The sequence below is a fragment of the Emys orbicularis genome, chromosome 19, assembly GCF_028017835.1.
Source record: "Emys orbicularis isolate rEmyOrb1 chromosome 19, rEmyOrb1.hap1, whole genome shotgun sequence".
Taxonomy (NCBI): Eukaryota; Metazoa; Chordata; order Testudines; family Emydidae; genus Emys; species Emys orbicularis.
In genome coordinates this window covers 12,546,860-12,686,693 of record NC_088701.1, presented here as the reverse complement: position 1 = coordinate 12,686,693, position 139,834 = coordinate 12,546,860, and the positions used below count along the sequence as shown (strand labels likewise).

The following is a 139,834-nucleotide window of genomic DNA, read 5'->3' as shown; positions in this document are numbered from 1 at the left end:
CTATCCATCCCTCCCTCCGCACCCCTCCACATACCCCTCTATGCACCCACACTCCTCTGTGCATCCAGCCGCTCCTCCACCTACCCCTCTATTCACCCACACCCCTCCATCCATCCACACCCATCTACCTACCCCTCTATCCATCCATCCACACCCCTCTACCTACCCATCTATCCACCCTCACCCCTCTGTCCATCCATACCCCTCTACCTACCCTTCTACCCACCCCACCGTCCATCCACCTTCTCTCCCAATCCCTCTACCTACCTACTCAGCCATGCAGATCCCACATCTAAATCCCTCTACCATACCTCTAACTACCTATCCATCAATCCATTCACCTCTTTCCCTCTATCTATTCCTAGATCCACACCCCTCTATCTAGTATCAGAGGGGTAGCCGTGTTAGTCTGAATCTGTAAAAAGCAACAGAGGGTCCTGTGGCACCTTTAAGACTAACAGAAGTATTGGGAGCATAAGCTTTCGTGGGTAAGAACCTCACTTCTTCAGAGGTACCCCTCTATCTATCCCTCCCTCTGAACTCCTTTGCTACCAATCTCCATCTGTCTATCCCTCTATACAAAGTCCTCTGTAGACTTGATCGCAGTGTATCTGTACCTTCACAGGGAGAAAATCCCAGATACCGAATGGCTCTTTAGTCTAGCAGCAAAAAGCAGAACAAGTCCCAATGGCTGGAAGCTGGCACCAGACAAATTCTAACTGGAAATGAGGCCCTGACTGACTATTGGCTAATCCACCACTTCTCTTGGGAGTTTGTTCCATCTCTCAATGGCTTCACGTCCAGGCTGGAGGCCTTTCTGGAAGAAGCTTTTAGGCAAAGCCAAGTTACTGGGCTCAGTGCAGAGGAACTGGGTGAATTCTCTGCCATGGGTTGTACAGGGGGTCAGACTAGGTGATCAAATGGCTTCTTGCCATAAAACCTACAAATCTATCCCTCTATCCAGACCTCTTCCTAAGTTCCTCTAGGCATGCCCCCCTTTCTCTCTGTCTCAGGTGTTATACAGCTCTTCTGCCCATGGGGGCTCACACCAGAGGCACAGAAAACCAGCCCAGGTTCCCCTCCTCCTGGGGGATGCTGCTCCAAGACTCTGTTCCAGGGGGGCAGAATTCCAGTCCATGTTTCCTCCTTATTCTAACCCAGTGGTTCCCAAACTGGGGTTTGCAAAATGTTACAGGAGGTTCTCAGGAAAAGATTCCCTAATGGTGGACAGAGCTGTCCCTAGGGACTCCAGGCAGCATGGGCCAGCAGATCAGAGCCCCTGGACTTCCAAGAGCTAAGCAAGCATATCTATCACACTGAGATTTAAACTTCAAGACTCCTTATAAGAAATGGAAAGGGAGATGGATATTTGTTGCTGTTTTTAAAATGAAATAGGCAGCTAGTATTGTTTTAAAAATTATGAAGAACAAGTTTAAGCTTTGTTGTAACATGCGTTATTTGCCTGGACTGCTCAAGATCTGACTGCTTGTGTAGGAGGAACTCTGTGAGTTGGCTTCTTAAATCCCTTCATGCTGTTTCCCATCTGATACTCCTTGATGAAACATAGGAGCCTTGTCTTGATACAGGCTATGAAAGTGAGATCTTAGAAGAGTGTTGCTGTTTTCATAATGTAATAAAAATACTGCAATGATAAATAAATAATAATAAATAGTGTGTAATAAGCATGTCATAAAAACCAATTTTCTATTTCCAAGATCGCTGCTTTTATCATTTATACTCAGGTAAAGGAGAAAATCCCTGGAAATATTCATTTTTAGGAGGGGTGTAGAGGTGCAGACTCACCCCTGTGGCACCTCCTGCTGGTCTCTTCTGGGAATTAGCTCTTCCAGCATCCTGGAGCACCCCCTGGAGGCCAGTGATCCACCTGTCCTCTGGCCCCCCATGTCCCTCCCAGACCCCAGTGCCCTTGTATCTGGGGTGCTGCCCCCTGGCAGTACACCCCTCAGTACTTACTGGGTTTCCCCACCCCCAGGGGAACACCCACCTCACCTCAGAATAAGGCCATTGCATCACCAACTAGCCCCCGCTCCCTGGGGCAGACTGCAGTATAGGCCACTCATCACAGGCAAGGTTGGGTTTGGACCTGCTGCCTTGGCCTACCCATGGGCTGCCCTCTGCAACCCCCAGTACCCCTTGGCCTCCTACTAGGCCACAGCCTGGGGCTATCCAGGCTGGAGCTCCCCAGCCCTGCTCCACTCAGGTACCCTGTGTCTAGCTCACTACAGCCAGGCCCTTCTCCCTCTAAAGACCAAGAGAAACTGTTGAGCTCTTGGCTCCCAGCCTTTTTATACAGGCCAGCTGAGGCCTGATTGGGGCGTGGCCCAGCTGCAGCTGCTTCCCCAATCAGCCTTGTAGCTTTTCCTTTGCCCCAGCCCTGCTCCCTGGCTGTTTTAAGTCCTTCAGGGCAGGAACAGGGTAAATAACCCGCTACAAGGGGGTTCATGAGACTTGACATTTTATTGAAAGGGGTTCACAGGTTGTTACAGTTTGGGAACCACTGTGCTAACCAGACTCCACTGATCAATGGCTTCTCCAGCCAGGCCCCACTGTGTAGGTCTCATGTGGATTTCTTAGCCTAGATTCATCCATGCACCTGAGCTGTAGCAGTGGGTGCTCTATGCTTTGTGCCTCCCCTGTTCTGGGGTTAGTCCCCTCGGCTGCCTCTGGGGCCTTTGCAGCAGGTTGGAAGAGACCTTAGGAGGTCATCTAGTCCAACCCCCTGCTCAAAGCAGGACCAACCCCAACTAAATCATCCCAGCCAGGAGTTTGTCAAGCCGGGCCTTAAAACCCTCTAAGGATGGAGATTCCACCACCTCCCTAGGTAACCCATTCCAGCGCTTCACCACCCTCCTAATGAAATAGTGTTTCCTAATATCCAACCTAGACCTCCCCCACTGCAACTTGAGACCATTGCTCCTTGTTCTGTCATCTGCCACCACTGAGATCAGCCGAGCTCCATCCTCTTTGGAACCCCACTTCAGGTAGTTGAAGGCTGCTATCAAATCCCCCCTCACTCCTCTCTTCTGCAGACTAAATAACCCCAGTTCCCTCAGCCTCACCTCATAAGTCATGTGCCCCAGCCACCTAATCATTTTCGTTGCCCTCCGCTGGACTCTCTCCAATTTGTCCACATCCCTTCTGTAATGGGGGGACCAAAACTGGATGCAATACTCCAGGTGTGGCCTCACCAGTGCCGAATAGAGGGGAATAATCACTTCCCTCGATCTGCTGGCAATGCTCCTACTAATGCAGCCCAATATGCCGTTGGCCTTCTTGGCAACAAGGGCACACTGCTGACTCGTATCCAGCTTCTCGTCCACTGTAATCCCCAGGTCCTTTTCTGCAGATCTGCTGCTTAGCCGGTCGGTCCTCAGCCTGTAGCGGTGCATGGGATTCTTCCTTCCTAAGTGCAGGACTCTGCGCTTGTCCTTGTTGAACCTCATCAGATTTCTTTTGGCCCAATCCTCCAATTTGTCTAGGTCACTCTGGACCCTATCCCTACCCGCCAGCATATCTACCTCTCCCCGCAGCTTAGTGTCATCTGCGAACTTGCTGAGGGTGCAATTCATCCCATCATCCAGATCATTAATAAAGATGTTGAACAAAATTGGCCCCAGGAGTGACCCCTGGGGCACTCCATGCCCTATTCCCCGGCCACGCCCTATTCCCCAGACATGCCCCCACCCAAAGGGATGTGGTGACCAGGGCTGGCTCCAGCATTTCTGCCGCCCTAAGCAAAAAAAAAAAAAAAAAGCCGCAATCGCGATCGGCGGCAGCAATTGGGAAAAAAAAAAAAAAGCCGCGATCGGCGGCGGCAGTTCAGCGGCAGGTCCTTCCCCCCTAGAGGGAGTGAGGGACCTGCCGCCCCCGAATTGCCGCAGGTGCCGCCCCTCTCCCTTGGCCGCCCCAATCACCTGCTTGTTAAGCTGGTGCCTGGAGCCGGCCCTGGTGGTGACCCAAGGGGTCTATGCCGTCTCTCTGCCCCCAAGCGGAGGAAACACACCCACAGTCTGCCCCACCCCACTCTGCTGTGCCGGGAGCAGGGCCTGGGTGCATGGGTGAAGTCATCGCACCGGGGAGAGTGCTGGGCTCAGACATTGTTCCTGGAGGTGCTGGGGGGCAGAGGAGTAGGGGATGTGGGAGGCATGGAGAGGAGGTTTATAGAGGATGAAATCCCAGCTCCATTTCCTTGTTCCTGTGGGGATAATGGGAATCAACTGCCCTCTGCTCTAACCACTAGAGCCCACTCCCCTCCGAGCTGGAGCCCCTCTCTCTCCCCCCCACTTCTCAATCCTCCCCCCAGTCAGATCTGTCCCTGAAGGAAACCCACTGAACTCAATGGCATCCCCCTACCCAGGCCCTGAATCCCTGAGCCCTTCCCTCCCTGGGCCGGGGGTGGGGGGCTTCATGGCCAGAGGGGGGGAACAGAGCAGTGCCCTAGATCGGACAGATATATGGACAGAATTCTGCTCCCCCTCCCCGAGTGCTTGCTCCCAGCCCCTTCCCTGACCCATTAGACCCAACTCTCCACCCCAGAGCTGGGAATAGAACCCAGGAGTCTGACTCTTCCCTCCCCCGCAAACCATCTGACCCCACACCCACCAGCCACACCCCTTTGTGCCCTACACCCCTCTGCAGGGATCTGGTGGGCTCAGGCCCATGGACTAAGGCCAGGGGAAGGGAACGGGTGGGGGGAGCGGAAGAGAGATGGAGATGAGTCAGACAGAGGAAGGGAGGTGGATGGCTGCAGGGTGGAGGAAAGGAGATGGGGGGAAGGGGAAAAAGGAATCTTGACCCTGTGCTTCTGGCCTGGGACCAGCACCCTCCCCCCCCCGCCCCTCCCAGCGGCAATCCCCCCTCCCCCCCATTGGGAGTGGGCGCTGGACTCATTGTCTCACTCCTTCCATTACCAGGTGATGTGCTCACCCAGAGGGCGGGGGTGGGGGTCGGGGGGGCAGCGCTGGGATTGATTTTGCCTGGGGCAAGGAGGTGATGCTGCCCCTTGCCCCTCCCCCCACCTGTCAGATCTGTCCCTGGGGGGAACCCACTGAACTCAAGGGCATCCCCCTACCCAGGCCCTGAATCCTAAGCCTTCCCCCCATGGGGCGGGGAGGGGGGAGGGAGCATGGCCAGAGGGGGGGAACAGAGCAGTGCCCTGGATAGGACAGAATTCCACTCCCCCTACCCCACCCAGGCCCAGCCCTCCACAGGGGCTCCGGAGGGGCAGCATTCCCACAATCAGGGATAGAACCCAGGAGTCCTGACTCCCAATCCCCACCCCCTGAAAATCGAAAAGCCCTGGGCCTCTGGGAGAATTAGATGTGGGGGAGGGGAGCACCAGGGGGGTGAGCTCCCCGCTCTTGGGAGATCTGAGCAGCTGGGGAGCCAGGCTCTGCCCCATACTCTGCTCCCTGGAGCTGAAGACCCCCGACAGGCACCCCCTGTGCACTGTGACTGAGCCCCCCCCCCAATCCAGGCCCTGGACGCTGCTCCCCCGCCCCCCCAGGAGGGAAAAGCAGGACCAGAGTTAAAAAAGTCACAACCCCAAAAGGAGGGAAGGGATGGGAGGGGCGGGGGGCGGGAGAGCCTGACAAGGGAGCATTGCGCTCTGGGAATGAGAAATATCCTTGATATCTTCCCAGGCCCCAGCACCATTTGGGGCTCCCCCAACCCCTCTGGGCACCCCCTCCCCTGCTCATCTCCTCCACCCCCTCTGGGCAGCCCCATCCCTGCTCCCCTCCCCTGCCCCCACTGGGCACCCCCACCCCCTATTCTTTCCCCCACCCCCTCTGGCCACCCCCACTCCTCTTCCCTCCCCCCACCCTCTGCGCACCACTGCACCCACAGCTCTAGGAGTTGGGGTTGGGGGGGAAGATGTCTCCCAGTTGGCCCCGGCACATATGACATGGTGGTGGGGGGGGGGAGTTCTGCCCAGGGGAGGGGAGGCAGAATGGATTGGGGGAAGGGAAAGGGGTGCAGATGGGTGGGGAGCACCAGCAGAGGGCTGCGTCTGTGGGTGGGGACGGAATTTCGGGGTGGGGGGGCTGTTATGTTAATTTTCGCATTTGAATGGGGGCTGGATGATCAGGGTTTCCTGGGAACTCTGATGGAGCCAAACGCCTCCAGGCTGGATGGCAGCCAATGGGAAAGAACCTGCATCTGGGCGCCGCTCCCACGGGTGACTCCTGGAGGGATGAACCCATTATTGCCCCCCCCCCCGCACCTTCATCAGACCCATGGGCCCATGCAGCCGCACACCTGCCCTGGGAGCATCCGGAGAGGCTGTGGAGGTTGGGCCCATTTCCAATTGTGCCTGTATCTCAGCGGGGGGGTGTGGGGGGGGAAGGTTGTATCTCGCCCATGGGGGGAATGACCCACAGGGGCAGATGAGGCAATGGGGTGGGGGTACCGAGGTAGATGAGCACATGGGTCCAATCTTGGTGGGGGCAGGGAGGGGCAGATACAGAGCTGGCTGGGTCCATAGGTCCATGCTGGTACCAGGGAGCAGTCCAGCCCCATGGGACCCCCTGGGAACGTGGGTAGGGACCCTCTGGGGGCCCCCGGGCAGCCTCCTGCTGTGCGAACCCAGACTGATGGGAACCACTGGAGCTTAATCCCCTCCCCTCCCCTCCTCCCCCCGTCCCCGAGCCAAGGGCAGGGCTGCCCTGCTGGAATTACCCGCCAGCTTCCCTGGAACCTGTCCCGGTGGGTCGGGTCAGAGCTGGCCAGGGAATCCAGCGTGACAGTGCCACAGGATGAGCTGGGCACAGCTGGTGGCATGTGATGGGGAGGGGGCTACTGGTTCCAGCCAGTCTGGGCATCCCCCCTTCCCCCATGTGCACTCCGCCTGCCCCCCACTCCCGGCCTCCAGGGACTCGACTGCCCTGAAGCCACCTGAGCTAACCCCCTCCCCACACACCCTGCGGGGGGGGGGCTGGGCAGGGGGAAACGCTCGTGGAGGGGGGGACCCTGCTGGGGGCTGGTGCAGAGGCACTGGCACCAGGGACCCCATCTGGCTGAGGAGGGAGCCAGCCCATAAATGCTCCCACTGGGGGAGTGAGGGTGATGGGGGAAGATGAAAATAGCCCCACAGCTATTCGGGGGCTTTGTAACTCCCCAGCATTCCCGAGCTCTTCGGGGGTCTAGCAGGTTAGAGCAAGGGGAATGAGGCATCCCGGACTCCTGGGTTCTATTCCCAGTTTAGGAGAGGGAGTAGGGCCTAGTGGTTAGAATGGGGGGGGGCTGGGAGTCAGAATTCCGAGGTTCAAGCCCCAGCCTCTGTCAGTGTAGCTAACCCTAGAGAGAAGTTCTGGCTGTCCGAGCCCCCAAAATTGAGGGGGGTGGCTCAGCCACAAAGGGGGGGGGCTGCTCTCCCTTCTCCCCTGCAGACGGAGCCAGCTGTGAACCTGGGATCTGGACCTTGGACCCCGTCCTCCTGCCATTTGGATCCAGATTGGAGGAAAGCCAAGGTCCTAAACCTTCAGTGGGAGGGGGGGGGTCTCATACAGTCCTGTGACGGCTTCCCCTAGATTCTGCCCAGGAGAAGGGAAGAGACCCCCACCCCCAGCAGCTGGAGTGGCCTGGCCCAGCAGGGATTCCAGGGATGTTTGTGGAAGCTTCAGGCAGCTTCCTCTGGCCCTGGCTGGACAAAGAGTCCTGTGTGCTCCCCGCTCCCCCCCCCCACCTCTACCAAGGGGTGTGTGCAAGCAGCGCCCCCCCATGAGGGTTAGCAGGGGGCTGCGGGTCGGGATTGAGGGACACCAGCAGAGCTGTGTTTGGGGGGGGGGCACAGGGCTGGAATAGCAGGAGGTTGCGGGTCAGGAGTGAGGGGCACCAGCAGAGCTGGGTTGGGGGGCACAGGGCCGGGACAGCAGGCAGCTGCAGTTCAGGATTGAGGGGCACCAGCAGAGTTTGGGGGGCCATCCCCTGCCTGCTCCTAATGTTCCAACTCCCACCCCCATTATAAAAAAAGCCCCTGTAGTATTTGTGTTTGGGGGGTTCCTACAAATGGATAAATGGGGTGCGCTGGGATCCTGTTACCGGCTCGGATTACCCTCCCTGGCCTGACATCCGATCCCACCTGCATCAACAGCCCTGACAAACACAGCGCCTATTAATAACAGCAGGGAGAGTCTGCCTGGGACACAGCAGCCCCCGAGGAGGGGACAGAACCCAGGAGTCCTGACTCCCCCAATCCTGGATCTACCTGTCTAGACCCCATTCCCCACCCAGAGGGGGGACAGAACCCAGGAGAACCCAGCCCCCAGCCCCAGCTCTAACCCACTAGCCAATGCTGCCTCTTGGAAAGTCCATCCTTTGGCCAGAGAAAGGAAGCCCCCTCCTCACAGTAGAGGGCAGAAGAGGCTGTGGGGCAGAGGGATAGAGAGAGAGCCCTTCTCAGTGTGGGGCTGGTGGGAGCCTGGGAGGGAGAGGGACAGCTCCTCACAGTATGGGGCAGGGGGGCTAGGGAGAGGAAGGAGAGGGGAAACCACCCCAGTATGGGATGGGAGAGGGCTATGGGACAGTTTTGGTGGACACCCCCGCGAGCTCCCTGTGGCTGGGTTGGGGGTGGCATGTCCTCCCCCCCCGCCCCTTGGGCCCCGCCTCCTGGCTGCTCCCACTGGGAGCAGAGCGTGAGGGAACCAGCCACAGGGGTAGCTCAGGCCTCGGGGAGGGGAAGGGTGGACAGAGCAGGCACCATGCTATAGGGCCACCCCTGGTCAGGTGTGGGAGGGGCACAGACCCAGGGGGTCCATCCCCGGGTGTCCTGGCCAGGAAGGTCACGATCCCTGGGGCCTGGTCCTTTGCTGAGTTGGTCAGGCCAATTTAGTCCCATTGATTAGAGGGTAGGGGCCCCCACCCTGCTCAGCCTGTGCTCCCCTGCCCAGGGGATTTAATGCCCCAGAGGGGCCCTTGCTGGAAGGATTCATGCCCTTAACAGCCCCCAGCCTGGAGCTCCCTTCCCCCCGGTATAGCCCAGATAGCAGCCAGGCAAGCTTTCTCCCCCACCCCAGTCTCTGCCCCCCAACATGCCCCTGCCCTGATGAGAACTGGATTAAGACCCAGCATCCGCTAGAGGGGAAATGCCCCGTGTTCCATTCCCCAAGCCAGACAGCCCATGCCCTGGGGCCAGGCTGGAGCCAGCACCCCCTACTGGGGAAAGGCCCCATGTCCCATTCCCTGACTTCTGTCTCTTGGCCCTCCTGGATCCATGATGGTCCAGCTTGGTTGTTCAGCAATCCAAAGAAATTAGGGCTAGAGTGTTATTAGATACGGAGCCCACCGGGGGTGCTACTGGGTTACAGCTGCCGAGAGCCCTTGGAAAGATGATGCCCTCAGGGCTCTGGCTCTCAGGAGGGTCCAGGCAGGGTTTGCAAGGGGCTCTGGGGTCCAGGGCTGGCTTCTCCCCAGTTGTCAGGGCTTCCTGCTGGCCTCTTATGCGCGTCCCTGAGTGTTCCAGCTAAGCTAGGCAGGGCTGGGTTAGTGCTTGGATGGGAGACCGGGTGCTCCTGGGGGGCGGGTGCTCAGCAGGGGGTGCTCTCTCCTTGCCATCACTGCTGGCCCCACTGTCCCAGTGCTGCACTAAGGGGCACTGTGCTGCAGGGAGTGAGTTGGGGGATCAGTAGGGGCTGAGAATCCATGCTTCCCCCAGCGTGATGCAGCTTTAATCACCCCAGAGCTGGCTGCATTTCAGTGGAAGGGGTGAGAGATCCCCATGTAATTTTCAACATCCGAAAGTGGGACACTGCTGAGACATTTTTTAGGGGTCTGAAATATTAATACAAAAGACAAGACCCCCTCCCCCCAGACACACCTCCACTCACTGTGTGCAGGTGTCGCTGCTCCCAGCTGCTGCCTCAAAGCCAGTCTTATAGATTTACAGATTTCAAGGCCTGCGTGGGCCATTCGATCATCTGCCCTCCTGTACAACCCAGGCCAGAGTACATCACCAGGCCAGCTCCCCTGTACTGAGCCCGATAACTTGTCTTCGGCTAACGCGCCTTCCAGAAAGGCAGCCAGCCTGGATTTGCAGATGGCGAATCCACCCATCCCTTGGGCGTTAGAGCCAATGGTCACTCGCTCGCACTGTCATACATTTGTGCCTTATTTCCAGTTAGAATTGGGCTGGCTTCAGCTTCCAGCCGTGGGCTCGTGTTCTGCCTTTCTCTGTTAGATTAAAACGCCCTTTAGTAGCTGGGATTTAGGGTGGACAAATTTCCAAGGGGAGAAGATTTCGGCCAGTCCCTAGTGTCTGAATGAGCCGATCATGAAACCCTGAGTTCAGATTCACCGGTCAGCTCTGGTGACTGTCTCCTTGTGCTCCCGCCTCTGTCTGCACCTGTCTGCATCTTGTCTTATACCCAGATTGTCAGCTCTTTGGGCAGGGCCTGGCTGTTTGTACAGCACCTAGCACTCTGGGGGCCTCGGCCATGACTGGGCCTAGATGCTACCATAATACACCCAATAAATCATAATAATCATAATGCCACCAGTGCCAGTACCTGTCCAGGTCTCCTCCAGTCCGCACACTGCCCCTCGGGCTGAACACTCTGCTGCGCTGTGCTCGCAAACACTGAGCACGACAGCTTGACTCCAGCTCCAGCAGTTTGTACCCGAGCTCTCAGGGATGTTATCAGTGAAATGCTGCCACAGCAAAATGGCCTTTTTCGATAGAAACTGCTCACAAAAATTGTGGGGTTTTTTTTGGTTAAAATGTTTCTTTTCCCCCCTAACCAAGCCCAAACATGAACATTTTGACCTTTTCCCTATTTTCTACCTTCCCCTCCCATGGAATTGCAGCAAGGAAATGAACGAAGGTGTCGCTATGTATCTGGCACCAGGGCACTGTGGTGCTGTGAGTGGCATTGAAGCACATAGACAGTTCAAGATAGACAGGGGGTGCTGCTGACCCACACCCAGAATTGGGTACAGCCCCCTGCCCTGCACAGCATCTATAGACCAGAGCCTGCAACTGGAACCTAGTTCTGGGAAGGGAGTGGGGCCTAGTGGTTAGAACAGGGGAGATCTGGGAGACAGGACTCCTGGAGTCTATTCCTGGCTTTGTGAGGGGAGTGGTGTCTAGTGGTTAGAGCAAGGAGGAGGACCTGGAATTTAGGACTCCTGGGTTCTAGTCCCAGCTCTGGGTGGGGAGTGGGGTCTACTGTTTAGATGTTTAGAGCGGCGGGGGGGGGGGGGGTGGTGGTGTCAGGACTCCTGCCTCTATCCACAGCTCTGGGAGGGGAGGGGGCACAAATTGATTTTTGCAAACACTTCCGCTAAAATGAAAACCGTTCATTCTGAAACCAACAGAACGAAGCTTGGTTTGGAATCTGCAGGTTTTAAATGCAAACGTTTGACCGTTTTTAAACTAGGTTCGATTTTATCGCTTTTCCTTTTAAAAGCCAAATATTTTCAGTGTTGCCAACAATGGGGGTTTTATCACAAATCACGCAACAGGTGACTCAAGTCCTGGAGCGCCAGGATTAAGGGAGAATCTCTCAGCTTCTGTTGAAAAAAGCCAGCGTCTAGCCCTGTGGAAAGTAGCTCCTGCCCTTAATTCAATTCAGCAGGCCTACAGAGGTCTGACAAAATCCTTAAAGAGCCAGGGACCCCACCCCACCCCACCCCACCCCTGACAGCTCAAAAAACCCAGAAGTTGAACAAACTGAAACTGAATTTAAAAACTTTTTTGAAGCCGACCCCGTGATTTTTCAAGCTGATCTCGTGATTCATGATTAAGGCTACGATTTTTTCACGGCGGTTGCGGAAGTCACGGAATCTGTGACTTTCAGGGACCTCCGTGACTTCAGCCCGAGGAGGCCAGGAGATGCAGGGTCCCCCCGTTGCCCATGGTGACCGGAGGGGGGACCCCGGAGTTCTGGTCCACGGCAGGGGAACCTGGAGCTCCTAGCCGCCGCGGGTGGTGGGGGACCCTGCAGCTGCCTCGCTTCCCATTTTGTCATGGATATTGTGAGTAAAAGTCACGGACAGGTCACGGGCTTCCATGAATTTTACTTTATTGTCCGTGACCTGTCCGTGACTTTTACTCAGAATATCCGTGACAAAATCTTAGCCTTACTCATGATCTTTGAATGACTGGGGTCGGCGACGGTCCAGTTTGCTTGAGGAAATAGCAGACCAGGATGTGGAGTTCCCGAGGGGGGGAGGAGGGACAGGGGGTGCTGGGACATCGGGTGAACAACTAGACCTGTCCCAGGCAAACCAGGACGCCGGATGCACCCCTTCCTGAGCTCCTGCGGCTGGGATAAGGCCTGTAACCATGTGTGTACTGCGCCCCCTAGTGGGGGTTCCCCCAAAGTGTCCTCTGTTGGATTACACTGTGACCAGCCAGATCCTCAACAGGGGCGGGGCTGACTCTGTGCTGCTGGAATGAGGGTGAAGCATGGGGGACGGGGAGCCATGAATCTCAAAGTCTCTGGACCATATGGAGAGCTCCCTGAACATCCAGCCATCCCCATACACCCTGTCTGTCTGTCTATCTCCATACACCCCCCTCTCTCTACCTATCTATCCATATATTGCTCCTTCCCCTGGTCTTTGATCCCCTTCTTCCCTTCCCAGCATTGTCTCCCCTCTCGGCCAGTGTCCCGGCATGACTTCTGCTGGCCACAGCCCTCTCCCACCTGTATGTGAACTGGGAGGGGCCTCCTTTCCCTCTCAGTTAGTAGAGTGGGTGGAGGGGGGACAAGAGGCTTCTTACGGGAAGGGACTAGCTGGTAGATCCAGGAATCCTGGCCCTGGGAGCTCCTGAGGGGGCTGGGGTAGCAGGACTGGTTTGAAGCCCAAGTGGCCCCACCCTGCCTTTGGGCTCATGACTCTGCTTTTAGCCACCACTAGGCAGCCAGATATGAGTGGAAGGGGGGGACTAACCTCCACCCCTCCCCAAGATCATACCTTCCTTGCAGGGCACCACTGCTGAAGGGAAGAGCACAGCCTCCAGCTGGGGTGCCCAGGGAGGAGGGGCTGAACCAGGACTGTGCTTATGAACTAAGTTCTAGCACCTCCCATGGTTACCCCAATAATGCACCTCTCAGCCACCCCATAAACTCCAGTCCCCCTTCCCTCAGACTGTTGGGGGATTCCTGGGACAAGATGTTCTGGAGCGGAGGGGGGAGTGAATAGGGGGCAGAAGCACAGGGGTTGGGGACCAGACCCATCCATGAGGACTCCAGGGCCGGCTCCAGCATTTCTGCCGCTCCAAGCAAAAAAAAAAAAAAAAAAGCCGTGATTGCAATCGTGACCGGCAGCGGCAATTGGGAAAAAAAAAAGCCGCGATCGGCGGCGGCAGTTCGGCGGCAGGTCCTTCGCTCCTAGAGGGAGTGAGGGACCTGCCACCCCCGAATTGCCGCAGGTGCCGCCCCTCTCCCTTGGCTGCCCCAAGCACCTGCTTATTAAGCTGGTGCCTGGAGCCGGCCCTGATTGGGACCCTCCAAGAAGGCCTGGAAGACCAACACCCCCCAGTCCAGTTGCCTCAGAGCCAATAACCTCCCACTCCTCGCCCCAAACAACATGGCCTCCACCAATTCATGGCCTGCATTAAGAAAAACTGGGTTCTCACTAGCTCCTTCCATATCAGGGGACCCAAGGTCTGTACAGCCTGTGAATGCTCAGGCACTGAGATGCAGCCACCTCTGGGGTGGGGCACAGAGGAATTTATACAGGGAACCCTCACCTGGTGCTGAAATGCAGCCACCTCTAGTGTGAGGTGCAGAGGAATGTGGGATCCCTCGGCTGGTGCTGAGATGCAGCCATCTCTGGGGCACCAACATTGAACAAGAGTTTAGTGCAGGGGTAGGCAACCTATGGCACGGGTGCCGAAGGCGGCACGCGAGCTGATTTTCAGTGGCACTCACACTGCCCAGTTCCTGGCCACCGGTCCGGGGGACTCTGCATTTTAATTTAATTTTAAATGAAGCTTCTTAAACATTTTAAAAACCTTATTTTCTTTACATACAACAATAGTTTAGTTATATATTATAGACTTATGGAAAGAGACCTTCTAAAAACATTCAAATGTATGACTGGCACGCGAAACCTTAAATTAGAGTGAATAAATGAAGACTCGGCACACCACTTCTGAAAGGTTGCTGACCCCTGGTTTAGTGAATAATCCTGTAGTGTAGTCAATCCAAACTACAGCATTTGTGGCACAGCGCCCCCTAGTGCCACACAGAGCCATTGCCGCTGAAACTGAGTGGTGCTCACCCCCCACTGAGCCCCTACCGTGTTCCCTGCAGCACAGCGACCCCTGGTGCCACACAGGGGCTCTAGGTTCAGCACCAACAACTCAGGGGAATGCCCCAAGCTGAGGCTCCACCCCACTCCCTGCATTTCCCCTGGGCTCTCCCAGGCTTTCATCTGCAGATTTGGTCTCTGACACACACACACCCCACTGTCCCCACTGGAATGGATGCACTGGCTCTTTAAATATCCTTGCCAGTCCTGGCGCAGGACCTGTGGGCACCTCAGGAAATGACTATTTCCAGATAATTATAGGCTGTGCTGGGCCCTGCCTGCTGTGGCCGGGTGAGCTCACTCACCCCTAGTTATAGGCATGTAGACAGGATGGGGGGACAGGGCATGGAGAAGCTGGGGGGAGGGGGCAAAGGAGTCAGGGAGAGGGGCAGAGAAGTGAGTCAGGACTCAAGCGTTCTATTCCAACTTGAAGGGGGGAGTGGAGTCCAGTGGTTAGAGTTGGGGAGGCCGGGGCTGGGCTCTATTCCCAGCTCTGGGCGGGGGTGGGGTCCAATGGTTAGGTACTATTATCCCTCTGCAGCCCTGAGTAGATGCCATTGGCCCTGCCTCAGCTGGTGCACCCAGCTCCTATCTGTGGTGTTTCCAGCGTGCCCTGCTTGGAGAGGCTGGTACTAGGCACCTGCTGAAGGTTGGCCTGGGTTCCCGCCAGAGAGAGACCTTCAGTGAAGGACACCAAGTGACGCCCGGCAGACGCGCTGGCTGTGCTCGAGGCAACGCGCTGCGGTATGGGGTAGCCACCTGAATATACGCTACCAGCTGCTGTGTAGACGTCCCCTTCGGGGGTCCTGACTCCCCACACTCCGGCTCTAACCACTAGACCAGGGGTGGGCAAACTTTTTGGTCCAAGAGCCACATCGGGGAATAGAAATTGTATGGTGGGCCATGAATGCTCAATAAATTGGGGTTGGGGTGCAGGAGGGGGTGAGGGCTCTGGGGTGGGGCTAGGGATGAGGAGTTTGGGGTGCAGGAGTGTGCTGTGGGCTGGGACCGAGGGGTTCAGAGGGCAGGAGGGGGATCAGAGCTGGGGCAGGGGTGTGGGAAGGGGGGCAGGTTCTGGCTGGGGGTGCGGGCTCTGGGGTGGGGTTGGGGATGAGAGATTTCAGGTGCAGGAGGGTGCTCCAGGCTGGGATTGAGGGGTTTGGAGAAGGATCAGGGCTGGGGCGAGGCTCAGGGGTGCAGGTTCCGAGCAGCGCTTACCTCAAGCGGCTCCCAGAAGCAGCAGCATGTCCCTTCTCCAGCTCCTATGCGGAGACATGGCCAGGCGGCTCTGCACGCTGCCCCATCCGCAGGCACTGCCCCTGCAGCTCCCATTGGAGTGCTTAGGAGCCAGAGCGGGGCCATGTGCAGCTTTCGGGAGCCACGTGGTGCTGCCCTGACCCTGCACCCTGGCTGGAGCGGGGCAAGCCCCAGACCCCACTCCCCAGCCGGAGCTTGCGGGCCAGCTTAAAACAGCTTGCAGGCTGGATCTGGCCCCTGGGCCATAGTTTGCCCACTCCTGCCCTAGACACACCACTCTGCCCAGAGCTGGGAATAGAACCCAGGAGTCCTGGCTCTCAGCCCCCTTTGCCTGAACACTCCCCTCCCAGAGCCAGGAATCAGGGCTGATGAGAGCAGTGGAAATAGGGTGACCAGATGTCCCGATTTTATAGGGACAGTCCCGATTTTTGGGTCTTTTTCTTATATAGGGTCCTATTACCCCTCACCCCCTGTCCCGATTTTTCACATTTGCTGTCTGGTCACCCTAAGTGGAAAGGGGGGGACAACTGTACTGGGCCCCCCAAACATCTGTCACTGGGGTGAAATGGGAGGGGGTGGGGCCCCAGTGAACATGATGTATTGGAGCCCCAATTTCTCTTGATGGGCCTACCAGGAACAGAAACAAGGAGTCCTGCCTCCCAGCTACCCTGCTCTAACTACTAGACCCCACTTCCCTTCCAGATCTAGGATCTGATTGCAGGCTCTGGGATATAGATGCAATGCAGGGCAGGGGGCCAGAACACACAGGGTGAAGCTTTCGCACCCCTCCGTCCTGATCCTGGCCCTGTCACACGGCCCCATCCACGTCCTCTGTGCACTGGGGGAGTGAGACGAGCAGGGAGCCAGGTCCCAGCAGCCACGGCTGTGGGTATCAGGCACCCGTCCCCCCACATGCCCTCCGCCCCTGTGAGTACCAATAGTATGTGATAGTTAATAGTTCATTTCCTTGCTGTAGTTCCCAGATCCCTGGAGCAAGGGGTAGCAGGTTGGGCTTTTTATCCCTCGGCACTTTCGATCCCAGAATCTCAGGTCCCAGCACAAGGCTGTGATATTTGAGTGGCAAAGGGGGAGATTTTCCTTCCCAAACACCCGCTCCACTGATTCACATCCAAACATCCCTGTTGAATGAATCCCAGCTCACACGCCCCATCTGATTGTCTCCAGAGATGGGTTGTGCGGAGTATCTGGGGGCTAGAATTTCACCCAGACAATAACAGGCTTTGAGACCATTACAGCCTCTGCCTGCTGCAATGATCCACTTCCTTGAGAACATAAACAAGAGCTTTTTAATAAGCCCTTTTCCTCCCATGACAAAACCCAGCATTTAGCACAGCTCCCAGAGGGCTTCTAACCCACCTTGCTGAACATTTTTCAATGCAATGATTGGTCGCACAATTGTTCTTGTGCAGTGTTGCTGTGTGCTGTTAAACGCCTGCCGTGTTCCACTCAGAGCTGGCTGCATTTCAGTGCTGTGTGAATGATCCCTGTATAGCGTCACTGCATGCTGTTAAACACCTGCTGCTTCCCACCCCAGAAGTGGCTGCATGCATTTCATTTTCGGGGAAGGAAGTGATCCTTATAAGTAGTTTGCAAAGTACCTGGCATGACAGAAGCTGCAGAAATGTTAGATTGTTATCGCAGACGTTGAAATCTTCTCCGGTCCGTGAGCAACAGCCATGGGCTGACTTCAAACCACAGTTCCGGTGAGAGATTAAATAATCAAATAATTGTAATGTGCAGTTACCATTCCTGTAACCTGACGAGCCAAACTCCTTTACAAAAGGGAGTGGTACTGCCCACACGCACAGCTAGGGAATCGGAGGCAGAGAGAGCAGAATGGATGCCTGGTGAGACTCTAGCAGAGATGCAGGAGTCCTGGCTCCCAACCCTCTGCTCTCACCACTAGCCCCCACTCCCCTCGCGGAGCTGGGGACAGAACCAGAGTCCCGAGTCCCAGCTGTGCCCAGCGCTCCCCTCTCCCTGGCTGTTCTGTTTGGTGTGGGTCGCTGCCGCTTTGTGGCTAGTGCCGGTGGAGGCGCCGCGTGTTTGCTCAGCCCCGGGTCTCCTCCCTCCCCAAACCCAGCCCAGTGCCGGGGCTGGGCCGGAGCTCGTCAGGCAGGGTGAGTCACTCCCGCACCGGGTGTGTGTGTCAGGGAGCTGAGGCAGCAGGCAGCCCTGGAGGAGCCCGTCACCGCCGCACGGGGCGGGGGGCGCAGCGGGATCCCCCGGGCCGCGCCCCGCTGAGCCCCGGGGAGGCAGCAGGCTGGACAGTGGGAACAGAAAGCTGGTAAGTTACACGGGCAAAGCGGGTGGGGGGAGTGGTAGGAACACCCCCCCCGCATAGCGAGAAACCGGATTCCACTCACCCAGGATGGGAAAGGGGGGGATCCGGATCCCCTCCCGCAGGAGGAAGGGGGGAATCTGAATTTACACCTGGCGGGAGGAGAGAGAGAATCCGGATTTACTCCCCAGGAAGGGAGGAGGAATAGTGGGGGCAGGAAGACACGGAGGAGTCCGGTGGCACCTTAAAGACTAACAGATTTAGTTATCTTTCCCTCCCCTCCCTTCTCTTCTCTTCATGTGCCAATATAGATTTCTGCCTGCATCTGTAATTTTCACTCCATGCATCTGAAGAAGTGGGTTTTTTACCCACGAAAGCTTATGCCCAAATAAATCGGTTAGTCTTTAAGGTGCCACCAGACTCCTCGTTGTTTTTGTGGATACAGACTAACACGGCTACCCCCTGATACTTGGGGGCAGGAACGGAACTTTAGTGGGATCTGGATTTGCCCCTGGGTGAGATGGGGCAGTTGGGGCTGGTCCCAGGAAGGGGTGGGGGTTGGATCCCCAAGGAAGGGGGAGAGGGGAATTTGTCCCTAGGAAAAAGTGGACCATTTTTTTTTGGGGGGGGGGAATCTGATTTACTTGGGGGCGGAGGGGCTGGAAGGGTTTGCACCTGTAGGTGGGGTAAGCAAGTGCTTGTTTGCCTCGGGAGGGAGAGTTTTTTGGGGGGTGCAGATTTTCCTCTGGGGGTGGGGGAGGAGAATGTGGTGTTTCCCCAGGAAATGCATCCTGCCCCCCCATGGCCTGTTTGGTGGGACCCCATTTCACTTCCCCTCATCCCTACCAGCCCCCCCAGAGAGGGGCAGGCCCCAAGCCACATCCCAGAGCATGTGTGAAAAAGTGGGGGGTGAAAAAGAGGGGATTGGGTATGGCTGGGGAGGCGGGGCCTGGGTAGGGGTGCCCAGGAATGGGTAGGGGCCCTGGGCATGGCTGGGGGTGCCCAGAAATGGGGAGCATGGGGATGGGTAGGGGGTGCCTAGGGACTGGGCTTGGCTGGAGGTGCCAGGAACGTATGGGAGGGGGAATAGGAATGGCTTGCTTGGAGCCTGGGTGTTGCTGGGATACCTGGGAGGATGAGGGACCTGAGCTGGGCAGAGGCCGAGGAGGAAGGAAGGAAGAAGAACTCTCCTCTGGAAGTCCCCAAGTGCTGGCTCCCTGGCCCAGGCTGAGAGGGGGAAGGGGGTGGGTGTGTGCTCAGACAGCCCCTGGGACTCGCTGATCACCCCTGCTGCAATGGGGCCGATACAGGTGACGGTGGGGGAGGCTCCTCCTGGGTAGCGATGCCCCTGGCTGCTCGCAGAATGAACCTCTTGGCTCCTGCATGCTGGGAACAGCTTGGGCTGTGGGGCCTCCTGCTCTGGATTGAGGTTCCCCCAGCCTCCCTTCCCCCCATACCAGGCCTCCCCAAGCCAGAGGCTCTGTGTGTACCTCCCTTCTCCCCTTGCACTGATGCCAGGGGCTGTGTGCACCCATCCCCCCACCCTCTTTCTGTCTGGGAGATCCGGCATTCAGGATGCCAGCTGGGTATCTGGGGGGAGGATGCGCAGTGATGAGTTGGGGTGTTAGAAGGAAAGTCGTTACGGGGGCCATCAGCCAGTTCTCTGAGACACAGACAATCACAGAGGTGCTGGAGACTGTGGCTGTGCTGCAGAGATGGCAGGGGCTCCATGGGTCCCCCTTTTGGTTTTCTGATCTCCCCAAAATCCATTGGGTTCTGTCCTTCGATGCATTTTGGGATGCTCTAAGGACTGCTGCGAGACAGGGGCGCTGGATGAGTCCTGATCCGTGCAGGGCCTAGCGGATGCTAACTGGGCCTCCCGAACTGCTCCTCAGAGGCTGGAGGGGGAGATCATATACTCACAGCTGCCCATGGGTTCCAGGGCTGCCCCCATAGGTACTGCCGCACCCCCTGGCTTGAAGTGGTTCCCATCATATACAGGGTTTACAGTCTGGTTCAATGGCTCTCAGCACCCCCACTATACAAATTGTTCCAGGACACCTTGGCTGCCCCAGTTTGGCAGTAGGGGCAGCTACCAATGCCTCTTCCTTCCCCTGTGGGGACCTTCCCAGTGTCAGGATCCCTGAGAGATCCAGTTGATTGTAAGCTCCAGGGATGCTGGAGGAATCAGGCTGTTATGTTCTGGGTGTTATTTCACTAGTAATGCCTGGCTTAGCCAAACATGAATCTCAGATGTAATGACACTGGTGTGTATGTGTGGGAAAGATGGGGTTATGTAGGTATACCCACCGCCATCCTTTGTTGAATGGAATCAGGGTGTCATAAGGCCTATATTGCTAATGGTGATTCTCCTCTGTCAGAGCAGAAGGATATGGGATCTGTCCCTGCTCTGCAGCATAGTGACCCCCCCCCAAAGCCCTAGTTGGCAGCGGGTTTGTGCCAGTGCTCAGCTCTTCACCTTTTCCCAGGGGAAGGGAGTTGCCCAAGGCTACACTTTGGGTCAGTGGCAGAGCCGAGAGTAGAACCCAGGGGTTCCTGGCTGTATGTTTGGGCACTAGTACCTTGTGCCACATGCCAGCCCCCCACACCCTCACTCCTAGGGAATTTAGCTGGGGAGAAGGATAGTACTGGCCCTGGGAGGGGAGTGGAGTCTACTGGTTAGAGTGGGGGGGGGAGGACTCCTGGGTTCTATCCCCAGCTCTGGGACAACAGTGGGGTCTAATGGTTAGAGGACGGGATAGGGAGTCAGGATTCCTGGGTTCTAGCCGCAGCTCTGGGAGGGGAGTGGGGTCTAGAGCAAGGGGGGCTGGAAATTAGGACTCCTGGCTTCTATCTGCAGCTCTGCATGGGGAATGTGGAGCAGCAGTCGGAGCAGAGAGTTTCTCCCACTAGAACTTTGGCTTTCCCTGGAAAGTTCCAATCCTGCTCTGAAAAGTCCCGTAAGTGTCTGAATTCGCCAGATTGCCCCAAGCTGCCTTCAGCTTTCTCTGCTGCTCCTGCCCCCCACGCCCCCGCCTGCCGCCCAGCGCTGTCCATGGAAACATTTACTCCGCCATGCAGGCACACATACAAACCGCAGGGAAGCAGCTGCAGGGACAACATCCCTTGTGTAAGAGCTGGCTTGGGGGATGCTCCAGCCTGAGCAAAGGGAAAGGCATTTCCTCTGGGGAGCCGGAGTAGCACCCGACTGGGTTGGAGGGGAAATGTCTAGGCAGAGCCATGAGCTTCCCCGCTCGTCGTCAGTCCCCACATAACACCTGTCTGTTAGTCAATGCAATAAAAATGATCATGCTCTGCCTCCTGCCTATGGGTCACAGCACTGTGCAAAGGTGGTTAAGCCACACAAGCCCTGCAAGGAGTAATGCAGGGTTGTTTGTCCCCTAGAGTTGGGGAAACTGAGGCACAAAGGAGGGAAGGGAATTGCCCAAGATCACAGTGTCAGTGGAAGAGTCTGGAACCCAGGAGTTTTGACTCCCAGCTCCCCTGCTCTAACCACTAGATCCCGCTCCCCTCCCAATGATGGGAATAGAATCCAGGAATGTTGATGGAAAAAACAAAGACTGAATAGGCCACAAAGACTTCTCCCTAAGGCTGTACTCTGAGGGGAGGGGTTGCACGCATTGGCAGGAGGTTGGGGTGGGTATGTGGGCTCACAGAGCTGCTTCCTGGGTGTAGCTGCTCGGGGGAGGGGAGGGCATGAAGATCCTCCCCACCTGGGGCAATCGGGTACGCTTTCACAAGAGCTAAACGATTAATAATCACGTAGGGCACCAATTGAGCAAACTCTGGCTCCATTCCCACCAGAGATAAATCTGAGCTGCAGACCCTATATCTGGATACCTGGTCACTGTGCAGAGAACACCCCCAAAAGGAGGCAGGATGAGGGGTGCAGGACACACCTGAGAGCACTCGGGGGAGTGCAGGGCCAGTGAGATGGAGGGGGGGCTGTTAAACTTCCCATCTCCAGGAGGGGGGTGGGGTCTAGCGCATCAGAGCGGGGTGGGGGGGACCAGGAACCAGGACTCATGGCTTCTATTCCCAATTGGGGAGGGGAGGGGGATCTAGTGGTTAGAGCAGGGGAGGCTGGGAGACACGATTCCTGGGTTCTAGTCCCAGCTATAAGATGGGAGTGGGAGCTAGGGGTCAGAACATAGGGTGCTGGGAACCAGGAGTCCAGGGTTTTATTTCCACCCTGGGAGGGGAATGGGATCTAATGGTTAGAGCAGGCTGACCTGGGAATCAGGACTCCTGGGTTCTATCCCCAGTTTGGAGGTGGGGGGGGGGTCTAGGGGGTTTGTTAGAGGGGTGCAGAGGCTGGAAATCAGGATTCCTGGGATAAATTAAGAATTTTCCCTGCTGCACAACACTGAGACTGGAGTCTGGATTCCCGCCCCCACCCCCAAGTCTGGGTTACTGGGCCAGGCTAGGTAAAGCCCAGCACTGGGATCAGCATCGACCCATCTGCCTCCTGTAACCCTCAGCGAGCGTCACCCCATCTCTGTTGCCTGGGGGAGGCCACAGGGCGTTGCTATGGTGCTTGGAACCCCTGCTCCGAGGTGGTAGGTTCCAGGGCCTGGGCTGGCCAGGACCCCCCATCGCTGGGCGGTTAAGCCCCATCCAGTGCCCTTGGTGCCAGGTGATTGGGCTCATCCTGAGCCAGCAGAGGGGTGAAATCTACGGCTGGCTGGATCAGTTTTCAAAGGGATGCTGGGAGGGAAATGGGACCCCAGTGTCTCCCCTTGGCCTTCTCCAAGATCCCACTCCCTGCCCATATTGATGTCCTGAATCAACCTTCCCAATGACTCTGTGAGTAGCCCTCGTCCCGTGTCTGAAGGGAACAAAGTCAGGCAGGAGGGGAAAGGTCGCTCAGTGAGACCGGTGTGGGGAGGAAGTGGTGTGGGTGACCAGCTGTGCTGCAGGGAGTGTGTGTGTGGGCTCTCCTTGGAGTCAGTGCTGACCCTGATGTCTCAGAGCTGCAGTAGGGGGAGCTGTTCTGCAGGAAGCAGGGTGGGGGCTCAGTAAGGGGTGCTCTCCCCTCGCAGTCAGCTCTGGCCCCAAAGCTGCACTGCAGCATGAGACCAAGGCACTGACCTTTTGTGGTTATCAGACTAGCCATTCTTCCCAGGAGTCAGGGTGTGGCCCCTGGTGTCCTGCCCAATTTCTGACATGAGTAATCCCCTTCTGCCTCCCGACATCCCGCCCTGGAACTTCCACTTTCAGAACAGGGCTCTCCTGTCTCAGGCTGTTGTGGGGGTGGGGGCTGTTAACCAGTGGCTGTGCCCCACCCCAGAGGTGGCTGCATGTCAGGGCTGGGCAAACGATCCATACCTATGTACAGTGTGTAATGAACTCTGGGATGGTTGGTGTTACGGAGGTGAAAGAGATTCAGGGTAGGACAATTCTCTCTCTTGGGCTGGGATCCTGCCCTCTTCCCAGGGGCCAGCTCCCTCCCAATGTTCCACAGCCCGATGACTTTTGCTCCCCAATGTCCCTCTTGCAGTCAGGTAACCCGGTGCTGCCTCCTGTTTTCATAATTGGGCCCCCTTCACTCCACCATATTAACCAAGGATCCAGCAAGCTCACTGGACCTGAGCTGGGATTTGAACTGGGGTCTCTAGGGAGGAGAGGCCTCCACCAGTCTAACCCCACCTTCTCTCTGCAGACAGGATGATCCCAGTAGCTGAGTTCAAGCAGTTCACGGACCAGCAGCCGGCCTTCAAGGTGCTCAAGCCCTGGTGGGATGTGCTGGCCGAATACATCACGGTGGCCATGCTCATGATCGGGGTCTTTGGCTGCACCCTGCAGGTGGGTACTGGGCTGGGATGTGGGCTGGGACCACCCTCTGTGAGACCCCACCCATGCAGCAGCAGGGATAGGACCTGGGACCTCTGGATCCTCCTCTCTCTGGAGCTGAAGGAGAATCTCCAGCAGCAGCAGTAGAAAGTTCTATCCCCGGAAGTTGATGTGCTCATGCCGGTCAGTACGGTGCCCATAATAGCATGATGCAGACCCCACAAACCGGCCAAGAGCAAGAGTGGAAACAGAGGAGAAGCCAGCTGGCTGGGAAGAACACCCCTTATCCTGTCCCCCTTCTGCCTGTCAAATTGCTGCTGGGGCAAATGGAGTCCCTTGTCCACAGTGGATGCCCTGTTGCATTGTAGGAGGGACATCCCAGCATGCACTCTGCTGTGACGTGAGGTGGCTGGAAGATGCACCCCTGGGGAACTGTGAACTTTGGATCAGAACCTCTGGGGTTTGGCTCTGAACGGCTGGGTGGGTGAATGCCACCTTCCTCCTGGGAGAGGAGAGGGTGGACCCAGGGCTCGAGGGAAAGGGGAGCAGGGGAAAGGGCGAGGGTCATCAATATAGATCCTAAGATGGACTTGTCACCCTTCCCCTGATCTGGAGGTGTCTGCCTCCCCTGGAGCTGCCAGTCCTCCCAGGAGGTATTGTATCAGTGCAGGTGCTGCCACCCCGCTGCAGGGGATCCGCGCCCAGGCAGGAAGCTCGCCCCAGCATGTCTGGGGTGTGGCTGGATCGCGGGCTGCCCTGGGGAATGGGAGGAAGGTGGGGCACAAAGGCTGTGGCTCAGCACCAGGAATGAAAGGGGCTGAGATGAGATGAGCCCGTCTCGTGTGAGCCTGATCAGAGACAGGCTGCTGAGCTAGATGGGCCCAGTGGGCTGATCCAGGTGGGGGGAAAAGAGAGCTGAGAATAGAACCCAGGAGTCCAGATTCCCAGCCCCTCCCCCTTATTCTTAGTCCCTTCCAAGAGCTGGGAACAAAACCCTGACTCCTACCCCACCCCTGCAGCTCTAACCACTAGACCCCACTTCATAAAGGTCGGACTTGAATTTTAGTGGTTAACTGATGGGCCAGCAAACTTTGCATTCTGGGGTGGAACGGGGGGAGATGGGAGACTGACACCCCCCATCTCTTCCCCCTGCATGAGCTACCCCTCCTCCACCCAGCCCTGTTCCCCTCCTCCACCCAGCCCTGTTATAGGCTGGTCTGTCATCATTCTTGGGTGGGGAGGGTGCTTGGTCACCACCAGATGACGGTCCCCCTGATATTGGGGGTAGGAGTCTGTCTATACAGAAGCCAAGCAGCAGGTGCACAAGGCAGCAGCCCTGTTACATCATCTGTCTCTTGTGGTAACAGGGAGAATATCCGTGGCAACGAGTCCCATAGGCAAAGCTCCAGGGCCACTGGGGAGGAGGGTGGGAGTGAGATTAGCTCCCTGCTGGCCCCCTCTTGAGTTAACCATTCAGGCACCTGCCACACTGCCAACCAATGAGATGCCAGGGGGTGGTGGGATCTGCCAGGGAAGTACAGAGAAACCCCCTTGAGATGGTGGCTAGAGCAAGGGGGGCTGTGAGCCAGGTCTTCTGGATTCTCTCCCCAGCTCTGGGAGGGCAGTGGGGTCTAGTGGCTTAGACCAGTGGGGTGAGGAGTCAGAACTCCTGGGTTCTATCCCCAGCTCCGGGAGAGGAGTGGGATCTAGGCATGGTGAAGGCAGAGGAGCGGCAGTAGTGGCAGGCAGGACTCCTGGGTTTCATTCCCAGCTCTGCCACTGACTTTTGGGGTGACCTCAAGCAAATCCCCTGTACGCATATGTTCAGACCTTGCTGACACTGGGACCATCAGCACAGCACTCTATTGCTTGAGCTGAGCTGAAGGAGCAGCTCCATCAATAGGCACAGTAGGAGGTTGGTCACCCACACTGCACAGGTGGGTTTGGCTTGCTCAGAACCAGGGGCTGAAGGACAACTTCTGTAACAGGAAGTCATGTGGCCCTGGGGTTGCAGTAACCAGAGGATTTTATTTTGCATGCCACTGGGCCAGCTTGGGCTCTGCAGAATGAGGGGCAATAATTCTTTACAGCACCCTGATCAGCTCGTCTCTGCTTCCTGCCACCCGCCCTCCCCTGCTCTCCTACCTAACAACATCACGGCGGGGCCTGTTCCCTTCGGAGTCAGGACTCCTGGGTTGTGATTAGCGATGGCCTGGCTTAGCATGGGCCCTGAATCACAGGAGCTCCTCATGGGGTTGGTGTGTGCCATGTGCAGTGCACGCATTCACAGGCTGAACTCATGGGACGCTCTTGCTGCTCTCTAGCTGTGGGGTAAGATGCCGGCGTGAACTAGCATCTCATTGCCCTTCTCTAGTCCCATTTGTCTCAGCCTCACCAGGTGCTTTCGAAACTTGCTACCTCCCTGGAGTTGGTATAATGCCCATTTTATGGAGGTGGAAATGGAGGCACAGAGAGAAGGGAGCAGCCCAAGGGCTTAGAGAGAGTCAGTGGTAGACCCGGGGATAGAACCCAGGAGTCCTGACTCCTCACCCCACTGGTCTAAGCCATTAGACCCCACTGCCCTCCCAGAGCTGGGGAGAGAACCTAACTCCAAGCACCTGAGCTCTAACTACTAGACATGCTTCCTCACCACCAACTGTGCTTCTTGGACACTGTCTCCTTTGTCCCAGGGGCAGCCTAAGTGGGGCCAGAATGGGTCATGCCCACTGGTGCTCCAGAGTCGCAGCCCCCTGAGACTGCAATTCCCAGCACACCAAGTGTCACAGAACCCATAGCATTCCCAAGGTGCACCTCTGCACTGAGGGTGTGCTGGCTGGGCTGCAGCCTGCTCTGGGCGGCACAGTTAGGGGCCACCCTTGGCTTCTGTCTCATGGATATTGCATTGGGTGCTGGAGTGTCTAAGCTACCCCCGGGGGTCCTGGGTTGGGCAAGGCTTCGGTGCCCCTGTTATCACTATTGCCCTGACATACGCGTGAATGCAGCCTGCAGTCAGTGCTCAGGGGGCAGAACTGTGCATGGACCATTGCATGACATACAGGGCCAGACCCCCAGCGGGTGTCAATTGGCCAGAGCTCCATGGGAGTCAATGGGGCCAGACCCCCAGCAGATGTAAATCAGCCATTGCTCTATTGGAATCAGTGGGGTCAGATCCCCAGCTGTTGTGAATCAGCATCCCCCATCGTTTCCTCACCTGTTCCCCTCTGTGGCCATATCCCCAGGTGACACAGGACAAAATCATCTGCCTCCCCAACCGTGCCCCTGCTGGTGCCCCACTCTCTGACGAAACGTGCCAGAATTTCGCCAGGAAGAGCCTCAATGCCTCGGAGCCAGACACACCCCTGTCCTCCCGGGAGATGAGCGGCCTGCGCAACAACCTGGACATCCAGCAGTACAGCTTCATCAACCAGATGTGCTACGAGACAGCCCTGCACTGGTACGCCAAGTACTTCCCCTACCTGGTGGTCATCCACACCCTCATCTTCATGGTCTGTGCCAACTTCTGGTTCAAGTTCCCTGGCACCAGCTCTAAGATCGAGCACTTCATCTCCATCCTTGGCAAGTGCTTTGACTCACCCTGGACTACCCGGGCTCTCTCCGAGGTCTCTGGGGAGAACCAAGAAGGGACGAGCTCAAAGAAGGAAGACCGGCGGAGGAAGGGCATCAAGGACGAAATGCCCGAGCCCCACCCTGCTCTACAGCCTGTTCAGTCCATCTCCGAGAAGAAGGTAGCGGAGACTCCTGCGGTCAGCCTGCTGGACAAGAAGGAAGGGGAGCAGGCCAAGGCTCTGTTTGAGAAGGTGAAGAAGTTCCGGCTGCACGTGGAGGAGGGAGACATCCTCTATACCATGTACATCCGCCAGACGGTTCTCAAGGTCTTCAAGTTCCTGATTATCACGGCCTACAATGCCGCCCTTGTGCAGAACATCCGCTTCATCGTGCCCTGCAGCGTGGAGATGGAGGACATGACAGGCTATGACCACTTCTGCTGCAACCACACCAAGGCTCACCTCTTCTCCAAGCTGGCCATCTGCTACATCTGCTTCTTGGGCATCTACGGCCTCACCTGCCTATACACTTTGTACTGGCTCTTCCACCGGCCCTTGAAGGAGTACTCCTTCCGCTATGTGCGAGAGGAGACGGGCATCAGCGACATCCCCGATGTCAAGAATGACTTTGCCTTCATGCTTTATCTAATTGATGAGTATGACTCCCTCTACTCCAAGCGCTTCGCTGTCTTCCTCTCCGAGGTCAGCGAAAGCAAGCTCAAGCAGCTCAACCTCAACCATGAATGGACGGAGGAGAAGCTGCGGCAGAAGCTGCAGCGGAATGCCCTGGGCCGCCTGGAGCTCCACCTCTTCATGCTGTCCGGCTTGCCTGACACAGTCTTCGAGCTGATCGAGGTGGAGGCCCTGAAGCTGGAGATGCTGAAGGATGTGACTTTCCCACCGCTGGTGGCCCAGCTTGTCCGCCTCCAGGAGCTCTCCCTGCTGAACTGCCCCGTCAAGCTGCCATTTGCCTCCCTGGTCTTCCTGCGGGACCACCTCAAGGTGATGCAGGCCACCTTTGACGAGATCAAGGATGTGCCACTGTGGGTCTACAGCCTGCGCGGGCTGGAGGAGCTCCACCTCTCTGGCCTCTTCAGCCAGGAACTGGGGAGGGCGTCCGGCCTGGAGAGCCTGCGGGAGCTGAAGAACCTCAAGGTGCTCTCGTTGCACAGCAACATCTCCAAGGTGCCGCCCAGCGTGACTGATGTCTCAGCTCACCTGCAGCGCCTGTGCATCCTCAACGACGGCACCAAGCTGGTGACGCTCAACAACCTCAAGAAGCTGGTCAACGTGCGGGAGCTGGAGCTGGTCAACTGCAACCTGGAGCGCATCCCCCATGCCGTATTCAGCCTGGTCAGCCTGCAGGAGCTGGACCTGAAAGACAACCAGCTACGCTCCATCGAGGAGATCCTCAGCTTCCAGCACTGCCGCAAGCTCGTCTGCCTTAAGCTCTGGAGCAACCACATTGCCTATATCCCCGAGCACATCCGGAAGCTCAAGGGCCTGGAGCAGCTCTACCTCAACCGCAACAAAATAGAGACCCTGCCCTCCCAGCTCTTCCTGTGCACCAAGCTCCGCTGCCTTGACCTCTCCAACAACGGCATCCAGGTTATCCCCCCGGAGGTAGGTGTGCTCCAGAATCTCCAGTACTTCGCCATCTCCTCCAACTCGGTGGAGACCTTGCCCGATGAGCTCTTCTTCTGCAAGAAGCTGAAGACTCTGATGGTGGGACACAACAAGCTCTCCACCCTCTCTCCCCGCCTGGGCAACCTCTCCTTACTCATCAAGCTGGAGTTGAAGGGGAACCGTCTGGAGGCCTTGCCGCCTCAGATCGGGCGGTGCCAGGCTCTCAAGCGCAGTGGCTTGGTGGTGGAGAGCACCCTCTATGAGACGCTGCCCACGGACATCCGGGAGAGGCTGGAGAGTGAATGAGAAGAGGGGACAGTCATCAGCACGGGCAGGCTCTTTGGTCACCTGTAGAAAGACTCTCACAGATGACTAGAGCTGGGAAGTGCCTGGTGTGCTCCTAGGCCAGAGCTGCAAAGGCACCTGGGAGATCTCCCACCAAGAGTCTTACCAAAGAATCATCCCCCCGGCCATGGCTAGGGAGGGGCTCAACTTTTCATCCCAGTGCAAATGTGGACAGTCAGTGATCCTGTACGGCAGGATTGTTGTACAGTCAGTGATCCTCTGTCAGGGCTGCCACATTGTATCCTGGATTGCAGGGGAGAAATGACTCTATTTATACATATTTTTTAGTGTTATTAACAAGCAGTGTTTATTGCTTTTAAAAAAGGGCAATTTTTGTTTGTGTGCTTATGTGTGTGTGTAAATAGCTCATGTTTTAACGTGCTAGATCTCCGGCACACTTTGGTCACTGCCCCATAAACTGTACCCCATCCCACAGTCTATCCTACGAATTTCCAGGCCAATCTGATGGGTGATCTAGAGAGGATGCAAATGTGGGTGTTCAACTGAAATTTTGCTGTGGCTTTAACCATGGGAGAGTCTTTCCTCATTCCACAGCTCCACCCACTCCACTGATACAAAGGGATGCCTTTTTGACATCATTAGCCAGTGGAACTCACTGTCACAAGATGTCACCAAGGCCAAGATCTCATTAGGATTGAATTTCATTAGTGTTTGGTCACGTCTCAATTTCGGCAGCCCACACCCACTGTGCTGTAACCACATTCCCAAGGAAGGTTGCAGCTGGCTTTGTAGGTCATCTGCCCTGGAGAGGGGAAGGAGTGTTACCAGGTTGAAGCATCTAATGGATTTACAGTACCAAGAGAAGCTGGTTTTGCCACTAGGTGTGGTATGTGCTTATCATACAAATTTAGATGGGTGGGTGTGGCTCCCGTTGACCCCGCCCCCCTTGGGTGTGGCTTCTCCTGCTGTGACATGTCTCCTCCTCCTTGAAGCATGGTTTTTTCCACCAATGACATGGCCCTCATGGGCTCCTCCCCTGAGTCCCACCTCTCTGTGGCAGGATTCCAGATGGTCTTTGATTTCCCCTGTGCTGCATGTACCTGAGTCTGGAGCCCTTACTCAGGCAAAGGTCATGGGAGGATTTCAGGATCGAGCCCTTCTTTTTATATTAAAGGATGTATGGGGGGAGTGGCAATCCAAACACCTGTTAATAGCAATGGGCCTGAACCAGGGCCCTGGCTCTGTGCAGCTGGAGGGGAGAAGTTTGAAATCTGACCTGTGCAAATAGCCTTTATCTCTGCACCAAGCTGGGTGCGGCACTCCAAGAAACCCCAGTCTGAGCAACGCCCCAGCCTCCTCGGCAGCCGCTCCCAGAACTGGGGGAGCACTCCTAGGAACTCCAACATTGAAACCCTTCTTGCCCGGTAGCCAGCGGCAAGGCACCCTGCAGTTCTGGGAGAACCCCCATCAGCTCTGTCCTGGAGCCAGAGGACATATGGGCCAGACCCGACGTCAGTATTATCATAGTAATGGGTAAAGGCCCCAACAGAGCAGAGCCTCCATTGTGCTGGCTGCTGCACAAACACCTCCCCCACAATGCGATCGGGGCCCCCTGTGCACCAGCCACTGCACAGACCCCTTCCCCAACCCCGACTGGGGCCCCCAGCGTGTTGGGAGCTGTCCAGCATCAGAGGCTCCATTGCATCAGGCTCTGCACACACACCTAGTGAGGGAGAGTCCCTGCACCAACAAGCGCATGGTCATACGGACAAAGGGTGAGAGGGGAAACTGAGGCACAGGGAAGGGAATAACTTGCCCGAGGTCACACAGCAGATCAGCAGCACAGCCAGGAATTGAAGCCAGGTTTCCTGAATTCCAGTCCAGTGCCTTATTCACTAGGTCACACTGTGAGAGGCATGGGCAAGGCTCTATCTGAAAACCCGTATTCTCTCTCCTTGTGATCGCTCTGGATATACTTGGTGTATCAGACCTTCCCCTCCCTGAGGCTGGTTGGTATCTAAGCAAGGTTGCATCTGGCAGGTAAAACCCCTGCACCCCACTGATGGAAGTAGGGTGACCAGATCACAACACTAAAATATCGGGACACATTGGGGTGCTGTCAGCCCCGCCCACAGTCCACCCCCACTCCTCCCAGGCTCCGCCCCCACTCTGCCCCAGGTCCCGCTCCCTCCCGGCTCGCCCCCCCCCCCCCGCCCTTCCTCATCCCCCAGCTGGCTTGCTGCATCCCTCCTCAGTCCCCCACCCACTGCTCGCCTTTTCACCCTCCCCGCCCGCCACTCGCCTCTTCACCCCCCTGCCCGCCTCTCATCCCTACGGCGCCGACTTCCCCTCTTCCGGGTGGGTGCTCGCCCACCCCCCGCCTCTTCCCGCCCAAGCATCTGCCCTCACTCCACCCCTATTCCACCCCCTTTCCCCAAGTCCCCGCCCCTGCCCTGCCTCTTCTCCATCTCCTCCCCTGAACGTGCCACATCCCCGCTCCTCCCCCCTCCCTCCTGGAAAGCGCTAAGCGCCGCCAAACAGCTGTTAGGCAGCGGGAAGCACTGGGCGGGGGAGCGGGGATGCGGCACGCTGTGGGGAGGGAGGGAGAAGGAGGCGAGGAGGAGGGAGCTTGGCTGCAGTTTTTCCCTCCCTCCCGCTTGCCTCCTTACGTGAACATCGGGACAAATGGTGTCCCGATCGTACAATGATTGGGACAAAGGGTTAAATATCAGGACAGTCCTGATTTTATCGGGACATCTGGTCACCCTAGATGGAAGGGAGCTCCCTGCTGATGTGTAGGGAGAGGAGTGGTCCCAGATCTGTTGCAGTGGAAATGCTCCCTTCACTAAGGCCTCTTGGACAGAAAGGGTGTAAAACAGGGAGTGGATTTCTCCTCCCCCACCCCTGCATGTGGTGATTCCACAGAGCTCTTCAGAGGGGAAGCCGAGGAGAAGCATGCCCAGTTGTCACCATACCCCAAACCTCAGCCAAGTTGGGATGTGGATCCAGCTTTGGACTGTCTCCCAGTTTGGGGGCGCTCATTGCTAGAGGGGGGGTTGATTGTGGGGTTCATCTCTGATCCGGTCTGGCAATTCCCATGTTCCTATATAAGATTGTACAGCACCTTGCACAATGGAGCTGGGACCTGGCTGAGGCTTTTAGGTGCTACCAGAGTATAAACGATTATTGATTATTTGTATTGCAGTAGTGCCTAGGAGCCCCGGTCAGGGACCAGGGTCCTGGTGTGCTAGGCGTTGCGTGGAACAGAAAGACAGTCCCAGCCCAAAGAGATTCCACTCTAAGGAGGTAATTGGGTAGGTGGGATTTCAAGAATTCCAGCTACCCTGGGAGATCCCTGCATGACTCAGCGCTACAGACCCACCGGGGAGGTGCTTGGTTAATGGCATAACTCCCCCAGCTGTGGGTGAGTTGCAGACAGTCATAGCTACAGGGACAAGACACTGGCGAGGAGCCTGAAGAGACCGGGTGTAGAGCCTGCATGTAGGCTGGGGGTGAGGGTGGGATGACTGACGGGAGGCTGGGACTAGCACAGGTGCCACGGGGTTCGGAATGGCTGTTAAAGGTCAATTCAAATAGGTGGTAATTCCCCCTCCCCTTCAATGCAGGGCACCTGAATCCAACAGCCTGGTGGCTAGTGCTGGGAGAAGCTGAAACTGACCAGAGCCAGGAGGGCAAATTGACCGGGAGGGGGTTGCTGTCCTCTGCAGCAGGACATGCATGTGAAAGGTGGCAGCTGAAACTTTCCAACTGGATTGACTCAGCAGAGCCCCGAAGTCCCTCAGTAGAGCCAGCGACGGCAATGGGATCTTTCCTCTGAGTTCAATGGCAATCGGATCGAGCTTGCCATGCAGAGGTGCACTGCTGACTGCCTGTGGTGCCATCGGTCTCACTAATCCCGGCCTTTCTCCCTAACCCCCCCATCTAATCCCATAGATTCAAGGGGGGGGGGTCACCAACCTCCCTGTCCCTCCTCAGAGAGGCACAGATTTTCAGGCCAGAGGGGACCATCTAGTCTGACTTCCTGTCTATCACAGGCTACCAGCACCCACACACCAAACCCAACCGCGTAATGAGACCGGAGTACCATAGGAGAGCAGACTGCAGACTATTACATGCCACAGGGCCAGGCAGAGGAGAGGAGGGACTGAGGTGCACCAGGGCCCGAGGCCTCCGTGATGGCAGGGAGATGTTTAAGTGAGCTATGCCCAGATAATCCTGGCAAGTGCCCTGCACCCACATGCTGCAGAAGAAGGTGGAAGCTCATCAAGGTCCCTGCCAATCTGACCTGAGGGAAAATTCCTCCCTCACCCCACATATGGCCATCACCGGGACCTGGAGCACATGCACAAGAACCACCAGACAAGCACCTGACAGAGGGAGAATGCTTGGTGCCAACTCAGATCCCTGGCCCACCCCACCCACTGGCCCGTCTCCAGCCCTGATGCATCAGAGGAGGGAGATTAAAACAAAACTCTCCCAGAATACATGGAGGCGGTAGGGAGGGAATCCCTTCCTGAGCCCTGACGGTGGCCAGCTGTAACCCTGAGACACATGCTATTAGGAACATAAGACCCAGGGGTGCTGAGCCCTGCTCCCCACCATCCCCAGCAACCACATCACACAACTGCCCTTATCAGTGTGTCCAGCTCCCTCTTAAAACCAACTCATCCCAGCCCCTGTGGCCTCCCTCCACCCCCAGCCTCCCTTCAGTTATCCTGCTGCTCACCCCTAATCCCAGCCCTTCTCCCCCAGTCTTCCTCCCTAACCCCATAGGATACCAAACAGGGGGCATTACACCCCCCTTCCCCTGCCACCATCCAGCCCTGTCTGCATCCCAAATTCCCTTCAGCGGGCATCTGACTGGGGGCAGGGGGCTTAGCTGCTCCCTCCCCCACGCTGCATGTGGGCCCCGGGCCAGGCCACAGATCTGACAGGAACCGGCCACACCCCACTCGCATGGCAACCGGCCAGGAAACACTCCAGGACGGGGCCCAGTGGCACTGCCTCCTGCTCCTTCTCTCACCCCCTGGCTCCGAGTCACCAGCAAGAAGGAGATGGGGACGGACTGGAGCTTTAGGGCTGGGGTTGAGGGTGGATCTCAACCTAGGCCCAAGGTGGCTGCCTAGGGGGGGCTTTGCCACTGGCCGAGGGTGGAGGGGGGGTTAGGAATTGAGGTGCTAACGCCCCCAACACAACCCAGTCCCACCCCCATCTCTGCCTTATAGACACAAGCTCCCTATCCCCCCAACAGCCCTTACACACCCCACACATCCATCTCAACACATACCACCTCACCCCACCCCCTCCCCAATAGACCCTGCCCCCCACTAGCTCTTCCATGCCCTGGGGATGGCTATCCATCGCCATCTGCTGGCTGACAATGTGCGAGCAGCACCCAGAGCCCCGTCTCCTGTTCCGTGGTGTGGATCAGAGCTCAGCAGCGAGAGCTCTCCACTGCTCTGGATCCCACCCCCTGGGTTTGTGTTGGAGCGCGTTCAGGAATTGGAGTCCTTTTTCCATTAGCCAAAGGACTGGGCTCGTGATCCCGGCAGCGCCTCACCCCAAAGCACTTTCTACAGTTAGTGTGACCAGACAGCAAGTGTGAAAAATCGGGACGGGGGTGGGGGGTAATAGGAGCCTATATAAGAAAAAGACCCAAAAATCGGGACTGTCCCTATAAAATCAGGACATCTGGTCACCCTATCTACATTCCCTCAATCCCACTGCCGGCCTCGGCAGATAATCGTTACCCTTTGGATCTACAGGGAGCTGAGGGCAGGACGCCACAGGCTGTGTCTGTTGTATTATAAACGGGAGGGAAATAAAAACAATCCAGAAGAGACCCTTGGATCCACTCCCACAACCCAGTAAGAGAGAACCAGGAGTCTTGATTCCCAGCCTTCACTCCGCTCTAACCACTGGAACCTACTCCGCTTCCAGCATGAGGGATAGAACTGATTCTCCCTGCACTGACCACTGAGGGCCTACAGCTGGGCACAGAACCCAGGAAATCTTGCCTCCCAGGCCCTGGTCTGGTGGCTGGAGAGTGGGGAGCTGAGACTCAGGACTGCCTGCATCCTGTTGCCAGCTCTGTCTCTGACATGCTTTGTGATCTTCAACCTTCTGTGCCTCAGTTTCCCCATCTGTCCAAGGGGAGGGGTGGTCATTACCCCAGCGGCGGGTCTAATGAGGGAAGTGCTTTGGATTAGAGTTGGCTGTAGCCTTTCGCTAACACAGCTCTCCCCAACCAGCCCATGAAACAAATGAGGAAGTCATGCTCCCTCCTTTCACAATCCTTCCCCTGCTCCCTGGAGCTGCCATGGAGACAGGAGAGAGAGACACTCCAACCGGCCGGATGTGAAGGGCTCTGGCTGGGGACAAGTTGGGCTCCTGGCCAAGATTGGGGGGGCCGGAGGAGACTCTTCCCTGTAGAGAAGAGACTTGGTGGAGCAAGGATCTAGGGCAAGCGGCAGCCCCAGGCTAAGCAGCAGGTGAGGGGAGGGGGCCTGGATGAGGACAGGCAAGAGGTGGGAAGGAAAGGGCTTGAGGTACTCTGGGGCTGTTCCCAGGGCCGGAGAGCGGGGCCAGACCCCCTGCTGCCAGGCAGGATCAGGCCTGAGTGGGTGGGGAGGCTGCTGGGTATGAGTCAGGGGTTCCCCCCGGGATTGGCGTGGGGCAGGGAGCGGTTTGCAAGGCTGAGGGGTGATAAAGAACTCAAGCTAGTTAGTTGCAGGGAGAGAAAACATTGTTCTCTTCTGGGTCACGGGCCATTCTTCTCCTTCTTTCTCTCTCCTTCTTCCATGCTCTCTCTCTCCTTCCCTATTCTCCACATCCCCCCAGCATTCCTGGGCTAACCCCAAAGGGGGCCAGAGCCAAAGCCAGCTGTTAGAGAGGGTGTCCCAAGGCGACAGGGATCTGGCCCCATGGAGACAGGGATCTGGTTCCGTTTCCCCCGCAACGGGGAGGGGACGGGCTACTTCTGTAGCTGGCAGGAGGCTGGGAAAGGTTTTGGGAGGGAGGAGGGTGTTGGTGATAAATCCAGCTGGTAGGAGCAGCTGGTTGGTTGGGGAAAACGATCCTGTTCAGAGCACTGAAAGTGCCAGGGATCCGAGCTGGTTTACATGCCTTGCCCCAGGTAAGCAGGTGGCCAAGGGCAGATGTGTGGTTAGCACATTGGCTGTGGTCCTGTCAGTCCCTCCCTGTGCGAGGCTGGGCACGTCACGGCATCGCTCTGGGCTGCCCATGGTGAGATAGGCGGGGGGATTCGTCCCCTGGCTGGGACATTGTCAACTCTTTCTAACGAGAGGGCAAAGAATTGTTAGAATTGCATTTAATATTCTCACCCCCAACTGCCCTTCATGTGGTTTGGAACAATAACTGTCCCAGCAACAGTCCTGACACTCAGCTCCCCCCTGCTCTAACCATTAGACACCACTCCCCTCCCGGAGCTGGGGATAGAACCCAGGAGTCCTGACTCTAGGCTACACCACTTCATTTAAGATCTAGCCTTTCGGATATCAGTGGGTCACACTCCTGGCATGAGACCAGGGTGGATCTGAGTAGGATGGAGGGAAATCAGGGGTCGAAGTGAGCGATCTCCTTCATGCTGAGAAGGCAGGAGAAGACACGTAAGTCTAGGGCAGCCTGTGGCCTAACAGGGAGACTGTCAAGGCTCCGTTGGTCCTTCTCAGCCCCGCTAGGGAGGGATGGGGTGCGCATGAGCTCAGACTCTGGGAGGTGAAATACCTTCCTTCATTGGCTGCCTGATGCTGGCTTGGGCTCCCAAGAGACGAGATGCCTGGGTTCAGATGCCCCAACGCAAGAGGGGGCCAGTTCTGCCAGGAGGAGCTGGGCACTTCGCACATCCACCTCCTGTGAACAGAGCAGCGATTCATATGCAGAGCCTGGACTGAACCCCTCACCCGACAGCATCGCAAAGCGAGGTGGCTGCCTCATGAGCTAAGGGAGCCACTCCCAGAGCCAGCAGCGGCAGTAAGTCCTTTATCCTCTGGGTGAGAACAGTCATGGGACGGTGACTGCTACACCCTCCCTGAGACATAGAGCTAGGGCACCACTCCATAGGCAGAGTGCAACATTTAAGCCCTCCTGTGCTGCGTCATTTCAGTTCTGGTTCCCCTCCTCTTGGACACTCCTGTGCATTCAAACCACAGGGCAGCCCTTCCGCCAAGTTTATCCCTCTCTCTGCTGGGCAGGATCCTGTGGGCAGGTGGCAGAGCAAAGGGCTACAGCAGCAAGATGGTTATTAAGGGGATCACCTGGTCCAGAGCTCTGAATCTACCAACCCCAGGAGTGGGTGGCCGGCAGGACTGCAGGCTGGCACTGCTACGCCCCAGCTTTTAAACAGGGCCTTGGAGGACCCCTTCAGTGTGTCAGAGCCCCCAAGGGGTCCCACTCTTCCTTTAGGTTAGCCCACGTGGCCTCCCCGTCTCCGAGACTGAGCCCCTGGGCTCCAGCCCTCCTGCTTCACCCCAGGAGCTTTGCCCGGAGAGTCCAACTGGGACATACGCCAGGCCAGAGACTTGCCCACTCCTCAGGGTCCAGGGCACCCTGGGAAGGATTTGCAGTGACACCACGCAGCCTTTACAAACAGTCGGGGCTATTACTCAGCTGGAACACAGCACGGGAAGTCCTTAGGTGAGCACAGAAAAGCAAAGGTTAAGACATAGCCACCTCGCCAAGCCAGCGCCCCACCCAGCCAAGCGGCCGTGGGCTCCATTTCAGGCTCTCTCTCTGTCAGACCCAGGTGAGAGCCCTGGCTACAGCACTTGCCCCGCAACCTGACCCCTTTCCCTTTGTTCTTGAGCTGGGGCCTTGGACTGGCAAGTGAAGACGTGGGGAACTCCCCGCTGGTTGCTAGCTGTGGACATGCTGGCTGCTGGAGTTCCCACTGTCTTTTTGTATTTGCCACTGATATGGGTTGGTTTCCAGCCAGTCCTTCAATGAGCCGTTCAGTCCACCCCAGACAGCAAGGAGAGACACATGCCTCAGGGCTCGGGTGCTGGCCCTTTTCCCCATTGGTTAGTGATGTAAAGTACAGAGGGAAACTGAGGCACACACAGCAAAAAATTCCCACTTCATCACAGGGCCCCAGCTGAGTTCTGGGTTCTCAGCTTCTTTGACTGACAGGCCCTGAAGTGTCTCCTAGAAGACAGAGGCAAGAGGAGAAGGGTGGAACCTCATCACTGAACAAACATGGAAGCAGCATGTTGTCCGGCCTCTGGCTGCCCCCCTCTGGGGGGTGGCACAAAGGCAGGGGACCCTGGGGAAAGCCCAGCACCCACCCCTCATGTCTCTTCACTACTTTGAACCTCCACATTCAAGGCTTTCTATGCCATCAGCTATTTCTCTATTAGGTGTATTATGGCAGCACTTAGAGGCTCCACTGTGCCAGGCACTGCACAGACACACAGTCAGAGACAGTCCCTGTCCCAGCTGAGATCATGGCCCCGTTGTGCCAGGCGCTGCACAGACACACAGTCAGAGACAGTCCCTGTCCCAGCCGAGATCATGGCCCCGTTGTGCCAGGCGCTGCACAGACACACAGTCAGAGACGGTCCCTGTCCCAGCTGAGATCATGGCCCCGTTGTGCCAGGCGCTGCACAGACACACAGTCAGAGACAGTCCCTGTTCCAAAGAGCTCACAGACTAAATAGGCAAAGGAAGGATCGTTATCCCATTCTATAGATGGAGAAACTGAGGCACGGGGAGATGAAGTGATGTGACCAAGGTCCCAGAGGGAGTCTGTGGCAGAGCCAGGATCTTCCAAGAACCAACCCAGGCTCAGAACACCTCTAAGCCACTGACCCTTATTCTTTCCCTCCCAGCAGCCATGTTTTCCCTGACGGAAGTGGCCTCCCTGAGTGATGGTCGGGCCCCGTTCAGTACTCTGAAGCCCTGGTGGGACGTCTTCACAGACTACTTGGTCCTGGCAATGTTGGCCATCTCCATCATCGCGGGGACCCTGCTGATCTCCACGGATCAGGTGGTGTGCCTGCCTGTCGGCAGGACCAGCATGGCTGCAAGTGGGTCCCTGGCTCCCAGACCTGCCTTAGGGCCTCTGGATGGCCCAGAACACGACGCTACTCCGGTTGGCACCAGGAGGGAACTTCCTGCTGCCAACAGCGGACACCCAACCAACCTTGACTACCAGCAGTACCTGTACATTGGCCAGGTCTGCTACCACCAGGCGCTGCCGTGGCACTCCAAGTACTCCCCGTACCTGGCCCTCCTGCACGCGCTGCTCTTGATGGTCTGTAACAACTTCTGGTTCATATACCCCAAGACCTTCTCCAGGATCGAGCTGTTCCTCTCCATCCTCCGGAAGTGCTTCCAGTCACCCTGGACAACCAAGGCTCTCTCGGAGACAGCCTGCCAGCCCTTGGAAGGCAAGCTTGGCCGGATGAAACCCTGCTCTGCCCAGATCTCTCAGGCTAGGGCTGGCTCCCAGACGGAGCAGGCATCCTCCTTCTCCAGTGCCACCATCCTGGACCGGAAGGACGGGGAGCAGGCCAAGGCGCTCTTCGAGAAGATCCGCACCTTCCGGGTGCACACTGAAGCCGCCAGCCTCCTCTACTGGGTCTACGTGGGGCAGACAGTGTTCAAGGTGGCAACGCTCTTGGCCGTGCTGGGCTATGCCTCCAGTTCTGCTGGCACCATTGCTTTCAGGCACGTGTGCCGGCCAGGCCTGGGGGACCTTGCTGGCCACGCCACCTTCTCCTGCACCCACAGCCTGGCCTACATCCTGCAGAAGCTGCTGCTGAGCTACCTGGCCCTGGTGCTGCTCAGTGGGCTGGTGGGGGTCTACACACTCTACTGGCTGCTCCTGAGGCCGCTCAGGGAGTACTCCTTTGGGCGGGCCAGCGAGGAGAGCAGCTTCAGGGCCATCCCCAATGTCCACAATGACTTGGCCTTCCTGCTGCACATGGCTGACCAGTATGACCCGCTCTGCTCCAAGAGGATTGCCATCTTCCTCTCCACTGTCAGCGAGAGCCAGCTGCTGGAGATCAGACAGGAGCACCGTGGGGACTATGAGGAGCTGCGGCGGCAGGTGGGGAGGGACGCCTGGGGCCGGCTGGAGCTGAGGCTCTGTGCCCTTCCAGCCCTGCCCCAGGCTGTCTATCAGATGGCGGACCTGGAGGTGCTGCGGCTGGAATGCATGGCGGAGGTGAAGCTCTCCGCCAAGGTGGCCCAGATGGGAGCACTGTCTGAGCTGCAGCTGTCTCACTGCCCAGCCACGATGGAGCCCATGGCCTTGTCCTTTCTGCAGGAACGGCTCAGGGGGCTGCACGTCCAGTTCACTGACGTTACCGAGATCCCCTCCTGGCTTTACTCCTTGAAGAACCTGCGCCGGCTGCACCTCTCCAGCCACCTCTGCTCCAATGTGCTGGTCCTGGAGTCCCTCCGGGAGCTCCGGAGCCTGGAGATTTTGCTGCTCCAGACCAAGCTGACCAAGCTTCCTTGCTCTATGTCCACCCACCTCCGCCAGCTCTGTATCCAGAACGACGGGACCAAGCTGGAGGCACTGGGGGTCCTGAAGAAGATGAGCAGCCTCCAGCAGCTGGAGCTGCTCTGCTGCCAGCTGAAGAGGATCCCACCGACAGTCTGGCGCTTAACTGGCCTGCGGAGGCTGGATCTGCGCTCCAATGGCATCCGCAGCCTTGAGAAGGGGGCTGGCTTCCAGCATCTGGCACAGCTCACCTGCCTGAAGCTGTGGCACAACCGCATCGCCACCCTGCCCGCTTCCATTGGCGCAGCAGGCAGCCTGGAGGAGCTGGTGCTATCCCATAACGAGCTGGAGTCCCTGCCCCAGGCCTTGTTTGCTCTGAAGAGACTCAGGCATCTGGACCTCAGCCACAACCTCCTTTGCCTCCTCCCTGCAGAGATTGGCCAGCTGGGGATGCTGCAGCAACTCTCCATCACTGGCAACAGGATCAGGGCACTGCCCAGCCAGCTCTTTGCCTGCCTGGAGCTAACTTCTTTGCAGCTGGCGGACAACGCTTTGACCACTGTGCCGGCTGAGATCGGGAGGTTGGTGCTACTCTCCAGGCTGAAGCTGACAGGGAACCCCTTGGAGTCACTCCCACTTGAGCTAGGCTGCTGCCCCCTGCTTAAGGAGACCGGGCTGAGCGTGGATAACGCCCTCTTCGAGACCCTGCCATCTCACGTGAAGCAGATGCTCGCCACGCCCATCTCTGCTCCATCCCTGTGAGGCCTTCGGCTGCTCCAGAAACGTCCCTGCCTGGCGTGTGGACAGCTGGGGAGCCTGTTATGTGGCTTGTCTGTAGCTCCAGGGCATAGGGAGGAGATCTTGGTTAGCAGCAGCAAGTCGACCGAGCCCAGGCACTGGGTCTCTGGAGAACTTGCCGGTCATGGAGCCCCCTTGTCCAGGTGGCTGCATCTGTATCAAGTACAGCATCTGCTGTGTCATAACCACAGACCAAAATCTAGCTCCCACCCAAGTAGGGTAACCCTGGCCCATGCTCCTTGCTCACAAAGAGGCTTGGGTGCAGCTGAATCTGGGGTGGCAACTGAAGGGGGGCAGCCCAGGCTGGGGGCATGGGCACTCCCTGCACAGCCCAGCTCCATGGTGCCTCCCTGGACAATGGGGCTTAGGAGGAGGGACAGGGAAGCCACAGCGGCTGGAAGATCAGCTGTCCTGAGGATCCATAGCCTGTTACACCTGCAAAGCCAGGAGATCTGCTGTGGAGAGGCTACAGGGCCACCCTGTGGCCTAGAGGAGGAATGACACCTTCCCCAAAATACCCAGTGCTTCCCCCCGGATATGAGGCAGCAATGAGGATATGACTCAAGTCAGCACAGATAAGCTCCTTACCTCCTCTTACACCATGGGACACTGGGCCAGAAGGGGCTCCATTAATCAGTGTGGACATCAGCCCCTCGAAATCCTCACATGAAATACAGGAATAGCCAGACTGGATTGCAGCAGGGGGCCCATCTAGCCCAGACTCCTACAGTGGCCGACAGCAGCGGCTTCAGAAGAAGGTGGAAGGAGCACCCCCAGTAGACAGCAATGGAGTAACCTGGTCCCGGGGGAAGATTCCTCCTAGCCCCCAACAGCCCAGGCCCTGTAGCAGCAAATCTGTCCCTAAACTCCACTATGTTGTAATATTTGCTATTCTAACTCTGGATGTTTCTGTTACCTGCGGAGACACCCAAACCTGCTTTGTTCTTGGCTTTACTGATACCTTGTGGCAGTGAGTTCCACTGGCTCATTAGGGAGCAGCAAGAGCTTAGAGCCTCACAAGGCACACGTTTAAAGTGCAAGGGGGAGGGGGATGAGGACAAGTGAGGGAATCTCTAAGCCAACCTAAAAATAAAATGAGTCATGTTTTAGTGCACAGTTTCTCCAATGCAGCCACCGTGGCCGCATGCGGCCACCAGGGGGTTTTCCTGGGGCCACGACAGTTTCCTGTGCAGCATCAGTCCCTCCCCTTCCGCCCTGTTGCTCCTGCATGTGCTGCCTCTCTGAAGACACAGGTGGGACACACAACGCTTAAGGAGCAGGTGAGGCGGCAAGGAGGCGGTGAGAAGACGGCAGCGGGCGGGGGTGTGTGAAGAGGCGAGTGGCGGGGGGGCCCTGGTGGAGGAGTAAGGAGGTGAGCGGCCAGCCAGCAGCAGGGTGACGAGGCGGGCAGGGGGGGGTCTGGCTGCGAGCGGGGGGGGGGGGGCTGAGGAGGCAAGTGGCAGTAGTGGGGGGGTCCTGGTAGAGGAGTAAGGAGGTGAGCGGCCAGCCAGCAGCAGGGTGAGGAGAGTGGGTGGGGGTCTGGCTGCCAGCGGGGAAGTGAGGAGGCAGGAGGTGAGCGGGGGTGGGGTGAGGAGGCGAGCGAGAGTGGAGAGAGGTGGCGGGGGGGGGGAAGCAGGGTGAGGAGGTGAGCGGCGGGCGGGGGTGGAGTGAGGAGGTGAGCAGGGGGTGGAGAAATGTGGCAGAAGACGAGCGGGGGATGGAGTGAGGTGGCGGGAGGCGAGCGGGGTTGTGTGTGATGAGGCGAGAGACAAGTGGGGCTGCAGTGAGGTGGCGGGAGGTGAGCGGGGCTGGAGTGAGGTGGTGGGAGGCGAGCGGGGGTGGGGTGAGGAGGCGAGTGGTGAGTGGGAGTGGAGTGAGGTGGCGGGAGGCGACCAGGGGTGGAGTGAGCAAGTGGGAGGTGAGCGGGGGTGGTGTGAGGTGGGAGGCGACCGGGGGTGGAGTGAGGAGGTGAGCGGGGGTGGTGTGAGGTGGCGGGAGGTGAGCGGGGGTGGGGTGAGGAAGTGGGAGGCCAGCAGGAGTGGAGTGAGGTGGCAGGAGGCGAGCGGGGGTGGAGTGAGGAGGCGAGTGGGGGTGGAGTGAGATGGCGGGAAGCGAGCGGGGTTGGAGAGAGGAGGCGGGAGGTGACTGGGGGTGGAGTGAGGTGGTGGGAGGCGAGTGGGGGTGGAGTATGGAGGCAGGAGGCCAGCTGGGGGTGTGTGTGAGGAGGCAGGAGGCGACCGGAGGTCAAGTGAGGTGGCGGGAAGCAAGCGGGGTTGTGTGTGAGAAGGCGAGAGACGAGGTGGGAGGCGAGCGGGGGTGGGGTGAGGAGGTGGGAGGCGAGGGGGGGTGGGGTGAGGAGGCTATCGGCGAGAGGGGATTGAGTGAGGTAGCAGGAGGCGAGTGGCAGTGGAGTGAGGAAGCGGGAGGTGAGCAGGGGTGGGGTGCGGAGGCGAGAAGCGAGCGGGGGTGGAGTGAGGAGGCGAGAGGCCAGAGGAGCCCCGGGATGGCCAAAGCCCTGAGACCCCCCCGCCCCGCACCTACCTGGAGGAGCCCTGGGCTGGCCGAAGCCCAGAGTGCCCCCGCCCCCTCGTTGGGAGCTCTGGACTGGCCAAAGCCCTGCCCCGATCCCCACCACCTGCCCGGAGGAGCCCTGGGCCAGTTGCGGCAGTGCCTCCCTTCCCTCTCTTCTCGTCCCCAGACCCCAAGCCATCCAGATATGTTTTTAATTATTATTTGGAATTCTATTATGTAAAAGCATTTTTAAATTTACTTCAGAATTGTTATACAATCACTTTTACTAAAACAAGCACAAGAAACAATAATAAAAAAGACAAGAACGTGCAAATCACCTTATTTGTGTTTCTATTCTGTTAGGTCCAATAAAGACTAGAGATAACTGTGCATGTTTTTATTATTGAGTCTGCAAAAAAACCCAAAACCTTACATAAATAAATGACAATGATTTGGATGTATATATGTGCATATTACTTAATTAACTTTGGGAAAAATAAATAATTTTAGGAAAAAGTGTAAGTGCAGCCACCAGCAAGAGTTAGTGGGCGCACTCTGAGGCCACCCAAAAATTGGTTGTGAGAACCCCTGTTTTAGTGCATTTTTGGAGCTCTCCTCCGAGTGAGGCGAGCAGCCCAGGCCTGAATCCTGCACCAGGATCCAGTCCCACAAAACTCAGTGCAGGATCAGGGGCTTGCGGATGCAAGGTCAGATTTTCAAGCACTGGGTGTTTTGAGCTCATTTGAAAAGCTGGCTGTCACGTGCCACGATGGGAGCTGCTGGGCACTGAGCGGGGTGGGGACGGACTGGGGCAGGGAGAATCTGGGCCCCCAGTTTTGGGGGGTGAGTAGGCTCCAGGGGAGAATTGGCCCCTATGCGGGGGGGGGGGGTGAGCCCCACAAGGGGGGTGGGGGGAAATCCATTTTGGGTGAGGGAGCAGTGAAATCTGGCCCCGAGTTCTTCTGAAAATCTGGCTCTTGATGGGACAACCAGCCCCAGCTAGAACTTTCTGTGGCTCCTTTGACGGAGATGCCACATTTTTAACTAGCGCAATCAGACGCCGCCGGGCCCACACGTGGGTGCACTGGAAGCATCAGGCAGCTGGGTGGGCCGTCCCGCTCAGAGCAGATGCCTCATTCCTATCCTGCTGTGAGTTTTGGATCCATTTCTTCCACCATCCACCCCCTTCTGCAATCACGGCCGTCTCTCTGTCGGATGAAAGCACCATAGTGCCCCCCGGGGGTGAGCACATCCCCAGTCTGGTGCAGCTCAGCCTACTCTAGCCCAAGGTTTACTAGGCCCCAGCCCCTCTGAGCCTGGTCTGCTCCAGCCGGGCCCTGGCTTTGGGGCCCTGTGCAAGGCTGTGAGTGCACTGTCGCTCTCTCTCGCCATTCTGCTGGCGAGACACGAGGTTTATTTGGAGCCCAGCTCCCTGACTCAGAGGAGCTGGGTGGCCCCTGAATGGGGGGGGGGGATTTTCCCAGGGGTTCCCCAGGAGTCAGCAGACTGGGGACGGACGGGGAGTCCCCAGGACTCCCAGACCAGATGGGTGTTAGGGGGAGGCACAACTGCTAGACTAGGGAGTGTTGGGGCAGAGGCAGGTTCCCCATGCTGGGGCAGGATTCCCGTTGGGGGGTGGGTAGAGGTGGAGGGTCTCCCTAAAACCCAGGCCCTGGAGTCTCCAACCAGCTAGCTGGGAGCGCATGCGCATTAAGAGTTGCCCGAGACAGGCTGAGCAGGCTGAAATACCCACGAACACACACAAGAGGGCACCAGTATGCGCAGCGGAGTCTTCGAAGCGTTAAAGCCGTTGGGGGCCATGGACGCTATGCGCATGTGTATTACATTTTAGCGGCTCCTGCAGTGCGAGAACTTTGCCAGCAGGTGACGCTGCGTGATCATCACGGCGCATGCGGTCCCTTTTCAGTCCGAGGGCCTCGCCTCAACGGGCAGGGGGCACTGTCGGAGAGCTGGGTGCGGACGCATGCGTACAAACACCCCTCGTAGGTGGTGGGTGTGTGGCGGGATTACGGCGGCGCAGCTGGTTCAATCCCGCGCCTGCGCAGCGCGGCTCGCCAGGAGGTACGGCGGCTCGGCGGGCACATGCCGCGCCTGCGCAGCGCGTGTTTGTGTATTCTGGCTGCGAGGCGGCGCTGGCTCCGGGGGGAAGATGGCGGCGTCCTCGCTGGAGCAGAAGCTGTCCCGCCTGGAGGCCAAGCTGAAGCAGGAGAACCGGGAGGCCCGGCGGAAGATCGACCTGAACCTGGAGATCAGCCCGGCCCGGGCCCGGCCCAGTAAGGGGGGGCCGCGAGAGGAGGGGCCCTGGGGGAATGACGGGGCCCCGGGGCGGGGCCTGAGGGGGGCGAGGTTGGCAGGGGAGGGGTCTGAGCTCTGGGGGTCTGGGAGGGGGAGGGACCTCGGGATGACAGGAGCGCGAGGTGAGGAGTCTGAGGTCTAAGGGTGGGGGTAGCGGGCCCCGTGGGAGGGGGCGCTTGAAGACTGGGGCTCTGGAGGGGAGGGGTCTAAAGGGGGGTTAGGTAGGGAGGGGCGGGATTTAGGGAGTGAGGGGGAGGGGATTGAGGCCTGTGAGTAAGGGCTGTGAGAGGCCTTTGGGATGACAGGTGGGGGGTGAGGGGGGTGAGAGAGTAGCCACTGGCCACAGTGATCTGTGCGGGGAAAGGGGGCAAGGTGAGTCTCTGGGGGGAGGAGTTGGGGGGTTGTAGAAGGGGGATAGGGAGGGCCCTGGGTGGGGTCGGGGATGGGAATCTGAGGGAGGTGGGCCTGCAGTTGGGGTGGGGGGGAAGGGACTGTTCTAGGGAAAAGGAGGGATCCGGGCTGAAGAGGTTGTTTTTTGGAGTTGGGCAGCACAGTGGGCCATGATGTAGGGGAGAAGGGTGTGAGACCAGCAGAGGGGACCCCACTTTTTGTGATAGTTTTGTTTGTAATGGAAGGAGGAGTATAGGTGGGACTGGGATCACAATCGGGTTGGGGGGGATGAGAGGTGGAAGGATGATCGGGAGTCTCTCCATATTCTGGGAGAAGAAGGAATGGTGAGGTGAATAAGGACCTCCCCAAGAGGCATGGGGTACAGTACAGCAGGGATTGCTGCTTGCTGTGTATGTGGGAGAGGGATGTTCAGGTAGAGATGACAAGAATCGGGGTTGCCCCTTACCACCAAGCCTATATGAGGAGGAGAAGGGAGAGACCATTGGCTATACAGGGTGAGTGAGGAGAGAGTTGAGTTGATCAGGTTGCCTGGTATGTGGCATCCCATTTGTTTGGAGACAGGATGAGGGGTTCAGCATATGTGACCTGTCAACATTAATGATGAAAGTGCTTTTGGGGTGGTCATCTACTGAGGCCTTAGGAGAGGGTATGTGTGCAAGACTCTGAATTGGTGGGTGTGGGAATAAGTTAGATGATCTTTATGGGTGGGATAGAGTCTGATTTTTAATGTTCTGAGCATGCAGTGATTTGGGTGGAAATGCCAGTCTCTTCTTATCCTGTCATCTGGCACCTCAGCCAGGCTTGCAGCATGTGGCAAATATGTGTGTGTGTGTGTGTGCAAACTGACTTGTGGCACACTTGAGGCTACCAAAAGGCAATTGTTAATCAGTTGCATAATCGTGTGAGATAGTTAGATGTGGAAATGTTGGTGTGTCCTTTCTGCCTTGGGTTCAGGCTAGTCAGCTAGAGAAGAAGAACAGTGGTTTTACCTCTGAAGCCTCGTGTGAAGGAATGAGGGTAGGAAGCATGTTCTAATAGCGAATAAGGCAGTGGACTAGGACTTGGTAGACCTGAGTTCAGTTACTGCCTTAGACACAGACCTTGAGTCACTTAATCTACCTAGTGCCTCAGTTTCCCATCTGTAATATGTGAATAATACCATCCAACTTGACAGGGCTTCTATGAGGGTAAAGTCCCTTAATGAGTGTGAGCAGCTCAGATATTGTGATGAGAGCTTTTTAAATTATTAGAAAGAGGATTGTGTAATTAAATGATGGTTACATGATCATATAATTATATGCTCACAACAAGCCTTGGGAGTACTAGATTCTGCTGCTGGCCCAGTTACCTATCAGGCAATAATTTCTGGAGAGTGATTGCAAGGTGATGAGTTTTCAAAAGTTACTCGTCAAGCAGGCTCTTAGCAGCTGCTTCGCTTCTTTTCCTCCACGGCACAGAATTGGTGTCTCATCTCCCCAATTAGTTGTGTAGTTACCACCTTGAAACTGTCCATTGGCTGGGTGCTATCCTGAGTGAGTTTTGTTTTAAGCCAAAAGACGAATAAATTAATTTTAAGCTGATCGATACCAGCCTCAGAAAATCATCATAGGAATTTACTGTCTAGTAACCCAATCTACTTGCTCAGCTTTACCATGATGATGATGAAAAATCAACTATCTACTTGGCAAGGGCAAGTAGACTTTTCAAAGGCTGATCTGTATGCACTAAATATGGACTGTGTTTGAGGGAGAGATTTTAACGCTTTCTCTTAGTGACTGTGAGACAGAGAAAGGCGGTGAGCATCCTGGATTCCCATTGCTTCAATGGCAACTGAAGACACTTGTTACCTTGGAACGTCATGCTCGCTGTCGGCAGTCAGCATAGGTTGGAGTGTAGATGGCTGTAGTGTCAGGAGGAGGATGATTCCGTGTTGTGGCATCTTTTGAAATTTATTTTCGTTCCATGTTGGAACACAAGCAAAGCCTTTCTAACGTTTTTGTGAACATGAAATTGTTGCTGTGTCTGGTTTTGGATCAAAAGTTGCGGTTTTCTATTCAGGGAGGTTTTTGGGCCCACATAGGTGGAGGGGCGGGGGAGAAGCATGTGGGTGTCTCATGCTATGTAGCTTGGTGGTTAGGGCACTGGGCTGGAATGTGGGAGACCCGTGTTCTAGTTCCTGCTCTGCCTGATACAGAGCAGAGTTCTTCATCCCCGATCATTCAAAATCAGGCAGAGTGAGGACTTGAACCTGGGTTTCCCAGGCCAGTGCTCTAGCCATCCGGCTATAGAGTGTGAGGGTCTCTGTCTTTCAAGTCCTGGACCAAAAAATCTTCCAGGTGATTGTCAAAACCAATACATCTCTGCAAAATGTTTCAGCTTTGATGAAAGTTCATTTGGTCAAAAATGGTTCCATCCAACTCAAGTTGAACCAGGGCCAGTTCAGCTATTGTATAAAAAGATCCATGCTGTGGTGAGGTGATAGGTGTTCATCTTAGATATCATCTCATTTAACGGGGGCACTGATGTCTAGACGCTTAGGCCTAGGCTCCAACAGTTGAGGACTCCTGGGTTCTAAACCTGGTTTACTGTGTTACGCTGGGCAAGTCATTTCTCCATACTTCAGTTGCCCCAGCTGTAAAATGAGGATGAAAATAATCCTTTTTGTCAAGCCTTATGACATCTATAGAAGTCAGAATACTCAGTAGAAAGTACTGCTCATTTTTTGCAAGACCACAGTTAAGGGGTGGGCTCGTGAGTCTATAAGGACTTGAGGGGTGTAGGTACCAAGAAGAAGAATTATTTAGGATGCTTCAACAGGACATGACTTGAAGGAATAGACTGAATGTTAAGGGAAGACTTCCTGCCTGTGAGATCTACTAGCCCAATGGCTCTCAACCCTTCCAGACTATTGTACCCATTTCAGGAGTCTGATTTGTCTTGCGTACTCCCAAGTTTCACCTCACTTAAACTACTTGTTTACAAAAGTGTCACAGCACGCTATTACTGACAAATTGCTGACTTATACCTGTCTCATAGAACCGGAAGGGACCCTGAAAGGTCATCGAGTCCAGCCCTCTGCCTTCACTAGCAGGACCAAGTACTGATTTTGCCCCAGATCCGTAAGTGGCCCCCTCAGGGATTGAACTCACAACCCTGGGTTTAGCAGGCCAATGCTCAAACCACTGAGCTCATTTTTACAATATACACCTCTAGCTCGATATAACGCTGTCCTCGGGAGCCAAAAAATCTTACCGCGTTATAGGTGAAACTGCGTTATATTGAACTTGCTTTGATCCACCGGAGTGCGCAGCCCTGCCCCCCCCGGAGCACTGCTTTACCACGTTATATCCGAATTCGTGTTATATCGGGTCGTGTTATATCGAGGTAGGGGTGTACTTATAAAATAAATCAACTGGAATATAAATATTGTACTTACAGTTCAGTGTATAGTGTACATAGTGCAGTATAAACAAGTCATTGTATGAAATTTTAGTTTGTACTGACTTTGCTAGTGCTTTTTATGTAGCCTGTTGTAAACCTAGGCAGATATCTAGATGAGCTGATGTACCCCCTGGAAGACCTCTGCGTACCCCCAGGGGTACACGAAACCCTGGTTGAGAACCAGTGTGCTAGCCTGTGCAGCGGTCTCACCAAGGAAATATGGTAGACGTCCCCTTGACATTTACACTAGGTTGGACAGAGTCTTGGAGAATGTACTGTAGGAAGCAGTCTTGCATTTGGGTCCCAATGAGTATAGATGAGAAGCACCCTATTGGGGCTTTTATCCTGTTTGGAGAAAGGACCAAATCCTTTAGTGAAATCTGTGCTTGTCTTAGCTGCTCACTTCCTCCTTGCTCCCACGATTCGGTTGCCCCAAAAGAAACAACCCACCAACTGCCTCCTCAGAGATCTCTGGCCTTGCTGCCTAGCTTCCTTTAATTCATCTGTTGGGCTGGAAGAACAGGAAGGCTTTGCTGTGTCCTGCCTTTTTGAAGCTCATTGGCATGTTACTTCCCTGGTATTGAAAATCAGTAACGAGGGTGGGCAGGCTGCTAAGCTCAGGCCCTGGTGCTGGCCAGTTGGTGCTCGTCTTGGCTCTCTTGGTTTGTTATGTGAGGGAACTGGAAATGCCGAGATAGGGAATCACAGTTGTGCTTATTTGAGAAGCTCAGCAAAGGGGGTTTTCGTGGAAATGTCTAAAGGGCTCTCAGGAAGCCCACTTAACACAGGCAATGGGTGCATCCATGTCTGGGCACTGTTGATTTGCCATTATTGATCCGCAGTTCAAGAAGGCTTCATATCCTGGGAATTCTAGAACCCTGCTAGAATGCTGATCTGTCCACTGAAGGGTTAGTTAGTATCCAGAACAATTGTCCAGATTGGTTCTGGACGACAGCCATGCTAGTGGATTGAGCTGGCACATAACGAGGGAGAGTCTGAAGGAATAAAGAAAACTGATTTGGTTTCTAATTCAGTTTTGTAAAAACAGCACAGTGTTTGGCTTAAAATTGCAGTGGGGACTCTCATGTCTAAACATGGAGTGTCTGCAACTCAAGGCTGAGAATCTGCGAGTGACACAGGCTGTAGTTGCCTTTTCATTGCCCAGGTTGAGTTAAATACGAAAACAATCAGCATAAATAGTGACAAGTAAATAGGACTTTAAAAATCATCTCACTTGTTATAAGCTCCGGTAGCGTTAGTGACAAAGAAAGAAATGAGCTTATTTACCAGATGACAATTTTTAGGGTATTATTTATATTCCGGTGGTACCTATATGCCCTAATCCAGAAAGGGGCCTCATGGTGTTGGTTTCTGTTCATACAGATAGTGAGGGACAGTTACTGCCCTGAAGAGTTCATCATAAATAATAAATAAATAAATTAATGGAGATATCCCATCTCCTAGAACTGGAAGGGACCTTGAAAGGTCATCGAGTCCAGCCCCCAGCCTTCACTAGCAGGACCAAGTACTGATTTTTGCCCCAGATCCCTAAGTGGCCCCCTCAAGGATTGAACTCACAACCTAAGAACTGAAAAGTGAAACCAACTACAAACAAAAGTGAAACTGACCAGTCTGAACTTCAGTTTGTGCCAAATTGCGGAGGCGCAAGTGTTGGAAAGCAAAAATAGCCTTCAGTGATCTCAGGTGTTTGTCAGGAATCCAGAACCGGATGACTCTTGTCCTGCTGTTGTCTCTTTAAATCGAACAAATGACAGTCCCATTTTGTAATCAGCACATTGCCTGTGGTATCTTACAACCTGACGCATCAAAAGAAGGGCAAGAAAAATTATTAGGAGTATGGAACAGGTTCTGTATGGGAGAGATTAAAAAAGATTGGGGACTGTTCCGCTTATAAAAGAGATAAGTAAAGAGGGATCTGATAGAGGTCTATAAAACCAGGAATGGTATGGAGAAAGTGACCAAGGAAGTGTTATTTACTCTTTCACATAACACAAGAACCGGGGTCACCCGATGAAATTAATAGGCAGCAGGTTTAAAACAAACATAAGAAAGTACTTCTTCACACAACATACAGTCAGACTGTGGAACTCATTTCCAGGGGCTGTTATGAAGGTCAAAAGTATAACGGGGGTAAAAAAAAAAATTCCATAAGTTCATGGAGGATAGGTCCATGAATGGCTATTAGCCAAAATGGTCAGGGACAAAACCCCATGCTCTGGGTGTCCCAAAGCCTCTGACTCTCAGAAGCTGGGACAAATGACCGGGGATGGATCACTCAGTAATTGCCCTGTTCTGTTCATTCCCTCTGAAGCATTTTGCACCAGCCATTGTCAGAAGACAGGATACTGGGCCAGATGGACCATTGGTCTGACCCAGTATGGCTGTTCTTATGTTCTTAAAAAGATCTGTACGAGTAGACTCTTATGCCTGTATGGAGTCCCTTGGATGGATCAGTGCCTTGGAGATGAAAGAGCTTTGCTAGGTCACATATGGAAAAATTTCCAACTCCCTAGGGAGGCCAGTGGGGGATTGTTCCTTGTGGTATTTCGCTAAATTTCATTTTAAATGTCCCAAATTTGGGGCTTCTGCTGCTTTCCTTAAGACCCTTCTACAGTCTAATAGCTCTTCTTGTTGGGAAGTTGTCCTCCCACCAATCAAGCTAAATCTTCTTCTGTTTCACCTCATGGCTGCTGTGTACCACTTGAATTCCTCCTCCCCTCTGGCAGGCAAACCCTCTTTCTCCCTTCATTGTATTGTTACCAGGCTACACAATTGAATCCTCTGATAGGGACCTCCGGGTTTTTTTCACCTTTCTCAGCTGTACAGAATGTGGATTGTCTGCTGGGATCATCTGGGCATGTCTCATCACCTAATTCCCTGGTAGCACCTTGGTCTTGCCTATTCTCTGCCTGTGGCACACAACAGTTTAGTCACCTGAGGACTGAAATGCTTTAGTCTAACCCAAGGTATTGAGCTCATTACAGGAAGTAACTGGATGGAATTTAATGGCCTGTGTTAGGCAAAAAGATCAGACTAGAGGTTTGAATTGGCCTCTTCTGGCCTTAAACTCTGTGAAATAGTGTTCAGTGAATAACAACCTAAGGGAATCTGTCCGCTCCAGTTAGAGGGCTCTGGGATACTGATGCTGTCCACGGAGATCGCTGAGATTCCATGCTGTGAAACAAGGATTGAGAGATGTTTGGCCCATCGGCATTGCCCTCTGGTGACTCGTGCAGGCTGTGCATCAATAGCTTCTGGCAGAAATGCTGCCTCTTAATATTTGGGCTAAACGAATCGGAGAGAGTTGTGAACAGCTCATGTGTGACTGTTGAAATGATGTCTGCCACCCCCAAGAGCAGTGTTGCCTGGGATAGTTTGCACAATGCTGATCAGTCTTATGAGAGACTCCCCCAGAGGTGACTGTACTTTTTGGTTGCTCTATTTGTGTTGTCTTTCTTCTCAGATAGCCTTGAGACTCTTGAAGAAATGGTAGATTTAACTGCATGCACTGTGGCGGAGGCCCGAATAGGAGGCTTGCTGCTACAGCCACCTGCATCCTATAGCCTTAGTTGAAGCTGATACTTCTGTCCAGAACCAACCTGTTGGGCAGCTAAGAGCTTTGTTGCCTGTGGAGCATGGTCTGTGCTTGAAGGTGAACAAAAGTAACTTGCTGGGCCTAATCCTGCAGCCTGCACTCGGGTGAGTAATCCCATTGAAGACAGCAGGACTGCGCACTTCAGTAAAGGGAGGCTTATAGGATCAAGCTCAAATCTTAATGGATGGATGTGTAGATTGCTGCATTTTAACTGAATCCAGTATCGAAGGGCTTATTAAACCACCCAGTGCTGAGTTCAGTTTTCTGTTTCTCCTGCCTCAGCTGAGATCTTTCTTAAAGCTGCAGGGCCTGAATTCTGTGACCAGTTTGCAGGTGGTGGGTGGAGCACACCAGAGACCCACCCCTCCCATGTAACTTCACAATCTAAAACAGACTTGCCACTGGGATCTTTCCTTCTGCTGTTGGGTTAAATTGAGTAAACGAGAGAGAAATGTGCTCTTGTGAAGAAACCAGAAAACAAAAACCAATTTAGCCCAGTGAATTTCTTGGGTGTTTTAGTTTTTTTCATTTTTTTTTAAACAGCATTTTCCCTGTGAAGTATTTCTCTGAACCTAGCATCAGTGAGGAAGATATTTTGAAACATCAGGCTCCGATTGCTTTCTGTAAAGGAAAAGTGTCACTATTTTAAAGGGAAGCTGTGAGAACATTAAGAGACTTATTAGATCTATTAAGAAACAAGTGGCGAATTATCTGTCAAGAAACATACAGGGGAAAGGAGAATGGGTGGAGTGGTTGAAGGGGTGGGCCTAGTGGTGGACTCAGGGGATATTGAAGAGATGGGAGTGAACCGTTAGTGGATTTTGGTTTATTAGACTCTAGGAACTGCAGGGAGGTGGATCTGATGATGTGGTTCTGTATGAAGCTAGCCAGCTCCTCTTACTTCCTCTGTCGTCACTGCTGAATTCAGGTTGAGGGTGGTTTAGGAGTATAGGACTGGAAGGGTCCTCCTGGTTCGAGAAGTCCAGTCTCCTACTGTCGCAAGCAACCCCAGCATATCATCCTGTTCATAAATTCATCAAGCTCCATCTTAAAACAAATTAGGTAGCTAGCTTCCTTTACTCCTATTTAAAGACTGTTCCAGGCTATTCTTATTCTGTCATAAATGTGAAAGCCACTGATCAGTGCTGCAAATGGATGCTGTAGCCATCACCCTGAGTTTTTCTGACTGGACCTGCCTAGTATTGAAGGAAAGGGTAGCAAGCAAGCAATCAAAATAGGCTGAAATCACAACATTTGATCATTCTTCTGAAATAAAGTGTGAACATTGCCAAGAGTTGTTGAGCAACAAGAGAGAAGGGATTTGTGCCCATCTCTAAAAGACTAGAAAATTGGTTTCTTCAGATTTAAGATCAAATGTCCCATTGAATGAAACTCTTGCTATTGAAATGGATGAACAAAACATAGGTGAGCTTGATCCTGAAGCAAGGCATTTTTTGAGGTTGCTGTTGTCAAGACGTAGCCACAGTGATTGTGTAAGTCCCTGCTCTCTTCATTCACAAGTGGTCTTAGTTTGCCGTTTGGGACAAGGACGAAGATCAGTGAGTGATTATGGCATAACAACTATTGAATGGCAGAGAATCTTCTTTTGTGCTAGTAATACTACACACAAAATGAACAGTTCAAAGAAATGATTGAAGCAATTTGCCCTGGACATACTTCTTCTAATGGATTGAAAGTGGCAGGTCTGTTACTAGACGCTGCGAGTGAAGAAATGGGGGTGGGGGTGGGGATGAAAGGAGGAGCTTAAAAGGTTGATGTGAACACTTCTCCCACAAACATTTTTGGTCCTCCTAGGCATGGTACATCCCCTCTAAACTTGTCTGCAAATCCTGTTTTGCTTCAGATCCCTCCATGAGATCCAGAGATGCCTACAGGAAAATGCCAGCTGATAGATTCAAGGAGCTCGATCTATTTAGTTTAACAAACATAAGGTTAAGGGGTGACTTGATCACAGTCTGTAAGTATCTACATCGGCAACAAATATTTGATGATGGGCTCTTCAGTCTAGCAGACAAAGGTATAACATGCATAAGGTGTAGATTTTTTAACAGTGAGGGTAATTAACCATTGGACCAACTTATCAAGGGCTGTGGTGGATTCTCCATCACTTTTTCTTCTTTTAATCCCAGAGCATCTTTGCAGACACTGGGAGCAGTACAGCATTACCATTCATTCCTGTCCATGGCTTGTTCTTCCCGTAAGCTGAGCCTGGTCATGACATCCCTGCCGTCTAGTGGGTGGTTGGCCTGTAGGTCGGACTAATCTTGCCTGGGTTTGCATTATTTTCTTTCATTCCATTTATTTTCTTTCTTTCTTGCTTGCTTGCTTGTATTTCTCCATCACTGGCAATTTAAAATCAAGATTGGCTGCTTGTTTAAAAGATCAGTTCTACTTCAAAAGGAATTATTTTGGGGAAGTTCTGTGGCCTGTGTTATATAGGAGGTCAGACTACATGATCACAGTGGTGCTTTCCGGCCTTGGAACCAGTAGATAGAAAGCCAGCGGAGATTTTTGCTCTTGATCTTGTATATTTCTTATTTACATATAAAAGAAATCAAACCAACACAGAGCCTTCCAGCTGTGTCCACATCTGGCCTATGTTAACCTTTGTTCTTATTCCCATTTTTTGAGCTTGTGGTTTGTGGTACCACCTACCATAAAAATCCTAGGCCAGCCCCACCTCCAGTCATGAGACTGGCATAAAAAACATGAGCTTTGGGAAAAAAAATATGAATTTGATGTTTCTTATTTGCCTTCTGTTTTTTGAGCTGTTGGTGGGGGGGGGGAGGTGTCACGTTTTTCAGCCCCCTCCCCCCCCAACTTATTTTCTTTTCTAAAAAATGAAAGAGGAGACTCTCTTGTACATACATAACTCCAAGAGTGGGGCCTGAAGGAACATTACAAAGCAGTTAAATCAGTTGGCAAGACTGCATTTGTTGTATCTTGGACTGTAAGCTCTTCGGGTCAGGGACTAACCCTAACTAACCCTAAGGCTTCTGCTGCCCATGGAGCAGGAGAAGCTTCAAGCCCCTGAACTATGATTTTGGCAGAGACATGAAAGAGCTGCTGACATTCACCTTCTTATTTGAAAATGTCGCATCCACTTGGAGTGCAACTGAGAAGTGACTGTCCAAATGGCCCTGGGGGAGGGGGCTATATGTTCATTGTGGTCCCCAGTCAGATGGGCGTGGCCGTCCCTTAATTTCCAGTGCTACAAACTAAGCCTGGGGTCTGAGTCAAGCTGGATCCATTCCTTCTTGGGCATCAAGTGACCCTTGGTGATTCCTGTCCCCTTAGTGCATTTGTCCAGGCATAACTGATTGGAACTTAAACAATCCTGGTGATGCACAAGAAGGAAGCAAATCCAGCTCTCCCTATGGGCTAGGAGGAGTAAAAAGCAGGGAAATTCTATTTTAGTTATTTCAGTCAGCGGATCGGACTCCAGCACATATACAGAGGCAGGCCTGAGGAGTAAGTGAAGTTGCTCTTCAAAGCAGAGCTATGCTTTGTGCCTACGTGTGCATCTGCTGCCAGTTTTGGATTCTGTACAGTTCTCTGTACTTCATTTAATTCTCCTTTTACAAGACGCTCACTGAGCTCGGAAGTGAAAGGTGATGTGAGGTGGGGGTGGCCACTTCTGTTCAGGTTGGGGGAGGGGTGGAAAAGTCAGGCATCAGATGCCTTCTGGGGTTGTAATTATAGCGAATGATTTGACAGACGCCTGCCTAGCCTACATCCGTCGGAGAGAGTCTCAAGCAAAATTTCCAGACCTGGTGAACTCAGTGATGAGCTACTGTCTCTTAATCCTGTCAGGCAACTGTACCACTTTAAGCAGCCAGGAACAAAGTTGAAGCTAGACAAATTCAGATTGGAAATAAGGTGTATATTTTACACAATGAGAGTAGTTAACCGTTGGAAGAATTTACCAAGTGTTGTGTTGGATTCTCCATCACTGACGATTTTTAAATCAAGATTGGATGGTTTTGTAAAAGCTCTGCTCTAAGAATTATTTTGGGGCAGGTCTCTGGCCTGTTATACAGGAGGCCAGACTAGATGATCACAACGGTCCCTTCTGACGTTGGAATCTGTGAGCCCCCTGCTGTGCTTTATGTAAGTAAAATGTTGGTACTGTATGAAATCAGTAATTGGCCCAATGTTCCTGGGCCAGTGCTATTGGCCCCAATTGTTCCTGGCCCAATGCTATTTGTCAGTGGTCTAGAAGATAAAATGTGTGTTGGGAAAATTTGCAGCTGACGCAAGGGTTGGTTTAATGGTGAGTAGTGATAAGGACAGGTCAGTTATACGGAGTGGTCAGGATCTCTTGGTGAGCTGGACTCATTTGAGCACCATGTGTTTTTAGTGCAGCCCGATGGAAGATCATACACCTAGGAACAAAGAATGTAGGTCATTGTAATGGCATGGGGGACTGTATCCAGGAAAGCAGTGTCTCTAAAAAGGCCTCTGGGTCATTAGAGATGATCAGCTGAACGTGAGCTCTCAGTGCGGTGCTGTGGCTGAGGGCTATTGTGCTCCTTAGCTTGATAGATAGGAGAATATCAAGTAGGAGTAGGGAGATGGTGTTACCTCAGTATACAGTATTAGTGAGAACATTGCCAGATGCTGCATCCAGTTCTGATGTCCACACTTCAAAAAGAATGTTGAAAATTGGAAAAGGTTCAGAATCGGGAAGAGGGTCTGGAAGAGACATGAGCACAATCTCTCATAGATCGTCAGAAAGATTAGGAGTTGGCTTGATCATGGTCTGTAAGTGGGGAGGTGAGCTCTGATAGTAGAGGGCTCTTTAATCTGTCAGACAAAGGCATCGCTTGATCCAGTGGCTGAAAGATAAATTCACACTAGGAATAAGGTGCAGCGGAATTAACCATTGGAACAATTTACCAAAGGCTGTTGTGGGTTCTCTGTCACTTGAAGTCTATAATTCCAAGATTTGACGTCTTTCTAAAAGATCCTGCCCTGGCTTAACCAGAAGTTATTGGACTTGATGCGGGATTGAGTGGGTGAAATGTGGCCTCTGTTGTTCAGGGGGTCAGACCAGATGATCACAATGGTTCCTTCTGGATTTAGATTAATCCTGCAGACTCTGTTGGGAAGGAGGTGGAATCATGAGCCTCCAAATTGTAAGCAGCCCAAGCACTGTGATGGGGCAGAGCATGCCTGACTTAATGGGAGGGAGGTAACAGGGACATGGGCCAGGTAGGTTGGCAGGGAGACCGGGGCACCAGCATGGAGGAATGGTCTACAGAGAGTTTGCTGCAGTGGAAGGAGATGGGAAGGGAACAGCTGCTGCCTGCACATTTGAGACACTTGGGGAATGGCTGCCCAGGGCTCCGAGGTACATCACTGTATGATGCATCCCATTTTTCACCTTGTCTGTTGACCTCTGTTGGTTTCTCACCATTCTCCATCCCTCCCCCTGGAATCAGTTCGCCCCCCGCCCGGAATATGATTTGATTTCTTTTGATGACTCGATTGTTTCTGTTGTGATTTATCGTGTTGTTTTTTTCTTCCTTTTCCCAATCCAGTTATTGTGATCACTCTAAGCCCTGCTCCCGCTCCGTCCCAACGAGCAGGTACCAAACTTTTTATCATCGCAGCTTGGATTTCCTGCATCATTTACTTAACGCTTCCTTCAACTGCATAGAAATGCCACCTGTCTGATTTCCCTCCTGTCTGTCTCCTCCTCCCCTCCCCCGTCTTTCCCATATCCACCTGTTACCACCACCATTGATCGAGCACACATGACCATTCACAGCTAGGAACAGCATTAGGTAAGGCCTCCCGTAGGAACATGGCTCTGCTTGCCCACATGCTTTCCTGTCCCTCCACCACTGGAATAGCTTTGGCCACTGCACCTGCCATCTGAGGCTCTCAAAGCACATTCCAGAAGCAGGTAAGTATTAAACACCCCCAGACTATAGGTAGGCAATCCTCGCCTCCACCACTGATACGCAGCCACTTTTGGGCTGGAACGCAGCAGCCATTGAACAGCACACACCAGCAGTGTGCTCTCAGCATTGTAAATTAGCAAGTGAAGAAGAATCCCGTGTCCAATTGAAACTACCGCAGCAATGTTAGGAAGGCAGCATTTTTCCATGTTGGAATTCGGTCAGGACATTTGGGCTGACATCCCTGTTCTCCGAGCGCTGTACACTCCTTGATAGCCACGAGGGGCTGGATTTCTGGGGAAGGCTTAAATACTGTGTTGACGGCACAGCCATGAATTAAATATGGTGGATGGCCACCAGGTGGCTTAGCACAAAAGCGGGAGGTATTTTTATTTGCCTTCCACATAAACCCCCCAAAACATTTACATTCCCATTTGAAGAACCACCCGGGACCTCTGGAGGAATCTTAGTGTGATTATCATCTGTATTAGAGAACTCCAACTGAGATCCAGGTCCCACTGTGCCAGGAGCTGCATACACACAGGTGCGAGAGTCCCTTCCCTGAAGAATTTAATCTAAATAGCTGAGTGTGTGTGAAAGGAAGGGTTATTCTCACCATTTCACAGATCACACAGGGAGTCCCACTCTAATGCCTTAACCACAAGCCAACTCTCCAGCTGTATGGGCCTCCATATCTCTCTGGCTGGAGCAGAGAGCTTCCCCGAGAGTCCGACTTTTAGAGAAGTGAAGTGGCACTTCCAAATTTTTACCATCCTGGGCTGAGAGTCTTTTGTATCTCCTAAGATAAACAGAGCCAAACCAGGTCAGTACTTGGATGGGCGTCCCAAGAAGTGGTGTTAGTGGCTTATTAGGGGGTACTCTTCTCACTGAGTCAGTTCTCAACACAGCGTGCTCTCTGCATTGATGTGCTGCTAGAGTGGCCATCTTCTGGACGAATGCCTGTCTGGCCGTGTCCCCAGTTCTTACACGTTTATCCTGAGTCTCACATTATTGGGTGTGTTTCTTAAAGCCTCAGCTCTTGGAGTCATGTGATTCCATGAGGATCTCAGCTTTCTTCTTTTTTAAATAATTTTTCAGCCTTCATGACTGCAGAAAGAAGCTGAAAAACATGAATCCTAAAGGCTCATAAATCAGAAAGCAAATAAAATGTTGAATAAAATAATTTTTGTGTTTTTTTTTTTTTAAAAAACAACAACCCTGTGATTTTTTTTTTTTTTTTTTTTAAAGCCAGTCTCATGATTTTTGGGACCAGATGCATAATATTAGAACCCTGGAGCTTGACCACACAGAAAGGAGTTTACAACTTCTTATGGTCATTAAAGATCTCCTGTTCTCTTTATGAGATTTGCGGAGTAGTCCTGGTTTCCAGACTCCAGTTCTGTTCATTACATCCAGTCTGCCTAAATTCCCCTTGCAGCTGCATTTGGGAACAGGTTTCTTCACTTCCTGCCCTAAACTTGTTTAGAGATGCTGTGCACTGCGTTCCACCCCAGATTCAACCACTTTTGACTGTCGTCAGTGAAGCAATCCCAACATTGGATTGTTTTGCAGTGATTTGCGTTGCTGTGCACTGTTAAGTAGCTATTGTGCTGATCCCAGAGTCAGCTGCATCTGAGAGTGGCAGGTGAAGCAATCCCACTGTTGGGTTTTTTTGCAGCTGGTTAGCCTAGTGTTCTGGGATCCTTCAGGATGAAAGGTTTAGTTTAAATGTACAATGATCATCTGACAATTTTTTCTGCTGTGTTTTACATCTCTCCCACACACCGATATCAAATTGTAACACTGTGCTGATAGACTTTGCCCTGCAGAATTTCCCAGACAGTGAACTATGAAATAGTATTTATTTTTATTTAAAAATTGTAATTGTCTCTTTTCTAGGCCAGAAAAAGAATACAGTATTCGTTGATTCCCAGCCTTGAACGTATTGCATTGACCTGTCCACTCCTGAAACAGTGCAATGAACACACGATTTCATTGCAGCAGGCAGAAATTCAGATGCCATGGCGATTCCCACCAGCATTTCTGAGCCTCCTGTTGGTGACCGCCCTACCTTTGACACAGTCTTTTCGAAGCATCTGTATAGAAGATATCCATTTGCCCCCATTACGGCGGCAGGCTGGGAATCCAGACACCTAGGTTCTGTTCCTGGCTCCGCTCCTGGCCTCTGGGGTGACGTTGGCCAAGTCCCTCACCTCCCTGTGCCTCTCTTTTCCCAGCTCTCAAATGGAGGTGGGGCTCCCCTCCTTTGTTAGGTAGATAAGTATTCACTGTAAAGCGCTTTGAGATTCTCCAGTGGCGATTCATTGTATTATTTATACAGCTATCTCTTATTTTTTTTTCTTTTTGAATGCTCCCCTGCCACCAAGGTGCTCAGTAGCCCAGTAAGGTTATTAAAACCTTAGTAATGGAAATAGAACTCGGGAATCCTGACTCCCAGTGGCCTGCCCTAAGCATTAGGCCACACTCTCCTCCCAGAGCTGGGGATCAGAGAGTTCCTCTCTCCAACAGCATGCCCAGAGCCTCAGACCATGGTAAGACTGAGGCTCAAAAATCATCCTTTAAAACCCAAGCCTCTATGCACTTTTCATGTAGCTTTTTGCCATGGGAAGCAATGCCATGTGCTTCATGCCTGTGAGGGTCACATTCAAACCCATCATGTTCACAGTTAAAGGGGGAACTGAAAAGCTTTTCAGTCTGCCAGGGCCAGAGTTCATAACGTCCATTGCTGGAAAATCATTGAGCCATCATGTGCCCTTAAGACAGGGAAACAGTTTAATTCCCAGTATTTCTACTGTGGTCACGGGAAATGCCGGACTTGGGTCTTGGCACGTCTGTAAGAACCTAAACGTTTAACAACAGCTGTATGGCGATGAATTAAGAATGACATTCACAACCCTCCCACCAAGAAAAAGAAGAAATTAATAACATCTAAAAATAAACAGATCAGAAACATGAGCAGTTTTGACTCTGCAAACAAGTGCCAAAGACTCCCCATTGCTATTGATTTAATGTGAAAGGCACCCAGATACTAGGGGGATGAGTAGCAGAGTCAGACACTTAGGTAGATTTATAGACAGCATGTCTGCGCCTTATGTTGTGTCACTGATTTGGTGGGGGCAGTCTATCTTTAGAAAGCTTTACTGTTCACTTTTAAATCCCAAATATGTTAGTGTTATTTATTTTAGCTGGGAATTAGGCGGCTGTTGAAATTCAGTGGAATATGGGTCCCATTTACCTTGGGCTTCTTGGAAAATTTTGACCTATTTTTATTATAGTAGCACTTGCAAGCCCCCAGCGAGACCAGAGGCCCAGTGTGCTGTAGAAACACAGAGGAAAAGAAAGTGCTTTCCCCTAAGAGCTTACAGTTGAAATAGACAAAGAGGGAAAACAGAGACCGAGGGACTTTGGCCCTCCTCTAGCGCTCTCCATCCAAGGATCTCAACATGGTTCGTAAACATTCCTCCATTTAACCCTCTCAGGCCCCCTCTGGGAAGCAGGTGATGGATGTGTTTGGATTGCTTCACCCAGCATTGAAATGCTGCCACTTCTGGGGTGGAACACTGCAGCACTTTAACAGCATAATTGTTTGCAGGCAGAAATTACATTACTGTATCCAGCTGAAAATTCAAGAGGAGGATTTTTAAGTAGGCCATCTGCAACTACTCGAATTGAAATTTTGCTAGGACACTAGAGTTAAAACAAAACCTCCCTCCTAGGGGAAGTGTCATGGAATTTTTAAGGAGTACAAATGGTCAGGATGTTTTCAAATGACAGCAACTTCTGCAGCGCAGCGCAGCACGCCCACACTGTGGCGTTGGGATTGGTACTGAGCGCCTCTGTCACACCCTGGGGCTTCTGTTGAAGGTCTCCCATCCAAATTCTGACCTGACCTGACCTAAGGTTGTTTGCTGGCTGCAGGCTTGTTGTTTCAAAGCAGCTCAGTTACTTCCCGTAAAGCTTTAATCAGGAAGTCATTCATGCAAGATGATTGACTGGCAGGAGGGGGAAATGTAATTTGCTATTGAAATTCTGATTCATCAAATAAGAGTTTCCAAAATGGTGAGAGGCTAGTTAACATCAGGGCTGCCCAGCTTTGTCCTGTTTAGACCCACAGTGACTCTTGTCACCGCCCAGTTTGTCTAAGAGACAATCAGAGTCCTGCAGAAATGTGTATAATACAGACACTACATAGCCCAGGTTGATCAGCCTAGACCACCCCAATCAGCAGGGATCCCAGGAATGATCCTTGCTGACTGTGGTGGTCTGATCTGACCTGGCTGGGATATGTAGTCAGGACTGCTGGGTTCTGTGTCCAGCTGTGCCACTGATTTCTGTATGTGGCCTGCTGTCTCTGCTCCTGGATTCTATTCCGAGCCCTGCCACTGAGTTAGACAAGTCACTTTCCTGTGCCTCAGTTTCCCCACCTGGAAAATTTTAGCTATTTCCTTAGCTCACCAGGGTGACTGTTGCAAAGCACTTTGTGATCCTTGGATACTAGGCCCAATTGTTTAAAATCCCTAAAAAGGTACAGTTGAGTCTTGTGCAACTTCATAATGGGCTTTTTAATGCATTTGTAAATGTCCCTGTGCCCAAATATCTTACACACGCTATCTGGGTGTGGGGTGAGGATTTTCACAACTGATTTGGGAATTCCAGATTAAATTGATAACTCACCCATAACTAAAGGCAGCTTAACCCTTTCCTCTCCACTGACCTAGGGTATGTCTACATTTAAATCACTGTAGCGCTTCAGTGTAGACGCTACCTACGCTGACAGGAGGGGTAGGTAATCCACCTCCCCGAGAGGTGGTAGCTAGTTTTATGAAGAATTCTTCCATCAACCTAGTGGTGTCTACACCCAGGGTAAGGTCGGCATAGCTACATCCCTCAGAGGTGTGGATTTTTCACACCCTGGAGACAGAGCTGTGCTGATGTAAATTCCCTGTGTAGACCAGCCCTTCTGTGCACACTTTGTTTCCATGAGTTTGGGCTTAGTGTAGAAGTGGTGGGATGAGGAGTGGAGAGAAGAGTTCGTTTATTTTTTCTGCTCCCTACTGACTCACGCATGATTGGAAGCCTTCAGCTGGAGCAGATCTGCAATGTAAGGTCAGATCAGACTCTCCAGAGACCCAGTCCATGGGAGTTAAGCCATGTCAGCTGGCATGGCTTTATTTGTGCCCAGACTGCACTAGTCCTGCTGGGGAGGCAGCTCTGCCTGTTGCCACGTTCCTGAAGTTGCTGAAGTCAATGGGCACAATATGCACAATACACAGTCGCACCCCACTTTTCCGTCTGCTTGAAGCAGGTAGGAACTTCTGGTCACTTTCATGGCACCTCTGCAGCTGCAGAGACACGACCTCTGCTGCTTGCTTGGAGGGTGCCACTTGCTCCTAGGAGATGCCTATGGAGGTGCAGTTGTGGTCCTGGTGGGGTGACTGGGCCCATGCAGCCCACAAGGACTCTGAGCCCAGCTCTCTGTAGCTTCACTCCATCAGAGAGAGGTGCCCCCATCCTGGTGTATATTTTTTTAATGTCCCTTTTTACTCCTTGTTTGACCTCAGTTTTCTTTCTCTGTGTTTCTCTTTCATTCCTTTTGCCAGTTCCTTCCTTTTTGTGTTGATCTCAAGGCCTAGCAGCCCTTAGATGGGGGCCCTGACACTGGGTGTGGGCATCCCTCGGTGCTGGGGTGGCTGACGCACCAACAATCTTCATTAATTAAAATCCATCTTGAAAACTAGGTAGCAAATAGACAACACATGGACCATGTCTCCCTGGTGCTTAAATGCTGATAATTGGTGATGGGTTCAGAAACTGCCTGATTTCTAAGGAAACTCATGGCAGATCATCCAGGACTGGAACCAGATCACTGACAATGTGGACCAGGAGAGCATCTGACTCTAGAATAGTAGCAGTGCAGGAGGGCTGCAAATCAACCATCATCTCCCTCTCAATTCCAATCCAGTAGTGAGGGATCCTGGCCAAGAGCTTCCAAAGTGGCTGGTGATTTGGTGTGACTCCGTTTGGGGGAAAAGGGGAAGCAACTTGAGTCACCTTAAATGGGCCTGAGTTTTTTTCACAAAAGGCTGAGCACCCCCTCCCTTCTGAAAATGAGACCCCCTTTAAAGATCTCAGAAGTTGTGCTCTAAAATCACCTTTGAAAAACCCTTACCTCTTGATGTTTTTGTTTCAAAAGCAGACTCTGATTTTTGTGCCCCTGACAGCAATGGGGGAGTCTCCCATCACTCAGCTGTCTGTCTGTCTGGTTGTACCTGCAGAGCAGGCAGTGGTGAAGGCTGGGGATTTGAAAGATCCTAAAGGAAATAGGTACCCAACTCATTGAATTTCAGTGGCATTTGGCCTCTTCACTCCTTTCGAAATCCTCACCTAAACCCCGCAGAGCATGGTACAGCCCCTGGCACAGAGGGGTCCATGTCTGGGGCTTCTAGATGATAGTGCAATAGACGTGATAAAATATGTCCCACATTCACTGATAATTGGGTCTCAAACGTGGGATTTCCACCCAGTGCCCTCCTAAAAAGAGTTGTCTTCCCTGCCTGCTAGGAAAGGAAAGGGCCCCATCACTGGACGTTAGGAGCCTGAATACTTGGAGGAACTGCCTCAAAATCCCTAGTCAGACACATTAGGTTAATTCCTCCTTGCTAGTACAGGATCATTCCCTACAGAGCCCGTTGGGCAGTCCCGTTTCAAACATCCCAAACAAAGATTTGTGTGTGTGTGTGGGGGGGGGGGGAATGGGAGGTACCATTCCACATTGAATAGGTCAAACTGTCATCAACCATTTTTCTCATCATCAGCCTAAATTCCTCCTTAATACATTTAATCCTGTTACTCTCCCTGGTCATGCCCTGTGCTGCTTTGCCAGTGCTGGGGATTTGCTCTGATGCCAGCCACTGGTGGAAACCCCTTGCTGCAAGCCTTGGTTGGCCTTGACCCAGTTTGACCTGTGTTCATGCTGCACCGGTGCAAACCACGGCTTTGCCATTCTGTGCCAGTGGTGGGATTGGGACAAATAGACAAGACCTCGGCCATCATCGTAATGCCTAAGTGACCTGCGGAAAGATAGCTTCTCTTGAGCTCCCGTGGCTGCCTCTAAAGGCCGTCCTCACCCAGAGACCAAGTCTGGTTGGAGCAGTATGCAGCACCCATCCTCTGCTTTAGGCACTTAGCCCAGCCCATGGGCAATTCCTGCAGGTCTGGGAGTCACCAACAGCCCAAGTTGCCTGCAGCTGCACTCCCCCCCCCCCCCCATGCGATCAGTCACAGGCTGTGTCTACAGGAGTCTGTCTGCTCTTGTAGAACCACCGCCTCCCAAACCGATGTTAGTTCTGCTGCCAGAAGCTCCCTTCACTCAACATGGCTGCGTGCATACTGGAGGCTTTGTCAGCATAGCTCTGTTGCTGGGGGTGGGTGTGGGGGTGTCACACCCTTGACCGACACAGCTATTCCAGTCTAAGTGTAGACCAGGCCTAAATGGTGGTTTTCTCTCTGCCCTCCTGTCTTTCGCACACCCCTTTGGTTTTATGTTCACTGGCAGCCTCTCTGCTTCCCCCTCTGCCTTCTTTCTCTTCCACCCCCACCCTCACACCACTCCCCTTTAATTTAACCCCTCTGAGCCTACACTGGAGTGGCTGACCTCTGCCTGCAGCATGTTTTCCCCTCCCTGCCTTGTTGGTTCTCCATCCGACAAACCGGGGAGCTGTTAGATTGCATGCCCGGACAGTAGAGTAGCATGCAGGCTTCTGGAATGGAGAGCATGAGCAAGGCGTGTGCTGTAGAAGTGGAATCGGGGAAGGGCAGGTGGGAGGAGTCTGATTTCGAATCCTGGGGAGTGGGGAGGCTGAAGCAACCAGAGGGTGAGGGTGGGGGTGGGGTTGGTGTTGGGGTCTTGCACGCTGAACCACATTGTGAAGAGATACAGATGGTAATAAAACCTGTGGTCACAGAGATCAGAATTATAGACTAGCTCAACCACCAGATACGGGCTGAATGGAGGGGTGGCTGGGTAAAATTGTCTGGCCTGTGTCATGCAGGTGGTCGGCCTGTTGGATCACAGTGGCCCCTTCTGGCAGTACGGACACTAAATGTAGGAGATCCTGTAGGCAGCCCGTGCTGTTTTAACAGGTGATTTAATCAGGAAAATGCCCAACTGCTCTTAAATCGGAGCATCCTGGTGGCTCTTTTCTCCATCAGTTACTCTGCAGTTCATTAGAGGGGCAGGAGTGTGGACTTCCACTCCTCCTTCCCCAGCCCCCATCAACCAGCCCTGCTTCCCTCTGCAGTCGCAGGGAACGTGTCACTGGGGGTGTGGCTCTCTGATCCAGAATGATCCCTGCTTTGTGCTCCCTATATACCCTTGACACATCCCAGCCTGTGGTTCTTGTCATGGAGGGCAGCTCCCTCCAGCCCTTGACCTGGGTGATCATTTTAATCCTGAATGTATGTGCAGGAATCACTTTGGATAATACAGTATGGTCTCCCGTGCTCCATTCACACAGTCCTGGGGGACTCGAGTCCAGGAAGCGGGGGGGAGATTTGATAAGTGCCCAAGGGATTTAGGAGCATGAGCCCCCTGGAAAGTAAGTGGGAGCAGTGCTCCTGAATTCCTTGGGCACTTCAGAAAGTCTCCCCCAGAATCCCTAATAACCATTGCACAGGTGCGTCCTCGCAGCCTTGGATTGGAAACCCCCTTGGTGTGGCTAGAGGCCTTTGCTATGTTTTATATGGAACTTGCCTTCTTAGGGCCAGATCCTGCAGCGTGACGGCAGCCCCTGAGGTCATTGGACGCGAAGGGCGCTCAGCTGCTGGCAGGATAGAGCCCCTGGGGCAGAATTCTCTCCTACCTGTACAGCAGCACACGAGTCCCCGGAGTTCCCACTGCTGTGCATGCAGGGGGAGCACATATCAGACGCAAGGGCTGAAGAGACTTTGGTCCAGATTCTTGACTTATATAAAGCTCTGTTGATTCCAGTGGAGGTACCCAGATTAGTTAGGCCAGGTTACACCAGCTGGCCCACTGCTTTCAGTAGAGCAACGCCAGTTTATACCAGCTGGGGATCTGGTTCCATTGACTTCAGTGGAGTGAGATGGATTTACACCAGCTGGGGATTTGGCCCCATTGTCTCCAATAATTTGAGACTGCTTTACACCAGTTGGGAATCTGGCCTTATTGATTCCAGTGGAGAGATTCCAGTTTAAACCAGCTGGGGACCTGGACTCACTGACACCAATGGAAAGATAACAGTTTATGTCCGCTGGGGATCTGGCCACATGGACTCCAGTGGAAAGATGCTAGTTTACACTAGCTGGGGATCTGGACACTTGCCTACAATTTGGTAAGTGGAGACCCCTCTCAAGCAAATCTAGCTGCCTGCAGAGCATTGTGACCCCAGACCTGTCTCCGTTTGAAGTCCCTGGCCAATGATTCCAGTGGGGCAGGACCAAGCTTTTAGCTACGTTATGGGATTGTGGGAGTCTTGGGCCCTAGAAAGTCTGTCGGGGAATTTAGGTCTTAAATTTGTGTTTTGTGGGAAAAACTGGCTCTACCAGCCGAGGTCGAACAGCTGCTTTCGCCTGAGTTTCTTTTTCCATAAAGTGTTAAATAAGTTTAGGTTTGATACGCAGTTGTACTGGGTGAAATTCGCTAGCCTTTTTTATGCCGCAGGTCGGACTAGAAAACCTTCTAAAACCGTCCCCTAGGTCAGACTGAAACACAGCAGCCTTGTGATCCTAGCTCACAATCAGAAAGTGAAACTGACTTAACAAAATACAAATGCCACCTGAAACTGACTGGCTCAGTTTCACTGTCTGTGAGACACCAAAGGGAACACGGACTAAATGGTGAAAAGCAAAATGAGACTGAAACATTCTTTGTTCTAATCAGTGTTTTGTTAGCAACTGTCATAGGGCGACTGGCCTCTTTAAGAGGGGGCTGGTTCCAGGGCACCTGCACTGATACCTGCTTCCCAGTTGGGCGTAAGGTCGGCACCTGGGCGTTATAAATGCAGGTGGGTGTTGACAGAGGCCTACAGACACTGCGGGGAATAAAGGCTCCTGCACAGACCTGTTATAAGGCCCCAGTGCCTTCCCTTATGCCCAGTTGGGAAGCAAGTATCAGTCCAGATGCACTGGACCTCACCCCTTCTTAAAGGGGCCAGTCATCTTGTGACAGTACACACATGTAAGGGTCCTGTGTCATGTAGGAAACCAGACTAGATGATCACATTGGTCCCTTGTGACCTTAAAATCCAGGTACTTTTAAGGACAATTCGTTGTGCCCTCCAGTGGTTCAGTCCTACAAGGTGTTGAGAACTCCATCGGCTTTGCTGGGTCAGATCCAGCGTGCTCAGCACTGGAGCTGGGCGGGAAATGATTTTCTTGTCCTGTGAGAGTTTTCAAGATTTTGGCATTTTTCCATGTTCCAAAGCAGGAAGAAAAGTCAAAATTGAGAAAACGTTCACAAATGTTCAGTAACCCGGGGGAAACAATTTGGTTTGTGTCAATTGCAATGTTTTGTTTCGATCAGTTCAAAATGCTTGATTTTGATTTTAGCCTTTTAAATCTTTGTAGTGTAAATTAACTAAAATTTTGAACCAGAAAGTCATTTTGAACTGAACTGTAAAAAGGGACCTTTCAACAATTTCGATTTTCCCCCCAAAGATATTTTGAAGCAGGAGATTCGTCAGAAAATTCTCAACAAGCTCCCTGGAGGCAGGATTGGGCCCAATGGGTCTCTCCTATTTTGTAACTGTATTCACCACAATGGTACCTTGTGCCTTCATTAGAATGCGGTGTGTGTTAATGGAGCACATTGGCCCTCTCCCCCTAAAAAAGGAGACAGATTATTAAAGATGAAGGAATACAGCTTATCCTGGAGAGAGAGAACCTGCTACAGGGACAAACCTCGGACTCCTAATACTGCCCTGCTTAGAAAAATGGGTGTCAGCTTCTCTACATTGTCCCGGGCCGTCTCTTTTTTTCAGAGATGCTAATCCTGCAGGGTCCAATACAGTCAGGAGAAAGAGCCTGCCTCTGTGTTACTGAACACTGCTCCTGTTTCCTTACAAAGCCAGCCGTGGAATGCATCCCATTGAAACCAACGCTGTTCTGGAATTGCACAATAGCGCAGCTATTCCTTGAGTAAACCGAAAGGTTCAGGGGAGGCCGTGAAGCCAGATTACCCAGGCAGTGCTTCAAATCCTGTTTGCTAAAGCCCCATTAAAATAGTATAAGCAGTGGGATATCTCGGTTTCCATCATGGCCTGATTCCCGAGGGATTTGCCCAGCAGCTTCCTCTTGTGTTTCCTTTATAACCAAGGGGCTCAAAAGTTTTCTGCAGTAATACCACTTGGCAAACATTCAGACTGCCTCCCTCGGAGGCTGGGTTATAGGGCAGTGTTATCCTTGTTTTGCTGGTGGGTAACCAAGCCACCGATACCGTGATCTGCCCAAGGCCATGCAGTCAGGCCAGCTCTTCCAGAACTGACGGGTGGTTTTGGGTGTCAACTTTGAGATGACTTAGATGAGGGTTATTCTCATTCAGCCAGTGGAGAAGGGGACTTGTTCCATGGTCATGCAGCAAGAAGGTGGGATGAGAATCCGGAATCCCTGTATCATTCCCCTGCTCCAACCAGTAGATACCACTCCCCTCCCAGAGCCAGGAACAGAACCTAGGAGTCCTGACTCCCAGCTCCCCACCTCTAAGCTCCTAGGTCTCATGGCCCCTCCCAGAGCCAGGAGATAGAACCCATAATACTGTGGTACCAGCTTCCAGAGGAAATTAGACAAATGGAGATTCCAGCCATCTGCGGGGCTCAGAGCAGGTCGATTGGAGGTAGCTCTTTGGGGTAAGGTCTGTCTGTGTTCTGTGTTTGTACAGCACCTGGCATGATGGGGTCCTGATCCCTGACTGGGGCTGGTAGATGCTACAAGGCTCTATTGTTAGAGGTGCTGGATGCCCCTAGCTCCTGTGGACCCTAAGTGGAATTGGGGGTGCTGAAATTCAAGTCACATCTGCAAATTTTGGCCAGTTTCAGAGCTAGGCCTTAGATCCCAGCTGTGGTCTCAGACCTAACCTGCTACCGCGTGCCACCCCTCAGACATTAGATCTCCTAGCCAGCCACCCTGTGTGGTAGCTATCTTCTCCCTTTGGGCAGCTGGGTGAGATGCGGTTAAAGGGACAGTTTCAGACCTGGTCTGTGGAGTGGTTTTCAGGCCTTTTCCACAAGTGGGGATTTCAGCCATCGGTGGGCAGCAGTGCAGCAAACCACTGGTGCAGCCCCCACCTCCTCAATGCCAGGCCAGGTTGACCTGGTGTGAAGCGGGCTCGGGTGTCAGCACAGTGGTGCAGTAACTGGGGCAAACCCACTGTGCAGACAGGGTGTTGGCAGACTCCACCGGTCCCCAAGGCCTCCTGCCAAGTTTTGTGGTTTTATAGCATGTGGTTCAGCAGATCAGCCACTGCCCTGGGAATCAGGACACCTGGGTTTTGTTCCTGACTCTGCCATTTAACTGCTGTGGGACCTGTGAATCACTTCCCTGCTCTGTGCCTCAGTTTCCCCTCTGTCTATTTAGACCGTGTGCTTTCGGGGGCAGGGAAAGTCTCTCATCATGTGTCTGCAGCACCCAGCATGATGGGGACCCCAAGCTTGATCAGGGGACAAGGGGGATCTACAGCACCTGGCCCGATTGGACCCCGATCACTGTGGTTTCACAGCCCAGAATTTGGGAACCAGGTCCTTCCAGGCTCAGTTTGGGCCAGATTTTTTGAGTACCTAGTGCTCCTATTGAGTTGGGGAGGAAGTGTGGCTGACTGCGGCACATCATGGGCTGGGATACGATGGGTATAGGTTCTAGTCCCATCTGTGCTCTGCTTTGGGACCTTGGGCATGTCATGGCCCCTCTCAGTTTCCCCATATGTAAAATGGGTATAATTGTAAAGCACTTTGTGATCAGTGTGAGCCGCTTGGAACTAGGGGCATTTCCTGTGGAGCTCAGAATTAATAATAAATAAATATTTATATTACAATCAGTGCCAAGTAGCTTCCGCCGAGATCAGGACCCTCATACTCTGGGCACAGCATGCAGAGACAGTCAGTCTATGCCACAGAGATCTGATGGTTTAATCAGACAACACAAGCTAAGGGTGGGAGGGAAAACAGAAGCACAGATAGGGGGAAGTGACTTGTCTAGGACCCTGCAGTAAATCAGTGGCAGAGCCGGGAACAGAACTCAGATCTCCAGCTGCCCTAGCTACTGCACCGCCCTGTCGGAGCCAAAGTCCACTCAAATTGATTTAACTTAATTGGGCTTGGAATTGGATGCTATTGAAGTCCTTGGGATGTGGCACACTTTGGATCATGACATGATGGAGGGGAGGTGGTTGCTTGCATGGATGGGGAGAGAACTTCACACTCCTTGACAAGCAGCAGTTAAAGCCGGAGGGAACATGCCAACGTAGTTTATCATTAAAAACCAGTGGGCAGAGTCCTCAGCCAGTGTAACCCAGCATAGCTTCACTAACATCAATAGCACTACCCTGATTTACACCGCTGGAGGGTTTGGCCCTATATTTTCAGTGCGGTGGGACCTTTCAAAGTGAGCCTTGAGTGATCTTAAAAGATCCAGGAGGAATTGGATCACTTCACATGGGAGCGGAGCGTTTTCAAGTCCTGGCTTGGGCAGTCCTCCATTCTAGTATTGCAGCACTTGGATACACCAGCAAGTGTGGAAGCAAATTTATAAAGGGAGCATTGACTTGTGGTTAGAACAAATTCAGCAAAAGAGACTGAGCCAGAACTCCTGGGTTCTACTTCTTGTTCTGCTGGGGTTGCCCTGGGCAAGTCTCTCCCTGCCGGCCCTTTTGTATCAGGTGGATAATACTTACTCGGCTTGTCAGAGCTTATTTGCCAATGTGCTTTGAGATCCTCTGATGGCAGGAGGGCAAAGTATTTTTGTTTGGTAAAAGATTCTTCAAGCTATTGAAATTGATCAGATTCAAGCTGCTTTGGGGCAATGTGGGAAAATGGTTCTTCTTTGACCTGTGTGTGGGAATTGGGTTCTGGCTCAGTCAATGGGCATTAGATGTCTTTGTTTGAAAGGATCAGGGTCCCTTCACCAGCTCTCCTATCGCGGCAGCTGCAGCCCCTCCCTCCTGGGCACAACATGCTTTGAACCCTCATCTAATAACTCTGCAGTCCCAGGTTACCAGCTGTTGCAATTCCATAAGTGGCCTTGCCCTTGGGGTGAGGGGTGTTCCCTTCAGCCCAGGCTAACAGCGTAGGGTAGTTTGGCTTGGCCATTGAAAGCTGGCGTGGGGAGTTTCTGGAAATTATTTGAGGTGGGATGATTTTAGCAAGCCCCTGCTTGCGGTAAGCTGCATAATATTAAATACCGAGGGCCAGATTCCACTCTGCTGAGCTGCGGTAACTCCACTGACCTCTGGGGCGATGCCTTGGGCAGAGTGAGGCCAGAATGTGGCAGCAACTTTCTAGCCAAAGCGCACCCCATCAAGTTCAACAGTCAGCCTCCCTACCTTCAACAAGGGGGCACAGTCTGTGGGTAGAGGACGGACTACACATCCCAGCATGCTGTGCTCCACTTCTTCGGAGACCTGGCAGCATTGTATGCTGGAATCTGTAGTCTCTTGAGGACAGCTCCTCCCGCTTGGGCAGTGAGGTCTGGATGTGAACTACAGGTGCGCTCCTGCAAGCAGAGGCCATAGCTCTGGGTTTCTGGCACGTGAGTGGGAAGAAGTTCAGAAAGTGTGTCCCACACATGTTCTGAGCTGTTGAGCGTATGCACTAGCTACTCTCTGTGCCTCACGTGGTTCCCCTGCCCCAGTATGTGGGAGGGCCTGTTTTATTTCAAGCCTGTGGGAGGATTCAGCCCTTCCCCTCTTCCCCGTTACCAGTGTGGTATTGAATGTGGTAAGGCCGGGTAACAACCGCAGCGACCTCCCTGCTTGTTCATGGACTTACCCCAGTAAAACTTCGCCTCAAACTTCCAAGGGCAAACAATGGGCCTTGGTTTCTCGTCTTCTCATTCTGGCAGGTTCCCAGCCTTTCAGTGGCAGAGCTGCTTCCCTTGTTAACATGGGGACAAACGGTTTATGTTGAAACTGATCCGGGAAACTGACACACCTGAAGAGGCTCCATCTTTGACCACTTCCTTAAATCTCACCCGATGGACTCCTTATATTTCAGGCATGCTGCCAGTCGGTGCCAGTCGGCTGAATTACAGCAGACCATGCCGTGGCATAGCGGGGAGTGTGGGCAGCAGGCTGGGAGTCAGGGCTGAGAATTGCAAAAGCGACTAGGGGTATTTAGCTACACAACGCCCGTCGTGTGGTTAAATCTCAGGCTAGGATGCCTGGGTTCCCTGCCCTAACTTGCGGTGGCCTTGGACAAATCACCCAGCTGCCTCTGTCTCTCTGCTTCAGTGCCCAGGCTATAAACCCACCAGGATAAGCTGATCTAAGGAAGGGTCAGGATCGTTTGCAGTGACCAATCTGCAGCCCAAACCCAGCTGTATCCTGTGTGTCCGTGTGCATCTAGCACTGGGATTCCAGCACAGCACAGTCACTCCCAACAGCTGTTAACCACTTTGCTGAGGCCTGGGGTGAGCAACCCTAGTATGAGAGAAAAACAGGCGTTTGCAGTCTGTGTGGGAAAATCTGCTTTATTGAACCAAGGAACGTAAATGCGAGAAGACCCATTATGTCTTACCTGGCCTGTCGCCCCATGGAGGCCAGTTCAACATAGTTCCCTACAATCTGCTCCAGGGTGGCATGGCCCAGGGCGAGGGGAAGGGTTGGTGCTGTGCATTCCAGCCGCTAGTGGCATTCACACAGGGCTTTGCTCTCTGATGGGCAGTGTCAGTGACGGGGCATGTTGGAAGCCGGGGTGCTGGATGGCAAGCAGCATGGCTGTAGGTATCGCATCCTCCTTCAGCGAGGCCCCCACAACACCGTGCAACACAGACAGGGATCTGGGGCTATAAGATGCAGCAGACGGGGGGGTTCTCTGGAGCAGAGGGTGGAAAGGGACCCAGGCATCTGAGTGCCTGACTCTCGCTCACTCCCACAGCCCTGCAGCTCCCCCTGGCGAACGATGGCAGCAGCCGCTCCTCTTCCTCGGAGAACTCTCCCCAGCATCAAACGCACCAGCCGCGCCCCCGCCACATGCTGGGCCTGCCCCAGCCATCCTTCCCCATCCCCAGGAGCATGGAGAGGTAAGCAGTGGGGAAAGGACACCACCTCCCAAGTGGTGGTGATGGGGTTGAACGAAGGAAACCCCTGGGGCTGCTGTTCTTGGCTCCCTCTACAGGGTGCTGCTGCACCAATCACCTATTTTGTGTATATGTCCTGTAAACTGGTGTTGCGGGCCAGCTGGCTCGGCCAATGAGGTGGAGCAGGCCACCTGGCTCAGCCAGTGAGATTTGCCTGACCTTATTTTGGTGGGCTAGCCAGCTCACTGGTCTAATCCAGTGCCACAGGGCGGGGGGACCACTAGACTTGATGAGCCTGTTGTTACAGGTGGGTTGGGGTCCTCAGCCAGTGCCTAGCTTGGATTCTGACCTGGCCTCTGGTAAATGTCAGGGGAGCGCCTCCTTCTCAGAGCCAGTCACTTGATTTGGTATGTTGTCTTCATCCAAACTTTCTCCACTTCTCTCTCTAGTATAGAGATAGATCAGAAGCTGCAGGAAATCATGAAGCAAACGGGTTACCTGACCATAGGAGGGCAGGTGAGTTGGAAGAAGTGCAAAGGTATCATATTCTCAGTGCTGCTCCATCAGTAGAACTGTAGGTGCCAACTTGTGCAGATTATCCCTGATTTGTATCAGTTTTCCTGTCCTAAACTGTTGTGTGGAATTGTGCTTTTAAACAGCTACCAAGTCCCACCCCAAAGGTGGCTGCATTTCAGTGCTGGGCAAGCATTCCCTGTTTATTGTTGCTCTGCACTGGTAAACAGCTGCCAAGTCCCACCCCCGAGGTGGCTGCATTTCACGGCTGGGTGAGTGAGCCCAGTGTGGTGTTGCCGTGCAGCTATTAAATAGCTCCTGTGCAGCGTCCCAGAAGTGGCTGCTGTTCTGTGTTGAATTTGGTTCTGGCTTGAGACAAAATCCTCTGCCCCAGAACAGGCTGCATGAGGGCAAGCGTCCCCCTACCCCCCACCACATGCATATGCTGCCCCTTGTTGGGATGCCCATCCTGCAGGGAGAGGGGAACTGAGGATTCCCTGCCCTTTCGAGCTCCATTGTGGGTTAGAGAACAGGCAGGTGGTGCAATGTGGGGCCGGGGGAATCCAGTTGCCGGTCAGCGATGCCTGGTACCCCACTGCTGGCATACCTACCATGGAGGTTACCCTTGGGAGTTGTCCTAGCTCAGGGTTGTCTCCTGGGCCCCTGCGTATAGACATGGGCTCTGCTGTACGGCCCCTCCTGTAACCCTCTGTGTATGTGTCTCGGTGCAGCGGTACCAAGCAGAGATCAATGACCTGGAGAACCTAGGCGAGATCGGCAGCGGGACGTGCGGTCAAGTGTGGAAGATGCGGTTCAAGAAAACGGGACACATCATAGCCGTGAAGGTGAGCATTGGGGGCAGGGCCTTAAGAACAGACTGAGCAAGGGGTGAATAGTTCCATCAGGAAGGGAGGGAGTATTGTTGAATGGGGCGAGCAAAGAACTGAGGGTCAGGACTCCTGGGCTCTATTCCCAGCTTTGAAAGGGGAGTGGTGTCTAGTGGTCAGAGCAGGGCGGTGCTACACGTCAGGACTCCTGGGTCCTATTTCCAACTCTGGAAGAGGGGTGGGGTCGGGTAGTTAGAGCTTGGGGGGCCAGGGCTGGCCTTCTGGGTTCTGTTCTCGCCTCTCATTGGGGAGTGGTGTCTAGAGGTTGGAAGAGGGGGGCCTTGAAGCCAGGACTCCACTGCCTCCGTGTGACTTTGAGCAAGTCATGTCCCATGTCTGTGCCTCAGTTTCTCCACCTCCGAACTGGAGATAACGCTGCCCTACGTGGGTGGGGAATCATCCGCGTTAATTAACAAAGGGTTCTACGGTCCCCTGCGTGGCAGGGCAGAGCAGATGTCACTGTTCATCCCTGCAGTCGGCTCTCAGCCCATAGAGCCGCTCTGTAATCCCCACCTGTTGTCTGGTCCCCACAGCAAATGCGCCGCTCAGGTAACAAGGAGGAGAACAAGAGGATCCTGATGGACCTGGATGTGGTGCTGAAAAGCCACGACTGCCCCTACATTGTCCAGTGCTTCGGGACCTTCATCACCAATGTAAGAGCCCCCTACGCTCACGCTGCAGCTCTCCATCTCCCCCTTGTGGCTGCGCGCCCTGGCTACAGCCTTGAGCTGTCAGAGCTGGGTCGTCCAGTTCAGGCAGCTGAGGCTTGTGCTTGTGGAGAGGTCCCGGGTTCGATTTCCACTGCCGCCCCCATGTGCAGTGTGACATTACCCAAAGCCGCCACCTCCTTTCCACACGTCGCGCCCCCTGGTAACCTGGCCTTGGTTTCCCTCCCACACAGACAGACGTCTTCATTGCCATGGAGCTGATGGGCACATGTGCGGAGAAACTCAAGAAACGCATCCAGGGGCCCATCCCAGAGAGGATCCTGGGGAAGATGACGGTGGCGGTGAGTTCTGGTGGAGCGAGGTGGGGGAAGAGCAAGTGGGGCTGGATGCAGCGTGATGGGCACCTGCCAAACCTTTCTCCCACGTGAGCAACTGGGAGGGACCCGATGCACCGCCGGGTTGGCTTTGCGCAGACAGGGTCTGTGCTGGGAAAGGGGCTCCCGGAGGGCGAGATCTCTCGCCTCAGGGGCTTGTTCTCACTGATCTCTGCACAGCACCCCGTGCACGCCTGGGGCCTTGGTCCTGCAATTCAATCTCATCAGCTGGCTCCTCCCTCCTCCAGGACAGGAATTCTGGGATTGATGGGCCTAGACCTGAGCTCTCGGTGCCAGGTGTGCTCTCTGCAGAGCTGTGTACAAAGGGGCTGACCCCTCCCTGCTGCATATCGAGCCTGGGATCTCTTTGGCTTTTCTAGCTGGCCCCTCCTTTTGCTGATCCTCCTGTGGTGAGCCCGGGGGGCAGGTGGGTGCAGTGGGCTGACTCTGGGAGACGCCATCTCGATCAGCATGGGGTGGCCGTGTCCTTTCAGATTGTCAAGGCGCTCTACTACCTGAAGGAGAAGCATGGCGTCATCCACCGAGACGTCAAACCCTCCAACATTCTGCTAGACGAGAGGGGGCAGATCAAGCTGTGTGACTTCGGGATCAGCGGGAGGCTGGTGGACTCGAAGGCCAAGACCCGGAGTGCGGGCTGCGCGGCGTACATGGCGGTGAGGGCTGGGCCGTGCTATGACATAACCCCCGCAGGCTTGGAGAGGGTGCTGCTGGGCCTCAGGCTGTCTGTGCGCTAATTGGCAGCTGTGGGTGCCTGAGCCCCAGGGATGGGTGGTACCTTGGGATGGGATCCCCTTTAATCTTGCCTGCTGTGTAGGGTGAGGCTTGGTCGGTATTGGGATGGGAGACCTCTGAAGAATGGCCAGCTGAAGCAGCTCTCCAGGGTGGCTCTAGGGGGTGCTGTCCTGCTTGAGATGACATAAGTGAGCCAAGATCTAAAGGATCCTCAGCTGGTGTGAATGGATACAGCTTTGGTGATTTCAGTGGATCTGTGCTGATTTAGGCGAGCCATGGATCTGTCTTTAATGACTCTATGGCCCATTTATACCAGCTGGGGATCTGGCCCCCTCTGCTTGCCCCAGTGTGCATGGCCTAATTTCAGCCAGGTAATTCCCCCTATTAGCCTAAACTTTAAACTGGTTAAATGAGTCCTATTGACTTCATTGATATGCACATTAGAAATCTGTAGATAGATTCACTTCCTGGGCTACATTGCAGCATTGCTGTGTGGCTGTTATGCAGCTGCCTCGCTCCACCCCAAAGCTGGCTGCATATCCATAAAGAGTGGCATGATTTCATAATCTCAGTCTGTAATAGGCATGTGCTATAATGTAAGATCCTAGCCTCCAGGTGAGCGCCATTGGACTTAGTGTGTACTGACTTTTCTTTTCCAGCCTGAAAGGATAGACCCTCCTGATCCCACCAAACCAGACTACGATATCCGAGCGGATGTGTGGAGCCTGGGCATCTCGCTGGTGAGTGAAGTCCCTTCTTTACTTTCTCATGCAAAACGCTGCTTTGAACTCGGTGCCAAGATTTGCCACTGGGGCTCAGTGATTTCATGACAGCCAAAGTCCCTTGGCCATTCTCCCGGTCACGGTGGAGTAAGGGCATGGCTAATCAGCTGCTGGGTTTTATCTCCAGTTGGTTGGCAAGATTTCACCAGCATGTTTTTTCTGTCAGAAAATACTGATTCATGAAAATGGAAACTTCCCACGCGGCCATATTGGGCTCAACACCCCCCGCCCACCCCCCCAAAAAATACCCACGACAAAAAAAGTTTTGAAAATGGCAAAATGTCCCATTTTGATATTTCAGCCTGTGAGGGTTCACGCCCCTCCTTACAGGGCAGCACGGCCTAGTGGCCAGAGTCCATAGGATCAACCCTTGTCGCAGGGTAGCACAGCCTAGTGGCCAGAGTCCATATAAGCGCCCCTGGTTGCAGGGCAGCGCGGCCTAATGGCCAAAGTCCATATAAGCGCCCCTGGTTGCAGGGCAGCGCGGCCTAATGGCCAAAGTCCATATAAGCCCCCCTGGTTGCAGGGCAGCGCGGCCTAGTGGCCAAAGTCCATATAAGCGCCCCAGGTTGCAGGGCCGTAGGCCCTTACTACTGGCTCAGCGAGGGCGTCCTACGAAACACGCTGAGGCTTACCGGGGTCAAGGTACCAGTCCGTCACCTCCCCCGGGTCGCTCCCTACCGGCTGGGGAGTTGGGGTCTCCCACGGATCCCAGGGTTCTCCGTGAGTCTCCGGATCCGTCGCCTCCTCTGGTTCCTCCCGCAGTAGGGGTTCGTGCCGGCCTGTAGAAGCCTCTGTTCCTGGCAGCTTCCAGAGCGTCGGCTGGTCCTCTGCAGGAGCTTCCCAGTTGGGTCCTTCCCCTGCGGCCGCCAGCCCCGACTGAGCTGAGTTCCCTCCTTTTATACTCAGTGAGCATCTGGAGCATGCCCAGTACGAACGGGGCGGGACTTCCTCTGTCAGAGCTACTGGTCTGACATCGCTGGGGCTAGTGCGGGGCGGGGCTGCCCCGTCACACACCCTCCCCCTTAAGAGGGACCCCTCTGGTTGGTCCGCCCCCTCCTCCCCCTGTCTGGAAAAGAAGTCCGCGTTAGCGTGTGCCTTACCCGGGCGATGAAATACGCGGAAGTCATAGGGTTGCAGCGAGAGGTACCAACGTAGTATCCGGGGGTTCGGTCCTTCATGCTATTTATCCATCGTAAGGGGGCGTGGTCTGTGATCAGCCGGAAGTTATTCCCCAACAGATAATAATGTAGGGCGTCGATGGCCCATCTCACTGCCAGGGCCTCTTTCTCTATTGTGGAGTACCGTTGTTCCCGGGGGAACAGTTTAGGGCTTAAATACAGTATCGGGTGTTCTTCCCCGTCCAACTCCTGGGAGAGTACGGCCCCCAGGCCTACTTCCGAGGCATCTGTCTGAAGTATAAATTCTTTTGAAAAATCTGGGTGTCGCAGGACCGGTTCATGAGTGAGTCGTTCTTTCAGAACTTCGAAAGCTTTATCACACTCTTCTGACCACTGCACTTGTCGAGGCTGTGAGTTCTTTGTAAGGTCCAACAGGGAGGCGGCTATGGATGCAAAGTCTGGCACGAAGCGACGGTAATATCCAGCTAGGCCCAAAAACTGGCGCACTTGCTTCTTCGTCTTGGGGACGGGTACGTCTCTGAGGGTTTGCACTTTGCTGATTAGAGGCGTCAGTTTCCCACCCCCTACCGTATATCCGAGGTAGGTTACCTCCTCTTTCCCGAGGTGACACTTCGCCGGATTGGCTGTAAGGCCGGCTGATCGAAGTGCATGCAACACCCCACCCAGATGGCGTAGATGGTCCTCCCAGTTGTCGCTATAGACTACGATGTCGTCTATATACGCCGCCGCATACTGGTCATGGGGCTGTAAGACCTTGTTCATCAACCGTTGGAACGTAGCCGCAGCTCCGTGTAGCCCGAATGGCATCGTTATAAATTGGAAGAGGCCGAATGGGGTTGGGAAGGCAGTCTTCTCCCGGGAGTTTGGGGTGAGGGGGATCTGCCAGTATCCCTTGGTTAGGTCTAAGGTTGATAAGTACCTCGCTCCCCCGAGCCGCTCCAACAATTCGTCCACCTGCGGCATCGGATACGCGTCGAAGCGGGAGATAGCATTGACTTTTCGGAAGTCAATACAAAAACGGGTAGTCCCGTCAGGCTTTGGGACTAAGACGATGGGGCTGCGCCACTCACTCTTTGATTCCTCCACAACCCCCATCTCCAGCATTGTCTCCAGCTCCTTTTGGACGGTGTCCCACATCTTCCTGGGTAACGGCCGGTGGTGGTCTCTTACCTTCTGACCTGGAGTGGTTGCTATATGATGGCTCATTAGACTAGTTCGCCCAGGGTGGGCGGATAAAACGTCGGGGAACTCCCCTGTCAATTGCTGTAGTTGCTCTCTCTGTATAGGGGCGAGGCCCACCCCTAATGTCACCGGCCTCAGGTCCGGGGGGTCCCCTACTAGGGGTCCGAGTTCTGATTCCGGGGTGGACGGGCCGATGAGCAGGGCTTCCCTGGTCTTCCAGGCCTTCAGAAGGTTTATGTGATATATGCACGTCTCCCTCCGTCGCCCCGGTAGCCGGACCTCGTAGTCTACTGGTCCAATCCTCCAGATTACCTCGTAGGGTCCCTGCCATTTGGCTAGCAGTTTTGACTCGGCCGATGGTAACAAAAGCAACACACGATCCCCAGGACTGAAACTCCATCCCCTAGTTCCTTGGTTGTAGAGGCGTTCTTGGTTCGCTTGTGCCTGTATCAGGTTCTCCCGGGCGAACGCCCCTAGCGTTCGTAGCCGTTCTCGGAGTTGCAACACGTATTGGGTGGTCCCGAGGACTCGGGTCTCCTGGGCTTCCCATTCCTCCTTCAGGAGGTCCAGGATCCCCCGGGGCTGCCTACCATACAGGAGTTCGAAGGGTGAAAATCCCATCGATGCCTGAGGTACCTCCCTGATGGCGAGCAGCAGGGCTGGCAACAGGGTGTCCCAATGCGTAGGGTCCTCCTCCACGAACTTCCTTAACATGGATTTGAGTGTACCATTGAAACGTTCCACCAGGCCGTCGGTCTGGGAATGATAGACAGACATCCGGAGGGTTCGTATATGGAGGAGGAGGCACAATTCCGCTATCAGTTTAGAGGACACGTTTGTGCCCTGATCCGTCAGGATTTCCGCCGGTATCCCGACTCTAGCAAAAATCTTCACTAGTTCGGTAGCGATCGCCAGTGCTGTGGCCGTCCTCAGGGGTACAGCTTCAGGGTAACGCGTCGTGTAATCCACTACCACTAGGATGAAGCGATTTCCTGTCTTACTTCTGTCCAGGGGTCCAACCAGGTCCATCCCAATCCTTTCAAAGGGTATGCCGACGACTGGCATAGGGATCAGGGGTACCCGGGCCACACCTTTTGGTCCCGCCCGTTGGCATTCTGGGCAAGACGCGCAGTAGTCTCGCACCTCCCGGTGTATGCCAGGCCAGAAGAACCGACGAGCTATCCTCTGGAGGGTCTTCTCCCGCCCCAGGTGCCCAGCCCAGGGGTTAGCGTGGGCTAGACGGAGGAGGCTTTGTCGCAGCCTCCGAGGGACCACTAGCTGACGGAATGTCTCCTGGGCCTGCGGTTCCTGTACTACCCGGTACAGGCGATCTTGCCATATCTCAAAGCGTGGACCCTGTGGGGGCCCAAGGGTCGAGCCTTCGTCGGGACCGAGGCTGGTGGCCTGTTCCCAGGCCCTACTTAGGGTCGGGTCCTCTCTCTGTTCTTGCACAAAGTCCACATCCCGTTCCAGTTCCATTTGAGCATCCTTGACTGACCGGGCCCTTACAGGGGGGTTGGTCACGGGGGGCTCTCCCGGAGCCGATGTCCCTTCTCTGGGGTCATCCCATGGCATGTGTCCAAGCAGCCCCACTCGTGGGGGCCTCAACCCGTCGGTTTGTGGGTCGGGCGGTTGGTACCTCCGGAGAATCTCCCCGAAGCCCGGCCAGTCTCGTCCCAAGACTACCGGGTAGGCCAATCTGGGGGCCACGCCCACGCGAAGGCCCCCCTCCCGGTGGCAGACTTCTATCTTCGCCCAGGCTGAGGGGTAAGGGCGGATGTCCCCATGTACACACTGTAGATGTATCTGGGTGTCAGAGAGTTTGAGGTTAGGGACCAGCCCCTCACGTATGAGGGTCTGGCTGCACCCCGAGTCCATGAGGGCATTGGTGAGGATCCCCTCGACCCGGACGGGTACCACGAGCTTTCCCAGTCCTCTCTTACGGGCCCTTCTTCCGGCGACCCAGGCTTGTCCATAATTGCAGTCCATGAATGGGCAATCCCGCCGAAAGTGCCCCTCTTGTCCGCACTCCCAGCACCCCTCTCGGACCGCGGCGGGTCCCTGGCCTCCACCCAGTAGGCTCCCTCTCTCTCTCGTGGGAGTGGGTCCCTGTGGGTCGTTACCCGGGCTGCGCGGTGTCTGGGCTTGGGACTGGGGAGCTTCAGGGTCACGGAACGGGCGCCGGACGGTGGCTCCCGAGCCCCTGCTCTCTGGGGATTCCCTTTGCCCGGTCCGCCCCGTTGTCCGTAGCTTCCTGCTGTCCGGGGTGTCGCTTCAGTCCCCTCAGCGGACAAGTAGTGTTCCATCAAAGTCACTGCCGCTGAGAGGGTTGCCGGTTGGTGCCGGCATACCCAGGCCCTTCCTCCCGAGGGCAGGATCTGGGTAAACTGCTCCAGCGCCACCATCTCCGCTACCTGGGGTCCGGTCAAGCCTTCCGGGTTCAGCCACCTCCAACAATGGTCCCGTATCCGTTGGGCCACAGCCCGGGGCCGGGCCCCAGGAGGGTACTGTTCTTTGCAGAGGTGTTGGCGATAGGTCTCCGGACTAATGCTGGTGTGGTCCAATACGGCCGCCTTCATCCGGGTGTATTCTAGGGCCTCCCGGGGGTCGAGGCTACGGTAAGCGGCCTGGGCCTGTCCCGTCAAATAGGGAGCTAATAAAGTGGCCCAGTGCTCGGGGGGCCACCTGGCGGCGGTCGCCACCCGTTCGAAGGTCACCAGGAACGCCTCCGGGTCATCCTCTGGCCCCATCTTAGTGAGGCATACCGGCAACTCCCCTACATTCTCCCTGGGTCCGGCCCCGGCAGGTATGGGGGCTGTGGCTCCTGCTGGGTGTAGCAATGTGGCCATCTGCTGCACCAGGCATTCTTGTTGCGCCTGCTGTTGGATCGCCAAGTCCCGGAGGAGCTGCTGCTGATGCTCTTGATGCTGAGATAGCAGCAGCTGCTGCTGGCTGGCCATCTGCTGCATCAACTGCACCAGTTGCTGCTGCTGTTGGGCCGCCTGCTCTTGCTGCCGGTCCAGCATCCACTTTAGGAGCTTCTCCGTCTCCATCTTGGGGTTTAATGGGGTTCCCACGGTTGAACCCTGTTCTCACGGACCTTCAGCAGGCCAGGATCGCTGCCCACATTCCCCACCACGTGTGAGGGTTCACACCCCTCCTTACAGGGCAGCACAGCCTAGTGGCCAGAGTCCATAGGATCAACCCTTGTCGCAGGGCAGCACGGCCTAGTGGCCAGAGTCCATATAAGCGCCCCTGGTTGCAGGGCAGCACGGCCTAGTGGCCAGAGTCCATATAAGCGCCCCTGGTTGGAGGGCAGCACGGCCTAGTGGCCAGAGTCCATATAAGCGCCCCTGGTTGCAGGGCAGCACGGGCTAGTGGCCAGAGTCCATATAAGCACCCCTGGTTGCAGGGCAGCACGGCCTAATGGCCAAAGTCCATATAAGCGCCCCGGGTTGCAGGGCCGTAGGACCTTACTACTGGCTCAGCGAGGGGGTCCTACGAAACACGCTGAGGCTTACCGGGGTCAAGGTACCAGTCCGTCACCTCCCCCGGGTCGCTCCCTACCGGCTGGGGAGTTGGGGTCTCCCACGGATCCCAGGGTTCTCCGTGAGTCTCCGGATCCGTCGCCTCCTCTGGTTCCTCCCGCAGTAGGGGTTCGTGCCGGCCTGTAGAAGCCTCTGTTCCTGGCAGCTTCCAGAGCGTCGGCTGGTCCTCTGTAGGAGCTTCCCAGTTAGGTCCTTCCCCTGCGGCTGCCAGCCCCGACTGAGCTGAGTTCCCTCCTTTTATACTCAGTGAGCATCTGGAGCATGCCCAGTACGAACGGGGCGGGACGTCCTCTGTCAGAGCTACTGGTCTGACATCGCTGGGGCTAGTGCGGGGCGGGGCTGCCCCGTCACACAGCCCAAGTGGCTTTTTGTTTCTAAACTTATGTTGTTGTATATTATTTTTTTTTAATTTAAAAGGTCCTAACAGAAGTGAAACGTTTCAAAGTTATCAAGGTTATTTTCAGCTTTTCAGTTTGTGAAAAATTTTGCAATTTTTAGCTTTTTGTCCTGATTCAGGTTCAGAAAAAAATTCGAAATGTTGGTCTGGGAAATTCTAGCCCAACCAGCTCTGCTTTTACCCTTGGCCAACTCAATGTCTCTTCGTCTATTGAGGAAGATACAAGGACAAACCAGTAGCTGGTTTGTGTGGGTGAGGGATGCAGGTTCTTGGACAGCCCTACGATCTGTCATAAACTTTGGGCACTCCTGTTCTTAAAAGAAATTGCCTCGGCAAGAGGAATGCAGAAGATAGGCTGGTCTTGTGGCTAGAGCACTGCTGTGGGGCTCAAGAGTCCTGGGTTCAAATTCCAGCTCTGCCACTGACTCCCTGTATGACCTTGAGCAAATCACATCATCCCTCTGTGCCTCAGTTTCCTACCCACAAAATGGGTATAATGACCCTTCCTGTTCTCTGCCTTGTCTGTTTAGCGTGGGAGCTCTTTGGGGCAGAGACTTTCTCTCACTCTGTCTGTGCAGTGCCTGGCATAACGGGGCCCCAATTTCAGTGAACCATAATGTTCCTACTAACCTACTTTTGGAAGTGTTAATATCTTTTTAAGATAAAAAGTTCCTCTTGCATTAGTGAAACCCGGACACACGCCTTTGTCACTAGGGCCTTAGGACCAGAAAGCGAAACTGACGAGAAATCAAGCGAAACAAACCTGGCTAGGGCCAGTGCCTAAGCTAAGTGAAATGCAACAGGACAAATCTGTAGGGAAAAAAAACAGATATTCAGATATTCTCAGGGGTCAAAAACATGAACCAAAACATTCACACCAGGGTGCTTGAAGTTAGCCTGGTAGGAAAACACCTCCTATTTCAGTGGGAGTCAGATCAACCCTCTAAATCCATAGGAATAAGTGAGCTAATGCCAAACATCTGTTTAGCTTAACAAAGAGAAGGGGTGACTTGATCAGAGTCTGTAAGTACCTATGTGGGGCACAGAAATTTGACAGTAATGAGCTCTTCTGTCGAACAAAGTTCTGACAAGATCCACTGGCTGGAAGCTGAAGCTGGACAAAGTCAGACTGGAAACAAGGCACAAATGTTTAACAGTGAGGGTGGTTAACCAAGGGAACAACTTACTCAGGGCCGTGGTGGATTCTATATTGGGTGTTCTTTGGATCTGCATTGGATTGTCCTGCTCTAGTTCAAACAGGGTTTACTCTGAGGAAGTCCTATGGCCTGTGTTTTACAGGAGGTCAGACTAGATTCCTTCTGGCCTGGGAATCTATAAATCTATGAATTACACTAGGCCCCTGTCTGCATTTTTTGGCACTTGGATACCTTTGTAATTTTGTAATGACTAGGCCCCTAATTTCCAGAGGTCTGAGCCCCCACAAATCTCATTACATTTGATGGAAGTAGCACAGCATCGTAGATAGAGCATATGGACTGTCTCTAAGCTCCCTGATTCCATTTTAACCCTTGCTCTCCCACCTCACTCCCTCTCCCCCCCTGCAGGTCGAACTGGCTACCGGTCAGTTTCCCTACAAGAACTGTAAAACGGACTTTGAGGTGCTCACCAAGGTCTTGCAGGAAGATCCTCCCCTGCTCCCAAACAACATGAGCTTCTCCGTGGACTTTCAGTCCTTCGTTAAAGACTGGTGAGTGACAGCCACGCTGCTGGGGAGCCGAGGCCCTGTTCGTGGGTCCCCGAGCCCAGTGGGGGAGAACCAATCCACTGCATCTATGGGGCAGTGTCAACTGCTGAGGGGCCATGCCTTGATCAGAGCTTAAACTGCCCATGAGCCTGTACTGCTTCAATAGATGTGACTCAATGAGTGATCTCCTAAGTAGATGGCACAGGGCCCCCCATACCCTGGCCAGGGGGCACCATTTAGGGAGGGGGGCGCCTGCTCCCCCTTTGTTTTGTATCACAGCAGAGCAGGGGCGCATTTCAGATTTTGGTAGGGGTACCCCCATGCCTTCCCTAAAAGGCACCTCTGCAGGCCAGCTCCGTGGCACAGCATGTCGGGCTCGCACTGTCAGACCCTGTGCCCCTTCTCCAGGGAGCGGCTCCGGCTGGGGCTGCGCTTCATGGCGGGGGAGCTGATAACGGTGCTGCAAGTGCTGGATGGCAGCTGGTGGGAAGGGCAGAAGGAGAATGGGCTGCATGGCTGGTTCCCGGCGAGCTACGTGAAGCAGCTGGAGGTAGGAGATTGGCTGCACTGAGTGCCTGGGGGACAGGGGGCATGGGGAGGGAGTGCAGGGGGCTAGGGCCATGAGGGAGTTTAGGGGAGATGGGGATACATGAGCATCAGCATAAGCGCTCGGAGGATAAGGGGTGCATGAATAGGGCCATGTGATGTGCAAAGTGCTGTACGGATCTGTGCTGTAAGGGTCCGTGTGGGCGGTTAGCTCAGGATGGAGCTGTTGCCTTCCCAAACCCGAGGTCTGACCATGCACCACTGGCTTTGCTCACACTCCCTAACCCGTGTGCAGGGCTGAACCCTGGCAGAGCAGTGTCGCCAGCCTGGGGCTTGGCCCTTCCCAGCACTGGGGTAGAGCGGGCACCTGGGATTAAGGCTCTCATTAAAGTTGCTAATCACCAGTTGTACCCACTAGAGCAGGGGCTCTCAACCTTTCCAGACTACCGTACCCCTTTCAGGAGGCTGATTTGTCTTGCATACCCCAAGTTTCACCTCACTTAAAAACTACTTGCTTACAAAATCAGACATAAAAATACAAGTGTCACAGCCACACTACTACTGAAAAACTGCTTGCTTTCCCATTTCCCCCACAGAATTGTTATACCAAGAAAATAAAAACCAGCAGGATCTTATTAAAGGGGATAAGGCAATATGCCGCATTTATTGTGAATACAGAAAGAATCATAGTAAGCAGTCAGTTATAACTATAAGATTCCATTCAATTTCACATTCATTCACACACACGCAGGTTCTGCAAGGTTGTTATCACAGTTACCAGCCTTAGAGTTGCTCATGCCAAGCCACTGGCCAGGTGGCCTGGACACGAGGAGGGAGCAGGGCCTTATCAGATTTGCATCTGATGCTCCTGGAAGTTGGTTTGCAGAATCAGTTCAGGGTCTGTTCTCATAGGGATCCATCCTCATGTATTTGCCTCGTCATGCTGTTCTCATGTTTGAAGTGGTAATCAATGACTGGTCTCACGTTTGAAGTGATAGTCAATCACGCAGATGGCACAGCAATGCCGGAATGACAGTATGTTGTTATCTTGTTCTTTGGCCCTTCTGTTCTTGGGGCAAGTACACCCTCAGGGTTATCGGGCTATCTCATCCACTGTATTCTTCAGCCAAACGGTTTTATTTTAAGGCTGGCACCTCAACCTTTAATCTTTCATTCCTCATTCAATCACACGTACAATCACACTCACACTCCAACGTGTATCCTGTCACATCTGCGTTTTATCACCGACCCATCCTTTAACATAACCATTCTGAAATCAGTGGGACATGGCAGACTTCAATAAGTCTATTCATCCCACTTGTTACATCTAAAAGGAAACAAATAAGATAAGCATGCAAGAGTGGAGGGTTCACAAATCTTATTCTGGAGTTCAGGAAAACAAAGTTGTACCAGCCATAAAGGACAGCTGTTATCTTGTTACTTTTAGAACAATCTCTTAGTCTCTGGATGTGCTTCTACAATTAACACTGACCTTGTAAAACTGACAGGCAGTTTCAATCAACCCAGACTCAGCAGGGTGGCTGAGAACCATATTTCTTTCTAATGGTCAGGCCAAATTCTGGGGTCTGCTGTGGAGTCACTCTTTCTTACGTTTCCCATATCAGAAATATACCAGTTATCAATCTAGTCCAACATAATTATAAAATAAACCAATTGACATAGAAATATGATACTTACATTTCAGTGTATAGTATATACAGCAGTATAAACATATTGGGTGTTCGAAATTTTAGTTTGTACTGACTTTCCTAGTGCTCTTTATGTTGCTTGTTGTAAAACTAGGGAAATATCTAGAAGACCTGTGCGACCCCCGGGGGTACACGCCCCCCTGGGTGAGAACCACTGCAGTAGAGGGGGTTTGGAATGTAAGGGTTTCTCGGTTGACAAGCCAGCGTGCTGGGCTGCACGGCTCTGGCTCTTGGGAGGTCTGGCTGAACATCGCACTGACACACACTCACGGGGCACAGCTCAGGTCACTCACAGGACCAGAGCCATCCCGGGGCCTTTGCCGCACGCAGCACTGACCTCTGCCCCTTGGCTGTTGACAGACCTTTGACCCTGACACAGCTGCATGGCGGTGGCAAGGAGGGAAAGCCTCCTAGAGCCCCACATGGCAGTGAGCACCCCCTGGCACTCCCGCGGGAACTGGGGAGTCCCAGGCTGGAATTCCAGCTGAGGGGTGTGGAGACTCAGGTCTTTCACAGCCCCTGTCACTCGCATGGATTTCAAATGGCAGTGGCCAGCTTCTATCTGACCCTGTTCTACACTGCACTGAACAGCTCACTGGGCACTGGGATGGCGAAGGAGGAACTCAGGGAGGTGCTGCTCTGTTGTGACAGTCCCACAGCCAGCTGGAACTGCCGTGTGCCCCTGTGCTGCACACAACAGCCTTGGAGAGCTTCTCAGCTGGGGCAGAACCCCCGTCGCTTGCACCAAAGCACTAGGCCGTGATGCCTGAGCTAACGGAGAATCTCTGCTATTTGTTAGCAGTGTAAGGCCCAGGACAGCCGGGGGAACCACAAGAGGTACATGGTGCACATACACACCAGCCTGTTCATTACACACTTGCTGTGATAAACACAGCTGGCCCTCAGAACCCAGCTGTTCAGCTCTTACTTCTGACATCAGCATCAGAAATCCCTGTGCACCAAGTGCTTCCACCCTGTAACTTCCACAGTCTTTGCTCCGGCTTGTCTGAGATGGGATCTTGGGACCTATCATTCCCAAATCCAGAATTCTCCCCCGAGAGCAACAGGCCCCTCAGTGACAGCAGCACCCCCTCCTCATATGGGACTTTATTCACGGGGATTGAAGTGGGCTCCTCCCTACCACCAGCTGAGCTGGACAAGGCTCTGAATGGTTTAATGGCAGGACACGGCCGAACAGTTCGATTCCACCTCAAGGCTTGGATTGGGAATATCTTTCTGTATTATTCCCTGATTGTTCTAAACTTACATATACACTGAAAATACGGCTTTACTTGGTGTTTGTATATGTGTTTTCTTTCTTTATGTAGGAATTAGATGCAGTGCTCCTGTCAGCTAATGTCTAAGTTATCATCTGTAAAAAAAATCTAGCGTGCCTGGTAGCCCCTGGAATCATGGTTAAAGTCCCCCCCTCCCCCCAATCTGAAATGATCCCCGGCCACTGGATGCTCTAGGCTCTCCCCTCCTTGCCTTACCGTTCAGGCCTCTGTGTGATTGCCTTCCAGGAGACTGGGCATGCTTAGCACTGGGGTCTGGGAGGGCCCAGCCTCCTCAGCACACACAAGGGGCCTGGGACTGGTACATCTGGTCAGACACAGTGGCTGTGTACACAAGGGCCAGACAGCGGGGGGGGGCTGGTTTGGTAACAGATAAATCCCCATCTCTGCCCTTGGCAATAACTCTTCCTAGCCAGATGCTTGGTCCGGGGTTAGAGCACTTGCCTAGGCCCTAGGACACCCAGGTTCAAATCCCTGCTCTGTCCCAGCCTCCCTGGGTAACCTTGAGTGAGGCTCTGGGCCTGCCCTGTATGATGGGGTAAGAACACTTCCTTCTTCTGGGGGGAGTGTGAGGATGAATGTGTTAAAAGGATTGTGAGGTGCCCAGTGTCAAAGTTAGATTCAGGACTCACAATTTGTTAGACCACTCTGTTTATTAGCACAGCGCTCTGCTAATACACTCAGATAATGTGAGCACCATGCAAGACCCACACTACCTTATTTTATACAGATAAAAAGGGCGCGAACTTAACAAGAGGACAAGGAAAGCAGAACTGACAAGTTTACCTGAGGCTAGACATACATATTCAATTTCCTTACTAACTTTTACAGATCTCCGGTTAATGTTCCACCATTAGCTTAAGTGGACTCATTGTTTATGCCTTAATGTTTCTTTTCCTGACACCTGTATTTCAACATTCCTTATTTCTGCTTAAAGGTACATACAGCATTTCTTTAATCCATTCTATTTTTACAGTATAATTAATTCTCCTTTCACACCAGTTAAGCACTGGACCTGGAGTAGGTGACATCTCTGTACATCCGCACTGAACCCCGGCCCGTCCTGTTTGCAGGACGCTGCAAACTCCCTAATTCCCAGGTTCTTGGGCACTCAGCCTCGTAAGCTGCTCGGTCCCCCTCTCTACCACCAGGCCTTTGTTCTCATGCCATTGAGCAGCAAAGCCTACACTGCCTGGCCATAGGCGAGGTGCCTCCCAAGGGAAATAGCAGAAACCTAAGTGCTTGGGACAGTTCTGTGCTGGTGGGAAAGGCCTGTGTGCTAGGGAGCTCTCACAATCACTCCGGTGATAAGGGACAAAACAAGTTTCTTGAGCTTGACTGACCTCTCGTGGCTGAGGTTATTGATGCTCCGAAGCCCAGAGGGTTGCTTGTGGAGATGGCCAAGACTCTGTATGTGTTTTCTCTCTTTTTAGCCTTACTAAAGATCACAGGAAGAGACCAAAGTACAACAAGCTACTTGTGAGTATCTGACACAGAAATCCGACCTCCCGTCTCCCCGAGCTGCAGGGAGAAACGCCTCAAATAAGGCCCCAGCTACGACCCCCCCCTGCCCCATTTCATGCTGTACCAGGGTGAGCCTAGCAGCAGGTTCACGGAAGGCCTTGGTGTGATACCACATACTGCACACAAGGCTGGGGGGGCCCTCTGGGTTGCAGGGAGATCTCGGCTGCAGTCAGGCTGCAGTGAATCCGTCGGTCTATTTAAACATTTGCACCACTGCAGTGCCTCTAAATCAAGCTGAATAAGCAGCAAATACGAAATTTAGTATTTCCCACTTCGAGTGAGTGGGGTCTAATGGTTAGAGCAGGGGGTTGGGAGTCAGGACTCCTGGGTTCTAAGCCCTGCTCTGGCGGGGGAGTAGGGTCTAGTACGGGGTGGGCAAACTTTTTGGGCCTAGGACCATATCTGGGTGGGGAAATTGTATGCAGGGCCGGGGCAGGGGGTTGGGGTGTGGGAGGGAGTGCGGGGTGTGGGAGGGGGTGCGGTGTGCAGGAAGGAGCTCAGGGCAAGGGATTGGGGCAGAGGAGGGGTGTGGGGTGTATGAGGGGGTTCAGGGAAGGGGGTTGGGGTGCAGGAGGGGTGCGGAGTGCAGGAGGGGGCTCAGGGCAGGGGTTGGGGTGCAGGAGGGGTGTGGAGTGCGGCAGGGGGTTGGGGTGCAGGAAGGGTGCGGAGTGCAGCAGGGGGCTCAGGGCAGGGGGTTGGGGTGCAGGAGGGGTGCGGGGTGTGGCAGGGGGCTCAGGGCAGGGGGTTGGGGTGCAGGAGGGTGTGGGGTGTATGAGGGGCTCAGGGAAGGGGGTTCGGGTGCAGGAGGGGTGCGGAGTGCAGGAGGGGGCTCAGGGCAGGGGTTGGGGTGCAGGAGGGGTGCGGAGTGCGGCAGGGGGCTCAGGGCAGGGGGTTGGGGTGCAGGAGGGGTGCGGGGTGCGGCAGGGGGCTCAGGGAGCGGGGGTTGGGGTGCAGGAGGGGTGCAGGAGGGGGATCAGGACAGGGAGTTGGGGTGCAGCAGGGAGCTCAGGGCAGGGGGTTGGGGTGCAGGAGGGTGCAGGGTGCAGGCAGGGGGCTCAGGGCAGGGAAATGGGGAGTGGGGTACTGGAGGAGTTGGTTCGGGCTCCAGCCTGGCACCGCTTACCTCAAGGAGCTCCAGGGTGGCAGCGGCGCGCACCTGCCCTGTCCCTGGCCCCGCGCCGCTCCAGGAAGCGCTGCGGCCCCTGGGGGAGGGGAGGTGGAGGGCTCTGCGTGCACTGCCCTTGCCGCACCTCCAGGTACCTCCCCCGAAGCTCCCATAGAATCATAGAATATCAGGGTTGGAAGGGACCTCAGGAGGTCATCTAGTCCAACCCCCTGCTTAAAGCAGGACCAATTCCCAACTAAATCATCCCAGCCAGGGCTTTGTCAAGCCGGGCCTTAAAAACCTCCAAGGAAGGAGATTCCACCACCTCCCTAGGTAACGCATTCCAGTGCTTCACCACCCTCCTAGTGAAATAGTGTTTCCTAATATCCAACCTAGACCTCCCCCACTGCAACTTGAGACCATTGCTCCTTGTTCTGTCATCTGCCACCACTGAGAACAGCCGAGCTCCATCCTCTTTGGAACCCCCCTTCAGGTAGTTGAAAGCAGCTATCAAATCCCCCCTCATTCTTCTCTTCTGGAGACTAAACAATCCCAGTTCCCTCAGCCTCTCCTCATCAGTCATGTGCTCCAGACCCCTAATCATTTTTGTTGCCCTCTGCTGGACTCTTTCCAATTTTTCCACATCCTTCTTGTAGTGTGGGGTCCAAAACTGGACACAATACTCCAGATGAGGCCTCACCAATGTCGAATAAAGGGGAACGATCACGTTCCTCGATCTGCTGGCAATGCCCCTACTTATACAGCCCAAAATGCCGTTAGCCTTCTTGGCAACAAGGGCACACTGTTGACTCATATCCAGCTTCTCGTCCACTGTGGCCCCTAGGTCCTTTTCTGCAGAACTGCTACCTAGCCATTCGGTCCCTAGTCTGTAGCAGTGCATGGGATTCTTCTGTCCTAAGTGCAGGACTCTGCACTTGTCCTTGTTGAACCTCATCAGGTTTTTTTTGGCCCAATCCTCTAATTTGTCTAGGTCCCTCTGTATCCGATCGCTACCCTCTAGTGTATCTACCACACCTCCCAGTTTAGTGTCATCTGCAAACTTGCTGAGAGTGCAGTCCACACCATCCTCCAGATCATTAATAAAGATATTAAACAAAACCTGCCCCAGGACCGACCCTTGGGGCACTCCACTTGAAACCGGCTGCCAACTAGACATGGAGCCATTGATCACTACCCGTTGGCCAGGGTTCCCCATTTCCAGCCAATGGGAGCTGTGTGGGGCGGTGCCTGGAGGCAAGGGCAACGCACGTGGAGCCCTCTGCCCCCCCTCCTGAGGGCCGCTTCTGAAAGTGGCGCGGGGCCTGCGTTGCCACAGAGGGCAGTCCCGCGGGCCGTAGTTTACCCACCCCTGCTCTAGTAGTTAAAGATAGGGTTACCATATTGGAGCCCCTGAAAAAGAGGACACTCCAAGGGGCCCCAGCCCCGCCCCAACTCTGCCCCTTCCCTGCCACCGGCCCTGCCCCAACTCCGCCCCTTCCCTGCCCTGGCCCCGCCCCAACTCTGCCCCTTCCCCAAAGTCCCCGCCCCAACTCCGCCCCCTCCCCTGAATGCTCCGACCCCCTCCTCCTCCCCCTCCCCTGCTTCCCGCGAATCAAATGTTCGCGGGAAGCCTGAAACAGGCAGGCAGCAGGTAAGCTGGGGCTGGGGGGGGGGGGCGTGAGGAGACACGGCCCAGTCCGGCCCCCCCGGCTGAGCGGCTCCCTCCGGTGGCCGGCCAAGAGGCTCTGGCCCCGGCGGCTCCGGCCCGGCTCGGGCCCTGGGGCGCCGGCCAAGCACCCCCAGCCCCGGTCGCTCCGGCTCGGCTCGGGCCCCAGTTCCGGCCAGCGGCCGAGCACCCCCGGCCCTGGCCGAGCGGCGCTGGCCAGCGACTGAGCACCCCCAGCCCCGGTCGCTCTGGCTTGACTCAGCTTGAGCCCCAGTTCTGGCTGCCAGCCAGCGGCCGAGCACCCCCGGCCCCACCGGCCCGGCCGAGCCGCTCTGGCACAGCCCTGGCCGAGCACCCCCAGCCCCGGTCCCAGAGGCTCCGGCTTGGCTCAGGCCCTGGTTCTGGACAAGCGGCTCCAGCCCAGCCCCGGCCGGTGGCCGAGCACCCCCGGCCCGAGTGGCTCCAGCCCGGCCCCGGCCCCGGCCCCGGCCCTGGCCGAGCGGCGCTGAGCGGCGGCATCCCAGCTCGCAGCCACCTCCTCCCGGGCTCTGGCAGCTGCTGCACTGGGGAGAGCGGCGGGAGCCGGGAAAGTTGAACCCCAGGGAGGAGGCGGTCCCCTTACCATGCCTCCCTATTTTCCCGGACATGTTCGGCTTTTTGGAAATTCCTCCCGGACGGGGATTTGAGGACCAAAAAGCTGGACATGTCCGGGAAAATCCGGACGTATGGTAACCCTATTAAAGATGGGGGATGGGAAGTCAGATCCCTGGGTTCTATTCCTGATATGGGGAGAGGAGTGCAGTTTAGATGGGGGGCCTGGGAATTGGGACTCCTGGGTTCTGTCCCCAGCTCTGGGAAGGGAGTGGGGTCTAGTGGTTAGAACGGGGGGGCTGAGAGTCCTGGGTTCTGTTCCCACTTCTCCCACTGAGTTTTTGTAATGCCTTGGACAAGCCCGTTCTCTTTGCCTTGGTTTTACTCATCTTTTAGTTCTTTTTCTTTAACATGAGTCCCCCTCCTCTGTCCACTGTGCCATCCTGCTCCCCCCCCTCCCCGAGCTGCCCTACCGCCACATACTCACTCAGAGCTACTGCCTGCTGCAGTGTTGCAAAACTCATTGCAGAGAGGAGCACTGACAGATGGCAGTATTCTGCATGTCCTCAAGCGGTGTGCGTGGCTGTGTGTCCCTGATTACATGTCTCTGGGGGGCGGGGTGCATGTGTGTTTGTCCCCCTGATTCCAACTCCCGTAAGGAGTACTTGTGTGTTTTTGACTCTATCTCTCCCAGGTGGTGTGTGTCTCTGTGAGTCCATCTCCCCCATGGCGTGTGTGTGTGTGTCTCCGTGAGTCCATTCCCCCCTGGGGTGTGTGTGTGTGTCCCTCACTCCTTCCTCCCCGCATGGTGTGTGTGTGTGTCCCCACACTGCTAGTGGGCTGTGTCCCTCCTCCAGCCCTATCCCCCCAAGATGCTATATTCCCCCCAACTCCCCACCGTCTCCCATTCCTATGGGTGTTTATGCTCAGGGTCCCTCTGGCTTCCCTTCCAGGAACACAACTTCATCAAGCGTTACGAGACACTGGAAGTGGACGTGGCGTCTTGGTTCAAAGACGTCATGGCCAAGACCGAGTCGCCCCGCACGAGCAGCATCCTCAGCCAGCACCACCTGCCTTTCTTCACCAGGTAGCCACACGGCCAAAATGATGAGCCAGGGAGGGGGCCATGCCAGCGAGAGCTTACGGCCGGTCACCGCCACAGGGTGGGGACGGGGAGGAGACCCATGGCAGCCGACCCCCCCCACACCTTTGCAAAGCAACTCTTCTGAGGCTTGGTTGAACCGTTCATTTCACCCGCCCTCCTCGCTCTCTCCTCCAGTGTTGTCAGGGGAAGTGGGAGGTTGTTTGTTTTCTCTGGAGTGTGGGTTTATTGCTTCCCTTCCGCTAGAGTCCTTGTGTCTCGGGCACCAGCGAGCCGAAGAAGACAAGTCCCTCTCTATCTCTGTCCCATGTCCCCTGGATGGGAAGGCTCTTTCCAACTTGGCTCTGCATCTCCAGCTGGGTGAGAGAAGGCCCTTTCCAGCCCGGCCCTGCATCTCCAGCTGCTTGAGAGCCTGCATCCCAGCCAGATGAGAGAAGGCTCTTTCCAGCCCGGCTCTGCATCTCCAGCTGGATGAGAGATGCTCCCTTCCAGACGGGTCCTATGTCTCAAGCCAGTTGAGAGGCCTGTTCCAGTCCTGGCCCTGCATCTCCAGCTGGATGAGAGATGGCCCCTTCCAGATGTGTCCTGTGTCTCAAGCGAGATGAGAGAAGGCCTGTTCCAGTCCTGGCCCTGCATCACTGACTGGACGAGAGAAGGCTATTTCCAGCCCTGGCTTGCGACTTCAGCTGGAGAAGAGAGGGCTCTTCCCAGCCCTGTCCCTCAACCTCCTTGAGACAAGAAGGCTCTGCTGGGAACCTCATACTTCCCTTGGTCCTGAGAGGCGGCGCGTCACCTGTTTATGCCTCTCTCTTCACCCCTCCTGCCCCCCGAGAGACTTGGGGAATGGGGAAGGGAGGCTGGGACCCTCACTCATGCACTGTGAACAAAGACACACACATTTTTTTTACTACTTATTTATTAAGTTTGGACTCTGCAGGGCTGCGGGCTCCCTGCCATGCCCGTCCGCCAGCCACCTGCGTTGTTGTTTTATGTCTCTTACTTTTCTCTCGTGTTTTGGGATTGTATTGGGGGAGGGGAATGGTGGGGGAGGGGGCACCCGGGGCGTGCGGCTTCAGACTTCACCTAGGAGCTCAGCCCTTGCTCTCTTTTCAGTTAATTTTATTTTTCCTTGGGGGTGGGTTTGGGGTGGGTTTGGGGATTATTCTCGCCGGAAGCAGCTCAGCTGAAGTGATTTATGCTGATGATTTTTTTGTTAATTCTGTTTTTGATCTCAGGGGTTTTCCTGTTTCCTTTATTATTTTTTTTTTTTTCCTTGGAGTGCGAACAAAAGTTTTTTGTTTTTCTTCTGTCCGCGGCTTTGTATTTACCAAAGTGATCGCTGGGCTGCTGAGCATTGGGAGAACATGGCTGCATGTTATTTTTCTTTTGCTATTTAAAAGGAGGGCGTGAAAGTGCAAAAAAAAAAAAAAATTTAATTCTAGGGGGTAGAAACAAGTGTTTGCAGCCTGCAATCTCCTCCAACCGCGGCAGCTGCGGAGTTGTAAAAATCAAAGACACTAATGAAACTTGAAGTTGTTCTTTTCCCACCTCCTTCCTTTCAATCTTGTCAGAGCCCTGGGTTTATTCAGGCTTGTCCTCAGCTGGTGTGAAGGGCGTAGTGGCCACCAGTGGCACGGTGCTGGTTCAGCACAGCTGCTGTAAGCTCCTGTCTGGCTTCGCCGGAGCTACGCAGGTGTATGCCGGCAGATGTGAATCAGTGCAGCCGTGACGTCAGCGGAGCTACGCTGCTTGACATCGGCTGGAGGAGGTCAGCCTGGCTCCACCAGCCTCCTCGGTTTACGTTTGCTGAGGATTCGGCTGATATTTGGTAGCATGTCACCTCTTTGGAAGCCTGGGGGTGTCTTGGGGGAGGGGGCTCCGGTCAGAGCTTTTTGGGGGGGTTGTTGATTGTTTGATTTTTCACATTCATTCTGATTCGCTGGGGACGGCAGGTGCCCTCAGCAGCTGTGGGAAGCAGGAGGTGGGGAGCGTAATCCTGAAAGCCTGTGGAATGAGATCCAGTCTCCAACCTCCCTTGACTCAGCCTCCGAACGAGGCCGTGTAGCTCACAGGGGCTGCGGTTGACATTCAGCCCATTTTTAGCAGAGATCTCGTTTTTTGCCTCCAGAAGGACTTGTGTTTGCTTCCTCTCCAGCCGGAAGGGAACGTGGCATGGGCTCCCCTCCAGCAGGTTTGGGTTAGGCTCACCATTTCGCAACTCCGGGCAGGACTGGGCTCTGCACTGCCCTTGCTGCTGGCTGGGGGAGCTGTACGTCGCTCTGACAATGCCCCAGGTGCTCAGATCCTACCATGATAGGCAAGTTGCTTTACAAATCCCAACCCAAAAATAGTGACGTGGAGAAGGTCAGGTGCCGAGCAGATTTGGGCTGCAAGGTTCGTTGAGATCCTGAGTCCAGCTGGCAGCCGAGAACCATATTGCACTGTTGGCCCCATTCCTCCAGTCCAGCAATAGACAGAAACCTCCTAGCAAGGGGGCCCACACGCTGCAGGGTGGCAGCACCCATCTTGCCAGGCCAGGTCTTTTCTGTCCAGCACAGTGAAACCACTCCGTGCCCATAGTTCTCAGAAAGGGAGGTGGAGCCTGGGTGGGTGGAAACATGGACACAGCTGCCTGGCAGTGCCTTGCACAATGCTCCGTTCTGCCCTGGGTGGGGCGGACCTGGGACAGCAGTTAAGCATCTGGGTAAAGGAAAGTGTGTATATTGGGTGGGTATGGGATTGCTGGTCTGGCTCTGCAAGGGGATGCCAGAGAGCATCCGGGGCAGGAGGCTGGGCACAGAGACAGCAAAGTGCCTGCTTTATCTCAGGCATCAGCAATGGAGCATTCTGCTGTCCCCGCAAGGTCAGCAGAATAGGGAGGCAGGAAGGATCTTCAAACCCAAATGCAAGTTCTGGCACAATACACCCCAGAGCCCCTCTTTCCCCACAGACAGGAGCTGGATGGGGGAGAGAGCCCCGCACTAACATGGCAGCCAGGAAACCCATCGGGCTGTTGGGGTGGGAGGAAGAGGAGCCCCTCTGCCTTATGGAGCGGGGGCATGTCTCCTTCTCGGGTCTCCAAGGAGGCTTACAACTGTTTGGATCATCAGTGGTGGATGGCTGTTAATAAAACAGAGGAGGAGTGGAGAGCAGCTGGCACAGGGAATGAGGGGAGCCCTCAGCTTCCAGCACACGAAGCAAAATCAGAAAGGTTGTCAAAGAAGCTGTAAACGCAGTGCAGGATACCACGTGTGGCCATTTCTGGGTGGCTTTCTAGATGCCCTGAAGATTAGCCCTGGCCCAAGCCCTCCTTTGCCGCCAACTCCCATCTCTTCACAAAGGGCTTGGCGAAGACTTCCCGCGGAACCCATCAGCCACAGCCATTCCACCGCTCTGAGGAGCTGGAGCCTCTGGCATGGCATTGCAGAAAAGCACGGCACTGCCAAGCCAGCTCTACTCCATCCTTGCAAAGAAAATAGCCCTTGTGAGGCATTAAGGAGGAGTTGGTGTTGAATCCAGTCCTGCCAGTCTATTTTCCCTTGCATCTCTCCTGCTAAGAGTCACCATTGCCACCAGTCACTGCAGTGGACCTTTGCAAGAGCATCCAGCAGCTAGATCAATACAGTTTAACTCATCCTCACAATGCGGCTGGCATGGAATTTCCTAGCTGCAGATGGAAATTATGGGACCAGCTGTATCCTCAGGAATCTAAGTCCTAAGAGCTATAGATTTTAGCTTGTTCTGTTTCTAAATGTGGAAGAGGCCCTCAGTCTAAACAGTGAGAATTCTGTTCCAGTGTGGATGCAGAATAGACTCAACAGGGTCCCAACTCTACTGCCCTGTGGTAGGCCCAGGGCGAAAGGAGAGAGGCCTCTGGTGGCACTTTCAGAAGCTGCTGCTGATTGGTGTAGTGGTGCGTTACAAGACGTAAAGGGAACTAGTTCTCTAGCCTCAAGGACTTGCAGTCTAAGGAAGACAAGATAGATGGGGATGAGACATGGGATGACAGTGAAAGAGGGGCATGGAGAGAGCATTGTTGAGGGGAAATGAGAGAGAGGATTTCTGGCACAGAAGGTCGGAGGGGTTTGTTACTGTAAATAGGAAGGTGCGGGGAGGCTGTTGGTGAACTTGGAAGCAAAGTATGTTGGGGATGGCAGTGAGTTTTAGGGATGCTTTGGTTTGGAGGCGGAACAGGTAGCGCTGGATCTGCAGTCTCAGCCTAGTGAGGAAGTTTCAAAAGTTGAAGAGCAAACTAGGCCAGAGAGGATTGTGCAAAAGGGAGATTAAACCGGGGCAGGGAGCAGAGTCTTGTAGGGGAACCCAGCAGGTCCCCAGTAGGAAGCTATGGAATGTAAAGCCATGTTTTACCCTCCACGGGTTGGGAGGCACTTGTGCCTTGCTCCAACTCTTGGCCCAGTGTCAGTCAGTGACAATCAAACCACTTATTTACCTCGGCAGTTGATGTTTCAAGTCGTGGGTTTGAGTGACGGAAGAGAGAGTTAAGTGCGGAACTCACTATAGCAATTTGGCCAGTGTCCGTCACTCCCTGGCATTAGCATGTTGCAGGGAGGGACTCCCAGGAAGGTTATTGGTGTACACTGGCTGTCCCTGCCCCTGGAACTACCTTTCCATATGATGCACATAACAGCTTCCATGCCATTTGCCACATGCACCCAAGAGACCCAAGCAAAGGCCACTCCACAAAGAGGACGCATTTGTTTTTGATGTCAGGAGAAAGCTGTTGAGGGTGTTGCCGAGTGGGAGAGCATGAAAAGAAGAGAAGAGGATTTTCATGGACCAGACAGGACATGTTGACTGGAGGTCCATCTACTGTGGAACTGGAATGTCCTGGATGGGCCTTTGTAGCAGAAGAGGTGGAGTTTTACAATGCAAATATCCTCTGGAGAATCCAGCACGTTATCCACACACAATGACCACTGAAGGGAAGGTGTAAACAGCTCAGTCTCATTAACTTAACGAAAAGAAGGTTAAGAGGTGACTGACCATGGTCTGTAAGTACCTTCTCAGGGAGCAGATTTCTCAGAACAGAGGGCTCTTTAATGTAGCAGGCAAAGGCAGAATGAGATAGAATGGCTGGGAGCTGAAGAATTCCAACTGGAAATCAAGGCCCAACTTTTTAACAGGAATGGGGATTAACCAGTAGAACAGATTGCCAAGGGCTGAGATAAATGCTCCATCACTTGGAGTCTCTAATTGCAGGCTGGACGTCCATCTAAAAGACACACTCAAGCCCAACCACAAGTTAGTGCACTGGATGCAGGAATCCCTGGGTGAGGCTCTGCCGGATGGTCTGATGATCTGATGGTCCCATCTTGCCCTATAGTCTATGAATAGCTAAAAGGGAAGTAGATTGCAAATGGGCAAGGGTCAGGAGGCCCAGCACACAGCCTTCCACTGTTCAGTGGGGATTTGCTGCAGCTTGGCAAGGCACATTGGGCTGGGTGGAGAGCAGAGGTGAGAAGCAGAGGTTCGGGTTGGAACGCCGAGTGAAATGCAGCCCGTGCAGGGCAGAGCAGCGGGGACGGAATGTGTCTTTGGATGGTAGGATAAAGTGGAGATGGTGAGCAGAAGTAGAGAAGGGATTAGTGGAGAAGTAATTGCAGTTGATTCTTGGGGAAATGGTTTTAAATGCATTAGCAGGAAGCTGCCACAGAATAGTGTCAGTGGCAGGAATCTGGCTCTTCTTTGGCGCATCCAACTAGCGATACCCTCTGGCGTGGCTGATCATCTCCAGATCCAGCATTTAGGAATTTTGTGCCTGTGTATCTAATGAAGCATCTAGGCGGATGCTATGGCAGAGCGCTTTTCGGCGGGATCCAAGCAGTACCATGAACAGCAGAGCAGCAAACACTGTCGGTGCTGCAAAATCATCCCTCGAGGAACCTCAAGATGCCTCAAGAGGCTGTAAACTCCTCACCAGGCAAGCTTCACATTTGACAACCACCCAGAAAACAGCCACCCGATCTGATGAGGCAGAGGTTTTCAGATTGGTTTCTTGTTGCTATTCAAACCCCTCTCGCTCTGTTTGATTAACAGCCACAGCAGTGGGTAAAATTCATTTACCAGGCAGCCCAAGAAGTCTTCAACACAATGACATTAGGCGTGCAAGGATTTGATTGTATGTGAATTTCAGCCAACAGAGAACTAGAGTCCACTACTCTCAACCCCTAATGTTCAAAAAACATGGATCAGGCCTTTCAAAATCATGAGATTAGTTTAAAAATCAGATGATCATTTTGGGTTTCTTTTCATTTACCCTCTGGCTTTTGAGCCTTTAGGAGGGGGTCTCACTGTCAAGCTTTTCTAGGGCTAAAAATGCCTAAAAAAGCCGAGATTCTCATGTAATCACAGGACTCCAGAAGCTGGGGGCTTTAAGATATCAAATATTGCAATAAAAATACGGGACTTGACAACACTGACCTGATCCTCAGCTACTGTAAATCAGCGTCACTCTGTTGACTTCAGTGGAGCGATGCTGATTTACACCAGTGGGGGATCTGGCCCCATTGACTCTAATGGAATGATGGCCATTTACACCAGCTGGAGATTTTCCTCATTGACTGCAGTGGAGTGACACCAATTTACACCAGCCGGGATCTGGCGGAATCTGTCTTTGATTTTTAACTACTAAGAGTCAGATTTTTTTCATGTGCTCAGCTCCCCAAAACCAGGGCCAAGCCTTCATCAGAGCACCTGTGTAGGCACTTACCTGACATGACCCCTTGTTCCATGGATGCTGTTGGGTGCTGAGACCTTTTGAAAATCCAGATGTTTCATTTCAGTGCTGACACGAGAGCTGAGCTCTTTAAGGAAATGTGGCCTTTAAGGCAGGTCTTTTCGAAGGAGACCTTTGGCTCTCGGGTTCGGGGCCCTGTTTTACTAGATGCTGCACAGACACATAGTGAGAGATGGTCCCTGCCCCAAAGACCTAACAGTCTAAATAGCCAAAAGGTGGGTGGGGAAACTGAGAGCCAAGGACACCCAGCAGGTCAGTGAGAGAGCCAGGAGTAGAACCCAGGCTTCCTGAGCCCCACTCCAGTGCCCCAATTAGAATCTGATCCTTCCAGCTCTACCCTTGGGGCTGACCTTGCCTCATTGATGTGTGTGATTTCAATGGGGCTGTTAATATGGGCCTCTCTTCCACAGAGCAGTTCAATGCCTACTTGGATCTTGCTGGTTTTGGGCGCTGAGGTGCTGTGCTAGGGTGACCAGACAGCAAGTGTGAAAAATCGGGATGGGGGTGGGGGGTAATAGGAGCCTACATAAGAAAAAGACCCCAAAATCGGGACAGTCCCTATAAAATCGGGACATCTGGTCACCCTATGCTGTGCTGAACTGGTGTCTTGAGTGAGGGTTGCTAGATCAAAGCAACAGAGGGTCCTGTGGCACCTTTAAGACTAACAGAAGTATTGGGAGCATAAGCTTTCGTGGGTAAGAACCTCACTTCTTCAGATGCAAGACTGAAGTCTTGCATCTGAAGAAGTGAGGTTCTTACCCACGAAAGCTTATGCTCCCAATACTTCTGTTAGTCTTAAAGGTGCCACAGGACCCTCTGTTGCTTTTTACAGATTCAGACTAACACGGCTACCCCTCTGATACTAGATCAAAGCAGTTATTGGCTAAGTGCTGAGACTGGATTGGATCCAGGATTTTTGAAAGGCATCACAGTTTTGTAGCGGGCAGGGGTTTGCGAAAGTACTGGCTTCCAATGAGGAGTTGTAACCTCAGAGTTTGCAAAATTGCTTCCCAGTTGTCTTAGAATCGCTGACCGGTAGGGGGCGCAGTCCCACCCCCGTTCACTTCAGCTGAGATCAGGCCCTGCCTCTTAAGGGGAAACAGCCCCACTTTTCACTCAATGTTTCTGACATTCCCACAATGATATAACCTAGATTGAACACAGACCCCATGGGTAGGGATGGGGTGGACGACAAAGACTTTTTCAGTAGTTTAAACGTTGGGATGTTTTTTCAAGGAGAAGAAGAATTGCCAGGATGGTTGGGGGGGAGGGTAGAAAAATGCAGTTTTATTGCATTTTTTTAAATTATTTTTTTATGTTTTAATTTAGAACAAATCTCTGTTAATATTATTTTAATCCGGGTGGTTAAGTGTTTTTTAATCGCAGACCTGACAGCTGCTCTTATTATTTTATTATATTTTTTCTGTGTGTGCGTGGGGTGTGTGTGTGTGTGGGCAGGTGTGTGCATGCATTCAACTGGGGATTTTAAAGAAAACAAAAAACAAACAAAAAAATTCATGCCAAAGGTAGGGCAGAGAATAGCTGGATAGACAATTATATTCTAGGCATTAGCATTTCACTATATTATCTATATATTATATTATATTATTATTATTATAAATTCGCATGTTAAAAACTAATAGGCGTAACTTCTGTCTTATATTTAAAGAGACTTTAGCTTTTGATCGCTTGTACATTCAGTCACTCATCTGTCTTGATCCTTGGAGAGCTGACCTGAATCTAATAAGCTTTAGTAGTTTCACCAAGGTGGGGCTACTGGCTTTGTATCTTTTAGTAGTCACCAAAAAAAGGAAAAGAAAAAACCTTGGGTGCAATTTTCAAAAGAACCTAAATAACCCAGGAGCCTAAGTCTTATTTTCAAAAGTGATTTCGGCACTTAGAGGCCTTGTCATTATTGAAGGTCAATGGGCTCCTAGGGCACTTTTGAAAATCGAACCCCATGTCTTTTAAAAAGGTGTCATTTGGCCAAAGTTGAGCAGAGAGGTCTGGAAGCAGAGTGACTGGCAGCCCTAGATCATGACAGCAAAAAGCAATTCAGGGTACAGGGGGCACCACCAATCTGTGGCTTTACATTTCTTGCAGAGCTGGCTGATTCTTGCAGCAAAACCCACCCTTTAACATTAACGTTACAGCGACACCAGGATTCTCACTCGCCAGCTGTTTAGCTTTAAGTTTGCTCAAATATCCCTTTGCCCTTCCCTCCTCACTCTCAGTAATTGCAGGAAATCAAAACCTTACAAATTATTTATTGGCCGTCAGAAACTTTTTGCGTGTGTTTTATGTGTCCTTTAAATGTATTGTATTTTTTTTTAAATCTTCCCCCTTTCCTTTTACTTTTTGTGGGGTATATTGATATTTATCTAGCTCTCTCTTGATGGATATAGAGAGCTAGATAAATATCAATATACCCAGATGTATATTTTGCTTAGAGCTGGTATGTGGAATGAGGAGTAGGTCGGTGGAATTTTAGTGGGGGGAATTGAGCATCCATAAACTCGGGAGAGAGATTTCCTCTCTCATGTGATTTGGCAGCTCTACAGATAAAGTCAGATGGTTTATTTTTATTCTCTCACTGTGCAGTGACATTTTAAAGAAGTGATTATAGCTGGGAGCCAAAAAATCTTTGCCCCTTAAAAGATTTTCCTAGAGTGCCGTGAATGGATGTGGGGGCACTTGAATGGAACGTGGGATCTGCTTCCCGCCTTGGAAACTCTCTGAGCGGCTTACAGGCTGACAGCTCAGAAGAAGGGGGAGGGGAGTTATTGGGGAGCCAGCCTCCCACTGAGTGTGATGGGCGCTGGGTCTGGCCTGCGGTGAATGAGGGCCAGGAAACAATGGTAGCAGGTCTAGAGGACAGTTGGGATTAGCACGGAGTGGGAGGAGCAAGAGTGTGGAAGTAGGAGTAGCTGGGGGGTTTGGGCATGGCCAGGATGTGTGGGAGGGGCCAGAGGAGGAGCAAACAGTGCAATCGAGGAGAAGGGTATCTAAGCAGGGAAAATTACGTCCCCAAGCTGGGATTGTAATGAATGCTGAGAGCCAGGATCCAGCATTTAGGCCATGGGAAGGAAAGTGGGGGGTTCTGATGGGTTTCCCCCTTCTTTACTTGAGGCAGGAAACACCGGCTCCCACTTCCATTCTCTCGCAAGCCCAGCATCTGTTCAGGGCTTTTTCGGTAGTGTATAAATAATGCTGTTTTTTTTATGCTGCGATTTAATTTTACACCGGTGTTGAAAAAAAGCCATTAAAATAGGGGTTGGGTGGGGTTTTTGGTTTTGTTTTGTTTCATTTTGTAGCATCTAAATGTGTTAGCAATGCCAAAGCATTTAAAGATTTTAATGGGGCGGGGCAAAGAAAGGGGCACCGTGACATTTTCAGGGCATCGCCTGGTTTATTAAAACTGCCTTGGATTTTGTCCAGTGTAAATTTCTCCACCCTCTTCCCCTCCACCCCCTTGACAGGGTAGGGAGAGTTAAACTGCGCCTCCTGTTGGCCGAGTAGAGGAATGTTCTCAGGTGTGAAGCTGATCTCCGCTCACAGTGCTGGCTTAAGGCCTCAGAATCACAGAAGTCACACTTGACCCCTATGTGAACTGGGAGTCAGGACTCCTGGGTTCTGTCCCCAGCTCTGGGAGGGGAGTGGGGTCTAGTGGTTAGAGCAAGGGAGCACTAGGAGTCGGGACTCCTGGGTTCTATTTTGAGCTTTGGGAGGAGAATGGGATCTAGTGGTTAGAGCAGGGGGTATTGGGAATCATGACTCTCGGCTTTTATCCCCAGGTCTGGGCTCTAGTGTTTGCAGTAGGGAGGACTAGGAGTCAGGACTCCTGGGTTCTGTTCCCGGCTCTGGGAGGAAAATAGCATAGAGCAGGACGACTGGGAGTCAGGAGTCCTGGGTTCCTAGGCCTTGTGACGAGATCAATTTCGCTTTGTGTGTGTGTGTGTGTGTGTGTGTGGTTGTTACGATGGTTTGCGATTTATGCAATGCTGAATTCTTTACTAAATCCCAGGATCCTGAAGGAGGCAAACTCTCAGCCTGCAGCATTGGGTCGTGCAACATGCATCCCCCTTTTTGCAAATGTTAAGTGTGCTTCGTGACTTTCAAAAGGGCGAATCTGCGTCAAAGGGGTGGTGGAAGGGCGGAATCTCCTGCGCAGATATTGTTAAAAAAGCATCTTTTGCTAAACTTTCCTCTGGAAGGCTGCATCTTCCCTAGCAAACAAGGTGTCTTAACGCATGTTGAATAAGATCCCAGCAGCTTATAGTTTTCACACGTGTTGGCAGATTGAGGGGGATGCCTCGACCTTCTGGTTTGTGTGAAAACTACACAGTGCTTTGTCTTCCCTAGGATCTTACATAACACGGAGGAAGAACACACCTTGTTTCTTAGTGAAGACACCGGCCACTGTCAGAAGACAGGGTACTGGGCTAGATGGACCATTGATCTGACCCAGTTTGGCCGTTCTTAACTGATGGAGCTCATTGGGATAATAGACCTGAGGAGCACCAGTCCCCAGCTTGGAAGGAGCGCTCTCTCCCTTCCGAATCCAGGAATCACGTTGACATCTTCACGAATTGTGTATGTTATCCCTGAGCATGGGCGTCTTACCTGGCTCTCCCAAGGTGTCTGCAGTAACTTTACTGGTTCTTAGTCCCCTTTTCTCCCTCAGTTGTAGTCCAGACGACATGTCAAGATGGTTGTCCCTCTGCTACCAACCAAGCGGGTCTGGTTAATCTCAATGGGTTTCTTGGATTTAAAACAAAAAAAGAAAGAGAACAAAAAACCCACAAAATATTTTAAAAGGAAATTGTTGCTTATTTTAATAGGTTTTTTTTTTACTCTGTTGTTTGTAGAAACCCTCTTAGAATCTTGAAAATAAAAAATTCTTTCCCTAAATGGTTGTCTCTTTCCACTCAGCAAATGTCTCCAGTATGAAACCTTCTGTTTCTACAACCTCTTTCTTCCCAAAGTGATTGAATCCATAGGGATCTCCTTGCCCGGCAGTGAAATGCAGCCCCATCTGGGTGAGATGCCCCAGCTTTTTAATGGCACACAGCAATGCTCCACAATGGGCAGCCCTGAAATGCAGCCCCCTCTCAGCTGAGATACAGCAGCTGTTAAATGGCACACAGGAATCACTCATGCAGCGCTGAAATGCAGCCACCTCTGCGTGGGATGCTGCAGCTTTTTAACAGTTGCACAGCAACCGTCTGCAAGTCAAAAGGTGAAGAATCATGGCTTGATTTGACAGTGGAAGGGGGTGGGGATTAGGGTGACAGAAGGTAATTTACTCATGTTGGAATTAACCCAGACATCGGGATTAACTGAATCTTGAGTAGGATAGCGCCAGGAGCTCCTTACTGACCCTAAGCAAGGACCTTGGTTTTATGTTTCATTGGAAAGACTAAAGCCTATTTACCAGGGAATTGATAATGTTCTTCCTCTGGGTTTAAAAATAAAACTGTATCTGGAGAGGTGAGTTGAATTAAAGGTCAGATCTGATAAAGTGCTAAAACGGAAAACCATTTTTACACAATGTCTGGGCAGCTACATAGATTTTTGCTACATTTCCAGAAATTGTTCTCTTGCCGAGGACCCCTGCTGTCTGTTAAAATGACAGCTCTGTTCATGAAACAAAATAATTTTCTGTTACCTGTGAGGGTGGGGCTTCCAACTGATTTGTTTAAAAATAATTACATGCTAATTAACACAGAAATTGGTGCAAAAATAATCATTTACAATTTACCTTTCCAGTGATGTTTTTGTTTGATTGGTTGGGGTTTTTTTGTGTATGCAGGTGTCTGTGCTCAGAGGGATTTAAATGTACAATTTTTACCATTCTCATGCCTCTTCCTAAAGGGATGGAGGAGCCAGTTGATAGGGCACGGGATTGAGAACCAGGACTCCTGGGTTCTATTCCAGGGTCTGCATCACTGTGCCACTGTAGGTAAGTCACTTCACTGCTCTGTGCTCAGTTTCAGTCTTACCAACCTCAGGAGTTCAAAAAGTGTGAGTCAGGCCCTGAAAAATCAGGTGATTGGTTTAAAAATCCAGAGGTGTTGGTTGTGTTTAATAATAAATGTTTGACAGGTGTGTGTGTGTGTGATTTGCCTTCTGGGTTTTGAGCCAGCAGGAGGTCACATTTTCACGCTTTTCTCCTCAACCACAAGGGCCAGAAACTTTTTTTTTTTTTTTTTTTTTTTTTTTTTAATGAAAACTGAGATTCTCACTCAATCACCTGGCTCCTGGAGCTGGGGCTTTAAGAAAAGCACCAAATACTGCAAGGCTCATGACAAAATCCTGAGAGTTTCAGCACTACAGTTTTTAGCATGTTTGGGTCTCTCCAAAGGGATGGATGGGTCAATTGAGAGAGCCAAGATTTCGAGGTAAGACTCCTGGGTTCTATTCCTAGCTCTGCGTCACTCTGTGGTTATAGGTAAGTGTGCCTCAATTTCTCTCTTGCCGAATTGGGCGTGTGCAGGGAATGAGGCTGATCTGTCTTGTTAACAGGAGTTGCTCGGAACTTTAAAAAGCATCCACAGTCGGGACCAGTTTCCCCACACGTGGGGGCACGCAGAACCTGTCCAGAAGTGCCACCGTGGGAGCTGCTGGGGGCTTGTGTACTTTTGAAAATTCTTTACATTCCCAAATGGGAGCTGAGTCCCGGACAAGCTGCACCCTCTCCATATCTTCCACAAAAAGCCCTTTGCAAACAGAGATTCTTTTAAGATTTGCTTGGGTGTCTGCCTCTCACTGTGCCATCAACTGAGGCCTCCCTTGTCAAGCAGCATCGGAGGGGGGAAAAACATCCGTGTTGTGCAGAAATTGTGGCAACAGGGTGTCAGTTGTCAAGAGCCCTAAGCTTTTAGTCAGTAGCAGCAGCTGCTGAGCAGCAGAGGTAGGTGGAGCAGCCTTGAGAGGGGTTTAGCTGAAATGCTTTTTTGCAATGGCTTGTTTTGCTGGAGGAGTTAAATGCAGTCTGTTCATCAGGGCCCGATCCAGCACTTAGTCCCAATCAGGATTGAGTCCTTAACAGGGCAGCTCTATGTTTTTTGCCGCCCCAAGCACGGCAGGCAGGTGGCTTTCGGCCTGCGGGAGGTCCGCTGGTAACGCGGATTCGGCGGCATGCATGCTAGAGGTTCACCAGTCCCGCGGCTAGCCGCCGCCGAATTGCCACCGAAGCCGCGGGACTGGCGGACCTCCCGCAGGCATTCCGCCGAACTGCTCCCCTCACGGCGACCGGCAGGCCGCCCCCTGCGGCTTGCCCCCCCAGGCACGTGCTTGGTGCACTGGTGCCTGGAGCCGCCCCGGTCCTTAAACAGCCCTGGGAAAACATCCATCATTTTAAAATTGTCCCAAACAGTCTGTCTTCCTCCATAGCTGCAGGCTTCAATGCAGGTGTCCACTTTTTAAAATTGGAGGGGGTGCAGAGAAGAGCCACCAAAGCGATCTGAGGAGTGGAAAAGAAGAGTCCGGTTGGCTCACCAAAAAGAAAAGCAAGCGGTGACTTGATTATGTCGTAACCCACTGGGCTCTAACGGGCTCTTCAGTCCAGTGGTGAAAGATAGAACAAGAACCAATGGCGGGAAGTTAAAGCCGGACAAATTCCAAATAGAAATAAGGCAGGTTTTTAACAGGGAGGGAGATTGATCAGTGGAACAAACTCCTAACGGAAGCGGTGGATTCTCCAGCTCCCAACGTTTTCAATCCAGACTGGCTGCCTTGCTGGCCGGTGCATTAGCCAAACTCAAGTTCTTGGGCTCAGCAGTAAATGGGTGAAATACACAATGGCTTCTGCTATACAGGTCAGACCAGACAATGTAACGGTCCTTTCTGGCTTTAACCTCTGTGAATTCTACCTCCTGCATTACCCTGGTAAATGATTTCAGCATCTGTCCTGATGCAGGAACCAGAACCATGCCTCAGCCTCTAGGTGAGCCGGTTGCTACGGCTGCGAACAGAGCTGGATGGAGCCCCCGCTCCCTGGGCTGGATAGTTCTTTTCCCCTCCTGCTTCCGTGAGATCCTGAGCTCAGGAATGCCCCGAATTTGAGATTTGCCCAACTGACAGTAGCTGAAGCTTGACACCCCCAGTCTTGTTCTAGATGCAGCGGGACTGGCCTGGCTTGGGCAGAGAGATGCACGGCAGAAGGGTGTTCCCGTCCAATCCAGGCTCCAGGGGCAGAGGCCGGCTGGTTTCCTTCTCTCCCATCTAGTTTTAACCTCCGTGTCAGTGTGGTTCTGTGCACAAGCGAGCCAGCAGAAATGACCCTTTCTAACACCCAGCTGGGCTCCTGCCCATGCGTGCGTCAGAGCCAGATCTGCTGCCTAGAGTGACAAACTGCAGAGCCAATGCAGCTACAGGAGAGTGATCTGGAGTCTACTCCTGTCAGTTGCCCCTGTGCATTACCCTTGATAGCAATGGGGCCATGCAGGGGTTACTGGGGGCATCATGGGGGGGGGGGCAGCACAGGAGTTACTGAGGATAGAATGGTTAGTGATTGGGTTCCTGACACTGCAGAGAAGCTTTTAATAAAAATCCGACTTTTATTGTTATTCCTGCCAGGTTTGAAAATCCCCTTTAGCAAAACAACTTCTGGGGCCTAAAATGAGAAGCAACAGGGTCCAGAGAGCAGCAGGAGACAGTCAATGCTAAAGCACAGGGCTGGGGGTCAGGACTCCTGGGAAGGCGGGCGGATCTAGTGTTTAGAGCCGGAGGGAATAGGCCTGTGGACAGGACTCTGGGAGGGCAGTGTGGTCTAGTAGTGAGATTGAGCCAGGACTCCTGGGTCTATTTCCAGCTCTGAGTGGGGGGTGTGGTGGGGGTCCTAGCAGAGGAGTAATAATTGAGCCTACAAAGTTCCCGCTCTTGGGAGCCTAACTGGGAAAGTGGATAAAAGTTCATAAAGTGTCACAACAACCTATAACAACTAAGGCTGATGGGAAAAGCTGCAAAAGGGAGAGACAGACAGACAGAATCAGTCCAAACAAAAAAGCCTCCTGATATCACTCAAGGACTGTGTTACGATCATGCCCGGTAAACAACGGGCGTGTGGGACCAGACGTCAATGAAGTAAAAATTGGTGTGTCAGAAATTAGGCTTTGTTGGGGAACAAAATCCTAAGGGGATGGGCTAGGCCACCTATGTCTCCCTTTGGGGGTCCTTAAAAAGGGATTTTGGGGCGGAAATATGGTTGTGGAAGAGGGAGCCAGAGTGCAACGAGTGCTGAGGGGAAGGAGCGAACTTCATCGTCATGGCTGCCACCCCCGCCCGAGATGCACCGTGACACGACTGGGCCTTCCTTGTCCTGCTCCTAAGAGATGTCCAGGCCAGAGAGAGCGACCCAGACGACATCATCACCTGCACTGGCTCCAGCTAAATCCCGACCCCACCTGGGATGTGAGACCATTTCTTCACCTGCCCCCTTCCCCTCCACGTGTCTTTTCCCTTCCCCATCATCTTCTCTTCCCTCCTTATGCCTTCTGGCTGAGCCGGAAAAGACTATATTTTGCAACACTGCTGTGAGTCTGTGACCAGAGGCAGCTTGAAGCAATCTCCTTAACGGCCCAATGCTGGTACAAGTTTGCCAGGTCTCAGAGTGGCTGCATCCCTTGCATCTTCTCTCCACTCTTGCATGTGTTTAATGTGCTTTTCTTTCATGCATTACCTGCTTTTCTTTCTTTTCTGTGTCTTTAATAAAAGGGCAAAGGGGTGTTTAATGGGCTGTTTGCTGTGGGACTAAGCAGCCTGATGTCTCTGGTTACCAAACCCCAAAGCTTAATGTCAAACAGGGGCAGGGTCATGTTAACATCTTTCACTCTTTGGGACCTTCTATTCCATCTAGATTAACACAACAGCCGTGAGCCAGGGACTGAACCAGGACTCAAGGCTCCTAGTCCCAGCTCTGCCACTGCCTGGCAGTGGGACCTCGGCCAAGGCCTTTGAATCCTGTGCCTCATTTTCCTCTCCTGGGGGTAGCACATCCCTGCTTGTTGGGCTGGTGTCAGTGAGCAGGCCCTGGGAGATGCCCTGGGCGGGTGAAGCAGACACGATAGGCCCAGGCTGCTGGGAAGGGGTGTGAGTTGTTTCATTGTCCTAGCTAGCGATCCATGAAAGCTGCTGCAAATTACCTGTGTTCCACCTTGCAGCCCTTCCCCTCACCCCTGCCGTGTGGGTGGCAGCGGGTCACAGCGACCCAGGGTTTGGCTGCATGGACCGGAACCCAGCACCTCTCCCACCCTGCCTGCATTACTCATAAATCCACCCACCTCTGGGGTGACCCAAACTCCCCCTTTGGGCAGCTTTTTCCTCCTGGCCTCCATCTGGGGCAGGGACAATGGGGGAGATTGGGACCTCCCACCTCCTGGCGCTCAACAGCTAGGGCGACATGAATGCAACAGGCCTCAGCCTTGCCAGAGGTTCACCCCCTGCTTGCCTGGTTACAGACAGGCAGACGAGTGGAGTTACGCTGGGAGACCAAACCTGGGAGTTTGCGTCCAGCTCTGGGGTAAGGCACATCAACAGTGGACTGGGGGGGGGGGTCACTTTGTTGATAAAGAGCATTCTCTGTCTGTGCCCTACCAGGGGCTGGCATCTTTTTGAGTGGGGGGCGGGGAAGGGGCTGGGATGCAGATCTCCTGGGTTCTATGCCCATTTCTGGGAGGAGAAGGTTGGGATCCAAGACTCTTGGGTTCTATTCCCTTAAAAACAACCGTTGGGAGTCTAATCCCGCCCCTCCCCTGCCCTCCGGTAACCTGACCCTGGGGAGTTGTTATTTTTAAACCTCCCATTGAGCCAGATTATTTGTATTCTTCCAATTATTTTTAACTTCCCTGCAGGGAGCAATGAATCCAGCCAGAGCAAAGGGACCTGATGGCCATGGGTCTCTAAGCCCCAGGAACCCACTGCTTCCTGGACTGGCATAAAAGAGCCAAGATCCCTTCGCATCCTGTGCCCACAACCACCTGGAACCCAGGAGTCCTGGCTCCCAGAACCCTCCCCCCCAAGCCTCTTTGCTGTTCTGCGATCAACGCTGCTGTGAGGTAAAGGTGCCCCCGGCAGCCTGCTCGTGAGTGGAGTTTGCAATGACCCTGTTCCACGGGTGCTGAATGTGAGCGGGGGCTGGTCCCCTCCCAACTTTGCGTCTGTCCTGGATCCAGCTGGCACCAGATCAGACTGTGTGGCAGTCCCAGAAGAGGTATCCCAGGGGCGAGCCAGCCCCTCGGCATGTCAGGGAAGGGTAGGGGTAGATAGAATGTGGGGGGGAATGGGGAGGGAAGGGGAATGTTTCTGCATGGAACAAGACTGAAGAGGCACTGGGAGCCAGGACTCCTGGGTGTTATCCCCAGCTCTGGGAGGGGAGTGGGGTCTAGTGGTTAGAGCGGGGGGGGGGGGGGGCTGGGAGCCAGGACTCCTGGGTTTTATCCCCAGCTCTGGGAGGGGATTGGGGTCTAGTGGTTAGAGCAGGGGGGTTGGGGGCTGGGAGTCCAGATTCCTTGGTTCTTTACCCTGCTCTGGAAAGGGAGATGGAGTCTAGTGGTTAGAGCAGGGGGCTGGAAATCAGTGGGACTTTGGGCATATCCCTTACCCGCTCTGTGCCTCAGTTTCTCTATCTATAAAATTACAATAAAGGCAAGAAGCTCCTTGCCTGGGGAGTTGGGAGGCAAAATTAATCTCTGCAAAATGCTCTGAGATGCATCAATCATGTAGGTAAACCTTCTCCCCCACCCCACCCCAAACTGGGTAATCGGGGAGGGGGAAGGAGTCTGGGAGCAGGGGATGGGGATTCCCTGCTAAGCAGGAAGAGGTAGTGGGGAGGATAGTGGGGTCCCATAAAGGTGGAGGTGTCTAAATACCAGGAGGGAAATCTCATTATTGCCCTGTAGCAGCCCCCCGCCCTGTGCCACTTGGGGGGAGCACTCCTGGGGGGTGTCCTTGTTTCACATGCTTCCCCCCCAATCTGGATTCTTGGGGGGGGGGAGGATCCCAGGTCTCAGCCAGGGAGAAACACTGACCCACTCGTGTGGGGATGGGGGAGGTACATGCTGCATCCCAGACACACTGTGAATGACCGGGTCCCTGGATGCCCCCCCCTTGCCCTGAAGCCCCATGGCCCCTCCCCAACACAGCCCCCTCTGCCCTGGGTCCCAGAGCCCCCCCAGGACTCACTACAGCTTTCTCTTTCTCCCTGCCCAGGACCAGCTCCCCCATCCCCCCGTCGGATCGGGGAGCCTCGCACACCGGGACCGCGAGGGATGGCGGCAGCTTGGAGCCCGATCCTGCTGCTGCTGCTGCTGTGGGCCCAGTCGGCAGGTGGGTGCCAGGGGAATGGGGAGGCCAGTCTGGCCCCACTGGGAGATCGATGGGGGGAGAGGGGGTGTCATCAAATGGTTAATGTGTGTCCCAGTGCCCTGCTTCCCCTCTAACCTAGACAAGTGGTTTTTAAACCTTTTGTATTGGTGACCCTTTTCACGCAGCAAGCCACCGAGAGTGACCCCCCCCCTTATAAATTAAAAAGGTAGGTAATTTAATTGGGGCTGTGAGCTCTGTGGAACTGGCAGCTCACAACCTCCCTGTAACCTGCTGAGGGCTCATGACTCCCAGTTTGAGAACCGCTGCACTAGCCCCCACTCTCCTCCCTGAGCTGGGGATAGAACCCAGAAGTCCTGGCTGCTGTTGTCCATGATGTCCAGCTCCCCCTGGTCCTGTTCATTTCTGGGGGGCAGGAGCTTCCCCTTCCGGGCACAGACCAGCTGCCCCCACTTTAGGCTTCGCACTCCTATGTTTGGCTCCTGCTGACCCGGCCCTTTCTCTCCTCTACAGCCGCCTGGCGCTGGGCCCTGTGCCGGCCCAGCCCACTGTCCACTCGCCACCCTGTGCTGGGCTTCTGGGAGCGGATCCACGCAGGCTCGGGCTGCGCCAGCCGGGGGCGCTCAGCCTCGGGCCGGGAGGTGCATGTGCTTGTCCTACGGGGGCCAGCGGGGAGGATGGGAGCCAGACAGGTAGGTGGGAGGGGGTGTCCCTGCCCTGTCCTCTTCCAGCCTCACCCTGGGCCCCCCACCTCAGCTCCATTGCCCCCTGCCCTATCCTGTGCCCTCTCCCTGCTCTCTCCCCCAACTCCACCGTCTCACCCCCTGCCCTCCATCCTGCCCCCTTCCGTCCGCCCGACCTTCCTGGTCTCTGTCCTCCACCCTGTGCCCCTCAACCTGCCCCTTCCCTCTGCCCCACCCCCTCACTCCCTACCTTCTCCCTTGGCCCTTTCACCCCTCCTCACTCCCTGCCCCCACCCTGCCCACCCCCCTCACTTCCTGCCCTTCATCTTGTACTCCCACCCTGCCTCCTGCCCCTCCACTCTGTACCCCACAGCCTTGCGCCCTGCCCTGCATCCCACATGCCTCCCTTCCAGTCTGTGCCCCAAACCCCCTCCCCCAGTCCTGTCCCCAGCCCCCAGCTCCATAGTCCTGCTTCCTGTCCCCACCACCTCCCATCCCAACCCCTTGGCCTGCGCCACCACCACGCCCCTTCCCCCAACCCTGCTGCCTCACCCCCTGCCCCCACCACAATGTGCCCCCTCTCCTCTAGCCTCGCCTCCCACTCCCTGGTGCCCCAGCCCCTCAGCCAGCTACATGCCTGCCCTGGGCCCCACAAACGTCCCCGCCCCCACAGCCCCCACACGCGTCCCTGCACCCCCAGCCCCATGCCCTTGGGCCCTCCCCTATGGGCCTGGAGCCCCTAATGCAGGGACCTCTTCTTCCTCCCAGGTGAGCCTAGAACTGGGCCCAGCCCCCCCTGGCAGAGCCCCCATCTTCGTGCTCAGCTCCCCGGCGCCCGTGGTCTGGAGCCTCCAAATGGCCCAGGTGTCTCTTGGGGAGCAATGGACCTTCCAGGTGAGGGGGGGCAGCTGTGGGGCTCGGGTGAGGGGGTCTATGGGAGGGGAAGGTGGGAAGGGGGTGTAAGAGGGCTGGGAGGGGAAGGCAGGGACATCTGGGCAGCTGGAGGAGGGTGGGGCAAGCAGTGAGAGTGGAGGAGGTATGGGAGGGTTGGGGCAGGTGGGGAGCGGAGCTGGCGCAGGTGTGTGGGGGAAGTGTGGGGCCAACAATGGGGATTGGAGGAGGGGAGGGCCATGGTGGATGGGGGGTGGTGGAGGTAGCTGTGGCAGGGGCAGGTGAGCAGTGGGGGTGGTGGAGGGGTGGGAAGGGGGGGCTGGAGGTCACTTCTCTGGACTGGGGCTGGAGCAGGGTCTCTGGATGTGGGGCAGGGGGATGGGGTGCAGAGGGGCAGGGTGGGGGCTGGGGAATTGGGAGCATTTGGAGGAAGAGGAGTTTGGGCCCAGGGGCAGCGAGAGGAGTGGGGTGGGTGGAGAGGGGCTGGATGGGGGAGGGGCTCTCAGGCCAAGGGGCAGTGGGGGTGGGGGCACAGGCCGGGAGGCCGAGGTATTGATGGTTGGAGGATCCTCCCCCCAACAGTTACCCCTGGGGCTAGGAGGTGTGAGGAACCCAGGAGTCCTGTGGGGGCTGGGAGCGATGGGGAGCTGAGGTGGGAGTGGGGGGTATGTGGCACGCCATCGGGGATGGGATGTCCATTCTCCTGGTGACCCCTCACCCTTATGCCCCCCCTACAGGTCTCCCTGGGGTCCAGAGTCTCGGCCCTTGGGGGTGTCACTGTCACTGAGACCCGGCTGCCCCAGACCCCCCGAGGGCTCCTGCGCTGGGTGCATGAGGAGCACGGCGGGCTCAGCTCCCTGGCTGCGTATCGGGGCATCAACATGGTCTATGTGCAGCTGGGAGATGGTATGGGGGGCTGGGGATTGGACCCCCGTGTCAATGGGGGGAGGGGCTCCATGGGATGTGGGGATCAGATCCTCATGTCAGTGGGGGGAGAGGACCCAGGGGGGCTGGGGATTGGACCCCCGTGTCAATGGGGGGGAGGGGCTCCATGGGACGTGGGGATCAGATCCTCATGTCAATGGGGGAGGGGACCCACGGGGGCTGGGGATCGGACCCCATTTCAGTGGGGGAGGGGACCTCGGGGGTTGGACCCAGCCCCATGTGCCTGAGGGAGGGAATCCCAGGGAGATTCATAGATTCATAGATTCTAGGACTGGAAGGGACCTCAAGAGGTCATCGAGTCCAGTCCCCTGCCCGCATGGCAGGACCAAATACTGTCTAGACCATCCCTGATAGACATTTATCTAACCTACTCTTAAATATCTCCAGAGATGGAGATTCCACAACCTCCCTAGGCAATTTATTCCAGTGTTTAACCACCCTGACAGTTAGGAACTTTTTCCTAATGTCCAACCTAGACCTCCCTTGCTGCAGTTTAAGCCCATTGCTTCTTGTTCTATCCTCAGAGGCTAAGGTGAACAAGTTTTCTCCCTCCTCCTTATGACACTCTTTTAGATACCTGAAAACTGCTATCATGTCCCCTCTCAGTCTTCTCTTTTCCAAACTAAACAAACCCAATTCTTTCAGCCTTCCTTCATAGGTCATGTTCTCAAGACCTTTAATCATTCTTGTTGCTCTTCTCTGGACCCTTTCCAATTACTCCACATCTTTCTTGAAAGGCGGTGCCCAGAACTGGACACAATACTCCAGCTGAGGCCTAACCAGAGCAGAGTAGAGCGGAAGAATGACTTCTCGTGTCTTGCTCACAACACACCTGTTAATACATCCCAGAATCATGTTTGCTTTTTTTGCAACAGCATCACACTGTTGACTCATATTTAGCTTGTGGTCCACTATAACCCCTAGATCCCTTTCTGCCGTACTCCTTCCTAGACAGTCTCTTCCCATTCTGTATGTGTGAAACTGATTTTTTCTTCCTAAGTGGAGCACTTTGCATTTGTCTTTGTTAAACTTCATCCTGTTTAACTCAGACCATTTCTCCAATTTGTCCAGATCATTTTGAATTATGACCCTGTCCTCCAAAGCAGTTGCAATCCCTCCCAGTTTGGTATCATCCGCAAACTTAAGAAGCGTACTTTCTATGCCAATATCTAAGTCGTTAATGAAGATATTGAACAGAGCCGGTCCCGAAACAGACCCCTGCGGAACCCCACTCGTTATGCCTTTCCAGCAGGATTGGGAACCATTAATAACAACTCTCTGAGTACGGTTATCCAGCCAGTTATGCACCCACCTTATAGTAGCCCCATCTAAATTGTATTTGCCTAGTTTGTCGATAAGAATATCATGCGAGACCGTATCAAATGCCTTACTAAAGTCTAGGTATACCACATCCACAGCTTCTCCCTTATCCACAAGACTCGTTATCCTATCAAAGAAAGCTATCAGATTGGTTTGACATGATTTGTTCTTTACAAATCTATGCTGGCTGTTCCCTATCACCTTACCACCTTCCAAGTGTTTGCAGATGATTTCCTTAATTACTTGCTCCATTATCTTCCCTGGCACAGAAGTTAAACTAACTGGTCTGTAGTTTCCTGGGTTGTTTTTATTTCCCTTTTTATAGATGGGCACTATATTTGCCCTTTTCCAGTCTTCTGGAATCTCTCCCGTCTCCCATGATTTTCCAAAGATAATAGCTAGAGGCTCAGATACCTCCTCTATTAGCTCCTTGAGTATTCTAGGATGCATTTCATCAGGCCCTGGTGACTTGCAGGCATCTAACTTTTCTAAGTGATTTTTAACTTGTTCTTTTTTTATTTTATCTGCTAAACCTACCCCCTTCCCATTAGCATTCACTATGTTAGGCATTCCTTCAGACTTCTCGGTGAAGACCGAAACAAAGAAGTCATTAAGCATCTCTGCCATTTCCAAGTTTCCTGTTACTGTTTCTCCCTCTTCACTAAGCAGTGGGCCTACCCTGTCTTTGGTCTTCCTCTTGCTTCTAAAGATATGGGGGAGATATTGGGGGATCTACCCCAGGAATCCCCCATTCCTTAAGGGACCTCCGGGGTTAACCTCCCCCAACCTCCCCAGCCCCTCTGCATTCTCGCTCCCAGATGGGGTCTTGCCAGGTGCCTGCAAACTTCGCAGGAACTTCGTCTCCCCGACCCACTTCGCCTCCGACCTCCAACCACGGCCTCTGCGGGGCTGCCTGACCTCTGACCCCCCTTGGGACCCCGAAGTTCACATCATCCTCTCCAAAGGAACCACGCCCGGGTATGAACCGTACATCAGAGCATCCTCCAGGGCTGGGATAGCGGGGGGCTGTGGGTTGGGATTGAGGGGCACCAGCAGAGCTGGGGGCAGGGGAGAGCCCAGGGCTGGGATAAGGGGGGGGGGGGCGCTACGCATCAGGATTGAGGGGCACCAGCAAAGCTGAGGGGTGGGGGGGGAGCCCACAGCAAGGACAGAGGGGGCTTTGGGTCGGGATAGAAGGGCACTGGCAGAGCTGGGGGGGCCCTCCACCCCTTTTGCTGCTCAGCCCCATGGCAGGAAATTCCCAGCCCAGCTGATGGGGGGGGGGTCCCTGCCGTGTCTCCAGGCCCCCAGCCCATCTCACTGTGGAGCTCCAAGTGCCCGGAGGCTGCTGCTCCCCCCGGCGGGAGCTGATCGTGGTGCTGAAGAGCGAGGGTGCCACCAGCTGGCTGGTCCGAATCCACCACATGGCCGGGCGCCTGCGAGTCCTGGTAAGAGAGGGGCTCCCTGGGGATGGGAGAGGGGTTACAGGGGCCAGGAACAGCCCCCCATCCACAACCCCTCCATGCACACAGGCTGCTCCCCTGTGACCCCTCCCCCCGACCAGTCTCTCCCCCATGACCCTGACCCTTTGGCCTGATGCCCCATGGCGTCTGCTGAGCCCTCATGACCTTTAACCTCTGATATGGTTTCTCCTCCTGGCCCCAGCCCACTCTGGCCTGGTGTCCCCTTTTGCTAAGGTGAACCCAGGAGTCCTGGCGCCCAGCCCAGCTCCGCTGGTTCCAAGCCCTCTGGCTCCTGACTCAGTGGCTGGGGTGGAGCTGCCCCTCTCTGGAACTTCCCAGCCACTCCTTGCGCTGACACCTTGTTCACCTGGTCTGCTCATTTGTATAGCATTACCCATGATTCCTTGCTCCAGCCTCAGCCTGATCACCCTGAGCTGGAGCAGGGTCCAGGTTGGCCTTGGGCTCTGTCACTCTGCCCTTCCCTCCATTTCCTTACAGGCATCCCACGAGGTCTCGGTCAGCAGCACAGAACCAGAACCGGACCTGGCTGTGAGCAGCAGCATTTCCCTGGGCCTGGCCTATGCCAGCGATCCCATGGCCTGGGCAATGGAGCAGGGGCTGCCTGGGATCACATCTTACACAGAGGCTGAGCAGGTGAACAGATTCCTGGTCATCGTGGGGCTGGATGGTAGGTATCTCCTTGGGGGCAGGGAATGGGCACAGGGTGCAATGCCATGGGAGGGCCATTAGGGGGCCCACCTGACTCAGACCCTGCCCCGCCTCCAGTGCGGGGGGAGCTGGGAGCTGCAGTTCTGCCCTCTGGCCCCCTCTCCCCAGGCACAGCCAGACCCTTGGCGGCCCCCAGTGATGGGCGAGGCTCATGCCCCAGACAATGCCCTCAGGGCTGGCATGTCTGCCCCTCCCAGGGCACCATTACATCCAAAACCCCAGTGCCATGGTGAAGGGGGGGAATATGGGGACTAGGACACAGAGCTGGGCAGTTCTCAATCCAGCCAGCAGGGGGCAGAGTTGCTCTCTTTCTCTCATGTCCCCTCACCCTGTTCACCATCCCGCCCTGTTTCCTTCTTCCCCTCTGCCCCCTCACTCTGTTTTCTCCTGCTAGGGGACCCCAAGGCCCCCCACCCCTCCATCCCGCTCCCCAGACCTGCCAAGATCTCCCCCATGGTCTGGGAGAGGAGCCGGGCGGCCTCAGGAGGCGGGAGCGCTGTGCGGCTGGCGGGAGCTCTGTCTGTGGCGTGTCTGAGCGAGAGGGTGGCTGTTCATGTCAACAAGGACATGCTCCAGGTGAGGAATCCCCTTGTATAAACAGTTCCTTCAGTGCGGCACTAGGGGGCGCTGTGCTGCAGGGAGTGTGATGGGGGCTCAGCAGGGGGCGCTCTCCCCTCACAATCAGTGCTGGCCACAGGGCGGCACTAGGGGTCATTGTGCTGCAGGAAGTGTGGTGGGGGCTCAGCAGGGGGCACTTTCCCCTCACAATCAGCGCTGGCCCCAGGGCGGCACTAGGGGGCGCTGTACTGCGGGGGCTCAGCAGGGGGCGCTCTCCCCTCCCAGTCAGTGCTGGCCCCAGGGTGGCACGAGGGGGTGCTGTGCTGCGGGGAGTCAGGTGGGGGCTCAGCAGGGGGCGCTCACCCCTCCCAGTCAGTGCTGGCTGTGTCAGTCTCATAGTCTCCCCCCACCCGCCTCGGCCAGGCTGCCAGACTCTCCCCAGCCCGAGTGACCCTGCGGGACCCCAGCTGTGCAGCCCAGTCCAATGGCACCCACTTCCTGCTGGAGTCTCCCCTGGCCGGCTGCGGTGCCCTGCGCATCCCGGCCCTGGACCCCACGTCGGGCGTCTGGCGGTACCAGAATGCGGTGAGCCGGGGGATAGGGGGCACAATGTGGGGCTGAGAGTGCATGGGGGTGGGGGGAGACGTGAAGTGAAAGAGTCTGGGGGTCTGCAAAGGGGCTAGAATGTTAGGGGAGTCGAGGGGACCAGGACAGGGTCAATGGGGGCTGGACAGGGCTGGAGAACAGGGTGACACTGGCAGGGCCGGCTCCAGGGTTTTGGCCGCCCCAAGCAGCCAAAAAAAAAAAAAAGCCGCGATCGCGATCTGCGGCGGCAATTCGGCGGGAGGTCCTTCGCTCCGAGCGGGAGTGAGGGACCGTCTGCCGAATTGCCACCGAATAGCTGGACGTGCTGCCCCTCTCCGGAGGGGCCGCCCCAAGCACCTGCTTGCTAGGCTGGTGCCTGGAGCCGGCCCTGGACACTGGGAAACTGGAACTGGGGAGGAGTGGGAGAAGTGAGGACTGGGAAGGCTTGACAGAACAAGGAGCAATGGTCTCAAGTTGCAGTGGGGGAGGTCTAGGTTGGATATTAGGAAAAACTCTTTCACTAGGAGGGTGGTAAAGCACTGGAATGGGTTCCCTAGGGAGGTGGTGGAATCTCCTTCCTTAGAGGTTTTTAAGGCCCAGCTTGACAAAGCCCTGGCTGGGATGATTTAGTTGGGGATTGGTCCTGCTTTGAGCAGGGGGTTGGACTAGAACCTCCTGAGGTCCCTTCCAACCCTGATCTTCTATGATTCTAAGGCTGGGGTTAATGGGAGGACTGGGGGAACTGGAATTCTGTGGGGCTGGGAGAATTGGTCCTGGTTCTGGGCTCTGCCCCCACCATCCTGGGGTGCTGGGGTCTCGTCTGATGCTCCCATGTTTCTGATTGTGCCGGTTGCTCCCCACCCCTCCCCCCACTTTCCCCTCCCCCCAGGTGGTGCTCTGGGGCAGCAAGCCAGGGGCAGTGCCCAGGGGTCCCCCGCTCCCAGTGGGACAGGCTGAAGATAGCTCGGAGTCCATTGAGGTGGGCGAGGGGGGAGGGGAGGTGTCTTTGGCCGGGCGGTTCTGGCGCCGCTGTGGGGCGGGTCCCTCAGGTCCTTTCAGTGGGGGAGGACCTGGGATTGGTGGGTTCCCTCCCAAACTATTGGGAGCAGCTCAAAGTGGGGGAGCACACTGTGGGCCCACTGCGAACCCCCCTGGCCTGGGTTGGGGGTTCCTGGCTCCCAAGGGCTCCTGGTTCAGTGGGGACCGAGCAGCAGCCATGGGGAGATAAATAATAATAAAAATAAAAAATAAATTTTTTTGGAGAGCCTTGGTTGGGGAGGTGTCCTAGGGTTTGGGAAGACTGAGATAACTGGGGAGTCTCTGGGACTGGAGTTCTGGGGGCTGGTCCCCATGTCCCCTATACCCCCCACACCCTCTGCTCCTCTCCCACAGTTCTCCTGCTCCTCCCCAGCCCTGAGCCAACCGTCCCGCTCTGCTGAGCCCATCCCGGATCTGCCCTTCCACCTGGGCCGTGTCCTGCTCAGCCTGGAGGTCTACAGCTCCGAGGCCTTCGCCAAGGCCCAGGGACCCTGCACGGTGTCGGCCAACAGCCGCGTCTTTGTGGAAGTAACTGCGGGGGAGGCGCCATCCAGCCCCATGGCACTGGGATTCCCCTCCCCTCTACCCCAGCAGGCCTGGGGCTTTGCCCAGGGCCCCATCACCTTCGGGAGGGCAGATCTATGAGGGGCTGTGCTAGCCAGGTCCCCCCCCACCAGGCTGGTTAACCTGCTGGAGCTGTGGGGTCCTCTCCCGCAGGCCCCTTCCACACCCACAGGGGGATTGCTCCAGGCTCTGGGGCAGGAGCTGTGGAGAAAGTTACAATATTAACCTGGCAGGAGGTGAGATTGGTGGTGGTAGAGCAGGGGGCTGGGCTCTATCCCCGGCTCTGGGTGGGGAGCGGGGTCTAATGATTTAGAGCACAGGGGGCTGGGTTCTATCCCCAGTTCTGGGAGGGGAGCAGGATCAGGGATTAGAACGGGGGTGGGTGCCAGGATTCCTGGGTTCCAGGCGTGGGGGTGAGATCATGTTTGTGGAGTGGGACCCAGCTGGCCTGAGGCGTCCCATCCCCTCCTGAGCTCTCCCCAACCCTCTGTGCAGGCTGCGCTGGCTGCCTTCGACCCTGGGCTTAGCTTCAGCATCCGCCTCTGCTTCCTCTCGCCAAGCTCCTCCTCCTCGCTGGACTCACCCTACATCCTGGTGCGGGGGGGCTGCCCGGCCCACCCCGACGTCTCTCTGCACCCGCCCCACACGGGGGCTGCAGGCCGGGCATTGTCCCCCAGCTCCCAGGAGCTGCAGCGCCTCAGCTTCCTGCTCCGGCCCCTCTACAATGACTCCATCCAATTCCTGCACTGCCGCCTGGCCCTCTGCACCCAGGAGCCCCAGGGCCAGGCTGGAGCCTATGGGGGCGCCCTCCCCAAGGTCTGTACCACGCTGCCGGATGACATCGGGAGGATAAAAGCCCAGCTACTGCTGCAGCAAAGGGGGGGGGGGTCTCCTTTAGCTCAGGCGGCAGCGTGGACCAGCCCCAGTTCTACCCTTGCCTCCAGGGGTTGTCCCCCAGGCTGGATTTCTACCCTGGGCTGCAGGCAATGCTGGGAGCAGGGCCGGCTCTGGCTTTTTTGCCTGGGGCGGCAAAAAAGCCTCCCGCTGCCCTCCCCCCCCCCCGGCGGGGAGCGTGGCAGGGGAGGGCAGCGAGCCCGGCCGGGGCCCCGCTCTCCCCGGCCGGCCGGAGCGCCGGGGGAGGGCAGCGAGCCCGGCCGCGGCCCCGCTCTCCCCAGGTGAGCGCCGCCCCCCTCCAGGTGCCGCCCCAAGCACATGCTTGGAGAGCTGGTGCCTGGAGCCGGCCCTGGCTGGGAGCACCTGGAGGGCAGGGGCTGAATCCCCCAGGCCAGTACAATGGTCCCTGCTGGGGGCGGAGGGAGGGTGCCCCAGGGGGCCAACTCTGCCCGTGGGTTCAACGCTGCAGGGGCTGCTCTGGGAGGAGAATGGAGTCTAGTGTTTACAGGGCCAGGCCCCCTGGCTTCCACCCCCAGTGCTGGGGGGAGTTTGGGGTCCAGTGGCTGGAGTCAGGACTCTTGGCCACAGTTGTGACCCTTGGCAAGCAGCTGGGAGGGGGCAGACTTTCTCTAGGACAAATCAGTGCCAATCTATACCAGTTAGAACCAGCGTGGCTGGGCTCAGGAAGGGGGTGGGACCTCAGGGCTGGGACCAATAGGGTGGAGGGAGGGGCTGGGCTTGGGAAGGTTGGGGGGGGGTGAGCATCCAGTACTGGGACGAGATGCCTGTCTGAGCCTTGTCAGTTTCAGTGTGGGCCCCAGGCCGGGGCATGCCCCAGCAGCCGCGTGGGGGAGCCGAGCAGCGGGCGGTTCCAGTACACCTTCACCAAAGCAATCATCGTAACGGTGGGGAGCCTGACCAGAGCCACCAAACCCACCCCAGGAACAGGTGAGACCTGGGACGGGCTGGGGGCTGGTTATGGGAGCAGGCACAGAGACTGCAACACACCAAAGCCCTGATGCAATCGCCCTGCAGTGCAGCGCCCCTAGCACTGGGCTGCGAACCGGGGTCAGCACTGACAGCCAGGGGAGAGCGCCCCCTACTGAGCCCCTGCCCTGTTCCCTGGTGCACAGCGCCCCCTAGCACTGGGCTGGGGCATTGGGACCAGCGCTGACAGCCAGGGGAGAGCGCCCCCTAGAGGAGATTAGGGGCGGTCTCCATTGTTCTCTCAAAATGTTTCTGGCTTCCTTGTCCTCTCCCAGCAGATCCCTTTCCGGTGCCCTTTCCTCTGGCTGGCAGGAGGGGGAAGGTGCTGAAGGAGGCACCCCGGCCAGAGCAGGGAGAGACCCCCCCTGGTAAGAGATGCCTTCTCGATATCACCCCCCCAAACCCCCTGGTGGTCCACTTGCTTTGCAAGCTGCAGAGAGCACATAGCTCCCCTTGGTTTCAGTGGGAACAGAGGTCATGCTGGGAATCAGGATTCCTGGGTTCCATTCCTTGTTTGGGGGGGGGGGGGCTATTGGGTGAGAGCAGGGTGGAGGAGGAGTCTGGGAGCCTGGACTCCTGGGTTTCTCCCCCCCCCCCAGCACTGGCTCTGCATCTGCTCCTGGGGGTGGCTGTGGGGCTCACTCTCCCAATTCCCCACAGCCCCCCTGCCCCAGGGCCTGGAGCTGCCCACCGTGGTGGGCATCGTCTTCTCAGCTTTCGTCATCGGCGTCTCTCTCACTGGGGGGCTCTGGCTCATTCACTCCAGGACAGGTAGGAGGGGCTGTCGGTTGAGGTGGGGGTCAGGAGATGGATGGTGCCCCCATTGATCCAGTTGCCGCCCATACCCCCCCCCCCATGCCAGTGGTTCCTTCCTAGCCAATACATTTGGGGGTGGGAGTGGGCTTGTCATGTGTCACATGCATGTGTGTGTGTGTGGGGGGAACCAGGGGACTCCACGGGAACTCTTCTCTGTACCCTGGAGTCTAAAGCTACCAGCATCCCCAGAGCCCCAGGGAAAAGCCCCCTTAACTCTGGGGGGGAATCTTGGAGCCAGAACTCCTGGGTTCTGTCCCAGCTCTGGGTGGGGAGTGGCATCTAGTGGGTTAGAGCAGGGAGTGGCTGAGAGCCAGGACTCCTGTGGGGCTAATGATTAGAGCAGGCTGAGAGTCTTAGAGCAGGCCGAGAGTCAGGATGTCGAAGGGTTACTGATTCCTAGCCCCCATCCCAGCACTCTGCCATCCCCAGCCCTTTCTCCTAAGCTCTGACAGCCCCAGTCCTGGCCCACCCCCAGGCGCTTGGTCTGTCTTCCACAGAGAGCCTGCGGGACTCCCTGCCACGAGGTCTAAGGGTTTAGCTGGCGTCAAATAAAACTGGCTGTCTATAGCTAAGGAATGGGGTGGCAAAGGCAGGGTGGGATGAATCCAGGCAGCAGATGACACTCGAGGATGGGAGAGGCAGCGGATTCAGTCTTGACAGGGGGGATAATCCTTGTTCCTTGCTATGAGCTGGTGGAACTCCTTGCCACAAGGGCTCTGTGGAGTTGGGAGTTTAGCAGGGTTCAGGGAGGGATTTGATGGTTCTACTGTGAATGAGAACAATCCAGAGACACCAGCGTGGCTGCCAGGCATACCCCGGCGCATGGTTATGGGAGCAAGGGGGAGGGTTGGGAGCAGGGGACGCACAGCGGGCAGGGTTGGGGGGAGGGGACGCACTGGGGCAGAGCAGGGGGGCAGGGCAGGGCAGGGGAAGCACTGGGGCAGAGCAGGAACTAGGGACTGAAAAGTGAACTCTGAAGCTCAACGCCCCTCTGGGGCTGCCTGGGAAATACCCCCCCCAGTGGAGGAAGGTGGTACCGCAAGTGTGGAGATGGGGCCCCAGCCCTGCGTGGGGCCGGGTGTATGGAAATCCCCCGGCGTGGGTGGGATTCCCTGCCACAGGGCGGGACATTGAGCCGTGTGGGATGAATTGGGCTGTGGTGTGTGGTGGAGCATTGGGGGGAGGGGAGGGGATGGGAGCATGGGGTGGATGGGGGGGGCGCCCCCACTGACCCATCTATCTGTCTCCCTCTGGCAGCTCACAGGGGCCTCCCTGTCCATGCTCTTAGGGATACGCTGGCACCGGCCCCACCGTCACCACCTGCAGGCGCCCGGCCCTGCGGCTCCCGGGATCAGGAGCCCATCGGACTCTGCTCAGCACAGCCAGGGAGGCGACTCGGGGAAGGGCCTCTCCACCTGGCCCGAAGGGCCCCCTCCGTGTGACCGGCAGCCAGCGGGCGGCAGGCCTCGCTCAGGCATCGGGGCTGCGGCGCCGGCTGGTTCTTTGCCGGCTGCGGCGCGTGTTTGCACTTTCTGTGTATAAATGTGACCGCGGAGGACGCACCGGCGCTGCCCGTGTGTTATTGTACGCGGCGTCGCTGCTGCCAGGGGCCGGGACGCAGGCTGCTTTCCCCTCACATCCTTTAATTCTCTGCCGGCAGCCAGGGGAGGGTTACAGCGACGGGCTGAGGAGCCATCTCGGCTTACTGGGGCACAGGACAGATCTCAGCTCACATCTCTCCCCTGCATCTGGGTCGGGGGGTGCAGCTCACCCCTCCCTCTGCCCCAGCCCAGCCCCCTGGGGAGATGCTCATGCAGGGAGCCAGATGCAGAGAAGCCCCAGGGCAACCAGGCTGGTGCTCCCCCCTCACCCCAAACAGGCGCCCTGACTGTCCCACTGTGCCCACCTTCAGCCATGGGGGGACCCAGGGTCTGGCTGGCAAGAGGGGCCCACGAAGGGCGGGCAGCTGAGTCCTCCTGCCGGCTCCGTCACATGGTGGCTGCGGGTCCCAGCAGCAACTTCCAGGCGAGGGGGGACGGGGCGCGATGGCAGCTTGGGGGATGATCCAGGAGCCCCCTCAACTCTGGGGTTTCTCCTCTGACCTCCACAGCTCCCCCTGCAGGCCGGGTGTCCCGGGCCCCACCTGCCCGGCCCCTAGCGGAGGGCGCCCAGCACCTGGCCGCCCCCGGGGCTATGGAAGAGCCCGTGGGTCTCCTGGTGGCGCCGCAGGTCCACCTTGCGCTGGAAGCCCTTGGGGCACAGGGAGCAGGCGAAGGGCTTGTGCCCTGAGTGCTTGCGGCTGTGGGTGATGAGGTTGGAGCTCTGGCTGAAGGCTTTGCCGCACACCTGGCATTTGTGAGGCTTCTCACCTGCGGGGGGGGGGGGGGGGAGAGGTTAGGGGTGGGGGCTGCAGGAGGGGCTGGGATCCCTCAGGGCTCAGCAGAGAGCCCCAGAACTCACCCAGAGTCCTGCAGGACTGGAAGGACTCTAGAGTAGTAGGGCCCCCTCAGATCTGGCCGGCCATGGGCCCAGGGCCCCCAACTACCCAGACAGCCACGGGCCCAGGTCCCCCACCTACTCGGCCGGCCATGGGCCCAGCGCAGCCTGGATCCTGCTTGGGCTGCAGTATGGTCATGGAGTCGATGCTTGCAGCCCTGTGAACCCCTTCACCTGCCATTCCCTGATCAGGCCACCAGGTGGTGATGTTGCTCCATGGAGTTGCGCGGGGCCGGGCCGGGAGGCTGGAGCAGGCGCGAGGGACCAGTTTGTCCAGGGCAGGACATGGAGGCACGTGCAACAAATGTCCCGCTGTTCAGGCAGTCTGCAGATCCCGGCCCGCAGCCGCAGCCCCTGCTGTCCCGGCCCTGGGCTCCCCCCAGCTCTGCTGGTGCCCCCCAAGCCCCACCCGCAGCCCCTGCTGTCCCGGCCCTGGGCTCCCCCCAGCTCTGCTGGTGCCCCCCAAGCCCCACCCGCAGCCCCTGCTGTCCCGGCCCTGGGCTCCCCCCAGCTCTGCTGGTGCCCCCCAAGCCCCACCCGCAGCCCCTGCTGTCCCGGCCCTGGGCTCCCCCCAGCTCTGCTGGTGCCCCCCAAGCCCCACCCGCAGCCCCTGCTGTCCCGGCCCTGGGCTCCCCCCAGCTCTGCTGGTGCCCCCCAAGCCCCACCCGCAGCCCCTGCTGTCCCGGCCCTGGGCTCCCCCCAGCTCTGCTGGTGCCCCCCAAGCCCCACCCGCAGCCCCTGCTGTCCCGGCCCTGGGCTCCCCCCAGCTCTGCTGGTGCCCCCCAAGCCCCACCCGCAGCCCCTGCTGTCCCGGCCCTGGGCTCCCCCCAGCTCTGCTGGTGCCCCCCAAGCCCCATCCGCAGCCCCTGCTGTCCCGGCCCTGGGCTCCCCCCAGCTCTGCTGGTGCCCCCCAAGCCCCACCCGCAGCCCCTGCTGTCCCGGCCCTGGGCTCCCCCCAGCTCTGCTGGTGCCCCCCAAGCCCCACCCGCAGCCCCTGCTGTCCCGGCCCTGGGCTCCCCCCAGCTCTGCTGGTGCCCCCCAAGCTCCACCCGCAGCCCCTGCTGTCCCGGCCCTGGGCTCCCCCCAGCTCTGCTGGTGCCCCCCAAGCCCCACCCGCAGCCCCTGCTGTCCCGGCCCTGGGCTCCCCCCAGCTCTGCTGGTGCCCCCCAAGCCCCACCCGCAGCCCCTGCTGTCCCGGCCCTGGGCTCCCCCCAGCTCTGCTGGTGCCCCCAAGCCCCACGTGCAGCCCCTGCTGTCCAAGCCCTGACCCCCAGCTTCTCCGGTGCCCCCAATCCAGACCCGCAGCCCCTGCTGTCCTGGCCCTGACCCCCAGCTTGCCTGGGCCCCCTCAATCCCAACTCGCAGCCCCTGCTGTCCTGGACCTGGGCTCCCCCCACAGCTCTGCTGGTGCCCCCCAAGCCCGACCCGCAGCCTGCTGCTGTCCCAGCCTTGGGATCCCCCCACAGCTCTGCAGTGCCCCCCAATCCTGACCTGCAGTCTCTTGCTGTCCCAGCTGTGCCCTCTCCCCCCAAATCTTTGCCAATGCCCCTGTCCTGGGGGTTGGGGGAGTCCGAGCCGGCTGCCCCTCACCTGTGTGGATGAAGGTGTGTTTCTTCATGTCAGATTTCTGGTGGAAGCGTTTCCCGCAGAAGGGGCAGGGGAAGGGGCGCGTGTCCGAGTGGATGAGCAGGTGTGTGGAGAGCGTGGACGAGCGCTTGAACTGCTTCCCGCAGATCCGGCAGGGGAAGTGCCTCACCTGCAGGGAGACCCATCAGCTGGGGGGGGGGGGGGGGGGAGACGACGACCTGCAGAAACCCTGGCCTCCTCCAGTGGCCTCCCCAATATAGCCCTGCCTTTTCACCCCAACCCCATGGCACGTTGCCAGCCCCCCCCCAATGTTAGCCCCATGGCTGCCCCCTGCCCAAATGGATGCCCATCCAGGCCCCCAAACCCCTCACTGCTGCAAAAGATCCACCTCTAAACCCCCATCACGTTCCACCCCCCCCTAGGCCTCACCCACCTCTGGCTTCCCTTTGCCCGGGCCGGGAGGGGCAGGCTGGTGCTGCAGGCCGCCTGGATGTCCACACATCCCCCATGGGGCCATGTGGCTGCAGAGCGTTGAGCATTTCAGGTGGCTGCCTAGGCGCTGGGCTGCAGGGAGGCCCTGTGGGTGGGGAGAGAAATGGGGTCAACATGGGGAGCCTGCCCCAAATGTACGGGCTGGAATTGGTGGTGGCCATGTAGGGCGGGGCTGAGACCTCCCCAAACTCATCACAGCAGTGACTGAACCCACCCTCTGGTGCCTGGACGTTTGCTGGGGCCAGCCTGTGTAACCTGCCTTTGTTCTACAGCCACCCTCTCGTGACACTGACCCGGAACCCTCACAATTACCCGCCCCCCGCCCACAAGCCAACACTGGGGAAAGGAGCCGGCCGGGCAGCCCCTGCCAGGGACGGGGCTCGGGACCAGGTAGCTACCAACCCCTCCACCCAAGCAGGGCGAGTTTCCACTATACAGCATGGCAGCACCTAGCACCCCCTAATGGGATAGGGCCCCCAACACTGAGCCCTGCACAGACTGCGACATGCCCTGGTCACACCCTAAACAGACACGGGGTGGAAGGGTAAACTGAGGCACAGAGAGGGAGGGGAAGAACTCACCCAAGCAGATCAGTGAACCCTGGTCCCCAAGTCCCAGTCTGGTGTTTTGTCCACTAGGCTACGCTGCCACTTGTGCCTGCCCCAGAGACCCCATCCCAGCTGTCCCCTCTGCCTACAGACCCCTAGCAGCCTGTGGGGTGGGTCAGTGTGGCCACTATAATGCCAGGGGGCCGGGAAATGGCGCTGGGATGATACAGATGCACTGAGAAAGGGGCTCAGACCTGCCCCAAACTCATGACACTCATGGGGGCCACCACAGAGCCAGCAGCTGGGCTCAGCTCACAGCCCCGAGCCAACCCCCTGAGTGCGAGCAGGGCTTTGGCTGTTGGACTCAGTGGGGTCGGAGCTGGCCCTGCTGGGGTGAAAGGCTTGTGCTGCGTTTACTCTGATGGGGCCACAGCTGGGGCCTCACCCCCCCCCACCCCCAGGTGCATCATTGAGCCAAGAGTGCTGGGTAGCGGGCCCCCAATGGGTCGACCCCTGCGCCCCCAGTGACAGTGCCCCATAGGCTGGGCGATACTGCACACAGAGGGCAGGAGCGGCTGGGCAGGTCGGTAAATGTGCCCCAGGGTAGTGCCAGAGCCTGGCATATGGGGCAGCGCAGCCCCACACTGGGAAGCACCAGGCTGGGTGTGGGGAGAGGGCTTCACTCAGCTCTGTTTAAAGGTGGGGGCTGGGAACGGGACACGGGGGCCTTTCTTCTCTAGGGGGCGCCAGCTCCCATCTTGCCCCAGGGTGGGACTAGCTGGCTCAGGGGGCAGGGAATGGAACATGGGGCCTTTCCCCTCTAGGGGGCGCTGGATCTGATTCCGCCCGAGCTGGAAGTGGTAGGCAGTGGTGCCCGCGTGAAGTGAGGTGGGAAGGGTTCTCCAGCCAGTTCCCAGGGGCAGGAGCCTCCAAACAGCCCCATTGCTGGCAGCCCTGAGGGGAGGCCAAGCGCTGAAGGGGGATGGAGCTCCCAGAGCTCGATCACGCAGGGAGGCCTCAGCTCCCAGGGTCAGCAGGGCGAGGGGCTCAGCCCAGTCCTTGTGGGGTGGGGGGGCGTTACCTTGTCACAGCAGCTGCACCTGTGTGGTGGCTTGGAGAAGAGCAGGAGAGATCCCAGGAGGCCAGAGGTCCCCTCAGCGTCCCTGCCCAGCTCCCTCCCGGAGCCCAGCGCCGGCGGCAGGACACTCTGCACCAGCTGCTGCAGCTCAGGGCTACGGTAGCTGCTCCAGAAGGGCTTGAAAGACACGTCTGGGGGGCTGCTCACGCCTATAGGGAAACAGCAAGTGGGGGACTGGGATATGGGGCCTTTCCCCTCCAGGGGGCGCCGGCTCCAGCTGGCTCAGGGGGCCAGTGATTGGGACATGGGGTCTTTCCCCTCCAGGGGACGCTGGCTCTGGCTGGCTCAGGGGGCCAGTGATTGGGACATGGGGCCTTTCCCCTCCAGGGGACGCTGGCTCTGGCTGGCTCAGGGGGCCAGTGATTGGGACATGGGGACTTTCCCCTCCGTGGGGCGCCGGCTCTGATCTGATCTGGCCTGGCCCCAGGGACTGGCTGACTCAGAGGGTGGGGAATGGGACACGGGTAGTTGCCATTGTGTAAGATGAGGTTGGTGGGTCTCAGTCCAGTTCCCAGTGGGGCAGGTGCCCCCATCACAGAACTGGCCACCTGCTTGCCACTGCCCCCCAGGGGCATAACATAAGAACATAAGAAAGGCCGTACCGGGTCAGACCAAAGGTCCATCTAGCCCAGTATCCTGTCTACCGACAGTGGCCAATGCCAGGTGCCCCAGAGGGAGTGAATCTAACAGGCAATGATCAAGTGATCTCTCTCCTGCCATCCATCTCCACCCTCTGACAGACAGAGGCTAGGGACACCATTCCTTACCCGTCCTGGCTAATAGCCATTAATGGACTTAACCACCATGAATTTATCCAGTTCTCTTTTAAACTCTGTTATAGTCCTAGCCTTCACAACCTCCTCAGGCAAGGAGTTCCACAAGTTGACTGTGCACTGCGTGAAGAACTTCCTTTTATTTGTTTTAAACCTGCTGCCTATTAATTTAATTTGATGACCCCTAGTTCTTGTATTATGGGAATAAGTAAATAACTTTTCCTTATCCACTTTCTCCACATCACTCATGATTTTATATACCTCTACCATATCCCCCCTTAGTCTCCTCTTTTCCAAACTGAAGAGTCCTAGCCTCTTTAATCTCTCCTCATATGGGACCCGTTCCAAACCCCTAATCATTTTAGTTGCCCTTTTCTGAACCTTTTCTAGTGCCAGTATATCTTTTTTGAGATGAGGAGACCACATCTGTACGCAGTATTCGAGATGAGGGCGTACCATCGATTTATATAAGGGCAATAATATATTCTCAGTCTTATTCTCTATCCCCTTTTTAATGATTCCTAACATCCTGTTTGCTTTTTTGACCGCCTCTGCACACTGCGTGGACATTTTCAGAGAACTATCCACGATGACTCCAAGATCTTTTTCCTGACTTCTTGTAGCTAAATTAGCCCCCATCATATTGTATGTATAGTTGGGGTTATTTTTTCCAATGTGCATTACTTTACATTTATCCACATTAAATTTCATTTGCCATTTTGTTGCCCAATCACTTAGTTTTGTGAGATCTTTTTGAAGTTCTTCACAGTCTGCTTTGGTCTTAACTATCTTGAGCAGTTTAGTATCATCTGCAAACTTTGCCACCTCACTGTTTACCCCTTTCTCCAGATCATTTATGAATAAGTTGAATAGGATCAGTCCGAGGACTGACCCTTGGGGAACACCACTAGTTACCCCTCTCCATTCTGAGAATTTACCATTAATTCCTACCCTTTGTTCCCTATCTTTTAACCAGTTCTCAATCCATGAAAGGACCTTCCCTTTTATCCGATGGCAGCTTAATTTACATAAGAGCCTTTGGCGAGGGACCTTGTCAAAGGCTTTCTGGAAATCTAAGTACACTATGTCCACTGGATTCCCCCTTGTCCACATGTTTGTTGACCTCTTCAAAGAATTCTAATAGATTAGTAAGACACGATTTCCCTTTACAGAAACCATGTTGACTATTGCTCAACAGTTTATGTTTTTCTATGTGTCGGACAATTTTATTCTTAACTATTGTTTCGACTAATTTGCCTGGTACAGACGTTAGACTTACCAGTCTGTAATTGCCAGGATCACCTCTAGAGCCCTTTTTAAATATTGGCGTTACATTATCTAACTTCCAGTCATTGGGTACAGAAGCCGATTTAAAGGACAGGTTACAAACCTTAGTTAACAGTTCCGCAACTTCACATTTGAGTTCTTTCAGAACTCTTGGGTGAATGCCATCTGGTCCCGGTGACTTGTTAATGTTAAGTTTATCAATTAATTCCAAAACCTCCTCTCGTGACACTTCAATCCATGACAGTTCCTTAGATTTGTCACCTACAAAAGCCAGCTCAGGTTTGGGAATCTCCCTAACATCCTCAGCCGTGAAGACTGAAGCAAAGAATCCATTTAGTTTCTCTGCAATGACTTTATCGTCTTTAAGTGCTCCTTTTGTATCTCGATCATCGAGAGGCCCCACTGGTTGTTTAGCAGTCTTCCTGCTTCTGATGTACTTAAAAAACATTTTGTTATTACCTTTGGAGTTTTTGGCTAGCCGTTCTTCAAACTCCTCTTTGGCTTTTCTTATTACATTCTTGCACTTAATTTGGCAGCGTTTATGCTCCTTTCTATTTGCCTCACTAGGATTTGACTTCCACTTTTTAAAGGAAGTCTTTTTATCTCTCACTGCTTCTTTTACATGGTTGTTAAGCCACGGTGGCTCTTTTTTAGTTCTTTTACTGTGTTTCTTAATTTGGGGTATACATTGAAGTTGGGCCTCTATTATGGAGTCTTTAAAAAGCGCCCACGCAGCTTGCAGGGATTTCACTTTAGTCACTGTACCTTTTAACTTCTGTTTAACTAACCCCCTCATTTTTGCATAGTTCCCCCTTTTGAAATTAAATGCCACAGTGTTGGGCTGTTGAGATGTTCTTCCCAAAACAGGGATGTTGAATGCTATTGTATTATGGTCACTATTTCCAAGCGGTCCTGCTAAAGTTACCTCTTGGACCAGCTCCTGCGCTCCACTCAGGACTAAATCTAGAGTTGCCTCTCCCCTTGTGGGTTCCCGTACCAGCTGTTCCATGAAGCAGTCATTTAAAGTATCGAGAAATTTTATCTCTGCATTTCGTCCTGAAGTGAAATGTTCCCAGTCAATATGGGAATAATTGAAATCCCCCACTATTATTGAGTTCTTAATTTTGATAGCCTCTCTAATTTCCCTTAGCATTTCATCATCACTATCACTGTCCTGGTCAGTGGTCGATAATAGATCCCTAATGTTATATTCTTATTAGAGCATGAAATTTCTATCCATAGAGATTCTATGGAACATGCGGATTTGCTTAAGATTTTTACTTCATTTGATTGTACATTTTCTTTCACATATAGTGCCACTCCCCCCCCCCCGCATGACCTGTTCTGTCCTTCCGATAAATTTTGTACCCCAGAATGATTGGCAAGGTCAGACAAGGTGGGGAGGGGCATGGGAATTGCCCCTGGAGAGGGAAGCTGGGAGGCTGTGGGTGATGAGCTGGTGCGGGATTGGGAGGGGCTCCCCCCGGGGGGGCTGGGGCTGGTGGGGGGTTACCTGGCAGGGGCCGACAGGCCCAGCTCTGGCTGAAGTCCGTCTCGGAGGGGGGGCTGCGCTGCGGCTGGCTGGCTGCCCCCTCCCCATCTGGCACCCCGCAGCTTTCCAAGGCCCTGGGATGGGCTCTGCTCCCTTCCTCTGCCCCCTGCCCCAGCTTGGGGGGATGGGCCGGTGCCGGCCCTGCTTGGGGCGCTCCCCAGGCTGGGTCTGGAAGAAGGATTTGCTGGTGAGATTCTCTGAGCCTCCCCTCCACCCCCAACCCTGGGCTGGGCAGGGCAGGCGAACCCCCGGCCTCCAGGTGAGATCATGGGGGTGTTTGGTGGGTTCTCTCCATGTTCACCCAGCCCCACCCTTCCCATTCCCTGCCCCTCCCTTGCTCTCCAGTAGAGGGCGCCCTTCTCCCCTTGCCTGCCCCCTCCCATTCCCCTCCCCTGCATTCTCTCTTTGAGGGTACTCTTTCCCCTCACCTGCTGCCCCAGCTCAGCCCTCCCCCCGCCCCCCACTCACCGCCAAGACCCTCCGGTCGCTGCCCCGGGTGGTTTGGGCCCCTCTTGCTTCTCACCAGGAAGGAGCGCGGCATTCTGGCAGCTGTGGGATGGGGATAGGCGGTGTCACTATGTGGCCGGCCCAGCCCCTGCCCCATGGGGCTTGCGGGGGGCGCTGAGCCAGTTGGGAACGGCCCGGACAGGCCTAACCTGTCGCTGGTCTGTAGTGGGTCCCAGTAGGGGCAAGTCGCTAAGCGACCCCTCCCGTCTCCTGCCCCTCAGTCATTCTCCTCTGCAGACGGGACTGGAGTCAGGACTCCAGGGCTCAGTTCCCAGCTCTGGGAGGGGAGTGTGGTCTCATGGTTTGAGAGGGGTTGGGGAAGGACTGGGGGTCAGGACTCCTGGGTTCTGCCTGTCTCTCACTTGCTGTGTGACCTTGAGCCAGTCCCTTCCCCTCTCTGTGCCTCAATTGCCCCATCAGTTCATTAACATCTGTGAAGTGCTTCAATTCACAGCTCCAGATGCCCTTTCCTGCCCTGGACCTGACAGTACTGAGGGCGGGGACCAGGCTTTGCATTTGTTTGTACAGCCCCATGCACAAGGGTGCCCGATAAACCATGGGGCTGACAAGCCTGTCCCCAGGAACAATCAGATGCTACCTCACACCACTCAGGGTTAGTCATAATGACACCTGCCTGGCCCACCGAGAGGCAGGTCAGGGTATCCCAGTTAACGGATGGTGAAGAGACCTGTTCTGAGGTCATGCAGCAAGACAGTGCCAAAACTGATACTGGAACCTAGGAGTCCTGACTCCCAGCCCTCCCCCTCCGTCTCGAAGCACTAGACCCCACTCCCCTCCCAGAGCTAGGAAAAGAACCCAGGAGTCCTGACTCCCAGCCCTCCCTATTCTAACCACTAGACCCCACTTCCCTCCCAGAGCTGGAAAAAGAACCCAGGCATCCTGACTCCCAGCCCCCATCTAGCTGCTAAACCCACTCCCCTCACTCACCTGGAAACAGTAGACTAGATCCAAGCCGCGCCTCGGACAGCAGCCACAAAGTTGCCATACAAATGGGCCAGAGCTCGGTTGGTGTAAATCAACCAGGCTCCAAATGAAAACATCCGATTTCCACCGCCTGGGGATCCGGCCCCAATGATGCCAAAGGAGTGACACCAGTTTACACCAGCTGGGCATCTGGCCCAAGGTACTGCGTGAAGTTTTCCTACACAAAACTGGTGCAGGAGCCATCCCAGCTCCCCAGCGCCCACCGAGCGACACTGGCCCCCAGGAGCTGGGGGCTTGGTTGCTTTTAGAGCCTCCAAGTACCGTACTTACTGTCCCCCGGGGCGGGAGATGATAGAGTAAGTGGTACCAGCAAGCCCCCTGCACAGCACCAGCTCCAGACATGGCCCCCCAGGGACAGAGCAGGAGCCAGCACAGTGCGGGTCGGGTGGGGTCGGGGTCATGGAGCGACAGCTGGTCAGGATGGTGGGATAGAAAGAACTGGCTTGTATTTACAGCTGTAGGAAGGGAGTGGGCTGTAGTGGGT

General features: G+C 54.7%; 4 protein-coding genes across 4 annotated transcripts; all 4 read left to right on the top strand.

Annotated features, from left to right (window-relative positions):
• Window positions 1-23,524: 23,524 nt before the first annotated feature.
• LOC135891802 (volume-regulated anion channel subunit LRRC8E-like) lies at window positions 23,525-29,148 on the top strand. Its single transcript, XM_065419467.1, has 2 exons — window positions 23,525-23,662; window positions 26,890-29,148. Exons 1-2 carry the CDS (start codon window positions 23,525-23,527, stop codon window positions 29,146-29,148), a joined length of 2,397 nt encoding a protein of 798 aa, XP_065275539.1.
• Window positions 29,149-39,019: 9,871 nt separating this feature from the next.
• LOC135892005 (volume-regulated anion channel subunit LRRC8D-like) lies at window positions 39,020-41,398 on the top strand. The gene has a single exon (XM_065419680.1). It carries the CDS (start codon window positions 39,020-39,022, stop codon window positions 41,396-41,398), a length of 2,379 nt encoding a protein of 792 aa, XP_065275752.1.
• A 4,682-nt stretch (window positions 41,399-46,080) lies between these two features.
• On the top strand, window positions 46,081-118,853 carry MAP2K7 (mitogen-activated protein kinase kinase 7). Its single transcript, XM_065419424.1, has 16 exons — window positions 46,081-46,239; window positions 59,294-59,341; window positions 75,781-75,925; window positions 76,372-76,438; window positions 77,167-77,280; window positions 77,856-77,975; window positions 78,224-78,331; window positions 78,859-79,038; window positions 79,777-79,857; window positions 87,734-87,876; window positions 92,857-92,902; window positions 97,263-97,396; window positions 116,379-116,495; window positions 117,006-117,184; window positions 117,944-118,069; window positions 118,804-118,853. The coding sequence occupies exons 1-16, from the start codon at window positions 46,116-46,118 to the stop codon at window positions 118,851-118,853; spliced, it is 1,782 nt and encodes a 593-aa protein (XP_065275496.1). The 5' UTR covers window positions 46,081-46,115.
• Window positions 118,854-119,228: 375 nt separating this feature from the next.
• Window positions 119,229-129,407, top strand: LOC135891759 (transforming growth factor beta receptor type 3-like). Its single transcript, XM_065419423.1, has 13 exons — window positions 119,229-119,251; window positions 121,046-121,309; window positions 121,635-121,779; window positions 122,293-122,482; window positions 122,918-123,099; window positions 123,505-123,666; window positions 124,556-124,645; window positions 125,059-125,232; window positions 125,764-126,084; window positions 126,972-127,110; window positions 127,425-127,517; window positions 127,810-127,920; window positions 129,223-129,407. The coding sequence occupies exons 1-13, from the start codon at window positions 119,229-119,231 to the stop codon at window positions 129,405-129,407; spliced, it is 2,079 nt and encodes a 692-aa protein (XP_065275495.1).
• Window positions 129,408-139,834: the final 10,427 nt, after the last annotated feature.

Excerpts from the sequence above, each read along its gene's own strand:
- LOC135891802 (XM_065419467.1), top strand. The coding sequence starts at position 23,525 with ATGATCCCAGTAGCTGAGTTCAAGCAGTTCACGGACCAGCAGCCGGCC. Across the intron at positions 23,663-26,889 it reads TCTTTGGCTGCACCCTGCAG|GTGACACAGGACAAAATCAT; the intron begins GTGGGTACTGGG and ends CCATATCCCCAG.
- LOC135892005 (XM_065419680.1), top strand. The coding sequence starts at position 39,020 with ATGTTTTCCCTGACGGAAGTGGCCTCCCTGAGTGATGGTCGGGCCCCG.
- MAP2K7 (XM_065419424.1), top strand. The coding sequence starts at position 46,116 with ATGGCGGCGTCCTCGCTGGAGCAGAAGCTGTCCCGCCTGGAGGCCAAG. Across the intron at positions 75,926-76,371 it reads ATCCCCAGGAGCATGGAGAG|TATAGAGATAGATCAGAAGC; the intron begins GTAAGCAGTGGG and ends TTCTCTCTCTAG. Across the intron at positions 117,185-117,943 it reads GGAGGATGGGAGCCAGACAG|GTGAGCCTAGAACTGGGCCC; the intron begins GTAGGTGGGAGG and ends TCTTCCTCCCAG.
- LOC135891759 (XM_065419423.1), top strand. The coding sequence starts at position 119,229 with ATGTGCCTGAGGGAGGGAATCCC. Across the intron at positions 119,252-121,045 it reads TGCCTGAGGGAGGGAATCCC|GGGGAGATATTGGGGGATCT; the intron begins AGGGAGATTCAT and ends TCTAAAGATATG. Across the intron at positions 127,111-127,424 it reads CAAACCCACCCCAGGAACAG|CAGATCCCTTTCCGGTGCCC; the intron begins GTGAGACCTGGG and ends GTCCTCTCCCAG.